Source organism: Pleurodeles waltl, chromosome 7, assembly GCF_031143425.1.
Source record: "Pleurodeles waltl isolate 20211129_DDA chromosome 7, aPleWal1.hap1.20221129, whole genome shotgun sequence".
Classification (NCBI taxonomy): domain Eukaryota; kingdom Metazoa; phylum Chordata; class Amphibia; order Caudata; family Salamandridae; genus Pleurodeles; species Pleurodeles waltl.
Window position 1 is genome coordinate 1,538,897,071 of NC_090446.1, and position 123,478 is coordinate 1,539,020,548.

A 123,478-nucleotide genomic window follows, 5' to 3' on the forward strand; every position below is an offset into this window, starting at 1 on the left:
TTGCAGGTCCTCAGGTCCAGGAATCCGTCTTCAGTGCTTTGCAGTCAGTTGTTGTCTTTGCAGAATCCCCTATCTCAACTTGACTGTCTTTCTGAAGTAGTAGTGTAACTTTACTCCTACTTTTCAGGGTCTTGGGCTGGGGTATCCTGGACACCCTTAGGCCCGTATTTATACTCCGTTTGCGCCGAATTAGCGTCGTTTTTTTCGACGCAAATTCGGCGCAAAACTAACGCCATATTTATACTTTGGCGTTAGACGCGTCTAGTGCCAAAGTATTGGCAAATAGCGTCATTTTTTTGCGTGAACGCCTTCCTTGCGTTAATGAGATGCAAGGAAGGCGTTCCCGTCTAAAAAAATGACGGCGACGCAAATGCGTCGTATTTATACTCCCGGGCAAAAATCACGCCCGGGAGTTGGCGGGTCAAAAAACCCCGCATTTGCGCCACTATTTAACGCCTGGGTCAGGGTAGGCGTTAAGGGGCCTGTGGGCTCAAAATGAGCCCACAGGTGCCCTCCCCTGCCCCCAGGGACCCCCCTGCCACCCCTGCCCACCCCAGGAGGACACCCAAGGATGGAGGGACCCACCCCAGGGACATTCAGGTAAGTTCAGGTAAGTATAATTTTTTATATTTTTTAATTTTTTTTGGGTGGCATAGGGGGGCCTTATTTGTGCCCCCCTACATGCCACTATGCCCAATGACCATGCCCAGGGGACACAAGTCCCCTGGGCATGGCCATTGGGCAAGGGGGCATGACTCCTGTCTTTACTAAGACAGGAGTCATGAAATGGCGTCTGGGCGTCGTAAAAAAATGGCGCAAATCGGGTTGAGGCGATTTTTTTGCCTCAACCTGACTTGCCCCATTTTAAGACGCCCTAACGTCATTTTTTCCCAACGCTGGCGCTGCCTGGTCTACGTGGTTTTTTTCCACGCACACCAGGCAGCGCCGGTCTGCTTGCGCCGGCTAACGCCATTCCATAAATACGGCGCCCGCATGGCGCTTCAGAATGGCGTTAGACGGCGCTAAATTTTTTGACGCTAAATTGCGTTAGTGCAGTTTAGCGTCAAAAAGTATAAATATGGGCCTTAGTGTTTTCTTACACTCCCAGCGACCCTCTACACACTACACTAGGTCTGGGGTCCATTCGTGGTTCGCATTCCACTTTTGTAGTATATGGTTTGTGTTGCCCCTAGGCCTATTGTCTCCTATTGCATTCTATTGTGATCTACAGTGCTTGCACTACTTTTCTAACTATTTTCTTACCTGATTTTGGTTTGTGTGTATATTTTGTGTATATTACTTTTGGCATATTGTCACTAAAATAAAGTAACTTTATTTTTAGTAACTCTGAGTATTGTGTTTCTTATGATATAGTGCTAAGTGAAATAAGTGGTATAGTGGGAGCTTTGCATGTCTCCCAGTTTAGCCTAAACTGCTCTGCTCTAGCTACCTCTATCAAACGAAGCTGCTAGAACACCTCTAATCTACTAATAAGGGATAACTGGACCTGCCACAAGGTGTAAGTACCACAAGGTACCCACTATAAGCCAGGCCAGCCTCCTACAGTTGGCGGCCATCAGTGTGGCGGTAAGCAGAATTTACCACCAGTGTCATAATAAGGGCCTACATCTTAACAGACGATATACATTAAGTTTTCCTGGGTACATTAAGTACATAATCTTGATACTTTCTCAGTCGTGTCCTTTTTCTTGGAATTATTTTTGGCTCCTCTTCCTTATCAAGCTTGTTGCCTCCACTTGTTCTTTCGTTGTTATTGCCATTCATTTTCCAAGCAATTGACAACTTTTCTTTGTTCCACCACCTTCCATCATCCAATTTAATGGCATTTTTAAGCACTCTTACAACCAATTTAGGTGACAAAAACTTTGAATCCCCCTTCTGAATTTTCCAGACACTTTTAACATTCACATAATCCTCCACTTTTACATAAATTGTCTTCCTTGGCTCCCCAAAATACCTACTTTGAGCTTGCACCCTTCTTTCACTCACCTTATCAACCAATTCTCTGTCAACAGCAAACTCACCTTGCTTCCTTAGTTGCAGGAAACCTGCCCCTCATCAACACAAACAGGGAACCTTTGTATCCGCGTTGGGAGTTGTACGCACAGCCCACATCAATTTCTTGGGCACCAATTTGAGATTCAAACCACTTGCCTTAGCAAACTGTACATTATCCTTAACAACTCTATTGAATCGTTCCACCAAACCATTGCTTCTAGGATGATACAATGAAGTCTTTGTGTGCTTGATGCCCATAAGTGACACACAGTTAGCAAATTGAGCTGACACAAACTGACAATCATTATCAGTCAAAATTCCATCTGGTATTCCTTCCTTATCAAACACTGAATCCAGGAACTGAATAACCTTAGTAGTATTGGAAACCTTCACAAACTTGAGATCAGGCCATCGGCTGTAAAAATCCACGAGTACTAATCCATATTCTGTCACGCCATTTGACAGCACTATAGGACCAATAATGTCCATAGCAATTTTACTCCAGGTACACTTATCGCCTCTACTGGATTAGGTAGCGTGAACTGAGATTTGTTGCTCACAGCACACATTATACAATCCCTCACAAAGTGCTTCACACTTTTATCCAACCCTGGCCACCAAAAATCCTCTCAGATTCTACTTTTCATAGCACACATAACAATGTGCCCTTCATGAGCCAAAGTTAATAACTTGTGCCTTAGACTCCCTGGCACCACCAATACATTTGAATGCATCAAGATATGATTTACCACTGATAGCTCTTCAAAAATCTGCTTTTAAGCTTCACTTATACCCTCCTTGCATTTCAACTTTGTCCATCCTTGCGATAAACCAAGTTTAACCTCACACATCTGTTCATCTGCATCACACACAACCTTCCACTCATCTTCTGACACTTCTCCTTCCAGACGACTTTCAACAGAGCATACAACAACCTCAACCTCACTTGATCCTACTTCATCTTCACTGCTCATATTTTCACTGGGAAGCTGTGAAAGACAATCAGCTAACAAGTTTCTAGCACCAGGTACATACTCAATGTGGTAATCATACGCTTGCAATCTGTATGGCCACTTGGCTAGTCTAGGAGAAGCATGTTCTGCTCCTTTTGTAGAAAATAACTGCACTAAGGATTTGTGATCCATCTAAACTGTAAAATGCTTGCCCCACATGTAAGTCTTAAAATGCATAATACCCCACCCACACACAAGTGCTTCTCTTTCTATAGTTGAATACTTAGGTTCTGCACCTGTTAGGCTGAAAGAAGCAAATGCAATTACTTCACCCTTACCCAGTTACCATTGCAATAAAACTGCACCTAAGCCTCTTTGAGTGACATCAGTCATAATTGTAGTCTAATCCTTAGGATCGAATGATTTTAACAGAATCGCCTGAGCTACTTCATCCCTTATTAATTGGAATTCTTGCTCACAATTTAAACCCCATTAATGACAGCACAGTTAGGAATAAATCTACTATAGAATTCCACTAGCCCCATAAAAGACTGGAAATTCTCAATTGCCCTAACAAAACTAACCTTAGGTTCTACACCATGCTTTGAAATCTTGTACCTCAGATAATCTATGCACTAAACATTAAATTTGCATTTGTTCGCACTGAGTGTGACCCCTTTTTCCTTTAATATGGATAACGCTCGTCTCAACCTCTCATCATGTTGATTCTAATTCTATCCAAAAATTAAGACATCATCTGGGAACGCCATAATTCCCTCAATATTGTTGAACAAGTTATCCACCACCCCTTTGGAACACAGTAGAGACAGAAGCCAATCAAACGGCATACATTTAAATTGGAATAAACACTCGGGATAAATGAAGTTAAATGCCTAGACTCCAGATGTAAATTGATCTGATGGTAAGCCGAAGCCATATCCAACAAACTGAACTTATTGGACTCCTTCAAGGTGGACAGCATCTCAGTAATATTTGGTAAGGGATGGCGATCAACCCAGATTTGACAGTTCAAATCACGTAAGTCCACACACATGCGAATGGACTAATTTGCCTTACGAGCTATAACAATGGGAGCAACCCAATCAGATGATTCAATTCTTTCTATCACTCCTTGACGGCACAGTTTGTCAAGCTCCTTCCTTAGCTCGTCTCTTAGAGCTAAATTAACTCTATGCACCGTATGTATTTTTGGAATAGCTTCATCCCTCAACTTGATCTTGTGAGAAAAACCCTTGAAACTCTCAAGTCATCCTGGAACACCTCCGAACACTCATCTTCCCATGTGTTATTTTCAATGGAAAACACAGGCTTATAATCCTTATTTACAATCTCCTGAGCAGAATTGTTAGGATCAAGCAAAATTCCTAAACTCTTTTGATCATTTCAACCTAATAAACACGTCATCCATAGCAACATATACTAAACCTTTTGCAATACTGCCTTGAAAATTGAATTCTGCTTCATATTCATGTTTCCCCACAACTTCTATTTGTTTTCCACCATACCCAACAGGTTTAATGCAAGAATCTTTAAGGCAAATATGATTAAAACACTCCCTTCATTTTTTTCACTCAGCAAGGTGAATGGTGAGCCTGAATCAGCCATCACTCTCATGCCCCCCCATTAAAAAGTAGGTCGCAAAATGGTCTCTTTACTTTGTTAGATGTTATGCCATGTACATTCTCTTCCTGTGTTTCACATACATCAATGATGGTCAAGATTTCATCTTCGTCAATGGAAGTTTCCGCAATACCAGATGTTCCATCTTTGATTAAACCAAGAACACTTCCAGGTGCTATTTATCTTTAGACCTACAAACTCTGTCAAAATGCCCCATTTTCATACATTTGGAACACTTCTTATCTACTGCTGGACACACATGTGCATTGCCTTAATAGGACACACTGCCACACCTCTAACACTCCAATTTCCTAAAGTTCTCTATTCTAGTGCCAATTTCAACCGCTTTCTCCAGAGTTTAGTTCGGGGTGGACAGCAGAGTTTCTTGCACCTTTTTGCTACTCGTTTTCTCTACCAGTTGATCACGTATCATTTTATCTTCACACGCCTTCAACTCGCATGTAACAGCTATTATTCTTAACACCCCCACAACACTTGCAACAGGTTCACTAGATACTTGAGCTCTTTTTTAAAATGTATGCCTGTCTATAATGTAATGACGTTCTTGCAAGCTTTAAACCTAGAATCAATAGATTTAATGGTAGAAGCCTATTCATCAATTCCTCCATCTCCTTCACCTTCTCCTAACTGAACTAATATTTGAGATATGTGTTTTCAAATTTTCCGACCTTCCGATCCCAAACAGTGCAAAAGAATGGCAAACGTTTTTTCATCTGTAAAAGTGTCACCATCCAAGACATCCAGGTACGCTTCAAAGCCTTCTTTCCATAATTCCCAATCTGATTCAGAAGAAGCAGGATCAGGAGTAAAAACAGGTGGTGGAATTAAAGCATGTTGCATGACTTAAGGTATAAATACAAGTTATCCAACTTGTACTGTGCACTAAAGTCTTTTGCCACTTCAATGCCAGATCCCAGAACATTACTGCAGGTATGCTGTGTTTTTTGTAAAAAACATCATAGTACAATTAATCCATTTTGGCGTAGGAGTGAGGAGAGACCACAAACACTATTCACAATAAACTACAGTGACAAGCACAATATCACTGAGATTATTTCTGTTTTGGTGTGCGTATCACTGTGCAGAAGTCAACACAAAGCTAATTACAGAGAAATACGGTGACACACGCATTTATAAAGAAGTGCCTATCACCGAGGCAAAACGATGGAAACTAATAGCAAATCCAAGCGTTACGTTGCTTGGATACCGATGCGAGTCAAAGCAACCACGCAGCCATGTGTAGTGTAAGGTTGCTTGGAAACTGAGGCCTCGTGACCTCGCATGCACTGCTAATGCTGCGTGCACAGGATTAAACACAGATCAGGTCCTCATCTGAGTGTGAGCTGACGTTGCCAAGCGATGCTTGGAAACAGGAACACAGAGCTACAACGTCATGCGTCATGCAGAGATTGGCCACAGGCACGCTCCTAATGACAAACGGTTCATGCTGCACATGCCAGGTCCCCCAAGCGCACCCCCAAACCTGGATGTTCAGAGGCGGTCAGCCGAAGAATATGAGCAAAAACCAAGGACGAGGTTCTGGAGGTCAGATTAAAAGGCTGGAAAACGTCACAGCATCAGCAACACAGCCTGAGTCCAAATGAAGATCCGATTTCACATGTGGGGGATAGTCTTGTTCACAGTTCATCGCCAATACAAAGACTTCGTTGTTAAGGTACGTTTAATTGTAAAACAGATCCAGAGTAACGTTACACCTCCTTCCACCTGGCCGCTTCTCCGCTTCTCTTTCACTTCTTCTCTCCCAACCACCCGCCTTCCACACTCATACATTCCACATTCCATGCACACTCAGAATTTGTTGACATTCAACATACTTTGAGCTAAACTGAGACCCAACACAATGTTTTGAATTACTTCAGATCCCAGGCAATTTGAAGAAAAAAAAGTTTTTGTAAATAATGAAAGGGACAGATCAATTTGGGCAACTTAATTTATTAACAAATGTTCCTCTAAATTTGTATACATTTATTAAGGAGCATGTTATTGTTAACAGAGTTTGCAAAACGCAGGTACACTAAAGTTTTATTGGAGTGAAATGAACCCGACATGTATACGTTTACTTTATGAGGAAAGGATGAAACACTTGGAGCAATTGGGAAAACAACCTTGTTTTAAGATCATCTTAATTGTTAAAAACAGGTGATACATGACAAGTTAATAGCAACACTACTGCTCACTTTGTAAAATAGTTTTTTAATAAAGTATGTATGTTTGTATAGATGGTGGCATCATCTGAAACATTAGTACAGATGGGGCACTTGTGACAAAAAAAACCTGATCTTGTGTCACTTATCGATGTACATCATGGACAAATCCCTGCAAAACATCAAAGCAGAAGCCTGCAGAGTCGGTCAACACCCAAAGCGGATGCTCCTGTACACAGACGATGCTGTATTGATTTCCAGAACTGCTAAGGGCGTTCAACAGTTGATCAACGGCTTTGCCTTGTACATGGAGGATCAGGACATGAAAATGAATTTAAAGAAAACACTCGCTATGATATGTGGGAGGTCTAAAAAGAGAACTCATCATCTTAGGAGAGAAGTACCGGCCGAAAATATTTAGGGGTTTAGTTTACTAGTAACAGCCAAAGGGGAAAGCATTTGAAAGTGGCAAAACAGAAGTTTATCAGATCCTCTGATGCCTGTTTTAGATTTGCAGCTAAAATTGGGAATAAGCCAATTAGAGAGCTTTTGACTTTATACAAAAGCAAATGCATTCTGAGTGTCACATATGAATCCCCATTGTGGAGTACGATAAGATGTTCTCTTTTACAATCACAGGGAAATCTCTTTCTTCATAGTTCATAAAGAACTGGCGGTCTCTTAGTTAGAGGTCATCCTACAGATAAGTCCCATCACAGTGTGGCATAGCACCAGGAGTAAAGCCGGTACTACATTTAGTACAGAAATAATAGAAGATTGATTAACTCTGGAGCATAGGGTAAAGATTCCATGGCTAGCTTATGTGGAGAGCCCTTTCAAGGAAGAGGAGGGGAGCATGAGTATTGAGGGCCTGCATGTTGCAATACAATAAAAAAAGATTTCAAAATGGTTACATGGGGGAAAAGATGGCAGAAAGGGAAGATAGAGCATGCCTGAAATCTACAGTGGCAACATATCTCTCAGACCCTGTGCAACCAATTTTACAGTAATCATACTTTAGTAGCAAAGATTCAGCATATGTTCTATCTTACAAGGCTGCGAATTGGCACTTTGCACTTTATGGATGTTTTTCCGAAATGGGCCTTTGTTCACAAAAGGTACCTCATTGTCCATGTGATGACAAGTCAACTCAGTCCTGAGTGCACTTTGTTCCTTTTTGTAATTTTTATAGGGACTTAAGAAAACAAATATTCAGACCAATGTTTTTACAGGAAAACCTATTTATAATCATTTTAATTTTACTCAAAATCTTGGTAATGTGACTATAAGTCATAGAGTATTGGTTTACATTTCGAAAGCTATTCATAAAAGAAAACAGCTTTCACATTTAGATGCTTTTAACTTATGAAGCAGAGGAAGGAGGTTTTAAATTACTAAGTTCTATAATTAATATGCTTGTTTTCATTGTTTTGAACTTGTGGATGACTTTGGAGACATATTTGCATGATTTTATCTTTGTGCCTCTTTTATGGATATTTTATATTTGAATAAAGATATTTGATGAAAACAAATAACTTAGCCTAATATTTGAATGTGTAAAGAACGAAGGGTACCTGGTAGCTAAGTGACAGGTGTGTACTGATCCTTAAATTCAAACTGAGCTTCCCCAATGCCCTGTTGGATGCTTGCCTTTCAATCAAAACTATATTTTAGGGTTCTTCGTATCTTCTAACTTTGCAAGCAGACATATTAGTAACTGGTGGTTTTGATGGTGTATTTGTTAAAAGCTCCTCGTGAGAACCTTTTAGGCTATACCTTTTTTAAATTAACACAACTGCGTTATGCACTTCACTTTTAATGTAAAAATATAACATTAGATGTATGAATTTTTTTTTGGCTATGGTGCTTATGCCTAATTGTTTTCTGCGCCCACCTGTGCTACTCGGTACTTGTAAAAGGCATTTCAGTGTTAGTGTTTTAGAGCTAAAACATGTTTGTTTTATTTAACAGTTATTATTACACTACTTTAATGAATCTATTCACTAATAACAGGAGCGTGAAGGCCAGACCTATGAGCTATACAATGATGGTTGAATTTGTTCCAGGTATCCGAATGGCTCAGATTCTATTCACTATCTGTGTTAGAATTTCCAGTGTTCTTGTAGTCTGACCAATAACTCCTTTGGTGACTGTAACTATGTCTGTAGAGCGCATGAAATCACGGCCTCCAAATGAAAACCACTGTGGAACTATGATTTGTTGGATAGTTTCTAAGCACTGATAACAATATTTAATAAAGTTTGGATAAATGCCCAAAGTCCACCCTGAAATGCAGTCTTTGGCCACTAAACCTATCTCTGAGATCTAATAAATGAAGGAGACGAGTCAGGGACTGTGATGCTCTTTCTACTTTATTGGTGAATTGACACAAGGGACAGCAGAATCACAAGACGTTCCTAGAGAATACTTATTGAGTAAAAGAAAAGGAAGATGATCCCTTGTGTGGAAAGTTGAAAAGTAAGTGTTTCCAGTAATCAGCGCTGTTGCAGAATTCATCAAAATGGCCTTAAGACCAGGGTCCGGGGTACCCTGCAGGAAAGAAAAACAGACACTGCTGAATAACCTACTCCTGGATAATTTACATACTGACCCTCTAAGCAGACCACTGTAAAACTAACTGGTGTTGTGTTAGCAGACATCTTTGGCCATGGTGCAGCCGCGGCCTATCCATAGAGGGAGAGGATCCATGCCTCCTCATCTTTTGCCCCTCAAGAAGAGTGTCTGCAAGGCTGAGCAAAGGTCAGCCTGGCAGACACTCATCATTTCCAGGCCAGGCAGCCAGGAGCTAGATGTGTGATAAATGTGCAGGCTCCTGGCTGCCTCAGCTGAACTTTGCTGGGCTGAGGAGGTCACAGCTCCTGTAGGGCTGAGGAGGTCACAGCTCCTGTAGGCATGACCTCCTCAACAAAGGTCCTTAAACCCCCCCCTTAGGTGATGAAGGGGAGTGCCATTCATTGGGAAGCAGCCTTAACCACGACTCCGTAACAACGAAGTTGTGGACAACGAAAGTGGAACAACACTTTCGTTAACCACGACTTCGTTGTTTGATGCCTTAACACGCATGTGCTGAACCACACACCTTCGGCTCGGGCCTTTAACTGATACAGTGAGCTGTAAGGCTATAGTAAATTCCATGCAATACCTGCGAAATCAGCAGATCATTGAATGGTTTGTCTTGAAGATTTGCAAATGCCCTCAAACATGACAGTTTGTTGGCATTTCCAAACTACTATTGGACACCCTCAAAATTGTCAGTTTTAACCAGAGCTGGAGTAGCACTTTTTTTACTATGGGAAGGAAGATCTCTTGGAAGGTACATATGTGAAGAGGTTTCTTCACAGGAAAATATTTTCCTAATAGAAAAAGGAAAGAAAAGATAGAATGTTCAATAGCACATCAGGACAATTGTGCACTGGGGAAGTTTGAGCTTGGGAAGCTTGTCACATGACATTCTAGAGTCATACATAGAAATCTGTACTAGGCAGAGGCTCTTTTGGGAAGCCCTGTTCCAATATGCTTCTGACTCACAGCTGCACTTTAGCTTGTCTTTGATAGAAGAAGACATCTTTAAAATAAAAAAAATAAGTAAATTGCTGCTGTTTTTTGCATTGTGTTACTTTGTATGACAGGCTGTAAAAAATATTAGTACATATGCACCCAGATGTAGTTCTAATGTCTATTGCAGAGGACCTTTATAGATGTTATATTATGCTATGTTATGGTATTTATTTTACACATTTACAGTAACATCAAATGCTTCTCAGCATGATTCACAAATAAACATGTAATGACGAATTTATATAACATAGAATTTGTGTAATGTCATGTGATGTAATGTTTGTAAAAGGTGATGTCCTCCAACTCTGGTTGATGGTTTTGATCCTAATTATGAGGTGTCAGTGGGATCTAATTTTTATAACCAAGATTAGGAAGCATTTGATAATCAATGTAGCAGGTGGAAATATTTCTGTTATTTTGGTGGTTAATGAACATGCAAACTTATTCAAGACTCATTTTAAAATGTCATATATATACTGTTGTGATTTATCTTGATTATTTTTTTAAATTCTGTGGATGCTTTGAAACCTCCCAATAAACTAATTTGATCTGTTCAATTTCTGACTTGAAAGATAGTGAAGCTGAATTATTTGATGAAAATTATAGTGGGGTTGGCTAGAGAAATGACTGCAACTTGTAAGCCCCATAACAGAAAAATAGAGGTGACTGCTCTTAATGGCGTGACAGGCACTCTATCTCAGTAAGCCAGCTCTGTGTCTGGGGCACCTGAAGTCCATACAGACCCCTCTGAGCAGTGTAGGTGTTGCATTCTTCTCATCTCTACCACATTGGCCTGGTGTTAGCCCCGTTAACAATCAGTCTTAGGCAAACTAAAGCTGTTCAGCTTTCTCTACTATATTACAAGCTCCTGTCTAGGGGATAAAGGATCGGTGCATGAAAATTTTTCTTTGTCCTCAGGTTCCACAACATTTTCAACTTTTCTGTCACAGCTTGTGATCCCTCATCTGAAGGGGCTCCTAAAACTGCTGATTTGGTGCTGCCTGCAATTCCTGAGGGAATTTATTGGCCTCCTGCCCTGTAGTTTAGAGCAGGTATCTCCTTTAATTGTGTCATCAGGAAGTGGCTGGTGGCAGCATTATGGTATTTAGAGTCCAGTAGACTCAATCAGAGGTGTTGTCTGAAGAAAATCCTTTAAAAATTATGCCCAGAGACTGGGGGTTACTGGGGCACCTTCACTTGCATTTGTTGATAATTATGCATATGTTGCCAGTAATAACATTATAATCTGTGTCCACAATCACTTTTGTTGGTCACCTGTAGATAGGGTCATTATGAGCTGATCAATTGTGTTGTTTTGTATGAAACAGTGAGTGCAGGATTGTAGGTGGACGCTGCCCACAAAGGAACAACAAAGAATATGGTGTCAGATGCACTAAGGTTTTTAGCTGTCGCAAACCCTGCACTTCACTGATCTTGTGGCTTTAATGCAGCTGAAATTGTGTTTAATGTACGAAACCCATAAAAAGCTTTACTGACCTCTGACATGGGTTTAGAAATGGATTAATAATCACAATTTGAAAGAGCCATTTTGTGGGGTTCCTTTTCAAATTGGGGTTTGCAGAAAAATGTATCAATGCTTTACAATCCTGATACCAGTCACAAACCATTAAAAAGTTACTGAACCACAATTTGTAGTTGTGCCTGTTTCAAAAAAGTAAAGGACGTTACTTTGGGCTGCTTACTCTTGGTAAATTGTAGCAAATATTTTTGAATGAGTAGGCAATGATCCAGGGGATCACTGCCAGCACTCACATAAAACTTCAAAAAGTAAATACGTTTTTGTTTTATTTTAAGACAAATTCAGCCCTTTCTTCTTTGAAGAAATTGGACTGCTTTTTTTCCCCAGGGCTTTTCCCTTGGACCTAATGTGGCTCGGGATAGGGTGCTGCACAGCCCCTCTCTCCTTTTCAATTAAATATATGGCGCCAGGGGATACAGTACTCAGGCTCCTTGAGGCTCGAGTGAGGGGGTGGTGGTTACCGCACCCAGGTCCCCTTAATATGTGTTGCTGAATGGGTGTCCTGGGTGGGCACTGAGACACTGACCTTTAGTTTTAAGAACCTTTGGTGGATGGGGTCCCCAGGGTGAAAATAAGGTCCTCCCCCCTTTAAGTTACATATGGCCCCGGGTGATAGTGTTCCCGAAGCCTATTAAGGCTCTGGGATGGGAGCCACACGGACCCTCTCCCCTTTTTATTGGAATGTGTCCCTGGAGGATGGAATCCAGGGTGTCAATTAGTGCTTTAGGAAGGGAGCTACATGCCTCATCCCTCTAACATATATGTTTTGGCCCTGGTAGATGGGGTCACTGGGGTCCATAGGCCACACCTACACTCCCCACACCAAAGGCTGTGCATTGGCGAGGGGTTGGCAGCATGTAGGAGGTTGACTGCCTTTGGGTAGGTTGGCCACATGACCTAGCCAAAGGCCAGTCTCTTTGGCTAAGCCTTAGAATAGCACAGCAATGGGTTGGCTGCCTGCAGGGAGTTGGAAGCAGGGCCTGGCCACAGGATAGGGTCCCCGGGCCTAATAAGGCATGAGGATGGGATCAGCATTGCCGTTCCTCTTTTTTAATGCAATTTGGCTCGGGAAAGGTGCTATGTTTTAAACATACAAAACCACTGAAATTCACCAGTTATAGTTAGCTCTGGTAACCATAACTCATGTCCTATGGTAACTGTAACTCACACCCTCGCTATGCACGCTAATTACCCCATGCATTGCATCACTAATGACATTCACTGAAAAAAACAAAGGTTAGAGAAATGTTATAGTTAGGAAATAGAATAAGACTAGAACTTGATTTTACCTTCACATGTTATATATCAGCGCTTATCCTGGACCACGCTAAAAGGGAAATAAAGAACATTGTTTACAGAAAATCATAAAATGGATGTTCATTTCAGAATTCATGCTGTCCTGTTGGTTTATGTGTGGTAGGTTGGAGATGCTGCATATTTCAGGAGCACTGAGGTGGATACAACAGTTCATGTGCACCAAGCTCATTTGAATATAGTTGAAAGGAGGTCACAGCTGAAACAAATGTGGAATCTGCTCTTTCGGGTAGGCGAGGCAATGACCTCCAATTTGCAGAGGGAGAGGAATGAAGCCATTGCATGTTGTTTACTGTTTGGGTTTTTGTGACTCTTGTGCTCCTTGTGATCCTTGGTGCTACTCATCTACCCATACTGCACCACTGATCTTTCACAATATTATCCTGTGGCTTAGATTTAAAAATGTTGCTCTGCTCCCTGCCCCAAGCCTTTAACTGATCACCTCAGCTACAATATACATGAGAATAGACCATGGACTTAAGGGTTTGATTTGCAGCCCAGGCAAAAGTAATCATCCTCTAGGGGAGTTTGGTTCATTCCACTGGGTTAGCAGATTAATTGATGCTCTGGTGAAGTGCTTTGCATTCTGTTACTCCCCCATTCCCAGGTTTAATTTATGGTGCTCTGCATGCTGACGTACTTTAGTGAGTCTTAAGAACAGTTCTCAGATGTGAGAACACAGTGCAGCTCAGACCACCCTGCACAACAGTAGTGGACACTGACACTACTTCCATAACCACACAGTAATCCGTAGAGCTACTCACATATCCACTCAGTTACTCAAACAGTCACTCATGCAGTGACAACACACTCATGCACGCACTCACTTATTCATACAAATGCTCATGCACCCTTTCACTCACTCATACACACACACATACACCCACTCACTCAACTATACAACCACGTATGCACCCTCTCACTTACCCATACTGAAACTCATGCACCCACTCACTCACCTATACAACCACTCACGTACCCTCTCACTCACCAATTCAGACACTCATGCACTTACCCATACACCCACTCATGCAGCAACTCACTCACCCACAGATCCATTCATGCACTCATTCACTCACCTATTCAGACACTCATGTACCTGGTCACTCAGGCATACAATCACTCATGCACCCTCTCAATCAGCATTACAGCACACTGCACATAATTAGTGTCTGATAGAGCAGGGAATTCACAAGGATTGCACTGATTTACAGAAGAGAGGTAAACGTGTATAGGCTTCACAATAGCGTGTCTCCTGCAGCTTTTACTTTGCTTAAAAACACAACAGCCATCTGGATGCAATTAAGGCAGCAAAAGTTAAGCAAACTGTGGAAGCAAATTGCACCTAATTATTTTTCTAGGAATGAAAGGCATATAGGGGGTCATTCTGACTCCCGCCGGGCGCGGTCACCGCGCGCCCGGCGGGAGCCGCCAAAATACCGTACCGCGGTCGGAAGACCGCAGCGGGTATTTTGAGTTTTCCCCTGGGCTGGCGGGCGGCCTCCAAAAGGCCGCCCGCCAGCCCAGGGGAAAACGACCTTCCCACCATGAAGCCGGCTCGTAATCGAGCCGGCGGAGTGGGAAGGTGCGACGGGTGCTACTGCACCCGTCGCGTATTTCACAGTCTGCTATGCAGACAGTGAAATACAAGCGGGGCCCTCTTACGGGGGCCCCTGCAGTGCCCATGCCATTGCAGGATGGCGGTAGGGGGTGTCAGAATCCCCAAGGCGGCGCAGCATGCTGCGCCGCCTTGGAGGATTCTGACGGGCAGCGGAAAACCGGCGGGAGACCGCCGGTTTTCCTGCACTGACCGCGGCCAAAGCCGTGGGGGATTCTGACACCCCCTACCGCCATCCTGTTCCTGGCGGTTCGCCCGCCAGCAACAGGATGGTGGTAGGGGGTGCCGCGGGGCCCCTGGGGGCCCCTGCCGTGCCCATGCCAATGGCATGGGCACGGCAGGGGCCCCCGTAAGAGGGCCCCACAAAGTATTTCAGTGTCTGCCTAGCAGACACTGAAATACGCGACGGGTGCAACTGCACCCGTCGCACCTTCCCACTCCGCCGGCTCAATTCTGAGCCGACATCCTAGTGGGAAGGTTGATTTGCCCTGGGCTGGCGGGCGGCCTTTTGGTGGCCGCCCGCCAGCCCAGGGCAAATCTCAGAATCACTGCAGCGGTCTTTCGACCGCGGTGCGGTGTTTCGACCGCGGTGCGGTGTTCTGACGGCGGTACCTTGGCGGACGGCCTCCGCCGTCCGCCAAGGTAAGAATGAGGCCCTATGTTCTTAACTGATGTCAATTGTTTGTGGGACCATGTCCTTTTCCATAGATATCATGTTTGTGATGTTTTGATAGCATCTTTGGTCATTGGTTTGTTTTGTTTGGTTTTATTTTTTTTATATATATTGTTTTGGTTTTCTCAGAAAGACATTTTTGAACTTAATTGTTTATGTTTTAAGTGGGGAAGATATGTGTTATGTTTCACTGTAGGACTTATGGTAGGATTTCAGCTTGGGTTCCTTGTTGCGCGTTCTAGATCCCTCAGTTGATGCGGGAGCTGGAGCAGTCAGCAGGCTCAGCGTGCATTGGCTGGCTGGCCCATTCACTCAATTAAACCTTTTTAACACATCCTGTTGAGGTACGTATTATTAGATATAACAAGAGTGTTTCTGTGTTTGAGAAGATGGAAAAAGCTTGTACTTTGCTTTGTTGTTCAGATATTTCCATTTGTGAAGAGTTGAACCTGGACATTCAAGATATAAACTGGATGGCAATAAAAAGAGATATTATGGAGACAAGAAGATGACATCCCTGCTTAAAAGAGAGAAAAAGTGATTAAGGAAGTGATTATAAATGTGAGCCTATACCACATCATGGTGATGCACAATGGGCAGGTCAGTCAGCATGAGAATCCTAAAGACAGGAAAGAGGTTGAGGTATGTGGCTCCGAGGGGAACAAGAGCAGTTCTGCCATCCTGGTAGAGTGATCCAGAAATATGGGTACATGGTGAAGAGGTTGAAACCTTGAGAAAAAAGAGAAGGAGCTGATATAGGTTAAAGGAAGAGAAGATTGTGTTGTGGAAAACACATGCCCCTGAATGTTCACTAGTCCTGTACATGCACAATGCACTCTTGGCCTAGAAAATCTATAGAGGAAAAATCCTATGTAAAACAATAAAATCATGCATGCATGAGAACTATCTGTTCTGGAAGCCAGAGCCACTTTGAAACCTAAAGTGTTCTTATACTGAGATCCTGCTCCTAGCATTCTCTGTGATCCAATAAAAGTAAAAAACAAAAGTATTTTTTATTTGAACTTTAAAACCTTGTCCATCGTAAAGTTGGTGTGGCTTATCAGACCAGTGCAGAATGTGATATTTATTAAGTCAGACGGAACAGAAAACATCAAAAACTAAGGAAGACACAGAAGTTTCTAAAAGGCAAGCAAGCTGGCATAGCCCATTTCTCTTAGAAACAGGTAAAAAACCAGGCCATGCTGTCCCAGAGGTTCTGGGGAGGGGGCGAGGCACGGGTGTGACCAGTTGTCCAGGTGCTGTGTTAAATCCAGGCTTCTATCACTCAAAGGAATGCAGAGGGCAAATCCCAGTTCTGGTCTCCTGGTGTGCACGCTATACAAGATGAGACTGTATAAACAGCTGCAATCTGCACTGAGGGTCTCCATGCAGATGAGTTTGTTTCACTTTCTTATCCTCTAAATTGCCCCAGGGCCGGCTTTAGGGCAGTGCAACAGGTCCAGCCAGACCTGGCTCTGAGATCGGGGCGCTGAGTTAAAAAGCACCTGGGGTAGAGTTTTTTGTGTGTTCACAAGTATTCAGGCAACAATTAAAACATCAAGTTATCTGTAGTTATGAAGCTCCTGCTAGAAAGAGATCCCAGTTTTGTCTAGTGGCAGTTTTAACTCATAATCCAGTAGCACAGAGGGTTTATATGCCTACTGCGAAGAATGTGTACAATGCAGATTACAAACCTGTTTTTTATGTGGATAGTTCAGTGGGTTACTGCTCTACTCACAGAGATCCATTAGTTACTTGCAGTTCTTCAGTTACAATCCTGAAATAGCACAGTGACTTATTAACTGGCATCAAATTGCTGCATGCTAACTGCACTGTGCAGGTTAGGACATTATGGGCTTGATTACAAGTCTGGTGGTCTCAGGACCGCCATGTTGGCAGTCATACTGCCAACAGGCTGTCGGAGAAGAATGTCAAATTATGACCCTGGCAGTCTTTACAACAGAATACAGCCAAACCACCGCCGGCACCACCGGTGCGGTCTACGAGCCACGGATGACAGTAGCCACCTGCAGGCAGGTAGAAACAATGTTTACGCCGGAAAGATTACGAGGTTGCACACCGCCAAGCTTTCTGCTACAGTTGTACCATTATGGAAACCCAGGCGGAAACCAAATGTATAAAAGGAGACACTCACTTTCAGGAAGCCATACTCATTCGGAGCTGCCATGGAACCTGAACTACACGTCTTTGCGCTGCTCCTGTTCACCCAACGACTTGCGACGACAACAGCTACGGTGAGTACACACGCTTACCTGTCACTGTTGTAAAATGTCAAAGTACCTACTAACACACAACAAACCAATTGGGAAAGGTGGTGAGGGTGACCCACGTAACCACACACACACTCTCACAGGCAGCCACACATACACATGCACATACACAGTAAACACACTACGGCCATCCCACACACACATCAATAACACACACCTACCCCCAGAAACACAGCACTGACACAGTCACACACAACACACAACACCACCAAATGACACCACAACCGCAAAACCATTAAAGCATTGGCAAGCACCCACAACATATACTGCCTGTTAACAAATCACACATACAACACAACGTACCACCAACAGGGAACAACCACACACTATTACACCACTGTACAACACAGCATTCAGCATACCCCTAGAAACACACATCACAACGTATCTGACATACCATTCACCACACTTGCTCATGCACACAGTCCAAGCAGACAAAGGCACACAACACTACAACAAACACATGTCAACACAAACACCACTCAATACCATCACAACATGTCTCCAACATACACATGCCTATCACACAACACACACCTAAAACAGGGGGACAAATACACTGCACACAACCTCACATGCTGCCCAGACAAAACAGGTAGCACAACCACCCCTTACATACAAATACTCACACGCAAACAATGTCAGCCAGGAACAGATATGCCCTAAAAAAACAAATGCAGGACAAAGATGTAACTTCAAAACCAACTGGTTGGCCCAATTATGTAATAAGGGAATAAATAATTTAAAAATGTCCAAAGCCAGAAGCCATTCCAAAATAACAATGTGCAACATGCAGAAAATGCACATGTGTGCCCCAAACTTGACTCCTGACTGCCATGTAACCTCCACAAGTAGGGGCACCAAGGGGGCAGACACCTCAGGGATTAGCAGGGGTGGGGAGTGGGCTTTTGATTGAGACGGGGAGGGGGACCTTTGGGATGGGACTTGGGAGGAGGGTTTAGGTCTAGGCTTAGCAGAGGGTTGGGTACTCCTGGGAGGGGTAGACTTCTTGGCAGGGGCAGGGGCATGGGTACTTGCAGGGGGAAGGGGAGGTCTTGGGGGTAAAAGGGCCAGCTTTGAGGAGGGACACAGAACGTTTAGGGGTATCACAGGGTGGGAGAGGAGTAGGGGAAAAGGCAAACTCAGAAAGGAAAGCCTTTTTAGACACACAGAGACGGTCATAGCAAAAGGGTTTGGGTGTGGAGGGTGACAGAGTGGTTGTCTGAGGTATTGGTGTAGATGTCTTGGGTGCATGTATGTGCAACATATGCATGTGGGTGGTGGGTGTCTGTTATGTGGATGAGGGTGGGCCATTATGTGTCTTGTGAGGAGGAGGGGTGGAGGTGCTGGGGGATGCCATGATGTGTGGGTGGTTGAGTGTCTGTTGGGGTGGTGACTGCAGGTATGATGGATGTGTTGCACGTAGGTATGTCTGTGGATGTGGTGTCTGCGGATGTAGTGACTGGGGTGGATGTCTGAGGGTCTGCTGTTGTGCTTTCTGTGGATAAGACAGGTGTAGTGGCTGGTTCTGTAAATGTTGCTGTGGTATCTGCAGGTGTGTCTGAAATACTGTCTGTGATGCTGGGGCTGGTGGGGGTGTCAAGGCAGGTTGTGACTGTTGCTGTGTCTGCAGGTGTATGTTGTTTGTGTGCATGCCAGTGGTGTGTTTTGTGGTGCTTGTGTTTGCCAGAGCTACCCTTGGATGTTGAGGTGGATGCATGCTTGTTTGTTTGTGTACTTTGGCTGTGTCGGGGAAGAGGGGGTTGGGATTGGGAAGAGGAAGGTGGAGGGGGGACGGAAGACAAAGGGTGACTGGCTGCCATCAATGTGGAGGCCAGAGCCTGAAAGGATCTCTGTGGGCAAGCCAGTGCGCCGTGAATTCCCTCCAAGATAACATTACTCTGTTGGACTTAAGCTGCAAGACCCTGGATGGAATTCACAGTGGTTGACTGACCCACAGAGATCTACCTCAGGAGGTCAATAGTCTGCTAACTGAGGGCACAGTGCAGACAGGGGCATGGGCATGGCCAACTGGGTAGGGAGCTGCAGGGAGGGCAGTGGTAGAAAGGGTGGTGTTGGACAAAGATGTTGCTTGGTGGACCCAGATGAGTCTACCACCGCTAGGGAGTGTCCACTGGAGGAGGATTACAAGGATGATGACGTTGATCCTCTCTCCCTGTGGCACTCTTCTTGCCCTCTGGACCACTGGGTCTCTTGCTGTCGGTGGTCTCATCACTCCAGGTCCCGTGGCTGGTAGTTTCCCCACTCGCCTGTGCCACGTCTCCTTCACCTGCCAATGCTGATGCACACAAACAGAGCGAGAGGGAGAGAGAGAGGGTCATCACATTTTTCACACACACAAACATCCCAACATGCACATTAGTAGCTATACATCTCCTACTAGGACAGGCCCAGTCAAATACCCTTCATAGCCTACATCATGTCAGAAGGAGATACTTCCAACCTTCCCATTTGACAACAGTCTCACCGACAACATAAGCCAACTATCTGACCACTACTTGACTATCCCATCAAATCACTTGTTACTCAAAAGCATCATGCACTAGATGGATTGGCTAAACCAAAACATCCCAGCTGTCCACTGGCCATCAAAACATCAGTCTAAGGAAATGCAGGTGACTGATAACACAATATCATGCCTCCTCAGACTCCACACCTGCCCAGTCTATCACAAGATGTCATGTAAGGTTAGTCTCAGGAATACACTACATTTGTCATTCCCATACAGTGGGCATCACTAATTCGCAATACATGTCTGGGAAACATCTATCTAAATACTAGTTATAGATTCATCAGGAGTTTCTGCACCCATTAATCGGATACAATGTCACATAGACAACAACTCTATGTACTGCAATTGGGGGCTACCTAGCCCACAGGATACATCCACAGTCAACCACAGGGAGCATAGTTACACCAGCAAAACTATGGACACCATTTATTGTGCTTAAAGAGCTCATACCATTCCACCAGACATGCTGAATAGAGGCCTCTACATGACAACATAAGAACACCCACATCACTAACAACTGTCCTGACATGTGATCCTCAGTACCTAAGTAGAGAGTTAACACTTACACAACTGATTACCAAGGTACCCATGAATGACACATGCACCTAGAGGAAATCTATTTTACTTACAACATATCCCACAACACCAACAGGTGTATGTGATATGGAACATCTGCTACACCATTAAGTCAGGCAGAAATGACAATAACCATAACCATAGCTGTCCAAAAAGCCTCAGATCAGCTATGGTAAGTCTAGGACAAAGTAGGCAACAATATATAATCAGACACAAGGTATCAATTGACACATGATGTAGGCAGCAAATAGCATTTATAGCACTCATATAGGTATGGCATTGGCTTATCTAGAATGGACAATACACATGGGTTAAGGTTTTTTTTTTTTTTTTTTTTTTTTTAAATATTTTTATTGATTTTATATTTCAACATGTAATACAAATTGTCCAATTTGTAAGCTCAGGATAAATCAATACAATAACTAATACCTAAATCATATAACAATCACACACCCCCCCCCCCCAATATGCACTTCACGGAACGCTTCTAGTTTCACAGTATCCTTTCTGGCTGCACCCTGCATGGGTTTATCCTTTACTGTTTATTCTATATAGGCATACGCTCGAGGCCAGTGTGGGCCTAACACTGCATGCTTGGGTTCCCTGGGCGCTTGAGGAGGGCATCGTCCCAATTGGTATATGCAGACAACTAGCCTGTTTCTCCGCTCCTCGCGTGGCGCTGGGCCTGTGATGACGAATATTTGAAGGGCAACTGTTTCCTGAGTGATGGGAAGGAATTATATGTGTGCGCTGTGGTGCCTGGGTGCCCTGTGGGCCTGTTTCCGAGTTGGGGAATGCTGGGGAATTTGTGCCTCTCTTGTCCCGTTTATGTGTGCCCCAGTTCAGGGAGGCTTCTCATCGTTTTTGGCCTCCATTTTTGTTACCAAATCTTCCCATGTGGAGCATCCTGTGTGCTGCCGCCCCTCACGCACCATTCTTTTTAGTACCTGGTATTCAGTGCGAGCCCAGCGGATAATTAATGAGTACCAGGATTTCAGGTTGGGAGCTTTAGGGGCCTTCCAGTGCATTGCTATTAATCTTTTATACATTAAGAAGGCCAGATCTGTAAATTTATGCAGGTGTCTTTGTTTCTTTGGTCTCTTCCTCAAACCCAGCAGGCAGGACCCAGGATCTGCCAACAGCAGGAGTCCCGTTAGTCCGGATACCTCACCTACCACCTCCGCCCAGGCCGTTTGTATATTAGGACAGTCCCATACCATGTGGTAGAAGGGTGCTGAGGGTGCCCTGCATCTGGGGCATGTTGGTGCTGAATCAGGAAACATGCGCTTTATTCTGGCTGGAGAAAGATATGTTTGGTGCGTGTAATTGAATTGGGTGTATCTAAATCTTGGATTCCTTGACACGCCTCTAATGTGCGACAGGGCCTTAGGCCAGTCTACCAGTGGGATCGGGTTGGGGAGTACTGCGTTCCATCTACCCCATGCTTTCCCTGCCTGCGCCTCCGGGGTTTTGTTAAGGGTTCTATATAGATTGGATATTATTTTTGTTTGATCGCTGTGTTGTAGAAGCTGATGAATTACTGGGGAGATCTCTGGTTCCGAACCGCCCATTCCCCAAATTTTCCTGATTTCGTGACATACGGCATGGTATGTCAGGAATTGACCCGGGTTTATCTCCGTGAGGGCCTGGAGGGCCTCGAACGTCATTAATTTGCCGTCTTCGAAACAGTCTCCTACTACCTGTATTCCTGCTTCATTCCAAATCTTCCCAGCTTGCCTGCCCGCAACCGTCCCAGCCAATAGATAATTTTGTGGTATATGTGGGGAGTATGGAAGCTTATCCGCTCCTTTTTGCACATATTTAATCCAGCACGCATGCGCGGTTGCAAGCAATGGGTTAACCAGTACCAGTTTGGAGGGCTTTGACGTAAGCCACTTTAGGAGAAGGGTCCCGTTCCACTGGGGCTCTAGACTCATAAATTCGGCATGTTCCGGACTGTGGATCCAATGTTGGACCCACTGTAGTTGTGCGGCTGCGTAATATCTCTAAAAATTCGGAGTTCCCAAGCCACCATCGTCCAATGGACATTGCAGCGCAGATAGCGCCACTCGCGCTCTGCCACCTCCCCAAATAAGCCGCACTAGCGCTGTGTTTAAGTTACCAAAGAAGCTTTTGGGAATGTTTATCGGCAAGGCCGCAAAATAATATAGGAGCCTAGGCAGGATCAACATATTAGCAATTGCCACCTTGCCGGGTGGCGAGAGCGGAAGCCTGTTCCAGAATTGTAGGGAGCCTTTTATGGAGGTTAGCGCCTTACCCAAGTTCCCGTCCCTTAAGTCTTCTGTGGTATGATATATGTTTATCCCAATATAGTTAAATGTTGTCGGGCACCACTTTAGGCGCCCTACCTTCGGGGGGTCTTGGTTATTGGGAGCCCTTTCTGCCAGGGGGAACACACAGGACTTCTCCCAGTTTACCACAAGGCCAGACAATCCTCCGAATTCAGCCAATAATGACATTACTGGTGGGATAGCTGCACTACCGTTCCTGATATATATCAAAGCATCATCTGCATATAATGAAATCACATGGTGCCTCCCATTCCTGATAATTCCCCACTCTTGCTCCATAAGGCGTACTTTTGCCGCTAGCGGCTCCATTGCTATGGCAAACAGTAGTGGGGATAAAGGACATCCCTGTCGCGTTCCCCTGAATATCTGGAAACCATCAGAGATCACCCCGCCTGATTTCACCCTGGCACTTGGGTTGGAGTACAATGTCCGGACCCACCGAATGTAATTGGGACCTATTCCCATGCGGACCATCGTGGCCATCAGGAAGTCCCATTCCAGCGTATCGAAAGCCTTTTCTATATCTAGTGAGAGCACCATTTCCTCCTGAGCGCTCTTGGGGGTGTCACCCATTATGCTCAGTAATCTGCGAATATTTAGGAAGGTGTTACGCTTTGGAATGAAGCCATTTTGATCTGCATGAATTAATAAGTGCATGAGGGGAGCTAGCCTGTTAGCCAATATTTTGCCTACTATTTTGCAATCTGTATTCAGTAATGACAGTGGTCTGTATGATTTAACATCCGTATGGTCTCGGCCCTTTTTGGGAAGTACCACTATCATAGCTTCCCTTTGTGACCTGGGTAAGCTTTCTGCAATCCATGCCTCCTGGAAAACTCCTAGCAAATGGGATTTTAGGCTGGGCAGATAGGCTTTGTAGTACTCCGACGGGAGGCCGTCTGTGCCAGGCGCTTTGTTCCTAGGCAGCTGCGCAAGCGCTAGCTCTATTTCATCTATTGTAATAGGGGTTTCCATTCCTTCTCTGTCATTTTGTGGCAATTGGGGCAGGGAGGAATCCGCCAGAAAATCCTCGAATTGAGTGGCTGTGCACGATGTGCGTTTAGTGTATAAATTTGCGTAATAATTCCTAAACGTCTCATTTATTTCTAGTTGCGTAGTAGCCATCTCCTGCGCGCCCACCCGGATGGCACCGATCGGTGCTTGCTGTCTATCCTCTCGGAGTAGCCACGCTAGCATTCTACTTGATCTATCTCCTTCCATTTGCAGCCTAGCTAAGTAATAATTGTAGTCGTGGCAGCGGAGCCTGCCATCTACTTCATTATATTTTGAGCGCATTTCTTTGAGGGCAGTACTGGCGGCCTCCCCCCGTGCCACCGCTTTTTCCACAATCCTTAGCTCCTTCTCTAGCTTGCTAATTTCCGCTTGTAAAGAGCGTCTTACTCCCCACGTAGTGGACATGCATACTCCGCGTGCTACTACCTTGTGGGCATCCCACTCTATCGCCCGGGTTGTTGCAGAAATAGCGTTTGCTTCCCAATATTGGTTTATAGATTTACTCAATGATGCGGCGAATGCTTGATCTTGTAATGCCTCCACCTGTAATCTCCAAGTGGGAATTACCTGACGTGCCCTCCCCCAATTCAATGTAACTCTCAGGGGCGCATGGTCCGAGACTGTTTTTGCCAGGTATTCAGATTCAGCGATCAGCATTCCTATCTCGCGGGTGCCCCAGATTATGTCGATTCTAGTGTGGGTGTTGTGTGGGACCGAGTAAAATGAGTATTCTTTATGCTCTGGGTGGCCTAATCGCCATATATCGTATAGACCCATAGCATTCGCCCATTCTTGCAGGGGGCTCACGAGCCTCCTGCTAGTTGGAGCACTCGGGTGAGCACTGGATCTATCCAATGCTGCTGATGGGGTGCTATTAAAATCCCCGCCCCAGATGGCTAGGGGCATGGGGTTAGACAGCAACGCTGGGGTGAGAGTGGTGAGAAAGCCCGGGATGCCACTGTTAGGGGCGTATACCCCAATCACAGCCATTTGTCTACCGTCTAGTCTGCCTTCCACCACTACGTACCTCCCTTCCTGATCTATTTTGTGTGCTGACATGAGGAATGGGACACCAACCGCTATCCAGATCAACACCCCTCTAGCAAAGGCCGAGTACGTTGTGCCTATCATCTGGCCCCCCCACTTTGTATGCAGGTCGCGCAAGTCCCCCTCCAGCATGTGCGTCTCTTGCAGAATAGCAATATGTCCTCCTAGTCTTTTAAGTCGAGCATGCACTCTAGCCCGTTTACTCCGCATCCCAAGGCCCCTAATATTCCACGTTACTATTATGTACTGGTTTTTCGTGTTGACTCGGGAAGACATCGCAAAGGGCGCTGTGGGTATATTGCTGTGCTGTGGATCTGGGCTTTAGTATTGGTCCACCTGAACTCTGTCTCTCTATTGCTTATATTTTTATATAGCGGGTGCAGGACTATATTATGTGCGTTTAGTGGTTCCGATTCTTGCACTTCTACTGAACTATAAATCCCACCCCCCCTACTTAAACCCCCTATACTGCTTACAACTGCAGTGAAACTACAAAACTTAAAAATGTATAACATAACTCTTATCCAGTTGGATTTGCATAGTGGGATTCTCATATCGTACAGATGTGACTCTTGTAAGGGGCTCACATCGTGCCGCAGACTCAGTCTGCCATTATCTACAGGCGCCCCCCTTAGCATAAATCCGTTCCCCCTGGTCCCGCCCCCCGCCATATACCACCTATTTATGCCCCCAGACACTTAGCTTAGCATTTGTAATAAAGAAGCATATTATTAAAGGTACTGTGTCCCTTCGCCCCGGCAGAGTGCCAGAACATCTGTAGGCTTATCGCGTTCCAATCAGTGTCACTGATAGTCTCTCTGGGTCTGAATGAGTGAATTATAACTCGTCTGCGGTTCTTGGGGTGAACGTCGGCCCAACTAATTCTCCTGTTATCGTGGAGACAGAGCTGATTGCGTCTGAGTCCGAACCCAGTTCTTCAGGGCCGCTGGCCGTTGCACTACAGCTTTGCAAATGCAGTGGCGTCTCTTTCAGGACTTTCGCTCTTTCCTCTGCTGCTTGCCAAACATTGGGCTGACCTCTGGTGCGCCGTTTAGAGCGCTTTCTTGCAGCTGCTTTTTGCCATTTCCCGTCCTCTTCTGCGTCCTCTCGGGGGTGCGCAAGGCCCTTGGCGTGGAGCCATGTCCATGCATCCTCGGGGTTGGTGAATATATGGGTTCGGTCCTCCATCACTACCCTTAACTTGGCTGGGAATAGCAGGACATATTTTATGTTCTGTTCACGTAGGCGTTGCTTAACTTTGACGAAAGAATTTCGTTGGTTCTGCACTTCCTGCGTAAAATCTGGGTAAGCGTTGATGTTCGCGTCCTCGTACTTGAACGGGCCCTTGTTGCGGAATTGTTGCAGTATTGCGTCTCGGTCTCTATAGTTCAAGAACCTGGCAATCAATGGCCTGGGAGTCTGGCCGGGAGCTGGGGGTCTGCCCGTGATTCTGTAAGCCCTTTCAACTGAAAAAAACTTTGATGGAGCCCCGTTTAGCACCTCCTTGATTAACCACTGCTCTAGGGTAATTTCTGATTCCGGTTGACGCATACTTTCCGGAAAGCCCAAGAATCTTACATTATTCCGGCGCGCCCTGCTCTCCGTTTCCTCCGATCTTCTCCAAAGCTTCTTCAGTTCCGCATCCATGCGTTGAATCTGTTCTTGGTTCCCTTGTACTATTGGAGTTAGATCAGCTATCTCAACTTCAGCTGTTTTCACTTTTTCAGCTAGGCTTCGGTGATCCACTCGTAAGAGGTTCAAGTCCTGCGCGACTGCGTCAATTCTACCTTCCAGAGATAGCTTAGTGTCCAATATTGCCTGCAGTACTCTCTCAAACTGAGCAGAATGCGCTAGAAGTGTGCTTTCCAGAGATTGTAGGGATGGGCCGGATTGTTGATCTGTAGGCGTTATTGCTTGGGTGGTTCGGTCCGGATTTCTGGTTGACTTGGCTCTGCCGGCCATTTTAGCTGTGTTGAGATTGCCTTCCAGGCCGCGACAATTGTTCACTTTTACTCCTCCTATTCCGTTGTTTTAAGCTTTTACTGAGTCGCCTGGGCCTGGAGTACACAGCCGGCTTTGATAGCGTTAACTTAGGCAGCCAAACATGGGGGCTTAGACTTGTTCTAGTTTGTTGTGGCGTGGGTGCTCAACCACGAGTGCTACAGGCTACTCCAAGTGCAATGATCCGGCTGCAAGTTCATGCAGGGCTGTACACGCTGAGGGAGGACGCTCGCTACTTTCGGTGTGGCGGGAGGGCCTGGTGCCAAAGGTTCCTTCAGGAGGAGGGGAAAGGTGCTGGGCAGCCGGGAGAAGCGTCGGCACAGGAGGTAAAGCGCGGGCCGGGGCGGCCGCGGCGCGCCATACATAAAGCTCACGCAGCTAAGGACAGCTGCAGCGGGCACCCGTTGAGGGGAAGACCACAGCCAGCCACATACCCTCAGTCCGACCTGTCCATCGACTCTACATTAGTATAAGCTCCAGGAGTACACGTTCCCGAATTGTTCTGTCTTTTATGTAGAGGCAGAGGTGAGGTGTAGAGGGGGGGAGGGTGCTTGTCTTTTCCGGGGTTCCCCCCCTTCTGCTTAGTTGTGCTGATCCCCCCCCCCTTCGTTGATGCCCTCCTCACCTCGATCCTCTGCCTTCTTGCAAGGGTATTTTTCCCCCCTGTTTCGGGACCCCCACTGTCTGATGAGCCGCCGCCGCTGCCTCCAGTCGCCCTCTTCTTTTGTTGTGGAGCAATTCCCAAGATGGCGCCTCCGCTCCTCACGCCGTCCTCGCCCGGTCCCAGGCGCTGAGCAGCATCAGTCGCGCGGTCCGCACCGACCTCTCGGGTGCGCCCGCTCGGTCTCCCCAGCCCTGAACAGGATTTGAGAGCGAGGGCGGCCGCGCCCGACGAGAGCGCGGCCGAGGCCGCCGCCGCCGGCACCCTCGCCGCACGTCCAACCCGGCGCGGGCGCAACACCGCCCCGCGCCCGCATCTAGGGACGCCCGCGACGCTAGCCGGGCGCCCCGGTAGCCCACTGTCAAGCCGCCGTCCCGACCAACGTTTTCGGGCCGCGGGGGCGCCTATCAGGATGATTTGATGGAGCCGGGAACGGAGCGCACGTATCAAGCGACCGTCCCGGCCGCCATCTTGGCTCCTCCTCCCACATGGGCTAAGGGTTAAGCAGCCTAGCCACTTGCCATCTCTACAACAAACAAATTGGGATACAAGTTTTTGTTTTAAACATGTCAATGAAATACCATGAAATGTGAAGGTCTAATGGATTACCTGAGTTCCACATTGTAGGATGTCCACCCTTATGAATCTTCACATTTCCCATTGTATGAATAGGACATGAAAATGGGGACACCTCCACAAACCTCATAGGGACAGTACTAAGTTGGCCAAAACAAAAGTCAGATTTCGATGACAGCCTCACATGAAGTATACAACTATTTCAGGACACAGGATTACTTGGCCTGGAACTCATCTGTCAGACTCAATATTGCACATAGAGCAGAACCAGTGAAATAGGAGTAGTCAGACACCTTAGAGTGAGCTGCATGAGCTACCATTTGGATGAATGGCCTTGGGGACACTAGGTGGGAAGGATCATACAGCAGGGGGGAAATATATATGGCTGAGTAGAGTCACACATATGACCCAGTCACATGTGCATCTACATATGCAGTCATACTATTTACTACATACAGGTGAACCAACTTGTTTCCATGGACATTACAATGGCCACATCTGTGTCTGCATATTGGCAACTCGAGCACCGTGTATCCCCAGTAGTCAACATACCTGAAGCACCTACAACATAGTCACAGCTGCAATACATAGACAGCATACAGTAAACTATCAGAAGAAAGTACATGGGTTCTGTCAGTACTTACCCCCTTGTGGGCACTGTGCTGCCCTCAAATGCCCATCCACCTCAGAGTAGTCCACCTCCAAAATGCAGGCCTTTAGGGGGGTCAAAGTCCGATGGGCACCCCTCCCTCGGTGGGAGGACATCCCCAGCTGGGCCTCTGTGGTCTTCCGAGCCCAGCATCTCAGGTCCTCCCACCGCTTCCTACAGTGGGTGCTCCGTTACATGTGGACCCCCAGGGTCTGCACTTGCTTGGCGATGGCACGCCCGATTCCCTTCTTCTGATGGGCGTTGACCTACATGGATGATACAGACAAAAGGAGAAAGTCATGTTCACATGCATCATACCAATAATAGTGGACAAAACACATCAGTAACAGCAAGTGGGCACACATTCCCATCTTCTCAGCTCACACTCCTTCACAAAGTATCAACTAAATGCATCAACACCTTCACTAGTTTACATTAACAGTACACCTTCATACACTACACCTATAACACATTAGTATGACATTGGACTCAACTGTTCCTCTGGTGCATCATATAGCTGTTCATTCAGGGGTATGACCTCCTCCACTAGCTTCTCAAGTTCTTCAGGGGTGAATGCAGGGGCCCTATCACCTGCAGGATGCGGCATGATAGCTCCCAGAAGCAGTACACAGCAGCTCAGGTCTTTGAGTTCTTGCTGGCAGCAGTGTCAAGAGTCAAGTGAGCAATACTGCAGAAGATGGTGGTCACGCCTGCCACATACATGACCATGACCACCATTGGACATCGCCATTGGCCTAAGTCCACCAAAGGCAGCAATGTGTTCAAATAGCAAATAACACCGCAGTTGTGACCGCCTACTGCCATGACAACTTCCGCTGGCGGACTTAGGTCACTTCCACATGTCCCGTACAGTAGGTCAGGTGGCGGCCATTTCGAATACATTTCATGAATGGAAGTATATAATAATCTGCGTCATTAATATACCCCATATTGTGCTGTACATCTGAAAGTAGTGCCCTCATGTTTGGGTGACTTTTGTGCATCTGTGCTGTAAATGCAGTGCTGTCAGAGGACATGTGGTGACAGCAATGTATAACTACTCTGAGGTTTATATGTGTTTCGAGAATGTCAATAATGTCTAAACATATGGGTGACACGTCTAAACGATTGATCTAACACACATTTCCAGTAACAGGTGAATTATTAAGTGTAATCTCATATGTAGCTGAGGCAATGTGCACTAAGAGGGGTGTCATCAGATGCATAGCTATGTGCTTTACTGTATATGTCAGAGGTAGTAGCCGCCCTCGACAGCTGTTATGTGTGAGTAATTTAATTGACTGTACTTGATGAGTGCATGCTGCCTGTCACATACTATGTTTACATGTTTTCACATAGTTACCCTGCCATGAGGAGAGGAAGACGACCACCAGTATACAGTCCACTACTAGACCTGCACACCATGGAAGAAAGACATTGTATTCAGACATATTTTCTGAATCATCATACTATCATGGATCTTTGTCCACAGTTGGAGCCAGATCTGATGCTTGCCGTTCGCATTCCCTATAGCATACCTCCCATCATTCAAGTCTTGCCAGTGCTACATTTCCTGGCCACTGGCTCCTTTCAGAATACAGTGGCTCTAACTGCAGGGATGCCTCAGCCCATGTTCAGTCTGGTTTTGAAGGATATACTGTGTGCATTGTTGAAAGACCTGGAAATCTACATCAGATTTCCTCAAAAAGCAGATTTGGCCTATGTGAAGGCAGACTTTTAAGCAATGGGACACATTCCACATGTGGTTGGAGCCATTGATGGCACTCATGTAGCCTTGGTTCCCTCATTGCCAATGAACAGGTGAATAGGATCAGGAAAAATCCACCACTCCATCAACGTTCAATTGGTGTGTCTAGCAGACAATTACATTTCACAAGTCACAGCAAAGTATCCAGGATCAGTCCATGATCCCTTTATCACGCGGAATAGCAATGTCCCACTGCTAATGAAATTACTCTACACATGGAATGTGTGTTTGCAAAGTATGTCTCCTGCCATCATAATGTTGCATGTCCCACATACATGTTTGTGTTGTTCAACCATTTTGTTCACAGGTGACTCTGGCTATCCAAATCGTCCTTGGCTGTTGACACCAGTGAGGTACCCAACCATGCCAGGGGATGTCTGCTACAAGGAGGCCCACAGGAGGACAAAGTGTGTAGTTGAGCAGACTTTTGGGGTCCTGAAGGCAAGATTTAGGTGCTTGGACTTATAAGGAGGAGCCCTCCCATACTCACCCACTAAGGTATGTCATACAATAGTTGCCTACTGCATGCTCCACAATCTTGCCCTAAGACTTCAGATACCATTAATACCAGATGAGGGGGGTAGCAGAACCTGTGGCTGGAAATGCAGAAATGGCAAGTGATGAAGAGCCAGAGGAAGATGAAGCAGGAAACTCTAGGGCAGATCTCTTCAATCGTTACTTCAACTGACTAATAGGTCAGCGAAGTTGACCTATTGTTGTGATGTAATTGTGCAACCAGATGTTCTCTGCAGCATTTGAATTTCCTACAACATGTTGCTGACTTGGCCCTTCATGCCTTGGGAGCTTTGGTAGGCTTCCAAGGCTTGGGAGATGGTTTCCTGGTCAGTTATGCCCCTTTGAGGCCCATTCCTCTGGCCCACAGCATCACTCCAACATACCCTACCTCAAGTACCTGTGCCCCTGGCACAGGGTGCCCACTCCGAGTGTTTGTAGGTCCATCATTGTCCGGGGTGGCCAGGTTAGACTCCGGTACCTGTACTGTGGGGCACACAATAGATGATACAGTCCTTGGGACACATGTTTGGGGACGAATGGTTGACTGTGAGGTTGATGCTACAGGGCTGGGTGGGGTTGATATCGGCAGGGTGAGGTTGAGTCATTGACTGACCAGGTGTCCCAGGTGGGCCGTGTTCTACATTAGTCCTGACATCCAAGGGTGTTGTCCTCACTGGGGCCTTCATCCAGAGGGGGAGTGACAGTCTATGGTATCCTCTCCATGGTGGCAATGGCAAGGTTACCAGTGGAGGGAGTGAGACTCAGAGTTCAGGTTAAGATGGGAGTATTGTTGCATTTGCGTCCGATGCAGACAGTGACTTAACATGATTCCCAGAAATTACATTGACAGCTGCTGCACAGCATAACTTAGTTGTACATGCAACTCTATGGCTCAGTTTTTATAGTCCATGTAAAAAGTTGTTAGACTAGGTTGGTAGTTATTATACTGCATCTGATATTGTTTGATTATAGACATGATTTTTCACCTCTGTTACCTAGTGAACAGTCAGGGATGCTAGATGGCACAATTGTCTCCTTGAAGGAACACTGCAAGTGAGAAAGCAAGGGACATTGACCTGTATCTGGATGTACTGCATGTGCATCAACTCATACATCTGACTTCCAACCCAGGTGAGTCTGTTTCTAGCTTGAGATGTTTAATCTGTGGTCATTAATAATGGGCACACAACTATAGCTGTGTTTTGCCTGGGATACAAGTGTGAGTGCTCCATAGCATTGCTGTCATTGTCATGTACTATTCCACACTAGAACAATCAAGATGGTATGGATGCTAAATTAGTTTATTTAACATACATGATGTAATATTTTGTGCGCATTCCAGGTTTTCACAATGATAGGATAGTTCATTCTGGGAGTTGTAGTGATGTGATTAGCCAGTAGTTCACATGCCACTTCCAAGAGCTGTGAGGCCAGATGAGTTCAGTGGAGATGTGGCATGCCAGAGAGGGGTATTAGCTGATTTGGACAGAGGTGTATTGAGTGGATGTTAATTGGGGTGGGTTTAGGTGGTGAGGGAGCATGCAGGACAGGAGAATTGTATGACATGAATGTTGGGGTACTTACTGGACTCCACTACCCCAGGTATTCCTATCAGGCCCTCAGGATGCAGGGTGTTCAAGACCTTCACTTCCCATAAAGTGAAAGTAGGGGGAGGAGGTAGGGGCCCACCGCCAGTCTTCTGTACGGCTAGCTGGTGCCTGGATGCCCTAGAATGCACCTTCCCCATAGGTCGTTCTAACTCTTCCTGATGTCCTCCCTTGTGCGTGGGTGACTACCTACAGAAGTGAGCCTATCGATTATTTCTTTGCCACAACTCTTTTTTCCTGGCAATAGATGTTTGTTGGACCTACCTTTACAATTTCATCCACCATGACCCTCAACTTGTCATCAGTGAAACATGAGTGTTTTTGTGGGGACATGGTAATGGTTGTGGAGATGGTGTGGGGGTGTTGTAAGTGGAAGGGTGCAGTGTTTGGTAAATGGTGAGTTGTAGGTGCTGTAATGTGACGGGGTGACGGTTGCAGTAGATCATGTGTGCTAGTGATGTGTGTATTGTGAATGTAGTGCTGATGTGGGGTGCGTGCTGAGTGAAATGTGAAATGTGAGTGTGTGCCTATGATGTAAAATAGCAAATCTATCTTTTTTTACCAGCGTCCTGGCGGTTTCTGAAATTTGGCTGTTTTTTGGCAGAGTTCATATTGTGACTCATAATACGGCGGTCATACGATCGCCAACTTGATGGTCTTTTGGAGGCTGCCACTGCATCGGTATTACCGTCAGACTGCCAAACTCATAATGAGGCCCTACGTCTTTCACCAGTTTTTCATTATCTATTCTTAATGTTGCTAAAAGGGGTCTTTAGGGTACAGATACGTTGTTATTAGTAAAGTCATCCAGTGGTGTAACAAGGGCCCCTGCAGCCCCCTCAGTGCGTCTGAGCTCCAGGTTGCCTTCTCAGCAGACTACCCTGGCTTGAGAGCTTCTCGGTGAGTCTGGAGGGGAGGCTGTCCATGTACCTTTCAGGGAAGCCCCCTTCAGTCTTGTTAGGCCAGTGAAGCCGTCCACTGTGGTAGTAATTATATACTGACATTGAAACAAATTAAATGAATGTGAGAGAGGGGCTATAAGGGAGTGAGGGGCCCTGCTGGTTGGTGGTAGTGAGGGAGTGGGAAGAGAAGGAGGTCTTTGGAGGGGTGTACAAAAAAAAGATTGTCGAATCGGGTGCTTGCAGCACTAAAGCCGGCCTTGCATTCACCTGTGTGGAAGAAGGCTGGGAACAGCACTGATATCTAGAGCCTAACTGAAGATTGTCCACTCATTCTGTGGCATGCTACAGGCAGCTGAATGTGGCCAGACCCAACTGATTAACAGATCCTGCAGCACTGAGTTGTGAGGTGGACTTTTTCTCAAAGCTCCTCCTGCTAACATTAGATTTGCTTTAAATGTATTACAAATTGATTTTAATGACCTTCAGACAGGACAAGGCGATAGGCAATCATAACACTTTTCACCAATGGAGCTCCAATAAAAATGTTGCTTTGAAAAGCAAAAAATGATATTTAAATAATTAATTTAATCCTGCAGATTGCTGTGAAGATTGCTAAACAGCTTCATGTATATCTGGGTCACATTTAAGGATCATTGTCTGGTATATGTTGTAGGAAAGTCATACTTTTTGGCATGGTTACCCCCACATTGTGCCTGACACTACTCCAGCAATACGAGGAAGGCTCCCATAGGAAAAATACCTACATCAGTTTAACGCATGCTCTGAGCAGGTGCTAAAATTGGAATGCAGTGAAGTCGCGGAATGACGCAGTGAAATATAAATTTCACTGCGTCAGTTCTGCATGGCTTTTTGCCTTTTTGCCCAGGAATGCCTACATTGCATACATAATACCTGGTGCAGGTATAATGTGACGCAAGGCTTTACAAACTGACGCATTGGGCCCAATGCGTCGGTTTGTATATATGTAGCAGTGTAAAGCCCTGCTTAGCACCACCGCTTCGTCAAAAAAAATGAATCAATGGTGGCGCGAGGGCCTTGTAAATGAGGCCCAATGGTACAATGGTTCCTGGTACAGTAGGAAGACCCTGGGGTACAGGATTACTCCAAGGGTGCCTTTCAGAACTGTTTGTAATATTTGAGGATTACTACTTCATTTCTTTGAAAATGGATTGCAAAACAAACAGTTGGCTAATTTTTTCTCCAGATGTTCATGAAGGGGGGAGGGGATATTACAGGTCCTTTCCATTGTTCTTAGTTTCTGTGATGTTAGGGAAACATACAATGAGACACTACACCCCTATATTGTACATCAGTAACTCAGAGATCTTTTCTTCCTCATATATATGTGGAAATAAACTCAAACCCATGAAAATAACAGAATCCCTAAATATCCAGGTTAACAGTAACCAGTATTGCAAAGATACCCAAAGTGACTTACGCCCAAGGTCAAATTAGGGAACCTTCTGGGCTAACAGCAGGTTCAAACTCTGGTATTTGCCTCTGTAAAACAAAGAAAGAAAAGAACATTTATCAGAAATGCGTCCTTTGAGACAAAATGTGATGCATTACAACAAGAATCCCTCCACCTTTTAATACTTGTACATTTGTGTTACTATGCATCAAGATTGAATTTGAGAAGCTATTCAAGCAGAAGTGTTTGCTAAAACGGGTACAAACGATCATCATTTCAGACTGGGAAATTAAAGATCAATATACGATTTTACCTCCTGAACTCTAATGGGCCAAGTCAAGTGTTCTAGTGTTTCATTACAATTACCACATAAGCAACACTTTTGATCTTCGTTGTCAAACCAGCCCTTGGAATATATCCACCTCAAACAGGAAAGGATTGTCCACCACAGTGGCAGCTAAGAATGACAACAGACGTAGGGGCCTCTTAGTGTAACATGTCTCACTCTGATAGTGTGAAGGCTTATTTTGTCTATGTTTCTGTAGTTAAAATATAAATGAGACTTATTTGCTTTTTTGCAATAGATATGTACTTCTGTCTTTGATAGTTCTTCAAAAAATGCCGATGTCCCCTGATTATATTTTACAAAGAAAGTATTTAAATATGATTTAAAGTTGAGACAAGTTAACTTGTCACTTCTTGACATGAGTCTACCCCATAGCTTCTAAAATGCTAGACTTCATTCTGGAGTGGGATGTCTTCTGATGCAGGTGAAAAACTTGCTAATGCACTTCCTGTTCGAAAAAAAAAAGCCACAAGATTTAAGAACTGACCTTAGTCATGAAGGCTGTGGTTGTTCCTGTTCGATCCCCTTTCCGGTTCGAACAAATACTGGCCAAGCCAATGGGTTGCGCCTTTTAATGGTATTACACAAGCTTTGTCTTCTGCAGCCACAAAAAAGAATATAACATTTGTGTTTTTTGATGCGGGACGGCTTTGGATATATCTATGATGATGCAGTGCCTTCTCGTTTTGGTTATGATCTTTTAGTTTACTGTTCTGAGTGAAAAAAAGTAAAAAAAAGGACATAGAAGGTGGGTAAAGTAACATTAACCAGGGGAGGACGGAACAACCAGTGCTTAATTTGAGCAGGGGGTTTCGGGTGCTCAGCACCACCACTTAATTGACAGCACCAACACTTATGACAGTCTGCCACATGGTGGCACTGTTTGTTTCATTTAGAGACAAGAACAACATCCATTGTTAATTAATTAAATGAACACTATGCATGACTAACACCTGCTCCCAAAGCCATTCTTTTGGCTTTGTGAGCCTAGAATTGTCTGAACTGTCACCCTTGTAAGAGTGTGACGTTATTAGTTGTGTTGTTACTGTAACTGGCAGCACTGTCAGTGGTAATGGGCAGTACAAGTGAAAATGGCCTCCTGAGTAGGGCCGTGCCACTTATTATTTTACAAATTAGCTTTGGGAGCAACACGGAAAACACTGAGAGGTGAGTTTTTGAGGGCAAAGCACGAGACCCAGAAAACAGATGCACTCCAATGGAGTGCTGACAGAAAAAGAAAAAAAGATGTTCCCTGAAGGAGATCAGTAGAAGAATGCAAATCAACCAAAAAGAAGGCTAAACAAGGCATGTTTCAAGAGAAGGACAAAACACAAGAAGTTGGAGGACAGCAGTCATTTTTTTCTGTTTCTATTAGTCATATATAGTAAACGTTCCAAAAAATTAAAAAACAGAAAGAATGACATGGATCCCAATACAAACCACAATCACACAATGAGGAAAAGAGTCAGAGTTTCCCAGGCATCAATGGAGAAACCAACAAGCCACATGGATATACCTCAATAGGATGAGACCAGCCACAGTACATTTTTTTTTGCAAAGCAAACGAAACATTGCTGTGTTCTTGTAGCAAACACAAACCTAAAATCATCAGCCAAAGAAAGTAGTGCAGGGGATGTTTCATGGAGGGCGGAGATCATCCCTTGCCTCCAGGTTCCGGACAAAGCGGTCCCAGATCCTGGCTCCTGTCCCTTTGCCACCTTGTCTGTGGGATTCTGCCAGGATGTCTGTTTCCTCCTGTGCCCATTTAAGCAGTGTACGAAGCCAGCACTGTTTCTCAGAGGAGATGATTTCCAGGACATAGCAATTAAACGTTTAAGCAGTACATGCCAGATAAACAAATCTATGTAGCTATTTGTCTTCTGTGGCCCTCGTAAGAATCCCCAGTAAGCAGGACTCAGGTCTATGTGGAAGCTGTGCATCAACCAGCGTGGATGTTATTGCTATGATATCTGTCCAAGCGCCCCTTTGCACCAGACAATCACACACCATATGGAAAAACCCCACTTCTGGTGTACCCATCTGGAGCATGATGGTGAAGCAGTTGGGAACATATGAGCTATTTGCCAGGGCATAAGGTAAATCTCGTCGCCGTAGTTAAATTGTGTATACCGAAGGTGTGGGTTTCATGAAACATATCACACTTGGCTCAATGTTTGCAACCAACTGTTTGTCTGAGAGGGACGCATTAGGATGGCGGGACCAACGTTCTTATGGACCAGTTTCTGATGGGGTATTGTAAAATAATAAAGTAGGCTGTGACAAAGTGGCTGACATTACAGTGAGTAAGGGCCATGTGAAAGGGGAGTGTGGATGGTTCTGTTTGTGGATTGTTCCGTCCGCCCGTCCCTCCTCAGTGTGCAGTGACATCCCTATGTACGGCATGGTATATGAAGAAGTGGCCAGCACGAATATTGTAAGAGTTCCTAAGGACCTGGAAAGAGAGTAAGAAGCCATCCTCATAAAGATTGCCCATAACAATTCCGAATAGACACCATTGTGTTAAACAACTTTCTGGGTGCTGCTCAAAGTTACAGATATTGTAAGCTCCGTTTTGACCCGCACCAGTGGGTGGTTATATGGGGCACAAAGCAAACTCAAATATCCACGCTCAAAGTGTATAGCCTTGAGGGCAGGTAATAGGTATCCCTAACTCATGGTATCAAAGGTCCTTCTCAATATCGAGTGAGACCACCACCCGGACTCCAGGTCCAGTGTGGCCATCCTCCATTAGGCTGAGCAAATATTGAGGAAGGAACTACAATCTGGGATAAACCCGCTCTTGTCCACATGTATGAGGTGTGTGTGATAATAGGTCAAAATTGGTTTGTGAAAACCTTGCCTAGTACTATGTAGTCAAAATTCTAAATTAACAGGGACAGTAGGACTTCATCTCCAGGGGGCCTCAGCCTGGTTTGGAGGGTACCACAATAAGGGCTTCTCTCAGGGTATCTGGCAGTGTACCCCTTTCTAATGTCTCGTTATAGACCTCTAGGAGTCAGGCGGCCAGTGTGGCTGAGAAGGTTGCATAGTACTATATGGAGAGCCTGACCATTCCTGAGGTTTTAGCATGGGACATTTGCGTGATAGGTAATCCAATCACTTTAATTTGCGTGGAGTATCAAGTTCTGGACACTGGAGTGGATCTAACCATGGCAGGGGAGATTACAGAAGATGGCACCTAAGGTGTCAGTAAATGCGGTGGGGGCCTCCGAATACAGGGTACAATAGTAAGCTAGATAAGCCTTGTTGATTTCCAACTGTGTGTTAACAATATTGCCATCATCTAGATGGATGGCTGATATCGGAGTTTGCAAGTAGCTATCTCTAAGCAGCCACATTAAAAGTTGACCCAATCGGTAGCTTTCTTGTGCAGCCGGGTCAGATAATGTTTATGGTCTAATTTCTGAAGGTATGCTTCAGTGTTGCGGTGGTCCTCTCACAGTTGGTGAAGTCTATCTGTCTCCACACTAATTTGCAGCAGACACATGTCAAGCTACTGCAGTTCATCTTCCTGCATCCTAGGCTCCATGTGGAGCGCCTGTCTTGCTCTCCAAGTTGTAGCAATACAGTAGCCATGGAGAACTACTTCATGCACCTCCCGCTCCATTGTTCAATGAGAGGCAGTCCCCACATTTAGTGGAAATATTATGCGTTGTGCAAAACCAGTTGCTCACAGAAAGGGACATCCTGTAGCGCTTCTGTTTGCAGTCGCTATGTGGAAATGCAGGAACATGCCTCACCGCTTTGTAGGGTAAATAAACGCGTGCAGTGATCATAGAGTGTCTGTGCTAAATATTCAGATTTAAGTACCAGGGGATACAGCTCTGCAATACATAGGAACAGATCTATCCAGGTGTTTAACTTATGGAGGGGGGAATAAAATGAGATCTCATTGCTGTCTGGATGATGGAGGTGCCAAACATCATGTAGCATGCCAGTTGCCAGTAGCTAACCATTGCCCGAAGTGCTGGTAAACCATGCAACAGCCAGCACCCAGTAATGGCTGGGTTGAAGGGTCCCTTAAGGTGTCCAGTGGACAATTGAAATCCTCTCCCCAGATTACAGAAGTATGAGGGTCTCGAAGAACGGCTGGAGCTAGACGATCCAAAAAGAATTGGTGGCCGGAATTCAGAGCATATATTGCCAGGACTGCAATGGTTGTGCCGTCAAATTGACCTTCTACAACCACATATCACTCTTTAGGACTGCCTTATCCATTGTCATCGTAAAAAGGCCACCAGATGCAATCCATTTCAAGACCCCTCTAGCATACGTCAACAACATCATACCATACACCTGGCCCCTCCACCTTGTGCAGAGCCTCTGCAATTCCAGCGCTATCATGTGAGTTTCCTGTAAGTATGTTATATATATGTGGCGACTCTTTAAATAGGCATAAACCAGATGCTGCTTTGCGGGGGAACCCAGGCCTCTAGCATACCATGTAAATAAGTTGTTTTGCAATATGAACCTGTGTGGGGTTAGGGTCATGTCAGTCTGTAGGGGGAAGTAAAGCCCTGCTGGGGAAGGGAACGCACAGCACTGTTGAATAAGTACTGGCTGTGTGTGGACATAGTTCGTATCATCAGTAAACCATGTACATAAACCCTTCCCATCATGCATTCACCCCCCTGTGCAGGCACCAAGTGGAGCCCGAACAATAGCAGTATAGCAAAGGCAAAACAAACCAATAAGGAAAACAGATAATCAAGATAAGTCTGATTCGATATGTGGGTTATAGCAGTTAGCTATCAGGCTCCAAGTAAGACCTGGGATAAGCAGGCTCCATCCAACAAGTATTAACCCCTCTCCATATCGCTCAAGCGTCTGGCCATGGGTTGAAGCTACGACCATTCCAAGGGCATAAGGCCTTACCAGTCAGGGAGTCTGTAGTCTGTTGTTTTCAAAGTAAGTCATCCGCTAAGCGAGGGGTAATCCATCACTTCATTCGTATCTGAGCCTGCAGTAAGGTACGTTTGCCCTATAGGGCCACAAACAGATTGCAGTTACCGTGTTGTACCTCTGCTTCTGACTGTGCATGCTGCTTGATAAGTTGATCAGCAGTGGGCCGGTTTCAACATTTCCCCATGTGTCAGCATTTCGACCTTGGCATCTGCCACCCCTCCAGCGGTTGGGTCTCCAGCCACGGGAACACCATTAGTTTTGCATGAAGACATGTGCAGGCATCCTGCAGGGAGGAAAATAAGAGACCATTCTCACCGTCGATGACTTTAAGTCATGTTGGAAATAGTAGTGCATGTTGGAGCCCGAGGTTGCAGAGTTGCACTTTAACAGAGGTGTAGGAATTGCACAGTCACTGCATTTCCCTAATGTTGTGGGGATAAGCAGTAATGGTGGCACACTCAAACTGCCAAGGGTCTTTAGAATGAAACAGTTGGAGGAAAGGATAGGATCCCGATGTTTGAAGTTCAGAAGTCGTGCAATGACTGTGCATGGTGGGCCTCCTGTTGGTGGGGTGGGCTGTCAGGTGGTGCGCACGTTCTATAGAGAAGTTAGGTACTTTGCCTACTAGGAATGTAGACTCTAACCAATGTTCAAGGAAATAATTCGATGCTAGACCCTTCTGTGCATTCTGGGAACCTGGAGAATTGAATATTGTTGCAGCGTGATTGTTCCTCGGCCCTTCTCTGTCAGGTGGTGATGTCTGCACGCAGTTCACGGAGATGAGATTGTACCTCCTGCACCATAGGGTGTAATGAGTCATTTAATTGACTCTTTCCATCAGCTTCCGGTGGTTAGCATGGAGCAAGCTTACATCAATGGACACTGAATCTATCTTTAAGTCCAGCATAGTTTTTGTGTCCTGGAGTATCTTCTCAAATTGTCTCAAATGTTTGTCCAACGTAGCTTCCAAGTGACAATTTGCATCCATTCTAGGTGGTGAGCCTCCAACGGTGTTTTCGGGTCCAAGCCCTAAGGAGGGGGCCGGGCTACCTTGTTGCATTTGGTTTCACCATTGCTGCACTTGGAAGGAGTCTGTGTTATCCAGGGAGCACCCAGGGCATATCACTCTGCAGTCCTTGGCACAATTGAGCATCCTTGTTCCAATTGGACTTATTAAAAGCAAGTTATCCCAGACCTGAGTGGGCCAAATAACACATCTGTCAGAGCTCCTATGGGTGGGTGTGTCCGGAGGGTGCCACCCCAGTGTGTTCTCCAGCACAAGACCAGAGTGGGAATGGTGAAATAGTTCTTGCATTGCTTCCCCTATGACTGAGGTTAAGGTGACATGTCTGAGTCTCGTGGGTTTTGCTCAGATTACATAGTGGACACTAGGCCTAGGGGCCCACGGTGCAACTATGTCCCACTGTTACACAAGGAGCACAGGGTTATCCAACTGCTGATTTTGTGAGGTGTTCCCCCGGCTAGGTCATCTACCCTGCAGGTACTGGCAATAGTCTCAGGTTCTCGCAATTGAAACAGGGTAGGAGGAAGGGGGGCCAGAGATTATTAGGGAAGAGAGCACTGCCCGCACTAATCACTGTTCTGTACTGGGAGCCACCACCCAGTTCTTGGCAGGGCAGCCCAAGCCAGAGGGTCCACCATATGGAGAGAGAGACAGTTAGTGTTTCGGCTGATCATCGGGTGTCCAGATGAGGCACGCCAAATTCTGTGAATACAGTGTGAGTCTTCTGTTGCTGCCGATGTTAAAGAGGACCGTGTCCTACCATTTGGCAGTTCTTCTACCAGTCGGGGTGAGGAATTATCTTCCTTTGTCTCCCTGAGCAGCACTGCTGTCCGCTCAGCTGCTGAGTACCTCACATAGCACGTCATGCACCGATGACCTAAAGTACAAGGAAAAGCCTCTGGTGATGCCACTGAGAGGGGAGGAGGACTGCATCCCAACATCCGCAAATGCCTGCACACAATCAATTATCTGGTCGCTGCAGGGACATTGAGCTCATTTCGGCAGTCAAGGATGTCATGATCTTGCAGTATAAGGTGGAGGCGTTGGCTTAAGCCTTGCTCCATCACAATGTTGATTGGGCGCCTGATACTGTGCATGGGCTGTGGAGTGAAGACTATAGAGCTTATTACTAGGGCTCCAGAAGCCACCCCAAGGAGAATAGTGAAGGATGCACTGGAGGCCTGGTCAGAGCTCTCATTTAAGTGACAGCTCTGACTGCCATCTTGGCCATTTTCCAATCACGAGAACAGCTCTCAAAGAAGAAGCAAATCAGACTGACAAGAAAGCTAACCAATAACTGACCCAAAACCCACTATAAGTTTTGGTATTACCCACACTAATTCTTTGACAAATGACTGCTAAAAGCTGTGTGTAGGCAAAACTTTAAAAGATCTTTACAACATTTTAACTATAAGGTCCTACAGATAGAACAGTGCATTGAGCAGTTCAGACTGGATTATTTTGGATCTATGAAAAAGCACTTTGCAGATAACTTCTTATTTACATTTTATATATTTATAATTTGAAGAGTACAGAGAAAAACATAATGTTTATGATTATGTGCCAAAGCTAAAGTTAAAACCTATGTTTAAGCTCATCCATCAAACCACATATCTGTCTGTCCACAATGATATTGCATCAACTGCAGCCACCATAAATCACTGGCAACTTGGCAACTACAATTTCTATGGAACAAATATGTACTTAAAAGTAAACTGCAAACAGCTGTGTTACACTTCCTAAGATAACATGCACTATTCTTGGGGAAGGCAGTTTGGGGAGAATTGCTTCCACCCTGAAGGATAGCATAGATATCAGTTTGCACCAGCCCAAGTTATGCTAATATTTTTGTGTCAAATTTTGAGGGCAGTTTCATCTACAATTCTGCGATATGGCAAACACATCTGATCATGTATTTAAAATAGACCAATGACTTTTTTTGATTTGGAAATGCTCCAGTGAACACCTTGAACAGCAGATTGCTGACCTCAATCAGAAGAACCCCAGAACTCAGTTCACACATTCCATCCATAAGACAAGTGTTACTTAGCTGGATGTTCATCTTGAACTCACACTCGTGTCTTTCCACTAAAGTCTTTAAGAAGCCAGCTGAACAGAACAACATGCTGCTATTTAGCAACACCCACTGCTGTTGAAACAACATCTTCCTTTTTCACACTTCATTTGCGTGAAACGAACGACATCCGATTCTGACATTTGCACTCAGACACTTGCTGCATTCAAAAAGTAGTTAATCAAATGCGGGTACCCATAAGAAGTGTTGGATACTGCTCTTCATTGGACGTCCACTTTTGATTGCTCAATATTGTTGTGAAAAAACAGATTGTGAAACCATCAAGTGGGGTTTTTGTGTCCAAATTGTCTACTCAACCACCGTCAAACGTAATATCAAGCAACGGTGAGAACTCCTCCAAATGAAACCAGATTTTAAGGGACTTATTCGCAAACAAACCCTTCTATGCTCATGCATACACCCGTAATTTGAAAGAAGTCGTATTGTCAGCTCTGCAAAAGAATGTCACATTGAACAAAGTGATGAGGAAGCGCCAGAGTTACACACACTGCAGCAACGTCATTGTAGGCAGCATCATTCCTCACCCACAAACAGGCTGTTGTATAGCTATTTCTCCCATATGTTATACATGTTATTTTATCAAACTAGGCCTGCCGTTGTGCACTTTAGCCCAGTTACATTTTATTCAGCATTGCTTTTCTAGCAATAGCCACATTTGCGGTGTTTTATTTTCTCCGTCTAATTGTTCTTTCGCTGAGGAAAGCATTAGGGGCCAGATGTAGCAACCCTTTTGCGAGTCGCAAACAGTGAAAATCGCCGTTTGCGACTCGCAAACGTGGGTTTGCAATGCACAAATGCATATTGCGAATCGTTACCGACTCGCAATATGCATGTGCGACTCGCAAATAGGAAGGGGTGTTCCCTTCCTATTTGCGACTCGCAATGGTATGCAATACCATTTGCGACCGCATATGCGGTCGCAAATGGCATCGCAGTTACCATCCACTTCAAGTTTGTGATTGCACCCAAAAATATTTTTTCAGGGCAGGGAGTGGTCCAAGGGACCACTCCCTGCCCTGAAAAAAACCGAAACAAAAGGTTTCGGATTTTTTTAAAATGCAGCTCGTTTTCCCTTAGGGAAAACGGGCTACATTTAAAAAAAAAAAAAACTGCTTTATTGAGCAGCAGGTCGCTAACATGGAGGCCTGCTGACGTCAGCAGGCCTCCATGTTAGCGAGTGCCCATAGTCGCTATGGGGCCGCAATTTGCGACCCACCTCCTTAATATTAATGAGGTGGGTCTTTGCGACCCCATAGCGACTTGCAGAAGGTGTCTGAGACACCTTTCTGCATCCCAAATTGCGACTTGCAATTTGCGAGTCGCAGAGACTCGCAAATTGCAAATCGCAATTTGTTTTTTTCGTACATCTGGCCCTAGGTTTTTAGCAGGACATTCATTTCACTTTGTACTTTCCTCAAGGCTGCAGTCAGATAAGGTTGCTGGCAAAAGTGGTACGCTGTGTATCCAACATTCACAGAAACAAACACATTCCTACGTGAGGACCTTTCTAAGAATGTCAACGTTTTTATTATATAAACACTTTTTAGTCCCATACACGTTAGAGGGAGATTCCAGCCAGATGGCCACGACTGCATGGTGATTGCTGATCGCGTTTTCTACAGCTGCTTGCATGGACTACTAAATCCCTGGCCTATATGGGGACGGTGTCTCTCTAGACTGCAGGCTTCTTTGCTCAGGTATGGGGGATGATGACTTCCCACAGAGGAAACCTGAAGGGCAGATTATGCTTATAATGCTGTGCTCTAACATAACTTAGGTAGGAATGAAATATATCACTCCTAGTGACAGTATGGTGGGACTATTTTTGTTTCACTTTCCTTGTCACAGTCTGGTTCTTATTGTGTTTTATCATCCTAGTTAATGCAATACATTAAATTTTATCTAAGATACTGTTACTTAAATAAACCCTTATTGAACTATATTTTGACTCTGTTTGTATTTGCCTGTGTGAGACTAATGTAACTGAGAGAAATGGACGAGATCTGATCGACCACGATTCCCCTGCCACAATCATCCCTGCTCTTGGGCAGAGATGAGGTGCTGCTAGTTAGCCAGAAAACCCAGATTAGGCCGACAGGCGTCACATGGTGTAGAATTGTACTTAGTGTAGGAAAGTACCCTCTTTTAGCCGTGGTTACCCTCATTTTCTGCCTGATGTCAGTGTGATTGACTGTGTTCACTGGGATCCTGCTAATCAGGACCCCAGTGATTATGCTCTCTTTCCTCTAAATTTGGTTGTTGCATACTGGTAGAGTATTTCACCCGCAATTGGCATACTGGTGGCCCCTTATAAGTCCCTAGTATATGGTACTCAGATACCCAGGGCATTGGGGTCCCAAGGGATCCCTATGGGCTGCAGAATATCCTTTGCCACCCATAGGGAGCCCATGCAAAGGCTTCTGCAGGACTGCCATTGCAGCCTGCGTGAAAAGGTGCATGCACCCTTTCACTGCCATTTAAACTGCACCAGGTCACTTAAAAGTCACCCCTATAGTAGGCCCTACAGTCCTGAGTGCAGGGTGCAGAGTACCTGTGTCTGAGGGCACCTCTTCACTAACAGAGGTGCCCCCACAACCTCCAGGACCATTTTCCTGGAGGTTGTGGGGGCACCATTTACGCATGTACTGAGCATAGGTCACTATGTGAGTGCGGGGATGCCATTTTACGCATGTACTGAGCATAGGTCACTACTTATGTTTAGCTACATAATGGTAACTCCAAACATAGGCATTTTTGGTATCAAACGTGTTGGAATCATACCCCCAGGCCTTTGCAAGCATTGGTTGTATGATTCTGTAGTATTTCCTTTTCTATAATGTTTATTAGTTTTAGTCTTATTTACTTTCTGTTGTAACATTGTATCTTTGAAAGTGCTATTATGGTATGTTCCTGCCCCCCCCCCTTTTGTGGGCGCTCTTGGCTTTTGCCTGGAACATTGGTGTGAGGTTCCATATGGCAGTTGGTGAAGAGAGCCTGCTCTTGGTGTGGGTGAAGTTTCTGTATCCTGCTGTGTTATACTGAAATAAAAAAAATTGGAAGAAGCACCTACCACATTCTGGTCTGGAAATATTTAATTGCCTCAATAATATTTCCCTTCATCCCCATATTTTGGCGACAAGTGAACTGGGAACCGGATTCTCTGTTTGTGGACTTTCAGAAACTTCAATGCATCTATATTTTGAGGTACTGTTATTTGCTCGCTTGTACTGCTTTTTATTTAATGCTACTGAGAATCGTGTTACTTTGTACTAGTGATTTCTCATTTTGTTTTCATTATTTTCTGCGAGTGTCCTAGTTGCCTAGCAACTCTCCTCGCTAATCAACAGTATTAAGCCTTCGTCAGCTTTCTGTGGATGCAGGGTGTTGCCCGGGAACATTCCGCGTGCATTCCAGCGCGTGAGTGCTCAGAGGGATCTGAGCGTTGCTGGGTAACCATTCACATGCTGTTTCCACGGACGTCAGCGCTCCCAGGACGCTGGGCGTTGCCTGGCAACATTACTCATGCATTCCAGCGCGTCAATGCTCAGAAGGATCTGAGCATTGCTGGGTAACTATTTTCGCTGGTTAACCATTACGTCAGCGCTCCTAGGATGCCGGGCATTGCCCAGCAACCTTCCTCGTGCTTCTCTCCCAGCGCTTATTGCGGAGTATCTGAGCATTGCCAAACTCATGGATGCTCTCTTCTTCGTTGCTAGTGCATCTTAATAAGGAACACTCCATGCGGCTATTCCTCAACGTCTTCATTCACATTTTCAGCGTTTGTTGCTGAAACTCTTCTAGGTTTCTTCGCAACATTTCTCATCCGGTGATCAAGCTACACATTGGGTTTTATTATACTTTTACTCCCTGATTTACACTTCTATTTGTTCTGACATTATACATTTCCTACATAAGTTTTTAAACAATGCTATTTAGCAATGTGTAGACTCTAATATTAATTTTCCTTTCAAGTTGTTTAATCTTGTACTGGTGTTCAGGGTTCACAAAGTTTTCTACAATTCTTTATTGTCTGTTTTTTAAAATATGTCGGTATGCAGAACATTACACCTCAACCTTTCTTTCTTTCTGTTCCTGGTGATCCTCCTATTGCTTGGCCTAAATGGCAGAAAGTTTTTTTGACTTACCTCAAAGTCTGTGGAAGCAATTTGTCGGCGGAAAGGGAGACGTCTGTGCTTCAACATTGCCTTGGTCAGGAGGTTTTAGAGACCCTTCCTGCGATTAACTTTTCAGACGAAGCTGAAGGAGACACTTCTTTGAGTTTGAAATCACTTTATTAAAGTTAGACAGACATTATTTGCTGATCTTCGAGGACTAATGTTAAAGTGAGTGAAGTTGAGTGTGATGATTCTGACCATGACTTCATTTTCCAAGTTGTTAATGATGTTAAATGTGTTTCTGTAGTTCGCTGTGACTAATCTTCAGATGTTGTTGAACTAAATGGAGTTAGTGTTCAAATGATGATGGACTCAGGAGCTAAATCATCATTGGTCTCAGTGATAGATTACGAGATGTTATTCAACGGCTAATTCACTCTTCATGACCCCGATGTTTCTCCGTACAGCTATGGAGGAAAACCTATAGAATTGAAAGGTTATTTTGAAGCATCTATTCAATTCAAAGGTAATAAGACATATGGTAAGATATATGTTCCTGTTATTGGTGATACCATTTTGAGCTGGCCACATCAAAAAGAGTTGGGTATCATTTTGAACCCTAGTTTTGAGCCACAGGTTCAGGTTCAGAAGATTTCTGAATCTGAGCAGCATGGTTGGGTTCAGAGAGTTTCTGATTTTGAAAATGACTTGATGGGGGAGTTTCCGGATGTGTTTAGCACCAAGGTGGGGTGTGTCAAGAGGTATAAGCATCGCATTGTTTTGAAGAGTGCTGCCAAACCTAGTGCTTGCAAAGTCAGGAATGCTCCTATAAGTGTACGAGACAAAGTTAAAAATGAACTTCAGACGTTACAGGGCGATGGCATAATTGAGGAAGTGGAAGCAGCACAATGGATTGCTCCAATAGTCGTTGCTACTAAAAAAAACAGGTGATATTAGGCTGTGTGTTGATTTACACAATTTAAATAAGGAGATTGTGGAAGATTAATTTCCATTGCCTAATATTACTGAAATGGTCAGTTCATTAGGTAATGCAAAGTTTTTTACCACACTTGATTTAACTTCTGCTTATCATCAAGTGCAACTGTGTGAGGAATCCAAATTGCTTACTTCTTTCATCACACTGTTTAGCGTGTATAAATTAAACGGGATGCCATTTGGTCTTTGCTCTGCAGCAGCTATATTTCAAAGATTAATGAATGATATTCTCGGTGACATAAATGGTGTTTGTTTTTTTCAAGACGATGTACTGGTTTTCACCGAGACAGGTGAACAACATGAAGAAAAAGTCAGAGAAGTTCTTCAAGTGTTTAGATCTAAAGGTGTGACTCTGAAAAGGGCAAAATGCTAATTTCTGAAGTAGGATATTGTTTACTTAGGGCATGAAATATCTGGAAATGGTGTCAAGCCTACGGAAGAGTTGGTTAAGGCTACTTTGAATTTATCTACTCTAAAAAGAAAGGATGATATACAAGTTTTTTAGGCATGGCAGAGTTTTATTCCAGGTATGTCCCGATTGTGCTAAAAGGTCATGCGCCATTAGAAATCTTCTGAACAAGGGTTCAGAATTTCTATGGACAAATGAATGTGAGGAGGAATTTCTTGACTTGAAAAACGAGTTGTCTTCTGCTCAATCTCTTAGTCGTTTTTAGCCATGTTTGCCTTGTTGTCCTGTTATGGATGCTTCAGAGAAAGGATTGGGTTGTGTTTTGAAACAGTTGAACAATGGCAAAGAGAATACTATAGTGTTTGCTTCACACAGTCTACGTGGTACGGAGCTCAGGTATTCTACAATAGAGAAGGAAGCATTAGCCATATTTTGGGCTGTCAGAAACTTCAAGCAATTTCTTTGGTGAGTACGTTTCCATGTGTATTCGAATCAAAAGCCCTTGCGAGTTTTTGAGAGAAAGGGACTTGATAATATTTCATCTCGCATTTGTAAGTAGGTTATAGGTTTACAGGATTTTCATTTTGAAGTTAAATATGTTCCTGGATGCGAAAACAGGACAGCAGATTGCCAGTCCAGGATGGACTCTGTAGTTGCTGATGATGATGTTAATGATGATTCATGGTAGACTGATGATGAGGTTAAGGTTTGTATGGTAACAGAGGGTTACATCTCCGAAATGGTGTGGTTGGATGAATTGAGTAAGGATAAAGAATTATTAAAAGATAAAAACCTACTATTGTCTAACAAGGTATTAACTGATTTTGAAAAGGATAATATGGCTTTCAAGAAGGTTTGGGGTGAACTTTCTGTTCAGAATGGTCTGTTGTTGAGAGGTTCTAGACTAATTCCTCCATCTACTTTACGTGAACAACTCAGAAACCTTGCTCATTCTGGTCATCAGGGGATATCTTAAACAAAAGAGAGGATGAGATGCACTTATTGGTGGCCTGGGATGGATGTTCTCTTGTAAGGAAGGTGAGAGATTGTGTTGATTGCACGTTTTTGGATAAGGCGCTGAAGCCTAGAACCCAACCTTTGGTTCTAAAAGAAATTTCTAAGGAAGTGTGGGAAGAAGTGTCCATTGATATCATGGGTCCGATTTCCTGTGGGGCTGTTTCCAACTATGTTTTAGTCCTTATAGATATGTTGTCCCATTGGCCTGAGATTTTAATAACTACTGAGATTACAACTAAGACTGTAGTGAACTTTCTTTCAGAGGTGTTTGGCAGGGAGGGTAATCCAAGATTCATTCTTACAAATAATGGGGTCCAGTTTACCTAAACTTATGTGTGACTTCTTGTCTACAAGAGGTATTGTTCATAAGAAATGTGCTTTATATCACACAGAATCAAACGGAATGATAGAACGCTTTAACAGAACTTTGAAGGAAACTATACAGTTAGCTAAACAAATGGGTGCTAATTGGGAGTTGATGATTAAGTCCAAAGTGGAAGCATATAGATTCACTCCACATTCAAGTATGAACCAATCCCCTTTTGTTTTATTGAGAAAGCGTGTTCCTCACACTAAAGTGTGTCCTCCCTGGGTGAAAAAGTACATTAAGGAAGATTTTGCTTATGAATTTCAGAAGTCAGTAGGTTTTGAAAAAGACAAATATCTTTCGAATAGAAGAAAGAGAATTTATTACAGTTGCAAATCTGTGAAGGAAAGTGATGTGCAAGTTGGGAATTTGGTCAAGATTAAGTTGCCTGGGAAAAAAATGCTGGAGCTTCTCATTTTAGTAAAGTATTTAAGGTTATTAAACTGTTCAAGGGGTCTGTTAAGGTTGACGATGGTCAATTTGGAATCTGAATAGAGTTGTTAAACTTAAGTAAATATTCTTCTTAAATATATATATATATATATATATATATATATATATATATATATATATATATATATATATATATATATATATATATATATATTTTTTTTTTTATGGAAAGGAAGGTAGTGTAGTATGTCCTTTTCTATAATGTTTATCAGTTTTAGTCTTATTTCCTTTCTGTTGTAACACTGTATCTTTGAAAGTGCTATTATGGTATGTTCCTGCCCACCCCTTTTGTGGGCGCTCTTGGCTTTTGCCTGGAACATTGGTGTGAGGTTCCATATGGCAGTTGGTGAAGAGAGACTGCTTTTGGTGTGGGTGAAGTTTCTGTATCCTGCTGTGTTATACTGAAATAAACCATTTTGGAAGAAGCATCTACCAGGTTCTGGTCTGGAAATATTTCATTGTCTTCATAATAATTCCCTTCATCCCCACAGATTTCATGCACTCTGATTGCTCCTTAGAGGACCCCCAGTATTGCCATTACAGCCTTCTGAGGTTTTCCAGGCAGCCCCAGCTGCTGCCACCTCATAGACGGGTTTCTGTCCCCCTGTTGCTTGAGAAGCTTGAGCCCAGAAAGGCAGAGCAAAAGTTTTCCTCTGGGAGAGGGGTTTTACACCTTTTGGAAATAGGTGTTACAGGCTTGGCTTGGGAGGGGTAGCCTCACCAAGCCACTGGAAATGCTTTGAAGGGCATATTTGTTGCCCTTCTTGCATAATCCAGTCTACACCAGTTCAGGGAGCCCCAGTCCCTGGTCTAGTATGAAACTGGACAAAGGAAAGGGGAGTGACCATTCCCTTGTCCATTACCACCCAGGGGCGGTGCTCAGAGCTCCTCCAGAGGGTCCCTGGGTTTTGCCATCTTGGATTCCAAGTTGGTAGGAAACTCTGGGAGTGGCCAGTGCCAGCAGGTGACATCAGCACCCTCCCCTGATAGATGCTTACCTGTTTAGGTGACCAACCCCCTTTCAGGGCTATTTAGGGTCTCCCCTTTCGGTGGTTCTTCAGATTCGGATTGCAAGACTTCAGCAGGAATCCTCAGAATCCTCCACTTCAACTTCTCACCGAAGAAACTGCATCTGGACTCTCCAGGAACTCTACAAACTGCAACAAAGAAGCAAGACGCCTTCTGCGACATAGTATCTTCAGCTCCTGCCAGCAACTGCAACTGTTTCTCGGTTGTGCATCCTCTGAGGACAGTCTGTCTTCAGCCTGCACCAGAAGCGTGAAGGAATCTCCCTTGGGGTGAAGGAGTCACTCCCCTGCTTCAGCAGCCACCTACTGCATGGATCCTCTTGCCTGCTGAGCTGCATGGATCATGCATCATGGGTGGTGGACTGAAGTTGTCCTGATGGTCCTGATTGTCCAACTTTGTGAAGGTAAGAGCTTGCCTCCCCACGTAAAACAGTACCTCTGTGCACTGCGTGGTTTGCAGTTGCCAAGGCTTGTTGGCATTCTTCCACAAAGTCCTTCATGCATTTTGCAGCTCCAGCCCCCAGCACTTTATCCTGCGACGCACATCTTCCTGAGTGGTTCTCCGGCGGCGTGGAAGCGTTTGTCGTAGTGCTGTGTGGGCCTCCTTTTGTATCTTCTTTGTCCCTGTGCTGTGGGACTCCAGTTCACGCTGCCTGGTCTTCTCTGGGCTTTATGATGAGCACCCGCTAACTCCCCCTCCTGGGTAGAGTCCACCTGGTCCTTCCTGGCCCCGGGCAGCGTCCTTTACCACTAACTGCGAGCTTTGCGTGGCAGACTCCAGAGACGCAAGCTAGACAGCAATCCTCCATCCGGTGTGGGACATCATCTGCACCAACCAGGAATCCGAATCCATCTTCTTGGTTGCAGTACTGACTGTTCTTCTCTACAGGTCCTCAGGTCCAGGAATCCATTTTGGTGTCTTGCAGTCTCTTCTGGTTCTTGCATAATCTTCTTTTTCGTATCTGTGTGTGTTCTGGTAAAGTTACTGTGTTTTATGCCTGCTTTCCTGGGCACTGGTGTAAGTTCTAGTACTTACCTTTGGTTTTTTTTTAGTACTCCCAGAGACCCCCTACACACTACACTTGCCTAAGTGGGAAACCAACATTCACATTCTACTTTCTTAGTATATGGTTTGTGTTCCCCCTAGGCCCATTTCTAACTATTGTGATTTTCACTGATTGCACTGTTTTCTGTTTTCATGCACATTTCTGCATACTAGTGTATATGATTTGTGTATTACTTACCTCATACGGGAGTATAGTCTCTATGGTATTGTTGGCATTTGTGTCACCAAAATAAAGTACCTTTATTTTTGTAACACTGGGTGTTTTCTCTCGTGTGTGTGAGTACTGTGTGACTACAGTGGTATTGCATGAGCTTTGCATTTGTAGATAAGCCTTGGTTGCTCATCCACAGCTGTCTCTTGAGAGCCTTGCTTCTAGACACTGCATTTCACTTATAAGGGATAACTGGATCTGGTGTAAGTACCCACAACAAACCAGGTCCACCTCCTACACTTAGTACCCCACAATCTATGCGATTCTGCCACCCATATCCATTAGCCTCATTAGGGTAGTTAGAACTTATGCGACAACGCAAGTTGATTCAGTTGAAACATTCGGCGTACTGTAATAGCCAATTAGGTGTCCTTGTAGTTTCATATACATGGGTAAAACAGAGAGGCACATCAAGGTGCACATCACAGAGCAAAAGAGCATATTTAGAAACTGGAACAGAAATTTGTCTCTTGCGGCACATTGGATGGATCGCAATGACAGAACTGCTCAGTTTAGATTAACAGTGCTGGAAACCATTATTGTGAATACTGAGACCAACACCTAAAAACGGTTATCATAATGTGAAACTGATTGGATTAAGAATTTGAACAGTCTCAATACCACAAACCTCAAAAATAAATTAGAAATGGCTTGTTTCTTGCAGTCTTTGATTCTCGCTGACACTTCTGCTTACGCCTTGCATAACGAATTACTATACCAGCATAACACACACAACTATTTTTAAGCTCATCCATAGATATCCGTTTTTGCTCAGTATGCACTTAACATGCAACCACCTCTCACATGTACAAACAATCATTTGACAAACTGGGGTATGGAGTGAGCTGTTTAGTTGTTACTAGGTGTCAATTGTGGCAATCCATGTATTATGTCCCTGTTCTTGTTTGGTTTCAATCAATGTCACCAACTGTGCATCTTTTTCTGCTTAGCATTTTCATGCATATTCTGGCACTGCGTGCCATTCTCTTTTGAGAATATACTTTTACTTTCTTTGCCACTTCTATTTAACTGTATGCTGTCATGATTATCTCATCAGTTTCCATCAGACGTATACCATGGTGTATCATGTGACATGCAGTGATCAATATATTTTCTAACTTTGGTCATGCATCATTTGACTACTTTCTGACATGATTGTCTTATTTGTTTTCTGTACCCATATTTCGTCGGGTCATCCGATTTATACTGCGTTTTCACTTTTTCTCCTTTTTTCCTATTCACTCCACAATGTATTTATTTCATGGTTATGGAGTCCGCGTCATTATCACATCTTTTTTTTCTCAGTTGCTGTCTTAGCTGACAGACTGTGAGACCTTTTGCAGTGTCTTCTAACTTTTTGCCCCCACTTGTGACCTCTAGATGCTGGTTTTCTGACTCTGAAGGCGCCCTGAGATCTGCTAACTAGACCCAGGGCATGTGCTCAGATTAAAAGTGTATGCAAATTTGGCAGAATTGTAATTGGCATGGCAGCCTGACGATAAGTCCCCAGTATATAACAGGGCATGGAGGATTAAAGGTCCAGTGCATTTAATGCACCGAGGTATGCACTATTGTGGTGCCTGTTGTCATTTTAAAGGCAGCCCTGTCTTGCAGGTTGCTTTTAAAAGTAAATTATATGCAAAATTGACCTTGGAATTAAAGATGCTTCCAAAGTTGCAAACGACCTTATGTTTACATTTAAATCACCCCTAAGTCCCCCCCCCCCCCAGTGCTCCAGGGATAGAGTGCCTTGTAGCTATAAGCAAGGACATTACAGTATAAAATATGTCTTATATGTCCTGGTGATGGAAAAACTGCCAATTTTGTTTTTGCCCACTTTAGCACACTAGCACCAAAGGCTAACATAGGAGAACTTTAGTAAAGTATAACTATCTCTAGGAAAGAGCTACAATTTCCATTCTTGGACTCAAAATGATAGAATGAATCCAACAATTTGCTACTATTAGATTTATTATAACTTTCACAGAAAAAAGCTATAGAACTTTCTTTTCTGTGATACAAAACCCAGGCTTCCAGCTTCTTTCCTCTGATTGACCAGTCTCTGCCAGTCTGAGCCAAGCTGCCTTAATGAGGAGTGAAGTAGTCTGCATTGAAACAAAGGGACCTCTGGTGGGTGGAGTTCAAAAGGCAGCAATGGGACTGGGTAGCCAAACTGGTCTTCGAAGTGGGAAGGACACTTAGGACAGGAACCAGGCTCATCCCTACATCCTGCCAACCCAGCCAAATGGGAGCACCAGTAATTAGATTAGCAGAGGGGCTAGAGGAGGAGTGTTAGAGGAATTAAGCCACACCAGTGGGATGGCTTAACCAGGTCCTAACCCCACAAAGAGACTTTTTCCACCTTGGATTTTGGAAGAATAGTGCTTCCTGGGATTGATTTTTGTCACACTTCACAGGAAGTGGTCCCCGCAGATGATGGCACCCTGCACCCCATTAGCCAGTGGTGCCTCTCTGCTTGCCAGCTCAGGCACACTGAATAAATACGGGAGAGTTGCCCAGCAACTCAGATCACTGCCTGAACTGAAAGGTGAAAAAGGACGGCCCTGCTGGAACCCTGGTGTGCACCTCAAAGGACTGCACTCTGCATGACTGTGCCTGCTGCACACTGAGGAACTACAGCTCTAAGGACTTTGCCTGGCTTCAAGAAGTAAAGGAGTTGACTCCCTAACAACAAAAGGTTAATAGGGCTTCACCTGCACCATCTCCATCAAAAAGACCCCAGTTGACCTTTGATGGAACTGGCCAGGTGCACTCAGTGAAATGTAGCCCCAACACCCCAATATCCCAAGGACCATCTCAGAGCTTCTAATCGCCTGGATTGGTATTGTGGATGATCAAAGATCCCTGCCTGGAAAAAAGAAGAAGAGGGACTGCCATGCGGAACTCCTGGCCTGCACCAAGAAGGACTCCGCTCAAAAGGACTGCAAGATTGTTCTACACTAGACTTTTTAACCACATATCCCAGTACACACAGTCAGCAGATCGAGGCCACGTTTTGGCACGAGGTCACCGCTTAATACTGTGATGATTTCCTGATTCGATCGACACATGACTCTTTTGGTTTATTTTAGGTATTTTCTGCATACATCATTGTTTTTTCATTCTTTACCTCACATTAATGGTTTGGCACGCGGTTTACCTCATTGCACTAACCACTACTTTGGGATTGCTCACATTGGTGGGTTTTAGTAGCACAACAGCATCTTTGCAATCAGGACCAGTGCATGCTGGTATATGTAGTGCACACAAACTTGCTGTCACATTCTTCCATTCAGAGAAGTGACCAACTTTGTAAAGGGTCTTTACTACTCTCTTAAGATTATGTATGTCACTTCTCATAGCCCGCAGTCATGGTTAATTTTTTCACACTGAGTTGACAACTTACAGTCATTTTTAGCCTGTTTTGCGCTGATATTTTGCCTTAGGACTTTGGATGTTTTGTAATTTTGCCTTCCTCATTTTACAGGTGTCTGTTTTTGAACCTGTGTTGGTTCCTTACGTGTATAATTGGAGAATCTTTTTTCTTGAATTTGCAGTTACCCCTGATGAAGGGTTTTCACCCGAAATGCATAGGCTTATGTACTTCAACCATGAATACCTTCTCAAGATGAAAATGCTATATTTCATTGCATACAAGTGTGATGTAACATACGTAACAATACAACAAGCCTACAAGCAACACATGAAATCATCTTGCATAACTGCATCATTGTTTCAATCTTTTTTCAGCATAGTAGCATTTGATTATTTTGAATATTATGATCTATATTGTTCAATATGAAGCTCTAGAGCACCAGCTGTCTGTGTTGTGTCTAGAAGACTTTGGTGATCTAGCTTTCCCTAATGTGTTCCACAGGCCTAAGCACGGTTAATTACAGCACTGCACACTAAGGCCCTCATTACAACCCTGGCGGTCGGTGATAAAGCGGCGGTAATACTGCCAACAGGCCAGTGGTAAATAAAATGGGATCACGACCACGGTGGAAACCGCAAACATAGACAGCCACTTTAACACTCCAACTGCCAGGGCAGTAGCGACAAACACAGCGGCGGTCACCGCCAACAGACAGGCAAAATACCATATACTGCCCACCGTATTACAGTGCACCAATCCGCCAGCTTTTCCGAGGCGGTACCAACAACATCAAAAGCACAGCCGAAACAGTACACTGAAGAGGAACCACTCACCTTCCGACATTCGGCGAAGAACCAGGACGCCATGGAGCCCGAACTGCAGGTCCTCCCCATGCTGGTGTATCTGCTAATACACCAGGAATTTCAAAGAAGACAGCGGCGACGACCACAGTGAGTACTGCACCTAGCACACAGAGGAGGGGGTGAGAAAAAAGAGAGTGACACACACACACAACCCGCAACACACCCAACTCCACCCTCACCCTCAACACCATACACACAAACACATGCAGCAACATTACATTTACACCCCGTAACTCCCTGGAAGAACACCATGACAAAAGGAATTAAGTCAAATCTGTGATATTTAGAAAATGCATATAAAGTTAACGATCGTAAACAACAGTATATACAAATATTTACAATATGTCCAAAGGGCCGTACACTGTCCATTGCAAATGTCCGTGGACCAGTGGCCCAAAAAATCATGGGCGAAGCCCACCCTTGACTCCTGCCTTAAAACGGAGAGAACACTGCAGGGGCATCAGGTCGAAAAAACACAGGCACCTCAGGGGGAAGGGGAGGAGGAGGGGGGCAACTCAGCCGGAAGATGGTACTACGCCACTGCTACTGGATGGGACAACATGCCCATAGCGATGTCCTGGGGAGTGCAAAGCCATACTCTCTCAAGTCTGTCAAGTGGGTGGTTTGCCCACTGCTTGGTCCTGGAGAGTGCAAAGCCACAGTCTCTCAAGTCTCTCAAGTGGGTGGTTTGCCCACTGCTTGGTCCTGGGGAGTGCAAAGCCACAGTCTCTCAAGTGGGTGGTTTGGCCACTGCTTGTCCTGGGGAGGACACAGCCACAGTCTCTCAAGTGGGTGGATGGCTCACTGCTTAGTCCTGGGGAGTGCAAAGCCACAATCTCTCAAGTCTCTCAAGTGGAGGGGGCCCTGTGCCCAGTCCGCTACATCCTGCCAAGCATTGGGTGAGTGGATGCATCTCTCCACTGGTTCTGGAGGGAGCCCTGTGCCCAGTCTGCTTCATCCTGTCAAGGATAGGGTGAATGGATGCATCTCTCTACTGGTTCTGGAGGGGGCCTTGTGCCCAGTCTGCTTCATCCTGCCAAGGATAGGGGGAGTGGATGCATCTCTCCACTGGTTCTGGAGGGGGCCTTTTGCCCAGTGAAGCTGAACCTGGGGTGTGGCAGTTCCCATTCCCTCACCTGGGTGTCTGAGGCATGAGATGTGCAGGAAACAGGTAGCATGATAATCCATTGAGGCAGAGCCAGACTCCATCCTGCGGCAACTTAGTCTTCAAACTGGTGGTAGTACAGTGCTGGTGGTGGTGCTTTAAGTGGTAGGTCCAGGGTCCAGGCCATCTCCTGCAGCCTCGGACAGCTGCCCACTGGGGATGCGGCTGATGTCTAATGTAGTGGCACCTGCTGGGCATGTGTCGGTGCATATGGCAGAGCAGGTAGTGGTGTCTGCGGAGGAGATGCTCCTTGTGTTGCCCGTGGTGCAGGTGCTGGTAGTAGTGGAGGGAGACACCAGGCCGTCTCCAGCAGCCTCGAACGGCTGCCCACTGGGGATGATGCTGCTGACTGTCATTGTGGCAGCGGCGGTGCAGGGGGCAGTGCAGATGGTGGCACAGGTGGCAGTGCAGATGGCGGTGCAGGTGGCGGTGCAGGTGGCGGTGCTTGCGGCGGTGCTTAACGAGGTACAGGTGGCTGGCCTGTCAGGAGTAATGGTGGTCACCAGTCCCTCACCTGGAGGCTCCTAGCCCTGAAGTGCCTTGCCTTTGCTCTTTTTTCCCTTCCCCACTGTGGTAGATGCTGCTGGGACCTTGGCACTGTCCTCTTGTTTTTTGGATGAGGCCTTGCTGGGTGGGTCATGCGTCTTGTCCGTGTTGCATGGTGGCCCCTTCTTAACCTTGGCAGGTGGCGGAATCGGTTGGTGTTTTGCATTGGTAGCGGCACACTGCCAGCCTTGACGGGTGCCCCCTTCGATCTCCCTCCATATGCAGGGACCATGGTGGACACGAGTTGGTGGCTGAGGTGCTGGCCTGGTATCTTGACATCCTGGCCCTAGGGGAAGGACGGTGGGGGAGGCATAGAGAAGAGGTCAATGTTAGCCAGGAAAAGTTTTTTAGACACACTGGGACGGCAAGATGGAGGGAGTTTGGGACTGGAGGAAGAGGTAGTGGTTGTAGGAGGTGTACATCTGCTGAGTTTGGGTGAAGGTGCATGGGCTGGAGGCTGTTGTGAGGTAGATGGCTGTTGAGTGGGTGTGTGCCTGCGTTTGTGTACTTTGGGAGGAGGGCTCACAGACACACTGGGAGAGGACACAGTGGGCGTGTGCATGGTTGTGGGGGTGGTGATTGCTCATGAGGGGTGCGTTGTGATGGGCGTGCTGGTGATGGAGGCAGTGGATGATGATATAGTGCATGCAGGTGTGAGTGGAGATGCTACTGGGAGGGAGGTGGATGAAGGGGAGGAGAGGGACACAGTGGAGGAAGTAGATGTTGGTATGTTTGCATGGGTATGGTGCTTGTGTGAGTGCCTGTGCGATGATGTGTGGTGCTTATGTTTTCTTGAGCCACTTTTGTGAGTTGATGTGTGTGCATGCTGGTCTGAAGGTGTGCTTGGGATAGGGTGAGGTAGAGGGGATTGGGTCGAGGTAGTGGAAGTTAGAGGGGGGAGTGGACACAGGGTCAATGGCTGCCATCAGTGCTGAGGCCAGAGCCTGAAATGCTCTCTGTTGGGCCGCCACGCCAGAATGAATGCCCTCCAGGTATGCATTAGTTTGTTGCAAATGCCTCTCGACACCCTGGATGGCATTCAAAATGGTTGATTGCCCAACAGTGAGGCATCTCAGGAGGTCAATAGCCTCCTCACTGAGGGAAGCAGGGCTGACTGGGGCAGGGCCTGAGGTGCCTGGGTTGAAGGAGATGCCCAGCGTCCTGGGTGAGCGGGCACGGAAAACATGCTGAGGGGCTGCTGGGAGGGCAGTGCTGGTGGGGGGGCTGGCGGCTGTACCTGCTGTTGGGGTGGGCACAGAGATGTCCGCCACAACCAGGGAGATTTCATCGAAGGAGGAATCGCTGTCACTGGTATCCCCTCCTGTCCCTGTCGTAGAGCTCCCCTCGCCCTCCGTCCGACTGGTGCCTTCACCCTCAGTGGATTAGCCCTCATGCGCCATGTGGGATGCAGCTCCTTCCGTCGCAAGTGCCTCTGCTTCTCCGACAGATAATGCTAATGCACACAGGGACAGGGTGACAAAACAAAAAGGAGGGGAGAGACAGAGGATTCACTTGGTCAATGCCAGCAACACCACTACTACTTATGCACTAGGCCATGCCCAACCAGTCACTAAGGTAGTCACCAGCCCATGGTGTACAATGCCTAATGCCAGATTCTGCACACCTGACACCCACAGAACCCTGCCCAGTAGTAGCCACTTGTACCATTGGGGTAGGAGTGCTACAGAGCCTGCACACAAGGGACCTACCCTGCCATGATCGCCCTGGCCTAGGGGCACACACCTCCCACATCCCCCAGCCAGCTAGTTCCTAAAGCATGCAAAGTCAGCTTTCTGAACCTGTACTCACCCCTTGTGGCTGCTGTGATGCCCTCAGGCACCCATTCAATTTCAGATGTTCTACCTCCAGGATGAGAAACATCAGGAGGGTCATGGTGCGACGGCCACCCCTTCAATGTGGGGAGGCCAGCCCTAGCTGGGCCTCCGCCATCTTCTTGGTCCAGCGGCGCAGGTCCTCCCATCTTTTGTGGCAGCGGGTGCTCCGCCTGTGATAGACCCCCAGGGTCCGCACCTCCCTGGCGATGGCACGCCAAATACCCTTTTTCTGATGGACGCTGACCTAGAGGGAATAGACAGTGGAAAATGTAATTACTCACCCGTCCGGACCGGCATACTCATTGCCCCCCAGTTCCCACCCATGCCCTGATGCATATACACAGACCACATCTCATGCATCACTCAGGCCTGGACGCCTTAGCACCCCCCAACATGTGGCTTACATACACACCACTCAACACATGTATTGCCCACACATCATGCTCTCAGTGAACTCACCTGTGTGTCTGGAGGACTGTAGAGTAATGTGTACTGAGGTAAGACCCCATCCACCAGTTTCTCCAACTTCTCCGCAGTGAAGGCAGGGGCCCTTTCCTCAGACAAGCGAGCCATTGTCAGGTCACAGCAGCACCTGCAGTGTAGGTCCTCTCCTGTTGAAGGTCAGGTGGTACATACGTCACCGCCGGCGTACATCACCATTGGCTCCTGGGACCCATAGGGTCCAATGATAACCAATGCGATGTTGCGTGGCGGACATCGTCCACCTACCGAGACGCAGCAGTAAACCAGCGCACTTACCTCATTTCCCCTTGTCCCTCCTCACAGGTCAGGCAGCCGCCATTTCAGGGGGGGGCACATGGCATGGCACCTAACTGCGTCAGAGCACATATTGGCACATCTACTGACTCTCAACTTCACACACTGCTTCTGTGACATACATTCACAAACAGTTGTGCCATCTATGTGGAAATATGACCTTCTGCTCACCGTCTTCCTCCATAGGCTACAACCTCTGAGGCAGATGATGAGACGACGGCATCCTCCGGTATGCAGACCCCTGGTGGACCTGAGGACAATGGAGGACAGACACATTATCATCACATACAGACAATCCAAGAACTGTGTGCTCAATTGGAGCCAGACCTGATGTCAGCTATTCATCAGTCCACAGGAATCCCCCCTCTAGTGCCGGTCCTGTCAGTGCTCCATTTCCTGGCAAGTGGTTCCTTTCAAACAACAGTGGCTATGGCATCAGGAATGTCTCAGCCAATGTTCTCCAATGTGTTAACGTGAGTGTTGTGTGCCCTGCTGAAACACATGCGCAGCTACATCGTATTCCCCCAGGTTGAGGAATTGGCCACAGTGAAAGCAGACTTCTATGCCCAGGGACATATCCCCAACATCATTGGTGCCATTGATGGTACACATGTGGCATTTGTCCCCCCGCAGAAATGAACAGGTCTACAGGAATAGAAAAAGCTATCATTCAATGAATGTGCAAATGGTGTGTTTGGCTGACCAGTACATAACCCATGTGAATGCCAAATATCCTGGCTCAGTGCATGACACGTATGTCTTGAGGAATAGCAGCATCCTTTATGTGATGGGGCAACTCCAGAGGCACCGGGTGTAGCTATTAGGTGAGGCCAAGGTCCCCAAACAGTATAAGTTGGAGTCTGAGTATGGGGTTGTCCCTAAGGGTTAGTGTGTGTCTATCAGTTGTCCCTCGATATTTACAGGTGACTCTGGTTGCCCCAACCTCTCATGGCTACTGACCCCAGTGAGGAATCCCAAGACATGGGCAGAGGAACGTTACAATGAGGCACATGGGCATACAAGGTGGATAATTGAGAGTACCTTCGGCCTCCTGAAGGCCAGGTTACAGTGCCTCCATCTGACAGATGGATCCCTGTACTACTCAGGTGTGCCAGATCATCATGGCATGATGTATGTTGCTCAACCTGGCCTTGAGACACCAGGCACCTTTTCTGCAGGTGGATGAGTCTGGAGATGGTCTTGTGGCAGCGGTGGAGCCTGCGGACAGTGAGGAAGAGGAGGCAGATGAAGAAGATATGGACAACAGAACAAACATTATACAACATTACTTCCAGTGACACCCAGGTAAGAGACTGTAACTCAACTTCACATTTCAGTATAATTTTGGACATTGTACATGGCAGCCTCTTACCCTCTGTCTATGGACACTGACTGTTCCCTTTGGATTCCCTTTTTTCAGATATGAGTACCCCATTCTGGCTCCTGCTATATGTACTGCTGCCCACCAACTGTCATCCTGGGGTATAATTCACTGAACATAGACGTTGCAAGGTGATATGTGGGGTGATGTGTTGGGGTGTAGGCTGCGATATGCATGGATAGTGTATGGGTGGTGGTGTTCTGTGCCTCAGATTGAGTGGGTGTTCTTTGCTTGCCTCTTTGTGCTTGCTCTCTTTTTTTTCGTTGTAAGGGGTTGTGGGTAATGTGTGTGTGTGTTTTTCATAGTGGTATGAGTGTGAGGGTGTAGTGTGTGCATGTGTGTCAGGTGTGTGTAGTTTGAATTGTCCAATGTGGTGTAGTTTTGTAAGTGTGTGTGTATTTTGAGTGCGGCAGTGTGTACCGCCAATGGTTTACAGCAGTTGAAAGACCGCAGTGTTGATTCATGGGTCGTGCTACTGTGGGCGTATTCCTGTTGGCGTGACTGTGTGGGTTTTGCTATCTGCAATATATCACTGACCTTTGGTGTGGCGGACTTGCGTGGGTGTCTGTATTGTGGTGGTATTCTCTGTGTGGGTCATAATACCCGATGCGGATTACCGCCGTGGTCACAGTATATTGGTGGCCGTTGGCACGGCGGTAAGCGGCATTTACCGCCAGGGGTCTAATGAGGGTCTAGGTTTGTTTCTAGTGTTAAAACTGTTCAATAATTCTGGTTAACATTGCATTTCAGCCATCATCTACATTTCCCTGCCTTAGCCATTTGGTATCTGTTAGAAATGGGGCTTTGGTTGGCAGTCAGGTTACCCCCTGTTCAAGCAAGGACCCTCACTCTAGTCAGGGTAAGTCACACACAATCCAAATTATCCTGTGCTCACCCTCTGGTAGCTTGGCACTGAGCAGTCAGGCTTAACTTAGAAGGCAATGTGTAAAGTATTTGTGCAATAAGTCACCGAATAACACAGTATAACACCACAAAAATACACCACACAGTGTTTAGAAAAATGTATGATATTTTTTCGGTTAAATACAGGTCAAAATGATCAAGGTTTGATAAGTACACATTAAAATACCACTTTAGAGAATGATGAAAGGAGTCTTTAGTCTTTAAAAAGCAACTAGTGTCTCTTGCAATCACAAAGTACCTGGTTTGCATTACAATTCTCCGCTAGGGACCGCAGAGGAGGAGAGGCGTAGAAAACGGGGAGGTGTGCGCCAGTTTCTCTGGGCGAACACAGACAATGCATTGATAATTTTCCATGCAGGCAAGGCTTTGCGCCAATTTCCGTCGCGCGGACTTGGATCCTCTTTGGGTTGCGGGGTTTTTGGACACCCCTGTGACGATGCGAAGAAATCTTGGGCATGCAGGACGAAGTCACAGGAGCTGCGTCGATCCAGTGGGCAATGCAGAGAAATTTCTGCTGCACGGCAGGTGCTGCAGCGATTCTTCTCGCAGGAAGTTGGGCTTCCTCGTTCCATCTCAGTTATGCATCGATCTAGGGGCCTGTGCATCGAAATTCCGGGTGCAACGCTGACGCTGCGTCGATCTCCTCTCGGAGAGCCGGGCTGCGTCATACCCGCTCAACGTACAGTGATTCTTTCACCGTGGTGCAGGCTGTGCGTCAAATTTTTGCCGCACAAGGGGTTCTTTGCAGGAGGAAGTCTTTTTGGTCCTGAGACATCAAGGAACAAGAGGCAAGATCTATTCAAACCTTTGGAGAGCACTTTTCAGCAGAGCACAGCAAGGCAGCAGGGCAACAGCAGGGCAGGAGTCCTTTGTGCAAAAGCAGTCAGATGAGTCCTTTGGGCAGCCAGGCAGTTCATTTTGACAGGTTGCAGGGTCTGGTTCAGAGTTTTTTTACCAGTGGTATCTTGTCCAGAAGAGTCTGAGTTGGTGGGGTCAGAGTATGTGCCTTTGAAGTGGGAGAGTCTTCAAAGAGTGACTTAGAAGTGCACAAGGTCCCCTTTCAGTTCCATTCTGTCTACCAGGGTCCCAGTAGGGGGTGTGGCAGTCCATTGAGTGATGCAGGCCACTGTCCTTTGACATGTAATTGTCAGTCCTCCACCTTTCCAGCCCAGGAAGACCCATTCAGTATGCAGATGTGTGCAGGTGTGAATGAGCATCCTGTGTTTGGGGTTGTATGAGTAAAATGTACAAGGGAGCTGTCAACTAAGCCAGCCAGACGTGGATTGTAAGGCACAGAAGGATTTAAGTGCAGAGAAATGCTCACTTTCTAAAAGTGGCATATCTTAAACAGGAATATTAAATCCAATTTCACCAGTCAGCAGGATTTTGTATAACCATTCTGGCCATCCGAAATATGACCTTGTTACTCCTTTCAGATCAGAATCTACCACTCAAACAGTATATGACAGGTACATGTCCTGCCTTTTATCTACATGGCACCCTGCCCTATGGGTTACCTAGGGACTACCTTAGGGGTAACATATGTAGAAAAAGGGGAGTTTAAGGCTTGGCAAGTACTTTTAAATGCCAAGTCGAAGGGGCAGTGAAACTGCAAACACGGGCCTTGCAGTGGCAGGCCTGAGGCATGGTTAAGAGGCTACTTATCTGGGTGGTAAAATCAGTGCTGCAGGCCCACTAGTAGCATTTAATCTATAGGCCCTGGGCACATGTAGTGCACTTTACTGGGGCCTTTACAAGTAGATGAAATAAGCCAATTGGGTACGAACCAATGTCACCATGTTTTAAGGAAGAAAGCATATGCACTTTAGCACTGGTCAGCAGTGGTAAAGTGCGTAGAGTCCTAAAACCAGCAAAAACAGTTAGGAATTCGCAAATTAGGAAATGCAAATCCCAGGATGCTGGGGGCCTAAGGCCCCCTCTGCTGCACCCAAAAAATAGGTTTAAGGACATGTGAGGCACACACCTGCCTTAGGGGCATGTGTGCACTACATGTCAATTTTAAAAATGCATTTATAATGCATTTTTAAAATTTGCATATGGTTACCACCAAACTTTAATTTGTGGTAATTGCATTTCCTAAATGCCCAATTCACATTTAGGAAATGCTTGATACATGTGCTTTGGAAATTGCAAATAGGAATTCTCTATTTGCGATTCCCAATTTCAATAATCGCAATTTGTAATTCTCTAAATGGGGGTCGCAATTTTAAGGAATCACAATTTTTGCGATTCCTTAAAATTGCCCGGCGAATGGCTTTCATACATTGCGAAAGGCATTTTTGCATTTGCAAACGGCCGAATTTTGCAATTTGCACCGTTTGTGAATGCAAAAAAGCTTGACCCTTGGATTCATCCAGGAATCACATCACCCTCAAGGGACAGACTGGCAAAAAGAGAAAGAGGGCCTGATATCAGATGTCTCTTCTGAAGAAATTTAAACAGTTCCGCCCAGAAAGCAACTTCAGAACAGCTGTTCAAATCTGTATAAACTTGCATGAATCTTTACTAGAAGAGTTTTGTGCATAGTTTGAGTGCCTAGAAAGTGTAAATCTATTTCAATTTAATGGCTTCCTTTTAAAAGTAGACTTTCCTGGGCGTACACATTTATAAAACTATAACTCCTATCACATATAAATCCAATGTTTTGTCAGTTACAGCTCTGGGGATCATTAACTGTCAGCATCATGTATGTGAAGGGAATGCCAGGATATCTCATCTAACAAATCAACCACAGTGCAGCAGAATCTATTGTATGAGGAAATCTAGCTGAGTAATTAATAAATTCAACAGGTTAGGGCATTGACAGACCTTGTAGGATGATTCCAGTCTCTCTGCTTGGATTTTAAGGTGACAACATGGCACCAAGTGTGCACTTATCAATGTCCTTTCTCTTTGTAACTTACATGAAATCCAAAGGTTGCCCTCCACTGAGAGAGAATTCACAAATCTCAGGATCCATTCTAAAGAAAAGTTTGTAAGTAAGAGGGGACAGGTGAGCTAAAGTGTTGCCGTTTGAAGTGCAGTTTGTAAAGCTTCTGCTAGTGCAGGATTATCTGTGCAATGACCTATTCTCACTGCACCACTTGTAAGTACACTGCAACCTTTTACCAACGGCACACACAAGAGCAGCAGAGTTGTAGCTGTGGGCTGCTTCAATGCTCTGCATTAAAGTTTTTTATTACAATGTGAACACCTGTGTAGATGCCCTTCCATTCAAAAGTGTAATATAAAACACAAATAACAAAAAAACGTCTTGAAACAAGCAGAAGTGCAATAAAGCAGTCTCTGGGATAATGTATAAGTATAGAACCTCTTACTCAAAAGGAGTTGATTGAAAACACAAAAATGATGTCCAGCCCATCGATTTTTGACCATCATTCCACCTCTGACAGGAACCAGCCGTATGTAAATCAGCCTTGGTCCTGCTCCAATAAGACAGTCTAGCCTGCACTGTGAGGTGATTCCCCCCTCTGTAAGGGAAGTGCTGGCCATCCAGACTCTTCCTCTTGGAGGTGGACCAAGGCAAACTGTTGTAGAGATGTCATGTGGTTGCCACTGGCTGGCCTTTTTGCAAGCATTCCACCTAAAGCTTTTGTGTTTATCTCAGTGTAACACTCTAAGTGCGACCAGCATACCCAGATGTGGGTCCCATGCTCACTCAATCAATACCTTTGTGATAAGGCAGAATTAGGCTTAAACAGGCCTGGGGTTGCATGCGTTCCAGATCGGAGGAGGCCAGGCTGCGGTCTGGGCTTGATTTTTCCCATTTTGCAGGACCAAGGATGATTTGCACAGCTGGTTTCTGAATGGGTGAAAAATGATTGGCTGGGTAGTGATCCTGAGCGACTGCCAGCAGCTGGGCCGTTTTCTGCAAGCATTCCACCCATCACTGTGTTCTCGTCAATGCAACATCCTAAGTGTGGCTCGTGTGTCCAAACATGGTTCCTGTACTCGCTCTCACACTAGTCAATGAATTTCCGACTGCTAAGGTCTATGTAGCCTGAAAACGATTGGGCGTTGCTTAAGTTCCCGTTCAGAGGGGACCTGGCTTGGCAGTATGGTCTGGACTGTTCCTCTGGAGCTGGACTCAGGTTGATTTTCATACATTCCACAAAACACCACTGTATTTTCTTCAGAAGGAGTCTAACTTGGCATACTCGGCCAGGGCTCGGTACCAAGAAAACACGTTTATTAAATTTTGGTGCATAACAATCAAAGGAGGTTGTAAGGGACTGTCACCGCATCACCGGTCAGTGCAGGACCGCTCAAAGAAAGATTGCAAAGGCTGTCTTCTGCACGCGAGTCACTGACAACTAAAATACTGTTGCGTCATTAAACATACACTCATAGCTGTCATTTAGGGGTTGCCAGGGGTCACAGCTGCAACCCCGTCTTGATCTTGCATTACCAGCATCAGGCTCCAGCCTCCTTTTCTGCTCATTTTTATTACAATATTTGTGATTAATAACCTATCATTCACTATTAATGTAATGCAAACATGGAACTGCAGATCTGGAACGAAACCTCCACTGGCATCTTAGGTAAGTGAATTAAAGTACTTTTCAATATTTTCTATATATGCATGCATGTGCGAGCACGTACATTAGTATGGGGGTAGTGCGTGTGTGTGGATGTGCACGTGCATGTGGATGAGACAGAGTTCGGGTGAAAGAGTGGGTGTATGTGTGGGCATGGACATTAGTATGTGGGGTAGTGCATGTTTGTGGATGTGCACATGCATGTGGACGAGAGAGAGTTCAGGTGAAAGAGTGGGTGTATGTGTGACCATGTACATTAGTATGTCGGGTAGTGAGTGTGTGTGAAGGGGAGTGAGTGAGAATGTACAGGTGGGTCAGAGTAAGAGTGAGAATGAGGGAGTTAGGGAAGAGTGAGTGCAATTATTGTGATGTCATGAAGGTTAGGTCATGTGACATCACTCCCTGTGACATCATTAAGGTCAAAGGGCATATGATGTCACTTCTGCTACCCCTGACATTTTGGTAAATCGACACCCATGCACACACGAGGCCAGGACTTCCTTTGGATGAAGTGCAGAACCCAACATCACAACGTCCTAGTGGTTTATTGGTTACACTTCCATGAACCATTTTTTCAAATGGGAAAAAGCTTTAACAAGCGAGCTTTGCAGCCACATTATCGATGATCCACATAGATAGAATTTGGACATTTCTACACACTAATGAATTTATTCAGTATTAATATTTGGTGATCACTTTTGGGGCACATAAAGAATGTGTTACTTATCTCTGACGCTTGTTCTCCAGTATTGGTATCTTTCATAGATTCACATGCTTGAATCAATATCCGTCATTGAAGTGGGAGTCCCACGGTACAATACTAAGCAGTATATATCAGTCCAATAGAGAGTCCAATACAAAGAGAATGCAGAGTTCCTCTTACAGGCTATCTATGTCCTTTTTAAAAAATGACCAAAGTAGACCAATTACTAGTGAGACAACAGCACTCTTAGAACACTCCCAGCAGAGGTATCTTCCCACTGATCTTCAAAGCACTAGTGGGAACTACCACACTGGCCAACAAGGAGGGCCTCTAAGGGAAGGAGGGTGGGTTGCATGTGAATCTATGAAAGATACCAATACTGGAGAATGAGTGTTACAGGTAAGTAACAAATTCTTTCTCCAGTATTGGGGTATCTTTCATAGATTCACATGCTTGAATCAGAATAGCTAGTAGCGCAATACATAACAACAGTAGACATTAATTCAATCGCGGATGGTGGGTATAATGTTGAATAATACACATTCAGATATATATATATATATATATATATATATATATATATATATATATATATGCATATATATATATATATATATATTGGAAAAGATGTCGAAGTACTGCTAGAACCACAGCTGTAACAGAAGTATGCGCTGCATCCAAACAGTAATGCTGGGTAAAGGTGTGCTTGCTCCTCCAACTTGCAGCACAGCATATATTTTCAATGGACACCACAGCAAATAAAGCTGTCATTGTGGCAATTGCTCTAGTAGAGTGTGCTTTCATTTGCTGTCATAAAAGCCTGCCCGCCTTAGAGTGGCAAAGCTGGGTAGTAGGTTAAATCCATCTCTCTATGGCAGGCTTAGAGACTGCTCTACCTTTATTATTGTAGCCATAGGCCACAAAGAGTTGCTCAGTAGTGCAGATATCTTTAGTTCATTGCAAATAAAATTTGATACATCTCTTGACATCAAGAGAATGCAGTGTCTGTTCCGCTAGTTTCTGCTGATTAGGGCAAAAATTCTTAAGCATAACTGTTTGATTGAGATGAAACACAGTGGGGACATTTGGAATAAACTTGGAATCACTTCGGAGAATCACTATGTTGTCTTTTAATTGTAGGAAAGTTCTCCTGATAGTGAATGCTTGAATTTTGCTTACCCTCCTAGCAGAAGTAAGGGCTAATAAGATTGCCACCTTCCAAGTGTGGAATTTTAGTTCAGCCTTGTGGATTGGCTCAAGTAGATGTTTAGTCAATTGGGCCATCACAGTGTTAAGCTACCATGCAGGTGGCAGTGATTTTATTGGCGGAAATGCCCTGAAAAGTCCTTTAAGACTTGAAATTGAAAGATCAATCTGTGTGACCATAATAAAGGAGATCACAAAGTTCCTCTTTACCTGGAACGGCCAACTGCACTTTGAAAGTAGAGTGAGTTAACCCAGATTTAGCTAGAGATAGCAAATACGGTAACACCTGTTCAGGGGACGACATGATAGGATGTATATTAGACTTTTCACACAAAATAAAAAAAAGTTTCCATTAGAGGAGATATGTTTTGTTGGTAGACTGAGCTACAGCTTCTGCAAGAATATTTCGGCAAGCCTCTGAAAGGTCTAGGTGCTCTACCTCATGGTGCTCAGGAACCAAGCTGATAAGTGCAGTGAAGTCGAGTCTGGGTGGAGGACCTAATTATTGTTCATCAATAAGAAGTCCGGTTGAGGCTTGAGTGGAATGTGGTTGCCCATCTAAAGCATGAGTAGTTCTGTAAACCAATGCTGTCTGGGTCATCGTGGGGCTATGAGGATCAGCTGGAATGCCTCCTGTTTGATCTTTTGAAGAATTCTAGGGATAAGTGGAATCAGGGGATAAGCGTAGGCAAAGATGCCAGACCATTGCATCAAAAGGGCTTTCCCCCAGGATCCTTTTTGCAGGTACCTGCTGGCATAAAACCAGCATTTTCAGTTCACTTTTGATGCAAATTGATCCAGATTGGACTTGCCCCGTCGATGAAAGGTAGTGTCTAGGACCAGTTAGTTCAATTCCCATTCGTGACAACTCTGGGACATTCTGCTCAAGCTGTCCCCTAGAGAGTTGTATATTTCTGGGAGATATTCTGCCCTTAAGGTTACTTGATGTTGTAGTGCCCTACTCCAGATAGTTTGATCTCCTTGCGACAGAATATTGGACTGTGTACCTCGTTGCTTGACGAGGTAATAGATATTCGTTGTGTTGTCTTATCAACACAGCAGAACCTTGAACTCTTGCAGGAAAGCTTAAAGAGCCAGTGAGATTGCTATGACTTCTAGGAAGTTGATATGCATCTTCATCTGTATTGGTGTCCATTTGCCCTGAATCTGTAATTCTTGTAAATGAGCTCACCATCCTTCTAAAGAAGCATCTGTTCTAATGATGTATTCCGAGATGAGAGGAAGAAAAGTCAGCCCCCCTGAGAGGCTGTTGGGATTTGTCCACCAGGGAAGAGCTGCCTTCATGACTGGTATAATGTTCATGATGTTGTCAGAGGTGCTTTCTGATTTGGACCCACTGGGCGTCCAGTTGTTCTTGATAAGGCCACATTTTGAGTCGAGCATGAGGTATTAAGGAAGTGGCTGAACACATCATGCCCAATAGATACTTGATTAGGCAAACTGAAGCACACTTTCTTTTCGAGAGAAGATTTTCCAGAGTGGAAATATTTTGCTGTCTGTCTACAAACATGAATGCCTTGTCGAGTAATGTGTTGAGAGTGGATCCCAGACGGTTGTCCTTGTGGAAGGCGTAAGGAGAGACTTCTGGAGATTTACTGTAAGACCCAGTGTTTGAAAAAGATGAAGACACCTTGCAGTATCCCTCAACGCCTTCTGGGGAGATGGAGCCTTTATTAAACAGTCATCGTGATATTGGAAAACTTGAATGTCCTGTTGTTGCAAGTGAGCGGCTAGTGGAGCAAGTAGCTTTGTGAATATCCAGGGAGCAGATTGGAAATTAGATTGGAAATTAGAGGAAAGTACATTGAACTGATAGTGATTACTGGCTACTGTAAACCAGAGGAATTTGTGATGGTTGAGATGGATGGGGATGTGGAAGTAGGAGTCTTGTAGGAACATCTCTGTGTGTTTGAAAAGCTGGAGAATCTCTTGGAGGGAAACCATACAAATTGTTTCTTCAGGTAACTACTGAGTTTCCTGAGGTAGAAGATGGGATGCCACACCCCTGATTTCTTCCTTACAAGAAAAAAACGAGAGTAAAATCCCTTTCCTCTCTAGGAATGTGGAACATGTTCTATGGCTCCCCCTGATAGCATGGCTACAACTTCCTCACAAAGAAGGCAAAGTTGGGTTGGAAGAAATTATGTCAGTGGAGTCTGGGGGGAAAATTGACTCCAAAGTATGGCCATGTTCGATGAGGTCTAAGACCCACCTGTCTGCAGTTGTTTTGCTCCATTGATGTAAATAAAGGAAGATTTTGTCACCCACTTGAGAAGGGGATATAGCCGGCACTTTGAAACTGTCACTGTTTCCTAGTGGTGTCTCTGGATGAAACCGTCTGCTTTCATCTTGGCTTTCTGGAATAGGCTGCTGATGGTGGAGGTCGATAAGGTTGATGTTGCTGGTAGGCCGGTCGAAAGGGCTGCTGATATGATTGCAGCTGGTATCTTTGGTATCCTCTACGATGAAATATGATCCGCAGGCACATGCAACATGAAACAGAGTCTTGCGTTATTGAAGCATTCGGTGGGATTGAGCTGTCACTGTGGCAGTCTTTACGGATTGCAGGTCATCATTGACGTGCTTTCTAAATAATGAGTCCCCATCAAAAGGCATATCGGGGATCTTGGTTTGTACTTAATGGTGAAACAAAGTGGCTTTAAGCCAATCTTGACATCGGAGCACAGCCGAGACTGCCAATTGGCTGAAACCAATAGATGCAATGTCCATTGCTTAGTCGATAATCTTGGATGCTGCTCTTTCGCCCTCTGTTAGAATGTGCATGGCTGCGGACTTCTTATCATCCGGCAAGTGATCTAGATACGAGGCTATTGTAGGAAAGTACAATCTTGCCTGGCATGTTACCCCCATATTTCAATGTATGTATGTTGTTTTAGCCCTTGTGTCACTGGGATCCTGCCAGGCAGGGCCCCAGTGCTCAAAGTATGTGCCCTTTATGTGTTCCCTGTGTGGTGCCTATCTAACTCTATCACTGAGGCTCTGCTAATCAGAACGTCAGTGTTTATGCCCTCTCTGCTTTTTAAATTTGTCACTGCAGGCTAGTGGCAAAATTTACCAATTCTCATTGGCACAGCGGTACACCCATATAATTCCCTTGTATATGGTACTCAGGTACCAAGGGTATTGGGGTTCCAGGAGATCCCTATGGCCTGCAGCATTTATTTTGCCACCCATAGGGAGCTCAGACAATTCTTACACAGGCCTGCCACTGCAGCCTGAGTGAAATAACGTCCACGTTATTTCACAGCCATTTTTCGCTGCACATAAGTAACTTATAAGTCACCTATATGTCTAACCTTCACCTGGTGAAGGTTGGGTGCCAAGTTACTTAGTGTGTGGGCCCCCTGGCACTAGCCAAGGTGCCCCCACATCGTTCAGGACAAATTCCACGGACTTTGTGAGTGCGGGGAAACCATTTCACGCATGCACTATACATAGGTCACTACCTATGTATAGTGTCACAATGGTAACTCCGAACATGGCCATGTAACATGTCTAAGATCATGGAATTGTCACCCCAATGCCATTCTGGCACTGGGGAGACAATTCCATGATTCCCTGAGTCTCTAGCACAGACCAGGGTACTGCCAAACTACCTTTCCGGGGGTTTCACTGCAGCTGCTGCCACCCCTCAGACAGGTTTCTGCCCTCCTGAGGTCCAGCCAGGCTTGGCCCAGGAAGGCAGAACAAAGGACTTCCTCAGATAGAGGGTGTTACACCCTCTCCCTTTGGAAAAACGTGTCAGGGCTGGGGAGGAGTAGCCTCTCCCAGCCTCCGGAAATGCTTTGATGGGCACAGATGGTGCCCATCTCTGCATAAGCCAGTCTACACCGGTTCAGGGATCCCCCAGCCCTGCTCTGGCGCGAAACTGGACAAAGGAAAGGGGAGTGACCACTCCCCTGACCTGCACCTCCCAAGGGAGGTGTCCAGAGCTCCTCCAGCGTGCCCCAGACCTCTGCCATCTTGGATTCAGAGGTGTGCTGGCACACTGGACTGCTCCGAGTGGCCAGGGCCAGCAGATGACGTCAGAGACTCTTTCTGATAGGCTCTTACCTGTGTTACTAGCCTATCCTCCTTCCTAGGTAGCCAACCCTCCTTTTCTGGCTATTTGGGGTCTCTGCTTTGGGGAATTCTTCAGATACCAAAAGCAAGAGCTCATCAGAGTTCCTCTGCATCTCCCTCTTCACCTTCTGCCAAAGGATCGACCGCTGATTGCTCAGGACGCCTGCAAAACCGCAACAAAGTAGCAAAGACTACTGCAACCTTGTATCGCTTCATCCTGCTGGCTTTCTCACCTGTTTCCCGGTGGTGCATGCTCTGGGGGTAGCCTGCCTCCTTCTTGCACCAGAAGCTCTGAAGAAATCTCCTGTGGGTTGACGGAATCTTCCCCCTGCAACCGCAGGCAAAAAAAAAAGACTGCATCACCGGTCCTCTGGGTCCCCTCTCAGCACGACGAGCGTGGTCCCTGGATCTCAGCAACTCTGTCCAAGTGACTCCCACAGTCCAGTGACTCTTCAGTCCAAGTTTGGTGGAGGTAAGTCCTTGCCTCCCCACGCTAGACTGCATTGCTGGGTACTGCGTGATTTGCAGTGGCTCCGGCTCCTGTGCACTCTTCCAGGATTTCCTTCGTGCACAGCCAAGTCTGGGTCCCAGACACTCTAACCTGCAGTGCACAACCTTCTGAGTTGTCCTCCGGCGTCGTGGGACTCCCTTTTGTGACTTCGGGTGGACTCCAGTTCACTCCTCTTCTAAGTCCCTGATCCAGTACTTCTGTGAATGCTGCCTGCTTCTGTGCAGGCTCCCTGACTTGCTGGGTGCCCCCTCTGTCTCCTCATCCAAGTGGCGACATCCTGGTCCCTCCTGGGCCACAGCAGCATCCAAAAATCTTAACCACGACCTTTGCAGCTAGCAAGGCTTGTTTGCGGTCTTTCTGCATGGGAACACATCTGCAAGCTTCTTCACGACGTGGGACATCCATCCTCTAAAGGGAAAGTTCCTAGTCTTCTTCGTTCTTGCAGAACACAAAGCTTCTTCCATCTGGTGGCAGCTTCTTTGCACCCTCAGCTGGCATTTCCTGGGCATCTGCCCACTCTCGACACTGTTGCGACTCTTGGACTTGGTCCCCTTGTCTTACAGGTACTCAGGTCCGGAAATCCACTGTTGTTGCTTTGCTGGTGTTGGTTTTCCTTGCAGAATCCCCCTATCACGACTTCTGTGCTCTCTGGGGGTTGTGGTTGCACTTTACACCTACCTTACAGGGTCTTGGGGTGGGCTATTTTTCTAACCCTCACTGTTTTCTTACAGTCCCAGCGACCCTCTATAAGCTCACATAGGTTTGGGGTCCATTCGTTGTTCGCATTCCACTTTTGGAATAATGGTTTGTGTTGCCCCTATACCTATGTGCTCCTATTGCAATCTATTGTAACTTTACACTGCTTGCATTACTTCCTTTTGCTATTACTGCATATTTTTGGTATTGTGTACATATATCTTGTGTATATTTGACATCCTCATACTGAGGGTACTCACTGAGATACTTTTGGCATATTGTCATATAAATAAAGTACCTTTATTTTTAGTATATCTGTGTATTGTGTTTTCTTATGATATTGTGCATATGACACCAGTGGTATAGTAGGAGCTTTGCATGTCTCCTAGTTCAGCCTAAGCTGCTCTGCTATAGCTACCTTCTATCAGCTTAAGCTGCTAGAAACACCTCTTCTACACTAAAAAGGGATAACTGGACCTGGGACAGAGTGTAAGTACCCCTTGGTACCCACTACAAGCCAGGCCAGCCTCCTACATCTGGTGCGAAACTGGACAAAGGAAAGGGGAGTCACCACTCCCCTGACCAGTACCTCCCAGGGGAGGTGCCCAGAGCTCCTCCACTGTGCCCCAGACCTCTGCCATCTTGGAAACAGAGGTGTTGGGGGCACACTGGACTGCTCTGAGTGGCCAGTGCCAGCAGGTGACGTCAGAGACCCCCTCTGATAGGCTCTTACCTTTCTTGGTAGCCAATCCTCCTTTCTTGGTGGCCACACCTCCTTTTCTGGCTATTTAGGGTCTCTCCTCTGGGAATTCTTCAGATAACGAATTCAAGAGCTCACCATAGTTCCTCTGCACTTCCCTCTTCGACTTCTGCCAAGGATCGACCGCTGACTGCTCCAGGACGCTTGCAAAACCGCAACAAAGTAGCAAGATGACTACCAGCAACATTGTAGCGCCTCATCCTGCCTGCTTTCTCACCTGTTTCCTGGTGGTGCATGCTCTGGATTTTATCTGCCTTCACCCTGCACTGGAAGCCAAGAAGAAATCTCCTGTGGGTCGACGGAATCTTCCCCCTGCTAGCGCAGGCACCAAAAAACTGCATCACCCGTCCTCTGGGTCCCCTCTCATCCTGACGAGCATGGTCCCTAGAACACAGGAACTCTATCCAAGTGACTCCCACAGTCCAGTGATCCTTCAGTCCAAGTTTTGTGGAGGTAAGTCCTTGCCTCCCCACGCTAGAATGCAAACCTGTTTACTGCGTGATTTGCAGCTGCTCCAGCTCCTGTGCACTCTTCCAGGATTTCCTTCATGCACAGCCTAGCCTGGGTCCCCCGCACTCCATCCTGCAGTGCTCAACCCTCTGAGTTGGCCTCTGGCGTCGTGGGACCCTCCTTTGTGACTCTGAGCCAGCTCCGGTTCACAAAATCTTCTAAGTGCCTGTTCGGGTACTTCTGCGGGTGCTGCCTGCTTCTGTTGGGGCTCTCTGAGTTGCTGTGCGCCCCCTCTGTCTCCTCCTCTAAGGGGCAATATCCTGGTCTTTCCTGGTCCCCAACAGCTCCTAAAAACCTCTACCATGATCCTTGCAGATAGCAAGGCTTGTTTGCCTTATTTCTGCATGGGAACACTTCTGCAACCTTCATCGCGATGTGGGACATCTTCCATCCAAAGGAGAAGTTCCTAGTCCTCTTAGTTGTTGCAGAATTCCAAGCTTCTTCCATCAGGAGGCAGCTTACTTGCACCTTCATCCAGGGTTTCCTGGGCTCCTGCCCCCCCTGGACACTATCTCGACTTTTGGACTTGGTCCCTTTGCCTTGCAGCTCCTCAGGTCCAGGAATCCGTCTTCAGTGCTTTGCTGGTGTTTGTGGTTCTTGCATATTCCCCCTATCACGACTATTGTGTCCTTTTGGGGTAGTAGATGTACTTTACTCCTACTTTTCAGGGTCCTGGGGTGGGGTATCTTGGACACCCTGACTGTTTTCTTACAGTCCCAGCGACCCTCTACAATCTCCCATAGGTTTGGGGTATATTCGTGATGCGCATTCCACTTTTGGAGTATATGGTTTGTGTTGCCCCTAGACCTATGTTTACCTATTGCATTCCATTGTAATTCTACACTGTTTGTATTACTTTTCTGACTTTGTCCGGTGAGATGTTATTGGAGTGGAAAGATTCTTTGACCTTCGTTGTGTGGCCTGAGAAATCACTGAATCAGGCTTTGGGTGGCCGTTCAAGCAAGTAGGTGAGTCCTCTGGCGCCTTATACTTTTTATCTGTCCTAGGAAGGACAGCAGCAACAGTGGCCGACGTCTTCATAATTTTAATTCCTTCCTCCCATATATAATCAACAACTGAAATTGCTCTAATTGTCTTTCTAGATTGATCCTTGAAATCATAAAGAAAGCAATCTGTCTGCTTAATGGTGATGGGCAGCTGAAAACGCTTCGCTGCTCTTTCCATCAACATGTGAAAACCACCAATGTCTGCAGGCAGAGAATATGCTTGTTGGTTTGGTGGAGGGGAAGGTTGAGCGATTAGATAATCATCCCATTCACTGTTTATGGTGCGGTTGTCAGTGATCTCACCTTACTCCCTGTCTCCGTCATCGTTGACCTCATCACTGTCCAAAGAAACAGGGTCGTCTCGAGGGGCCAAAGCAATACATGATTGTAGAGTCATCATCGGAGATGCAGATGGAGGAAGATGTTCTGGAAATGTATGAGGCGGCACCGCCGACAGTTGTGCTGCAGCTGGCGTTGGGAAACATTTGTATTAATCTTGCAGTACACCTTGCAAATCTTGCACTAGAGGAGCTGGAACCTGGACCATGTCTGGTGGTGGCGGAGGAAAAGGATGTTATTGGTATTGCCTTGGATAATGGTGACTAGCATACAGGATCATAGTGATCTTGATCCTCATCATTGTCATCTTGAGCAGAGATAGACCATAATCAGATTGAAGCACGCTAATAAAAAAAAACAAGACATGGATCAAAGTTGACCGCTCCTAACAAGTGTGATGAGATATCTTTGGCAAACCACCATTAAAACCTCTGGTATACTGGCGAGTTGAGTGAGTTGGCGCATCAACTAGGGAAGTATTAAAAGAAGTAACTGACTTAAAACACATGGCTACCTCAAGTGAGGATGATCTGGATGTTATTGGTCTGTAGGAGCAGGTCAATCAGTGTGAGCACATGAGAATACAAAGAGATTCCATATTGACATAAAATAAGATAGGCAACAAACGCAACAAAAGATGCCCAAACACAAGGATTGTGATCACTTCAGAGCACACAGAAAGTCAGAGTTTCTAATTGCTAATTCCTGAAGAAAATGGATCACAAATGTGTGGTTGACATTGTTAAACACAGACCATGAATCAATGAGACCAAAGCACAGACACCATCCCTATCTAGATAAGATGTGGGTCAATAAAGACAAGGAGCAAGGGTAACAGATTGTTTGGCTCATGAATGGATGGTAAAGGCTATGTGATGATTCTTCCACTGAAAACCCATTTGGTTTCCTTTTGTCTGCCTTCTTTGTACAAAATTGATCAAATTCAGTATATAGGTCTCGCCTCATATACTCCTGGGTGTTTACTTATTTCTCTAGCTTACAGGGTAGCTGAAACCCTGCTACTGAGAACCTTACATTGTGCAAAAGCAGATAACATTGGTAAGTCCAGACATTTGATTGCACTCAGTGTTAAGGCAATACCTTACTCCATATTGAATTCTCATACTGAATTCTAATACACAGCTACCCTGCTGATGGGTATATAGGTATATATGTTGTATGCTGAGAGCTGATTTATTTGGAAGTTTAAACCAAACAATATTATTTTTTTTCATTACTGGCCAGCCAATGAACACTTCGTCACAGCAAACTTTAACAAATAAAAATGAACTAGGCTGAACAATCCTTAACAGAAATTAATCGCAAAATGTTTTTACCCGCGCCTTCACCAGATCCGCTTCTGGCTTTTCTACTCCATTTACTACATTGTTCTCAAACACAAAATGTCAAACAATAAATGCCCATATAAAGTACTTTGAATGCTAACAAGTTATAAACATGGATATATTGATAGTATTAATATATACATTCACACTGGTCTTGGCGCAGGCGTTCCCAATCCTCTACTGTGGACACGCTAGAATAAAAACAGATTGTGCCTATAGCCACATGCAGAGAAAATCAGGACAATATGCAGCTTGGGCCCCAGGCCAAGGCTTTGCTGAAAGTCATGTTCCTTTTCCCTCATATCTCCAAGGTGCTGATGCTTTGCCGTTTGTGTTTTTTTTTACTCTACACAGCATATGTGCTTCTATCCTGTCCTTGCATGTAGATTTTCCTTAGTGACTCAGGACCTCCATGAAGGAAAACTGTGAATGAACCTATGAAATTAGCAGAATGCTCATTGAGCATGCGCATTGTTAAGTTCATGAATCTGCTTCTAGGCACCTGCGATGATGTGAGTGACATTTGCACATCAATATGGTGTGCTTGACTTAGAATCTAGTATAAGTACAGAACTAGCCTTATTGCCACTAGTGTAGAACAACTGTGTTTCCCTTAATCCACCCAGCAGCGGCCCCTGCAAATCTCAAGGGGAGGTGACGGAGGAAATAAATAATAATAAAATAAATGTATTGTTCCCGATGCTGCCACCTTGCTCCTCTTCTCTTCTGGTGTCGCAGTATTCCATGGGACACCAGCACACGCTCCCCAGCAATCCTGGTGCTGCTCTCATGCTATACCTAGCATGAAAGCAGCACCAGGATTGATCTGAGCAGCTTGGTCTGCCACTCGGACAGCAGACTGGAGCCTGTGTAGTTTCTCCAACCCGGCTGTGTAACACAGACAGATTTGGGAAATTTAAGTACGCATGTGTGTTTGGCCTGGCTGAGTTGGCCAGCCAAACACACATGCACACTTAGTGCACTGACTCCGTTAATGAATATCCAAACAAACTGAAAGCTGTCATTGGTAGCTCTATCTAGTTACATATGTTGTCCTTCCTGATGTGTTAATAAAGAAACCAACGAATGTTGCACCAGAGACAAAACAATTAACTTTTTCTGCATCTTGTATAAGTTTGTATGAAATATATTTATTATTTTCTGGTATCTGTAAATTATCATACTGGTATATATGTGTGTGTGTGTATAAAACAATATATATCTATATCTATATGTATATATATATATATATATATATATATATATATATATATATATATATATATATTAAGCATTGTTGCACACCACACACAAACATGCACACACACACACTCTCTCTCTATATATATATATATATATATGTGTGTGTGTGTGTGTATATATATATATATATATTCCCTTTAAAAAACAAAGGTTACAGGGACATACAGGCCCTTATTACAACCCTGGCGGTAAATACCGCCGGGCTGACGGCCGCCAAGATACCGTGACTGCGGCGGTATAACGCTAACTGTATTATGACCCACACAGAGAAATCCACCACTATACAGACACCCACACAAGTCCGCCAGCCCAAAGGTCAGTGATAAATTGGCGGTACCAAAACCCACACCGTTACACCAACAGAAATACGCCCACAGCATCAGGACCCACGAATCACCGTGGCGGTCTTTCAACCGCAGTAAACCATTGGCGGTACATACTGCCGTGCTCAAAATACACACACACTAACAAAATTACACCACATTGGACAATTCAAACTACACACACCTGACACACACACACACACCACACCCACACACCCACAACACTATAAAACGCACACCCACATTACCCACAATCACTTACAACGAAAAAAAATATTGCCAACTGAGAGAGAGACAAGCCAGGAGCACCCACTCAATCTGAGCCACATAACACCATCACCATACACCATCCACGCACCTCACACCACACACCCCAACACATCACCCCACACACCCTCACGCATACCACTCACACTACACCCATGGCACCACAAAGTCACCCCAGGTTTTCAGAGGAGGAGCCAAGGGTCATGGTGAAGGAAGTCATCCGGGTAGAGCCACAGCTATTCGGATCACAGGTGCAGCAGATGTCCATTGCAAGGGAGATGGAGCTATGGGGGAGAGTTGTGGACAGGGTCCACACCGTGGTACAGCACCCCAGAACAAAGGATGACATCAGGAAGAGGTGGAACGACCTACGGGGGAAGGTGCATTCCGTGGTTGCAAGACACCAGGTAGCCGTACTGGCGGTGGACCCCCACAACTAACAACATGGGAGGAGCAAGTCTTGTCGATCATGCATTCTGAGGGCCTCGAAGGAGTAGCAGGGGGACTGGACTCTGGTAAGTCAAATCTCTACTACTTTGACCCCCCCTACCTGCATGCCATCACAAACTCCTATCCCTTCCCTCACCCCCATCACTCCACCACCTCACATATACCCAACCTTCACAAATCACACATCGCAATACCAAGCACTGCATGCAACAATAATGCATGCACACCCATCACAGACCTGCATGGACACCCATCACCACAGCATGCACACTAGTGACCATCGCTTAGCCCAGGGTTCTGCAAAGTTGGTCCTGGAGAGCCGGGTCCATGCCAGATTTTTAGCATATCCACATTTAGAAAAATTCTGAAACATCTTTTTTCTAAATGTGGATATGCTAAAAATCTGGCATGGACCCAGCTCTCCAGGACGGGCTTTGCAGAACCCTGACTTAGCCAACTGAATCACAACTCACACAAGCCAAAGCTGCCTTGCCAATAACAACCATAGAGGGAAACATACCCATGCACAAGATGGCACACGCAGATACAATAACACTGCATTTCATCCCCACAGGACTACCACTCAACGTCACCGGAGAGGAGGTGCCACCAACATCCAGACACTCCACAGAAGAGGCCAACAGTGATGAAAGCAGCTCTGCACGCCTGGATCAGGATGACCAACCTGGCCCATCAGGGACCTCTGCACAGTCTGTTACCCTGCCACAGCCCCATGCCACTACCGAGCCTCACCCCTCAGGAAACACCAGCCCAGCACCTACCCAGTGGGCCCATACATCTGTCCCCAGGACACATCAATCAGCAGTGTGTCCACTACTACATGTACCCCAGGCAACCCCCCAAACCCAAGACAGTCTGAGACCTGGGGTCAGTGGCAGTGGGAACATGGTTCAGGGGACAGAGGCACAGGACATCAGGGAAGCTGGGAGGACTGCTATGCAACAGGGGGAGGACAGGCCCAGGGAACCCACTCTCCACAAGGCACTTGCAGGGATCCTGGGAGCATACCAACATTCCCAGGAGACGTTGGGCCAGATACTATACAAGTTTCAGGAGACCCAGCGGGTGCAGGAGGGACAGTACCTGGGGATCAGGGAGGACCTCAAACACATACACACCATCCTGGTCACCATTGCAGGGGTGCTGGCTGACATGGCCAACACCATGAGGGAGGCAGTTGCACACCGATGGGCCCCTGACAATAGCCACACTGAAGTCAGCCCTCCACCTCCGCCGGCACTAGTGGACAGGAGGCCCCGCCAAAGGACCAACAGACCACCAGCACCCCACCCCCTGCAGCAGGAGAACCACCCCACAAACGGTCCCTGCGATCCAGGCAGAAGCCAGAGAACATCGCCAAGACCCCTGCCAGCAAATAAGACCCTACTGATTGTCACCCTTCTGTCCCACTCTGTTACCTTGACCACCTTGAACTACTATTGCTCCCCATCCTATGCCCCATTGGACAATGCACCTGTGATACCAATAGACTGGACTCTGCCCTGGACTTCCCTCCATCATCAACCCAGCCCATTGCAATACCCCCTCCACTTATTTGCACATAAATAAACACTCTTGGAACTAATACAAGTATGGAGTCTGTCAATTGATTCAAATATGTCTTCGTTTAACAAGCTGTAAACATTGCAATTCAACTGTACAGTCATGTATACATAGGTATGGTCTATAGTGGGAAGCAGGGAACACACCAGGATCCAGAGTGGGGCACAGAGATCTGAAAATAGAGATGCCAAAGGGTACAGTAAGTGGCCATACAATATGGAAAATCAGGCTGCCATGTACAATGTCCAACACAATACTAAAATGGAAAATGAAGTTACAGTGCCTTACCTTTGTGTAACTGGAATACTGTTGTATGAGTGATCTTCTGTTGTCCACATCTTCTTCCTCTGCCTCCTCTTCCTCATTGTCCACAGGCTCTACCGCTGCCACAAGACCGTTTCCAGGCTCACCTTCCTGCAGAAAAGGAACCTGGCATCTCAAGGCCAGGTTGTGCAACATGCAATGATTATCTGGCACACCTTCTTGGGTGAGTAATACAGGGATTCACCTGTCAGATGGAGGCACCAGAACCTGGCCTTCAGGAGGACAAAGGTTCTTTCAATTATCCTCCTTGTTTACCCATGTGCCTCATTGTAAAGTCTTTCTGCCCTTGTCCTGGCATTCCTCACTGGGGTCAGTAGCCATGAGAGTTTGGGGTAACCAGAGTCACCTGCAAATATTCGAGGGATACCTGTTAGACACACACTCACCCTTAGGGACAACCCCACACCCATATACCTATATCAACTGGGTGGGGACCATGGGCTCACCTATTAGCCACACCCGGTGCCTCTGGAGTTGAGACATCACATATGGAATGCTGCTATTCCTCAAGATAAAGGCATCATGCACGGAGCCAGGATACTTGTCATTCACATGGGAGATGTACTGGTCCGCCAAACACACCATCTGCACATTCAGAGAGTGCTAGTTCTTTCTATTCCTGAACACTTGTTCATTCCTCCAGGGGGGGACAAATGCTACATGTGTACCATCAATGGCACCAATGATGTTGGGGATATGTCCCAGGGCATAGAAGTCAGCTTTCACTGTGGCCAAATCCTCCACCTGGGGGAATACGATGTAGTTGCGCATGTGTTTCAGCACGGCAGACAACACTCTGGTCAACACGTTTGAGAACATAGGCTATGACATCCCTGATGCCATGGCTACTGTCACTTGGAATGAACCACTTGCCAGGAAATGGAGATCTGACAGGACCTGCACAAGAGGGGGGGGGGGGTACCTGTGGGCTGGCGGATAGCTGAAATCAGGTCTGGCTCCAATTGGGCACACAGTTCTTGGATTGTGGCCCAATCAAGTCTGTAGGTTAGGATAATGGCCCTCATTACAACTTTGGCGGTCTTCACAGAAGACCGCCGTAGCTTCGAGCGCCAGTATACCGCCAGTGCTAGCGGTATTTCTGGCTCCCTATTTGGACTTTTCTGTGAGCCAGCGGATGGTAACAATGTTACCGTCCGCTGTCCCAGCGGAAAAGTCACATCAACATTGCTGCCGGCTCGCAATAGAGTGGGCGGCAATGCTGAAGTGCAGCGGGTGCAGTAGCACCTGTCACGCATTTCACTGCCGGAAATTCGGGCAGTGAGATGCGTGATGGGGCTGTGTCTGGGGGCCCCTGCACTGCCCATGCCAAGTGCATGGGCAGTGCAGGGGCCCCCAGGGGCACCCCAAGTCTTCCTTACCTCTAGCCTTTCCATGGCGGTGTTTACTGCTGTGGCCAGGCTGGCGGTTGGGGACTCATAATCCCTGAGGCAGCGGTGCTTGCACCACTGCCCTAGGGATTATGACCACCAAGTGGAAGCCTGGCTGTATAGTGAAGGGGCCTGCAGTATGGCTGTGGCTATTGCGCCACAGTCATAATAGCTGGCGGTGTTACCGCCAGCCGCCAGGGTCGTAATGAGGCCGTATGTGTCTATCCTCCATTGTCGCCAGGTCCACCAGGGGTCTGTACACGGGAGGATGTCTCCATCTCATATTCATCCTCAGCGGTTGAAGTCTAGGGAGAAAAACGGTGAGCAGAGGGTCATATTCATACATCTATTGAAATAATGATGCATCTCTTCCTTTACAGAAACAGTATGTGAATTTGAGAGTCAGTTGATGTGCCAATGTCTGCTGTGCCGCAGTTAGGTGCAATGGCCTGTGCCCCCCTGAGATGGTGGCTGCCTAACCTCTGAGGACAGAAAAGTGGAAATTAGGTAATTCCGCTGGCGTGCACCGTAGCGGTCGGCAGTCGACGACCTCGCGCAACATCGTATTGGTTAACATTAGGCCCATGGGTTCCAGGAGCCAATGGCGATGTATGCCGGCGGTAACGGTACGCACCGCCGTGGACGTGTCCGCCATTTTCTATCTGTTCTCTCACTTGCTACCTGACCTTCAACAGGAGAGAACCTACACTGCAAGTGCTGCTGTGACCTGTGTGTTGAAGAGACAATGGCTCAAGTGTCTGGTGAAAGGGCCCTTGCCTTCACTTCGGAGGAGTTGAAGAGACTGCTGGATGGGGTCCTACCCCAATACACTTTACGGTCCTCCAGGGAAACAGGTGAGTACACTGTGAGCATGATACTTGGGCCATGAATGTATGTGCATTGTGTGTCAGCCTCATGTGAGGGGGGCTGAGGGGTCCTGGGCAGAGTGCTGCATGTATGTTGGTCAATGTATGTGCGTAAGGGGATGGGAGGGATATAGTGGGCGATGAGTATGACAGTCCGGACGGTATGACTAATCCAGTTTGTGCTGTCTTTTCCCTTCAGGTCAGCGCCCATCAAAAAAAGGGTATTTGGCGTGCCATCACCTAGGAGGTGCGGACCCTGGGGGTCTTTGACAGGAGGAGCACCCACTGCCGAAAATGGTAGGAGGACCTGCGCCGCTGGGCAAGGAAGACGGGGGAGGCCCAGCTGGGGCTGGCCTCCCAACGAGGAAGGGGTGCCCGTGGTACCCTGACCCCCCTGATGTTCCGTATCCTGGCGGTGGCCTTTCCGGAGATGGATAGGCGCTTGAAGGCATCACAGCAGCCACGAGGGGGTGAGTACAGATTCTGAATCATGACTTCGCACGTGTTAAGGTTTTACCTGGGAGGGGGATGTGGGCTGTGGGTGCCCCTAGGCCAGGGCAAACATGGCAGGGTAGGTTCCTTGTTGGGCAGGCTCTGAAGCACTCCAATCCCAATATGTTAGTGGGCATCTAGTATTGGGCAGGGTCCTGTTTGTTTCAGGTTTGCAGCTGATGGCGTTATGCTATGTCCCCCAATGGATGGTGACTATCTTTGTAACTGGTAGTGTATGGCCTAGTGCATAGGGCTCCAAATGTGGTGTTGTTGCTGGCATTGACTAAGTGTATCCTCGGTCTCTCCCCCCCTTTTGTTTTGTCACCCTGTCCTTGTGAATTAGCATCATCTGGCGGAGAAGCAGAGGCACCGGCAACAGAGGGAGCTGCATCCCACATGGACCTAGAGGCTGAATCCACTGACGGTGGCACCAGTGGAACGGAGGTCGAGGGCAGCACCACGACGGAGACAGGAGGGGACACTACAGACTGCGACTCCCCTCCAATGGAAACTCCCTGGCGGTGACAGACACCTCTGTGCCCACCCCAACAACAGGTACAGCCGCCACCCCTGTACCAGAACTACCCTCCCCTCAGCCCCTCTGCGTGTTTCCCATGCCCACTCACCCAGGAGAGTGGGCATCCCCTTCGTCCCAGGCACCTCAGGCCCTGCGCCAGTCAGCCCTGCTGCCCTCAGTGAGGAGGCTATTGACCTCCTAAGATCCCTCACTGTTGGGCAGTCAACCATAATGAATGCCGTTCAGGGTGTTGAAAGGCATTTGCAACAAACAGATGCATACCTGGAGGGCATTCACTCTGGTGTGGCGGCCCAACAGAGAGCATTTCAGGCTCTGGCCTCCGCACTGATGGCAGCCATTGTCCCTGTCTCCAGCCTCCCCCTCCAACTTCCTCTACCCAGTCCCAATCCCCTCAACCCCAGCCTATCCCAAACACACCTTGAGACCAGCATTCACCCAAATCAACACACAGAAGAGGCTCAGGCAAACACAAGCACCACACTTCATCTCACAGGCACTCACACAAGCACCATCCCTATTTAGACACACCAACATCCACTGCCTCCACTGTGTCCCTCTCCTCCCCCTCATCCACCCTCCTCCCAGTAGCGTCTCCACTCACACCTGCATGCACTACATCCTCATCACCTACCTCCATCACCAGCACACCTATCAACACACGCCCCTCAGTGGCAGTCACCACCCCCACATCTATGTACACGTCCCCTGTGTTATCTCCCACTGTGTCTGTGAGCCCTCCTCCCAAAGTACACACACGCAAGCACACACCCACCCAACAGCCATCCACCTCACAACAGCATCCAGCTCTTGCACCTGCACCCAAACACAGCAGACTGACACCTCCTACAACCACTCCCTCTTCCTCCACTCCCAAACCGTCACCCTCTTCCCACCCCAATGTCCCTAAGAAGCGTTTCTTAGCCACCCTTGACCTCTTCCCTACCCCTGTTGTAATTTAATAGAGATTAGATTAAGCATTAGCAGAAGACATCTTGTATTTAGCAACTATTGTGAACATTTCGCGGATTCCATTTTGTATTTATGGCAGCCATTTTCTCTGCCATGTGCTCGCCATGTGCTTTGCCCTTCCTTTCTGTTAACTACTCTTGAAAATCTGTCTAGTGACAAGTTATATTTAGCATCTCCCACTTTCGCACATGCCCAGTAAGATCTACAGCTGTTAGTAATCAGTAACAGACAGTAATGTGTCAACAAGTCCTTGAAAACTGTTAGCCCCTCCTACCTGTCGACTGTGCATTTCCATATGACCTTATATGTATGTAAGTCTTGCTTCTATAATTGTACCACCTTCTTTTAGCCCCTGCGTGGTTATAAAAGGACCATGCTCTCTTAGTTCAGTGTGCTACTTCAAACATTACCGAAGGGTGCTGTTTGAACTGTAGTACCACCTCATGAGGTTTAATAAACTTTGTCTTTTATTTTGGTTTCTGTGCCAACTTCTTCCTATATGATCTGAGGACGACTTTGTGCAGAGAAGGGCGAACCCCTTGCACTAGTAGGCCTTGCTGAGGCTTACTTCGACAAATTGGCCCCTGAACAGGGACTCATCTGCGACTCGGACGCCCGACGGATTGGTCGGGATGAAGGATTGGGATCTCGCTGTGGACGATCAATGCCTGAGGAGACCCGAGTCTTGGCAACCACGGCGTTTTTTTCCTTCTTTCTGATTTGACCATCCAGGTGGCGCCGGTCCTCGACTGAGATCCTTTTTGTTCATTCGTCATGCAGTGACCATTTGGTCGATTTTAGAACTTGGCAGTTGGAACCTGGACGCCCTGTGATTGGTATGAGCCGTTTTACGGCACTTTCTGTGGGTTTTGATGCCTTTGTTTGGTAATGAAGTTTAGCACCACTTACTGTGGCTCTCGTGTTTTGGGTGACTAGTCAATTTGTGTCCCTGGAATTTATATATAAATTGCAATTTATATAGGCAGGTAATGAGAAGAATTTTCTCCAATTTAATTTTGATTTTAACGGCACCTTAAGTGCTACTTTGATTATAATATTGCACTATTTTTGGCATGCCTGTTTTAAGCGCACTTTGTAGGATGTGTTGCTTTTGTAATGGTACCAATTTGAGACTGGAAGAATCGCAACCGGCACCCCCAGAGGGGACGCCCAATAGAGATATGTATGTTAAACATGGTATTTCTTCTATAATGTACAGCACATTATGGAATAAATACACTCGTGCGGATCCTGAGTTACGTTGGCCTATGCATGGGTCATTTGATTTGCGAAAGATTGAGTATGTGGAACAATATATGTGTAATCGAAGGTCTAGGCAAGATATGTTTGACTGTGTACGAATGTGGGAGAAAGAAGTGCTTGGGCGAGTGAAGCGCGAGCAAGCCTTGCTTGAGAAAGAGCAGCGGAAGAATATATATGTGAAAGCATTGGAAATGAGAAGGAAAGAAATAAATGACTTAAAGGAGCTAGAAGAGAAAGAACATAAATTACAGGTAACTGGTCAATACACTGTTAGGCAACCTTTCTATCCTATCCTTAATAAACCACATGATGATTTTTTGTTACTAGATCGCCCTCCATCTCCGTATGTCGTTCCTTCTGCCCCTCATGAGTTAGCTGAGGTCTCCGGTTCGGCGCAACAGAAGATACGAGACAGTCACTCTATGTTGCCTGCTGATCGTGCGTCTGAGCTTAGATCTATTGCTTGTAAAATAATGCGTAGCGTTGTCTCTGCTTCTGAACTTTTAGACAACATTAAAGGGTGGACGGAAAAGGAGCAGCTATATTTTACTGAGGCATTTGGCACGGAAGTTATTGAACTATTTCGGAAATATTCTGATGAGTTAGAGCCCTATGATGTAGCAGCTGATCATAAGCAAATGCGTGATGGTCTTTTTGTTTTCTCCCAGGTGGGTGATGCAATCAGGCGTTTGGTGAAATTATGTGTTGTGGCAGTCCGTTTGCAACAGGAGAAAAGGGCCATGGATGTAGTTGCACGGACATATCAGACTGGCGGGGTGCAAGCTTCCATCTTCGGAACAGATAAGACTTTGATAGTTCACGCGAAACCAATGCGGGAGGCCGTGCCTTTGTATGTTCCTCCTAAAGGACTGGGTACAAGTGATGATAAAACTTCGGTTGATGCTAAGGGTTATTTTATTTATAATTGGGTGTATACTCCTTGGAATAGGGCAGATGTAATGGCACTTAAAACAGCATTACCTGACCCGCGGAAAAATCCAGCCGCCTTTTTTGAGGAAGTTGAGGGAGCAATTAGTTCCTGTACTATGACTTTGGCTGACATTGATTGATTTTTCGGATTGATATTACCGCCAGATATGTGGAGAACTGTTCGTAAAGTTGATGATCGTGTAGTTTTTGGGGCGTCATGGAAAGAATTAGAACAGATGGACGGGGATAGGGAACCTGCGAAAAAGCCATATCAGTTGATTCTAGATCTTCCCGCAGCCATATTAGTTAAGTTAAAAACGATTATTCCCCCTAAAAAGATAGATTGGACTGTTTTAGCGTCTTATAAGCAAAAGGCAGATGAATCGGTCTCTGATTTATTTACACGCTTTGAAGAAGCATTTCATGATTTTAGCGGCCAGTTATTGACAGATGATACAGGCAGACATTTGTTTGTCGATAAATATGTCGCAAATCTGTTACCAGGAATAGCTAGTCGTCTAAAAGCTAGTGAAAGTTCATACTCTACTCTGGTTTCTCTCTTGTCTATGGCTCATTATTATGAACGTCAGGAATTAGAAGCAAAAGGTAGCGAGGATAAAAAGATTAAAGAATTAAAGACGAAGGTTATGTTGGCTCAAGCTTATGGTCCGCCTTTTAGAGGTAGTGATAGAGGTGGACGTGGATATTATGGTTCTTCTTACACTCGTTCGAATTTGTCTGTTGATCAGTATGCGTATTGTAAGAATTTTGGGCATTGGGCTGCCGATTGTCCAGCACTACGTGTTCAGCAGTATTCACGTGGTCAGGGACAAATGAGAAATCGCTCAGGATATTCAGGGCCTAGAAGAAGTACGAATGATCATGCTAGGGTTGATGCTAATGTACGAGGGCAGGATGGGTTTAACACTTTTGATAGACGGAACTAATACCAGATGTCTAACTATGTGCAGCCTGATTTCCAAGATTCTGCTTATGCATAGGATTGCCTAGGATGGGGTAAGGAATCAGTTGAAGTTCCAGTAGATCAGAGGTGTCCCTATGTTACAGCACGTTTTGGGTTCTACTGATCAGTTTCTGGTTGATACAGGAGCTACTCGTAGCGCCTTGTCTAAACAATTGATTCCAAGGGCTTCCCTGTCTGACTTAACCATTACATCAATAGGTTTCGATGGAACACCTTCCCCTAGCCCATTGTCACAACCACTTGCATTCCATGTTGATACATTTACTGCTCCATGTCCATTTTTGCTTTCTCCAAATACACCTGACAATATTGTGGGTCTTGATATGCTCAAGTATTTCAGGGCTACAAAACGATGCTCTCCTGAAGGGGTGAGTGTTATTTTGAATGATAATCATCCTGTGATGGAAAGAGTTTGTCTTGTTAAAGAGGATATTGCATTAGCTTCACTCTCTAGTACTTTGTGGGCTACTTCAGATACTGATGTGGGACAAATGATTATTGCACCAGTACATATTAGTGTCAATGAGGGAGCTGTATTGCCACGTTTGCATCAATACAAAATTTCACAGGAGGGCGAAGAAGCACTCACACAAATTGTGCATGATCTTATTGCGGTTGGAGTTGTTGAGGAAGTTCCATATAATGTTTGTAACAGTCCGATTCTTCCTATTCTGAAAAAGGATACTGATATTAGGATTTACCGATATATTATTGATTTACGAGAAGTCAATAAGATTGTGGAACCACAATATCCTGTGGTATCTGACATCACAACACTTCTTACTTTGGTTCCCCCGACAGCAAATACGTTCTCTGTGATAGACTTGAAGAATGCTTTCTTTTCGATCCCTATTCATCCTGGCAGCTGATGTTTGTTTGGTTTTACTTTGAATAAACGATCATATAGATTTTTCAGAGTTCCTAAAGGCTTTGCTGAGAGTCCTAGTATTTATAGTCAAGCGTTAAAATGACAACTTGATTCTTTTGTTTTGCCTGAAGGTGTGGCTCTCATACAATATGTTGATGATATTTTGTTGGCAGCTGATACCCCTGAGCAATGTGAAAAGTGCACTTTGTCCTTACTTTCTTTTCTTGCTTCACACCATCATAAAGTGTCACAAAAGAAATTGCAATATTGTAGACCAAAGGTAACCTATTTAGGTCACCTTTTGTCTAAGGAGGGCCGTGCACTTACATCAGATCGTAATCAAGCAATTTTAGACACACCAGTACCCTCTACTCAGAAAGATGTTTGTGCTTTCCTTGGTCTTACTTCTTTTTGTAGGCAATGGATATTAGGGTTTTTACACATTGTCAAACCTTTGCTAGCACTTTTGACTAAAGATACTCCAATGCCCCTCCCATCGACAGATGAATGTGAGACTGCTTTCCGGCAGCTACGACAAGCCCTTTGTTCAGCACCAGTGTTAGGTACTCAAGATTAAACAAAGCCTTTTGCACTTTACGTACATGAGAAAGATGGATGCGCATTGTCAGTTTTAGTACAGACACATGGCAATAAGCAGCGTCCCTGTGCATATTTTTCAGCAGTACTTGATCCTGTCGCTCGAGTGTTGCCTGGGTGTTTTCGTTCAGTTGCCACAACAGCTGTGTCAATACGTCAGAGTGAAGGGATAGTTTTGTCACATAAGCTGTTGGTGTTAGTACCCCATGCGGTTGATGCTCTTTTAAATCAAACAAAGACGCAAAATTTAACTAGCGCTCGCCTGACAGGATATGAATTGACATTGCTGGCTCCTCACATTACAATGAAGAGATGTGCAACACTAAATCCAGCCACTTTGTTGCCATATCCGGTGACTCAGCCTCAGTCACAAGAAACACATGATTGTATATTCCTTACCGAAGAACAAAGGGTCGTATTGATTTAAAAGATACGCCCCTTCCAGATGTAGATGGGTAATTGTGGGTTGATGGGTCTTGTTTGAAGATGCCAGACGGTACGACCTCAGATGCATATGCAATCACCACAGTACACACGGTAGTGGAGACAGCTCGTATACCACAGAAGTCAGTTCAAGCAGCTGAACTAATAGCTTTGACACAAGCATGTGAGCTTAGTACTGACTTATGTGTGAACATTTATACAGACAGCCGCTATGCTTTTGGAGTGGCTCATGATTTTGGTTTGCTTTGGAAGGAGAGAGGCTTTCTCACATCCCACGGGATGCAGGTAATGCACGGAGAATTAGTGCATAACCTCTTAGCTGCATTGACATATCCAAAGAAACTAGGTATTGTGAAATGTAGTGCACACAAGAAAGTGACCGATAATATAGGGCAAGGTAATGCCCTTGCAGACCGTGTAGCACATGAGACTGCGATGCAGCAAAATACTACTTCTATGTATGTAGTGAAGTCACAAGATGAACGTTGGCATAATGCTAGACAAGACGTATTAGATATACAGAAATCTGCTTCTGTTAAAGAACGTGAGCAATGGTCGGAAGATGGAGAATTGGATGATGAGGGCTGTTGGCGGAATAAGCAGATGGATAAATGGAAATTGCCTATAGCTTTTGTACAACCTATGGTTCAGATAGCACATGGGCTGGCACATGTTGGAGCTTCAACAATAACGAAGTTGCTTCCGCAAGTTTGGGAGCATCCAGAAATTTCCAGTACAGCTAAGACAGTAGTACAGTCTTGTTTCATCTGTTTACAATACAATCCTGGAAAAGGGACACGTACTCCTGCGGGAGGGTTTGCTACACCAACTGCACCTTTTGAAGTTCTACAAATGGATTATATTCAGCTTGAACGCTACAACAATTTAAAGTATGTCTTGGTGGTGGTATGTGCCTTCAGTAAATGGATAGAGGCGTACCCCACAAAGGATAATACTGCCATTACCACAGCGAAGGTGCTTTTGAAATAATTTTTCCCTAGATTTGGTTTTTGCAAACTTTTATGGAATCATAACGGACCTCGTTTTGTTGGGGAAGTTATTAAGTATGTCCTGAAAGGATTAGGGATCAAACAGAAGTTCCATGCAGTTTTTCACCCACAATCAGCAGGGTTGGTGGAAAGGTATATTCCTACTTTGAAGCTGAAGTTAGCGAAGATACAGGCTTCCACATCCTTAACTTGGCCGGATGCATTACCATTGGCATTATTGTCTATTAGGTCAGTGCCACACTCTCAAATAGGCCTTACCCCCTATGAAATAGTGTTTGGAAGACCAATTAACATTTGGGGAGTTCCTAAGCCAAATTCTGTATATGATGTACCTTGTGTCCTGATGAATGATTATTTGGCACAGTTAACTGACAATTTAGATTCTATTCATCAACAGGTTTGAGAAGCTCTTCCTGACAGATCTACAGGTGAAGGCCATGAACTCCGACCTGGTGACCAGGTGATGATTAAGTCCTTTGAAAGATCAAGCAGCTTGGAACCAAGGTGGCGAGGCCCAGAGCAGGTTCTCCTTGCGACAAGGACAGCAGTTCTACCAAAAGAAATATTACAGAAATGAAAGCACAACACATGTTAGATAAGGAGATAGCTGAAATGATGAGCATAAATATACAAGATGAATATTTAGATTATCCCAGAAAGACGAATGTCTTCAGCTAATGCTGAAAGGGCCGTCTGTTGTAATTTAAAAGCGATTAGATTAAGCATTAGCAGAAGACATCTTGTATTTAGCAACTATTGTGAACATTTCGCGGAATCCATTTTGTATTCATGGCAGCCATTTTCTCTGCCATGTGCTCACCATGTGCTTTGTCCTACCTTTCTGTTAACTACTCTTGAAAATCTGTCTAGTGACAAGTTATATTTAGCATCTCCCACTTTCACACATGCCCAGTAAGATCTGCAGCTGTTAGTAATCAGTAACAGACAGTAATGTGTCAACTAGTCCTTTAAAACTGTTAGCCCCTCCTACCTGTCGACTGTGCATTTCCATATGACCTTATATGTATGTAAGTCTTGCTTCTTTTAGCCCCTGCGTGGGTATAAAAGGACCATGCTCTCTTAGTTTAGTGTGCTACTTCAAACATTACCGAAGGGTGCTGTTTGAACTGTAGTACCACCTCATGATGTTTAATAAACTTTGTCTTTTATTTCAGTTGCTGTGCTAACTTCTTCCTATATGGTCTGAGGACTTTGTGCAGAGAAGGGCGAACCCCTTGCACTAATAGGCCTTGCTGAGGCTTACTTTGACACCCCGACCCCCCTCCCCGTCTTTCACCTCGGGCCGGGGTGGCCAGAGCCCAGCCCAGCACCTCAGCCACCAAGTCCACGTCCGCTGTGGTTTCTGCAGCTGTCAGAGACTCTAAGGGGGCACCCGTCAGCCCAGCCAGTGTGCCACCAACCCCTGCCAAGGCAAAGAAGGTTCCGCCACCTGTCACCGTCAAGAAGGGGACAGGATCCAGCAAGGAGAAGGGGCCAGAACCACCCAGCAAGGCCACGTCAAAGACTCCAGCTGGCAGACCAAAGGGGCACAGAACACCAGCCGAGGCACTTCAGCCGTCCGAGCCTGCAGGTGAAGGCCTGGTGGCTACCAGCACAACAGCCAGCACCGCCACCTGCACCGACGCAAGCACTGCCACCTGCACTGCTGCAAGCACCACTACTGTCAGCAGCAGCAGCCCCAGTGGGCAGCTGTCCGAGGCTGCAGGGGAAGGGCTGGAGCCTTCCCTCACCACTGGCAGCACCTGCACTGCGTCCAGCACCGCCACCTGCACCCCCGCAAGCACAGCTACCGGCACTTTTGAAAGTAACACCACTGCCAGCAGCAGCAGCCCCAGTAGGCAGCCGTCTGAGGCTGCAGGGGAAGGGCTGGAGCCTCCCCCCACCACTGGCAGCACTGGCTCCTGCACTGCGGCCAGCACCGCCACCTGCACCGCCACAAGCACCAACACCTGCACTGCTGAAAGTAGCACCACTGCCAGCAGCAGCAGCCCCAGTGGGCAGCCATCCGAGGCTGCAGGGGAAGGGCTGGAGCCTCCCCCCACCACTGGCAGCACCTCCACCAGCACCGGCACTACCAACACTGTGGAGCTGTAGCCGCTGGCGGATGGACTGTAGTCCTGCCTCCATGGAGTACCATGCATCCTGGCCACTGCAAATCTTGTGGCTATGACACCCAGGTAAGGGACTGCGACCTGGCACTCCCCAAGTGCTGCATCACTGGGCACAAAGCCCCCTCCAGAACCAGTGGAAGAAGGCATCCACTCATCCTATCCTTGGCAGGATGAAGCACACTGGGCACAAGGCCCCCTCCGGAACCAGTGGAAGAAGGCACCCACTCACCCTATCCTTGGCAGGATTAAGCACACTGGCACAAAGCCCCCTCCAGAACCAGTGGAAGAAGGCATCCACTCACCCTATCCTTGGTAGGATGAAGCACACTGGGCACAAGGCCCCCTCCAGAACCAGTGGAAGAAGGCATTCACTCACCCTATCCTTGGCAGGATGAAGCACACTGGGCACAAGGCCCCCTCCAGAACCAGTGAAAGAAGGCATCCACTCACCCTGTCCTTGGCAGGATGAAGCAAACTGGGCACAAAGCTCCCTTCAGAACCAAAGGAAGAAGGCATCCATTCACCCTATCCTTGGCAGGATAAAGCACACTGGGCACAACGCCCCCTCCAGAACCAGTGGAAGAAGGCATCCACTCACCCTATCCTTGGCAGGATGAAGCACACTGGGCACAAGGCCCCCTCCAGAACCAGTGGAGAAGCCACCCACTTGAGAAACGGTGGCCTTGCACTCCCCAGGACCAAGCAGTGGGCAAACCACCCACTAGACAGACTGTGGCCTTGCACTCCCCAGGACCAAGCAGTGGGCAAACCACCCACTAGAGAGACTGTGGCCTTGCACTCCCCAGGACCATGCAGTGGGCAAACCACCCACTAAAGAGACTGTGGCCTTGCACTCCCCAGGACCAAGCAGTGGGCAAACCACTCACTAGAGAGACTGTGCCCTTGCACTCCCCAGGCCCAAGCAGTAGGCATGGAGCCCCATCCAGGAGCAGTGTGGTAGTACCATCTTCCAGCTGAGGTGCCCCCCCTTCCCCGTCCCCCTGAAGTGCCTGTGTTTTTTTGATCTGATGCCCCTGCAGTATTCTCTCCGTTTTGAGGCAGGAGTCAAGGGTGGGCTTGGCTTATGTGTTATGGCCCAGTGGGCCACGGACTATTTTTGTGTGGTCACTGTCCCTCATTTTGTATATATTGTATATACTGTTCATTTATTTATGTACGTATTTCTAAGTATTTATAATATTACCCTCAATTGACTCCATTCCTTTTGTCCTTGCGTTTTTCCTCAGGGTTACGGGGTGTATATGTAGTGTTGTTGCATTTGTTTGTGTGTATGGTGTTGGGGTGTGGGTGGGGGTGTGTGTGTTGCGTGTGTGTGTCACTCTCTCCCCCCTCCCTTGTGTGCTAGGTGCAGTACTCACTGTGGTCATCGTCCCCGGCGTTGGAGCTCCTGGTATATGAGCAGATACACCAGCATGGGGAAGACCTGCAGCTCGGGCTCCATGGCGTCCTGGTTCTTCCTTGAGTGTCGAGAGGTGAGTGGTTTCCCTAAAAAGTATTGTTTCCGCTGTGCTTTTGATGGCATTGGTACCCCCCTGGAAAAGCTGGCGGATGAGCGGGTTGAAATGGAGTGGGTGGTACATTGTCTTCTGCCTGGCTGTTGGTGGTTACTGCAGCGGTGTTTGTTGCTACCGCCGTGGCAGTCAAAGTGTTAACATGGCTGTCTGTGTTGGCGGTTTCCTCCGTGGCCATTTTTGTTACTGCCAACCTGTTGGGGGTATTACCGCCGCTTTAACACCGACCGCCAGGGTTGTAATGAGGGTCACAGTTTGGCTCACATTTTAAACATACCAAACCATGGAAATTCACCAGTTAAAGTTAGAGTTATCTCAAGTAACTATAACTCATGCCCTAAGGTAACTATAACTTGTATCCTTGCCATATATTGACAAATATTTTTTTTCTTTTCGATTTGTGCAGAAGTATCTCATTCTAAGTGTATCATACATCAAAGCTCTCGCTTTCAATCTTTCTCCCACTCTCATGCGAACTCAGACCCTTAAGTATCCACTCACAGACCCACTCAGACACTCATGCACCCACTCACAGAACCATACAGACCCTTGTGCTCACACACACAGCCCCAGTCAGACCCTCACGCACCCACTCACAGCCCAAGTCAGACCCTCATGCACTCACTCACAGACCCACTCAGACCCTTGTGCACACACTCACAGACCCACTCGGACTCTTACACACCCACTCACAGACCCACTGACACCCTCATGAACCCACTCACTCTGGTCAACTACTGCTGCAAGAGAAAGAAACAAGGAAGGAGAGACAGATGGACTAACAGTTACAAAGAGAGAACACAGGGATGGATATGAACTTGCAAGAGTGAGCTAAAGGGGCAGGGGTTGTGTGGTGGTGGAAGAAAGAAGCTTGAGGTGGAATCAAAACTGCACGGCCATATAGTATGTCACCCCCGATATTCGAAGACCAAGCCACGGATTTTGAGCAAAACTTGAGGATCTGGCATCTACTGTTTTACAAATTAAGCACTGTCAATAGAGTCTACCAAATGCATGTCAGATGTTTAGTTAACATTGTCCTTAATAGTTGTGATAAAGAAATATTGAAGTGTGCCACTTTTATTATAACACTGAAAATTATTATATGAATAGAAGATTTTGCTAAATGATTTACTTGTGTCCAGGGCCGGACTGGCTGTAGCGGGCATCAGACATTTCCCCGGGAGGCTGGAAGGGTGGGGGGAGGAGACTAGATGGACAAAGTTGCAGGGATACTTTGCTTGTGTCCCATTTGTGGAGTGATTTTCCTGCCTCATCTGCAAGGATGCAGTTTGTTCTACTGTGCCTGAAGCCAATCCTTGCTAAATCCCATCCCTCACCTCCAGGGCACCATTGCACTCCTGCAGGAGTCCCCTACAAAGTGAAGTTTGATAAAACGAGAGCAGTATCTCCTGGCCACCATCTTGGCTCTCTGTTTCTTTCCAGCAGGGATGCTTCCCTGTCCTGCAGCATGGTACTAAGGGTGTTCTAACAGGTCTTTCTTTTTAATGCAGCCTTTGTATTTTTTTTACAGAGTCAACATGTTTACTGTGATAAAACCTCTCTTTTACAAAAAACGTCTCTTTCACATTTCAAGCAGATGTTGATTTGCTTTGGCTACCTGAGCATTGACAGTAATTTCCTATATGAATTTAATTCCAGGACAGGGTGCAGGATTGGGGCGCTATGCTGAATGTTTAGTAAGCCCTTCCAGCAACAGAAGCAAATACAATTTGCTAGCTTTCTTTGGACATTTTAGGGATATATTATAATGTTATATTTTACAGTTAGTGTAAGCACAAATTATGTGTAAAACAAATATACCGGACTATAATTGTCTAATGCACAAAACTAGCACCACATTGATTTTGAAAATATCACTTTATTGTCAAAATTGACTCAATTGTACATCGAAATTGAGTACATGTTACGGATAATTCTAATATTTTATGAAATGCAGTATAAATTATCTTTAACCCTATACACTGAGTGGCATATTTGCAGCAAATCATCTAGTATCCTCTGCAACCTGCATCCATCTAGTCAGGACCATTCCAAGTCATCTAGTATCTTCAGCATTCTGCATCCATCTAGTTAGGACCATTCCAAGTCATCTAGTATCCTCTACATCCTGCATCCATCTACTCAGGACCATTCCAAGTCATCTAGTATCCTACGCATCCTGCATCCATCTAGTCAGGACCATTCCAAGCCATCTAGTATCTTCAGCGTCCTGCATCCATTTACTCAGGACCATTCCAAGTCATCTAGTATTCTCCGCATCCTGCATCCTTCTAGTCAGGACCATTCCAAGTCATCTAGTATCTTTAGCATCCTGCATCCATCTAGTCAGGACCATTCCAAGTCATCTAGTATCTTCAGCATCCTGCATCCATCTAGTCAGGACCATCCCAATGCCTTCTATGTCGGTTCGCCAAAAGGACCTGGAACTGTGCTGGAGTGCCTGTTCAACCGGTCCTCCTGACTAGTCCTGTGTAACTGGCTCCCTCTCGGAGATGGACCACACAATACTGCCCGTGGAAATATATTCTAATGTGGCAGAGTTTGATGAATACTGCCAAAAAACAATGGTGTGTGGTAAAAGGCACGAGGGAAGGTGAAACATAAAACACATGATGCTTTTTGTGGGGAAAGGTTTTACTCTACATGAAAGTCTCATTTGTAGTACAAAACTAGAAAGTGGCGGTAGGTTTAAACAGAATTCTGCAAAAGGATTGATGGTTGCAATATAATTTCAGGCTGCTGTGTACTGTAGGCCAAGGCAACTGTACGGCTAACACTATGGGCCTGATCACGACTTTAGCACTCTTGGGACCGCCGTACCGTCTTTGGAATTCTGACTGCCACCTCCTCAGTGGTGCGACCGCTTGATTAAAATCTGTGGGGTTGGACCGCCACATGACCGCCGCCACTACTGACATTTGAGCTACTACAGTGGCAGCGGTAGGGTGGTGGTTAATGGCGGCAGTGCTGGCATAGGGACCACCATGTGTATTATGACCTGCCTTTCTGCTGATCTTTTCATGGTGGGTACACCGCAATTAAAATATCATTGGAAAGGTAGTTAAAGGACCAGACAAAAGAGCCCATGTGGTATGTGGCTGGGGCCCATGTTGTTTACCCCTGTGCTGGAGGTGCAGCAGTGTAGCCGGCATTGGCTGCAGGCTCTCTCCTAGAGCCGAAGCATTTTGTTGCCTTGACTGCACCACAGACACACTGCCAGTCCCTTAGGAATGTCATAATGTGGCGATCAGGAAGCCATCAGCTTGGCTGCCTGTTCCTGACCGCTACTGCCACAGGTTGGAGATGCGCCCACCAAATGGTAATCGGGCCATAAGTCTTGCTCACAACTTGTAAGATTTCATTAGCTAGAATCTGGTTCTCACATAGCTTTGCTGCTTGGAGGAGTGTGCCAGCCAGGTTTGTATCCACTAGGAGGGTGAGTTCACCTTAGATTTTGAGAAATGTTCCTGAGGCAACTAGTCAGATGGGCTCAAGTGAAAATTTTGGGCTCTTGCTTGGTAACCAAAATGACAGGAAAATGTGAAATATGACCTGAATTCAGAAGCACATGTTGGTGCAGAGGAGCAAGGGTATGTGTGTAGAACCAGAGGGGTCGGTGGGCAGATTTTGGACATTTCTTTTATGGGTTTTCATTGTGAGTGTCGGTACTCAAATGGTTTTGGACACATTTCCTCAGAAGAGGAGCAGCAACTCAGGGAGCAAAGTTAGACATGGAAATGAAGGAGCTGTTTTTATTTGTCTATTTTAGAGTAGAAAGAGTTAAGGGGACCATGAAGGAAAGACAGAGAGGAATACCCTCCTCCTTTCTCACCTGATTATTATTCTCGGTCAGACTTCTGGGAAGGCAAAGCTGGAAATATGTGTACACAACCAAACTAGAGCCCTTGGGGGTAAAAAACTTGATGGGTAGACCAACCAATGAGCGTGACGTAGGATTACCGAAATAGGTAGAGAGATGGGCAGAGAGCACAGTGGAAAGGACGGAGATGAGCAGAGTTTGAGCATTTTTTGTCAGTGACAGCAAATTGGTTGGTGAGAGAATGTTTTAAAGTGTTTTAACAGTGTTACCGTCTGCTGGCCCAGCAGAAATGTCACATCAACATTGCTGCCGGCTCGTGATAGAGGCGGAGGCAATGCTGATGTGCAGCAGGAGAGTAGCACCTGTCGCGCATTTCAATGCCTGAAATTTGGGTGGTGAAATGCGCGACGGGGCTATGCCTGGGGGCCCCTGCACTGCCCATGCCAAGAGCATGGGCAGTGTAGGGGCCCGAGGGGCACCCCAAGTCCCCTTACCGCCAGCCTTTCAACGGCGGTGTTTACCGCCACGGAAAGGCTGGTGGTCAGGGACTCATAATCCCCAGGGCAGCGCTGCTTGCACCGCTGCCCTGGAGATTATGACCGCCAGGTGGAATCCTGGCGGTATATTGGAGGGGCCGGCGGGTTGGCCGTGGCAATTCCGCGACGGTCATAATTGCTGGCGGAACACCGCCAGCCTGTTGGCGGTGTTACCGCCAACTTACCGCCGGCCGCCAGGGTTGTAATGACCCGCATTAATTTTCCTTTTGTCTCTCTCATTCGTGCTCATGCTCATGGTGGCTGTGGCACTTTGAATCGTTTCGCTTATGTCAACTGTTTTACTTTTTATTTTCAATTTATGGGGCAAGAAAAGTCCAGTTAGGAATTTACAACGCTAATTGCTCTAAGTCAGGCAAATGCGAGACCCATTGCAATGCAAATGCTTGTTAGGATTGTATTCACTTCTATGTACAAAGGACGGGACATATGTAATTGTAAACTCTGTCCTGCCTCAATCAATCAATCAATACTTGTGAGGGTCTCAAGGCGCTGGGGGGGGAGGGGAGGAGCCTCATCCGAGGAGCCACGTCTTGAGGTTCTTCCTGAAGGTGGTGAGCGACGGGCTTTGTCTGAGGTGCAGGGGGAGGTTGTTCCAGCTCTTTGTTGCAGTGTAGGTGAAAGATCGTCCTCTGGCGGTAGTTTTGCGGATGCGAGGGACGGTGGCCAGGGCCATCTGGGAGGAACAAAGGGAACTGGTGGGGGTGTGGAAGGAGACCTAGTGGTTCAGGTAGGCTGGTCCTGCGTTGTGTATTGCCTTGTACGTGAAGGTGATTCGTTTCACGACCGGTAGCAAGTTGAGGGTCCTCAGGTGTTGGGATATGTGTTCTCTGCAAGGGAGGGCCAGAATGAGTCTGGCGGTGGCGTTCTGGATGAGTTGAAGTTTTTTGATGTTCCTAGTTGAGGTGCCGGCATAAAGGGGGTTGCTATAGTCGAGTTTGCTCGTGACTAAGGCGTGGGTGACTGTCCTGTGACAGTCTGCTGGGATCCATGAATGCCTGAATTAAAGTTGATTATTAGAAATGTGAATTATGGTTCCTGCACTCTGCTCTTCCAACAAGGAGAATGAGCAGAAGGGTCAGAAAGCAGCGCTTACGTTTCCATGGAATCCCACAAATATGAGGACGCCTGATGGAAAATGATGGAAAACTAGAACAGTAGTGCTGCAATATTCTACCCTCTTAACACTTCCCTTAAGTCCCTAGAGACCGCAGAGACCACAGAGAGGTTTTAAAAATAGGAAGAGACTATAAATCACCACGATGGGCATCTGACAGAATTACTTAGTTTTTAGAGGATTTTGGCAGCATTTCCAGCAAACCCAGATGAATTTTCTTTGTTCTTTACTCTCTACTGATGAAGGGCTAAACCCAGAAACACGTGTCTAGAGATATACAGCAATGACTGCACCAACTTTGGTGAAAAACTACAGATAACTTTCAAGTAAGTGCTAACTGTGAACTGCATTTACCAGGATGCAAAGGGGCGAACTGTGCTGGGATGTGAGGCAGTGTGCTCCCAGCCCCCCTTCCTGTTCAAAAGGCTCCCTTCAGCCAGTGAGCTGACGAGCTTTTGAGATGCACCTGTGTGCCCGTGAGAGGTACTTGACCTGAGAGGATTTTGGCAGCATTTCCAGCAACCCCATATGCATTTCCTTTGTTCTCTACTCTCTACTGATGAAGGGCTAAATCCAGAAACATGTGTCTAGAGATATACAGCAATGACTGCACCAAGTTTGGTGAAAAAACTACAGATAACTTTCAAGTAAGCGCTAACTGTGAACTGCATTTACCAGGATGCAAAGGGTGAACTGTGCTGGGATGTGAGGCAGTGTGCTCCCAACCCCACTTCCTGTTTAAAAGGCTCCCTTGAGCCAGTGAGCTGACGAGCTTTGGAGATTCACCTGTGTGCCTGTAAATGGTACTTGACCTGAGAGGATTTTGGCATCATTTCCAGCAACCCCAGATTAATTTTCTTTGTTCTCTACTCTCTACTGATGAAGGGCCAAACCCAGAAACACATGTCTAGAGATATACAGCAATGACTGCACCAACTTTGGTGAAAAAATACAGATAACTTTCAAGTAAGCACTAACTGTCAACTTCATTTTCCAGGATGCAAAGGGGCGAACTGTGCTGGGATGTGAGGCAGTGTGATCCCGGCCCCCCTTCAAGGATTATTTAGTTTGCACGTTGGACAACAATATAGTAATATTTCCCAAAACAAGAGACTGCCCCCACAATGCAGGACAACTAGTCACTTATGTGTAGCTCAGAGAGGACTGGGTATCTAAGGAGGCCAGCAGCACAGCCAACAATGCCTGCAATGAGTCCCTTCAGTCTGTGAAAGTCCAGGGAGAGTGAGTGAAGGAGATGATGAGCTGATGTGATGTCATAAAGTACACATTTCCCCGTTTCGGCAGTACCCTCTGACATCACAAGAGTGCACTCACAAGCTACACTATACATTGGAGAACATAACACGTCTATGAAAACAGAAGAGGGACTTAGATGAAACAGAGATGAAGGCTTTCATTCTGGATTTGACAAAAATACACTTACCATATTAGTAGTCATTGCCTCTTGAACTGGAAGAAGAGCCTGTTGAACTTCCTACAAGACAATTTGAGAAACATAGTGAGAGGAAAGAGCACAAGAGGACACTTAGGGGGTCATTCCGACCCTGGCAGTCCAAGACCACCAGGGCCGGGGACCACGGAAGCACCGCCAACAGGCTGGCGGTGCTTCCTGGGCTATTCTGACAGCGGCGGTAAAGCCGCGGTCAGAAAAGGGGATCCGGCGGTTTCCCGCCGGAATACCCCTGGCCCAGGGAAACCTCCATGGCGGCGCTGCTTGCAGCGCCGCCATGGGGATTCCGACCCCCTTCCCGCCAGCCTGTTCCTGGCGGTAAAAGCCGCCAGGAACAGGATGGCGGGAACGGGTGTCGTGGGGCCCCTGGGGGCCCCTGCACTGCCCATGCCACTGGCATGGGCAGAGTGCAGGGGCCCCCTAACAGGGCCCCACAAAGATTTTCACTGTCTGCTTAGCAGACAGTGAAAATTGCGACGGGTGCAACTGCACCCGTCGCACCCCTGCAACTCCGCCGGCTCCATTCGGAGCCGGCTTCCTTGCTGCAGGGGCTTTCCCTCTGGGCCGGCCGGCGATCCTTTGGCAGTCGCCCGCCGGCCCAGCGGGAAAGCCAGAATGGCCACCGCAGTCTTTTGACCGCAGTGCGGTCATTCGGCGGTAACCGCATGGCGGGCGGCGACTGCCGCCCGCCGCGGTCAGAATGACCGCCTTAGTTTGCGTAAGATACCATTTCACCTTTCAAAAATAACGCATGAGTTTTTTTCAAAAGCTACCTGATTACCTCCGACTGAAAGAGAGGCATATGATATTGTACAAAGGGCAAATCACACATAGATGATATAATAACAAGCACTGGCAAAGTCAATAAATCCCACCTTTTGCAATGGTTTTTAGAAATGCTGTAGAGTATGTCGATGCTGCGCAGCATGTCAGGAAAAGATTTTGAAAAAAGCTTGATGCAGCTGCTGCTGCCCTGGTCATGTTGTATGCAAAAAATGACAGGCATTGTTTTCCCTTTTTATTTACTGATCCATTTTTTTTTTAACAGTGAGTGATGAGAACCAATACGGGGCAGGCACAGTAATTGAACTCTGTAGGGAGAAGCCGCTTGGTTGGAGTAAGCAACACAGGGGTGTGGATGGGGATGCAACTTGGAAGGCTGGGGTGGGGGCAGAGAAAAGCAAATGATGAAGACCGGGATCAGTACTGAGTGCAGTGGAGAGAAAAGCAAATAGATGAGAGAGAGGAAGAATGTGGGGCTGGGGGAGAAATAAATAAACAAGAAAGCAACAATGATGGACGGGGCGGTTCCTTCATTGGAGTGTAAAGGGTGCTGCCCCCCCTGTATTGTTTGTCCCCTGATTAAATGTTTAATTAAGATCAGATTTATCTGGTATGCTGTGCTTTTATTTTAGCAGTGGCCTGAGTTGGGTGCCTTTCTTTGAAAGTGGGGCCAGCGGAGGTGGGGCTTAGTTGCCATTTGTTTTGAAAACAGGCTGGGTCTGACCTTGCGCATGTCAGGTTGGACAGATACACTCCTGTGACCTGCCCAAGGTGTAGACTTGAGTCCTCTTCCTACTGCACAACTCCTAACGAGTCGGGGGATAGCAGCCACAGCCCCCAGTCTCCTGAGGAGCACTAGGTTTACCTGCCTCAGCTAATCCCAGCGCTACTCCCTTGCTATTAGCAGACAAAACTAGGAAGAGAACAACATCTGGATTGGCTCAGTAGACACGAAGAGGCCTCTCTTGGGAAGCACTTGAGAGAGCGCAGAGGTAGGAGATTCAGAATCACAGCACATGACCAATCGCTATATGGCTTTATGATCAAGCCATGTAGTGACTGGCCATTTTGTGCCCCTCACCTCTGATCACTGTACGTGCCCAGCACCAGTATAGCATCTCTCACGAGGGAGCGGAAAAGATGAGACTCTTCGTACATCTCCACATCGTGTGTCCGGTGTACCCCATGCTATGAATACCTAAGTACTTCATGGGCTCCTGCTGTTTTCACTTGTTTCATTTTGTCTTAGTTCCAGACTGGTCCAAAGTTTAGTAACAAGATGCAAACCAAAATGTAAGTTTAGTTGCTGCCATGCCACGGCACGACTGACATGGCATTTGTCACACCGCTGTCGAGCTCATGCACCCAACAATTGTAATTTACAATATTTTTTGTATTCGCTTAGCCAAATTAGATGTGCGTGTCCTTCCAAAAAAAGGCTAGTGTTGAATTTCATTTAATCATTTTCAAAATCTTGGCGCTACAGATTAATGAGCCTGAAAAATTCTGAGACTTGGATATTTTGAGGAGTTCACAGCGGGTAATGCCTGTCATTACTGTCATGGGCCCTGTCATCTTCCACTAGGCGCTACACTGCGCCACGAGGTGCCTGCTGTGACTGGTGCTCCTGCTTATCTGCTGAGTATGAGACCTGACCGCTTGCACTGGTGTGCACAGGGGAGGTGTGGCTGTGCCCGTGGATCTGTAGAAATCATCCCATCAGTGGCCCTTGCACCGGAGCACTACCTCTGCAAGGTAATGCAGGCATTTCAGGGACATTCAATCTCACTGACACATACACAACTGTTTGCACTAACATAAGTAATTGTGAACAATGTGTGCGGCCTTTGGTGTTGCCGCACTCAACAGCACAGTATCACTACAGTACTGATCATGTGCAATTCAAATATGTGGCATGTTGTTAGCTTTACAGAAAAATATTCTTTCTGTATTTCACATCATAGATCACTAAACATGCCCTCCTGCTCCATTAAGACATCAGCAAGAGAACAGTGATTAATCAATTAATCAATCAGATATTTGTAAAGCACGACTCATCACCAGGGGGTCTCAAGGTGCTGATGGGGGGATGCAGATCAGTCGAAGAGGCAGGTTTTGAGAGGGTAATTCCTGAACTGGGCCAGCGAGGGGGAATGCCTGAGGTGAGTGACCTGTCTCCTGGCTATAAAGTGGGCGACCCAGCAACAATTGTCACCAAGATACAAAGTGCTAGGTGCAACAGTGAAGTGGGGAAGAAAGGAAAGGTGTCTTACCTGTTATTCCAGTTCTCTCGTAAGGGAATTCCCATGATAAGTCATAAGCACTGAACAGTCCCGCCCACATGCAGGGACCCTGGCGCACTTCTTTAAAGTGGTCCGGAGTATCTTCTTAAGTGGAAGTTTTTGCCTTTCTTCAGAAATGCCTGCAAAGTCACTTAAGAAGTGGACAAATAATGCAGCCTATGTACATAGGCTACGCTGGCTGAACTCTCCATCTTAAATCAAAGAAAAAGGCCAGCACATTATAATTTGAGAATCATTTGTCAACAGAATGAATCTTCCTCACAAACCCCTTTTGCACGAAGGAGAGGAGGACAGAGTAGGCTGCCATTATATGGCTAAAAAAGAGGCTGTGCTTTTAAGAACTTAGAGACCACCAGTATCCCATCATGCACAGCTGGTGGCAGTTTGTTCAGTTTTTTTCTGCTCCTGCTGACCGGACCCTGAAGTATTGAGCTTGACCACTTTTGTTTTTTTTTTCTCAGAAAAATTAACTTCTTATGTTCAGTGATATCTCTTTCACTCAACGTCTTTAGTCTTTCCCCATCTTTTTCTTCCATTTTCTGACAGAAATATGTGTTTATTTAATATTGAAAGCTGCCATACCTTTTTGTGCCCAGACTGTGGGTGAAAAAAGGCAAAGACTGATCCTCATAGAAGGAGTATTCTCTGTCTTTCAGATGCCCACATACCTGATTCCTGCAAAATGTGTAAGAGCTTTTCCTGGTGCATCCTATATGATACGGAGAAGATTCACTTTCAAGGTATGGAAGAGCAGCGGAAGCAGGAGTCCAAGTCTACAGGTGGGACCTCAGGGTGAGGAGAGGCACAGTCCTCTACCAGGATGAAGGAGAGGAGGACAGAGTAGCCTGATAGGCTGCCATAATATGGCTAAAAAAGAGACTGTACCTTTAATAACTAAGGGACCACCAATATCCCATCATGCAAGAGCTGCTGGCAGTAGCTTCAATTCTTTTGAAGGTAACTTTAGATGTTTATGGTGTCTATCAATACCTCTGTCTGTTCACCTGGGGGGAGGGAGGGTTGCTTATGACTTATCATTGAAGTTCCCCTACGAGAGAACTGGAGTTACAGGTAATAAACAATTCCTTCTCTCGTAGGGGCTTTTCATGTATAGTCATAAGCACTGAGTAGAATAGGGAGCCCGTTCCTATGGAGAGTGGGAAAAGAGACAGAGAATGAACTCGGAAATTTTAAGAGAATAAGGCCCTCATTACAAGGTTGGCGGGATTGACCGCCTACCACCACAGCGACGGCCGCCAACATACTGCCACCATGGCTACCAGCCGGCAACGCGTATTATGACCGCCGGTGGTATACCGCCAGAAATCTGTATGAGCAATGATACGGCCTGGCAGTGTTTTGCTGGCGGACGCTGCTGCTGACAGCAGCGCCGCAGACCGTCTCCAGCTCGAGGACCCACTGCAAGCATGTAAGTCGGGTTTTCCGACCGGAGAGGGGGGCGGGGGTGTTGTGTGTATGTGGGGGGAGTGTATGTTTTGGGATGCATGCATGTGGGTGTGAGTCGCGGTGGATGCATGCATGAATGAGTGATTGTGAGTGTTGTGTGTTGTCGATGCATGTGTGTGACAAGGTAGGTTGGTGTATGTTGTGGTGTGTTGGAATGTATGTCGGCAGGCGTGGGTGGATGTGGGTATGCATGTGTGCATGTGTGTATACGGGTACACGTGTGGGTGTGTATATGTGCGGGGGCAGGAGCGGGTGAGGGAGGGTGGGAGGCGGGGGAGACCCCTATCAGTGCCATGGAACGAATTCCCTGACACTGATATTGCCTACTGCCATGGTTTTCGTGGCGGTACAGAAACCACGGAAACCATGGTGGTAGGCCGGGTTGTAATCCAGAGGGTGGAAATGTGATGGCCGTCAGGCTGGACACCGAAGTCTCCAGCCCAGCAGCCGTTACCACCCTGGCAGTCAGTGTGTTAAAGTGCCGATTTTGAATGGCAGTAACCGCCATGGTCCAAATCCTGATTTTTTTACCGCCGGCCTGTTGGCGGTATTGCCGGCACTTTAACACCGACCGCCAGGGTTGTAATGAGGGCCTAAATCTCTGAGGGAAGCCTGCTCTACTTGAGCGTCTGTTCTAACGTCGGTATCTCGTCAGTAGTGTTTAGTAAATGTGTGATCGGACTTCCAGGTTGCCGCTTTGCAAATCTCTGGGATAGGAAGCTGCTTTCCCTATAGTAGAGTGTGCTTTTGGTCTAGTAGGGAGTATTTTGTCAGCTTTTTTATAGCATAAAAAAATACCCACACTATCCTTCATTAAATGGCTTGCTTAGAAGAGGCTAAGCCTGTGCTAAGAGGACAGTAGTTGATGAACAATTGGTCCGATTTGCGAATGCTTCGTGTTTTGTCAAGGTAGAATTTGAGAACTTTTTGTACATCCAGGGAATGAAGAGATCTTTATGGTTTTGTTGACATGGAAATCTGAAATTACCTTTAGGAGGAATTTTGGATGAGTTCTCATTTTCTACTTTGTTAAAATGAAATACAGTCTATGGCTCGTGTGAACAGAGTGCCTGGATTTCACTAACTCTGCGGGCAGATGTAATTGCCACCAGGAAAGTGGTTTTTCAGGATAAGTGTTAAGAGAGGGATTATGAATGGGTTCAAAGGGATCTTGCAAAAGGCGTGAGAGGACTACATTTAGCTCCCAAGGTGGAGAAGGATACCTAATGGGAGGAAAGACCTTTTTCAAACCCTCTAAGAAATCCATGATGACTGGGATTTCGAAAAAAGAGGTTTGTGAAAGTAATTTTCTGTATTCAGTAAGAGCAGCCAGGTAGACTTTTATAGAAGAGAACTTCAAGCCAGATAGTGCCAAATATGGAAGAATGACATCTTCTTTGCAGATGGTAGGGTCTTTATTTTTGGATGAACACCATATGCAGAATCTCTTCCATTTGAAGGCATATGCAGTTTGTGTGGAAGGTCACATTGATTCTTTAAAAATGTCCATGCAGTCTTGTGGAAGATTCAGGAGCCATGCTGCCAAACAGAAAGAGGAGAGATTGGGATGCACCATCTGACCTCCATATTGCGTCAATAGATCCACTCTGCATGACAGCTTAAGATGTGGATAGATGAACCAGTGAAGAACGTCCCTGAACCACCATTGACATGGCCACTCTGGAGCTATGACTATCATTTCAGCTCTCGACTGGGCTAGCTTGATGAGGACTGCCAAAAGTAAGGGAGTAAGTGTAGAGAAATCTGTCGGATCAATTGATCCAAAGGGCATTCCACAGGGTCCCTGGCTGAAAGTACCTCATGCGAAGTTTTGGCATTTGGTGTTATTTGCAGTGGCAAACAAATCAATGGTCGGAGTTCCCCACCGCTGAAAGATGTCTTGAACGGCATCGCTGTTTAAGACCCACCCATGGCTTTTGTGAATGAGTCTGCTTAGAGAATCAGCTTGGGTATTTTGCTCTCCTGGAAGATGGGTCTCAGTTATCGACAAGTCCCATGCATGAAGCCATTTCCAGATTGCATGGACCTCAACCATCCCTGTTTGTTGAGGTAGTACACGGTTGCTGTATTTTCCGTCTGAACAAGTAGTGAGTTGGAGGTGAACAATGGAAGCGCACAGCTCTAAGAGAATAATGTGATATGTTGATTCTCTGTGACCACTTCCCCATAATTTGTAGGTGGTTCATACGGTCTCCCTATCCTAGGAGAGAGGCATCCGTTTAAAGAGGAATGTACTGATGGAATGGTGTTCCTCGCAGGATATTGGTTGGAGAGTGCCATCATTTCAATGCCAGTTTTGGGTGATGGGAAAGCTGAATCCTGTCATCCTAATTGCCTGTCCGATGGTGCAACTGGTCCTCAAGGCATTCCTGTAATGGTCTCATGTGAAGACAGGCATTTGGTGTGGAAATATGCATGAGGCCATCGAGCAGAGGAGAGAGGATACTGCCCCCATGGGGGGACTCTTTCATGGTCTCCCTGAACTTGATTCTATACTGTTCAGTGGTGAGACCAAATTCATCTAGCAGAGCAGACATCAAAACTGTGTAGTTATCAGCATCCTCCTCTCTGACAGTATGTAATCTATCCCAGCTTTGGCAGAGGAGAGACAAAGAATAGCAGCCCACTGTCTCTGGGGGACCTTCTGAACTTTACAGCCCTCTCCAGAGCAGCAAACCACTTCTGGATGTCATCCCCCACCTTGTGTAGGCGAACAACCCTACTAAGTTTTCTCGAATCAAGAGTCCTCCCTGACTCTAGGTTCCCTGAAACCATATTTACTGCTGCCACCATGGAGTGCTAACCCCAACTCGTGCCTCTGTCGCGGTTCTCAACGGTCTTACCCTCGGAGCGGAGAGGCATAGGGGAACGGTCCTTGTTCCGACGGGTTCTGCTATGGCCGAGGTAGGGGCGACCCCTTCCGGTAGCCACGGTGCTGTTTGGTATGAGCGAACCACTACAGTCCGTGCCCTCCAGAAGGAGTCCCAGAGGAAAAACCCCAGTAGGGTAAAAAACCTCCACAGGAACTCCCTGAAACGAAAAGGAGGACACCAGGGTATTAGGACCGCAGTTCAGGAAGGCAGGAAAACAAAGCAAATCAGGAACAGACAGGATTCGCAGAAGGATATCAAATAGGAGCGTGACTATCACCAAGGAGTGTTGCAACGCAATGAACAGGCAGTTGGAATCCCCTTAAATACCCCTGGAGAGGAAACAGGAAACAGGAAGTAGAACACCGCCATCTTGGATTGGGGAAAAGAAAACAGTAATGAATTAGGTATGTGTGTTAGACAATGCATGCTGGGTAGAGAGGAAGTGGTAAGCATGCTGGGAAGAGAAAAAAGGCAAGTATAAAGAACCCCTAGTGTAAGGGTTCGGTTTGTCCTAGGAACATCGGTAAGTGGTGGTGGGCAGGTGAATACATGCAAGAGAAATAAATGTTAAGCGCATAATGCGCTGTGTGCGGCCATGCCTGAAACCCCCTCGGGGTTTCAGGCTCTGCCGCGTCTGCCTTTAAGGCAGAACTTGAAAAAGGGGGAGCGGCGAGCGCCGTGACCCCCAGACCGGCTCCCTGGAGCCTTTATGGCCCTCGCCGGAGCCGCGGCGACCCCCGCGACCTGGGTGTCTGCCTCGGCGTCTACCGCGGCCCGGGCGTCGGCCGCGGCAAAATTAACGTGCCGCGCCGCGGCAACCTGAGCCCGCGGCCGCAGCGAGCGCTGCGGTGTAACAGTATGCCCCCTCCCCGAGGCCCCGGGTTTGTGAGGGAAGAGCCGAAAAAAGCAGCGGATTAAAAGAGGAGCATGGACTGAAGAGGCATCCTCCCAGGAACACTCACTCAAAGGGTACCCCTTCCAATGAATAAGGTATTGGAGGCGCCCATGGAAAAATCGAGAGTCACAGACCTCCTGCACTTCGTATTCAGGCACATTGTCAACCAACAAAGGAGGGGGACAGGGCAACTGCCTATGAAAGAGATCAGGACGGTAAGGTTTCAGTTGCGAGACATGGAATACTGGGTGGATCTTCCATGTCCGAGGTAGGCGAAGACGCATGGACACTGGGTTGATCTTCTTGAGAATGAGAAAGGGACCATAAAAGCGGGGCTTGAATTTGTTTTGGGTGAGTCGGAGAGGTAGGAATCTAGAGGAGAGCCAGACCTTATCATGGACTTGATATAGAGGAGCCGCACAGCGTCTCCTATCTGCTATTGTCTTCATGCGGGACTTGGTGGACACAAGGTTAGAATGGATAATTCGCTGTATACCCCGTAGCTGTCGAACGAAAGAGGAGATGGCGGGAAGGTTGAAGTTGTCTCTCAGGGGAGTTGGGAAGGCCCTGGGATGGAAACCATAGGAGCCATAGAAAGGAGAGACTTTAGAGGCACTGTGTAGAGAGTTATTATAGGAGAATTCGGCAAGCGGTAAGTAGGGAGCCCAATTACTTTGTGTAGCGTTACAGAAGCTACGTAAGTACTGCTCGAGACCCTGATTGAGTCGTTCTGTTTGTCCATTGGTTTGAGGGTGGAACCCGGATGACAAGGCCACCTGGATCCCCAAGATCTTGCAGAATTGGTTCCAGAAACGGGAGATATATTGGGGACCTCTGTCTGATATAATAACTTGGGGTAGCCCATGTAGCCTGAAAATTTCTTGAGTAAAGACCTGACTTAACTCCTTTGCCGTGGGTAACTTTCTCAAGGCCGTGAAGTGGGCCATCTTGGTGAAGGAGTCCACAGTTACCATTATGACGTGGTTTCCCATTGAGGAAGGTAAGGCGCACATAAAATCGGTGGATATGGTAAGCCATGGGCCTGGGGGAACAGGTAATGGGCGGAGTAAGCCCACAGGTCTGGTTCGGGGTGTCTTGGCTTGAGCACATGTAGGACAGGATAACACATATGCCTCAGTGTCAGCCTTGAGAGTTGGCCACCAGAAAGAGCGAAGCAAAAGATCTTGAGTCGCTTTCACTCCTCGATGACCCGCAATAGGAGAATCATGGCACATGTGTAAGGCTTCGATTTGCACTGTTTTAGTGGGTAAAAACAGGGCCTTATCATGATAATAGTAGTCATGATCTATGTGCAGCTGTGGACGTAACCTCTTTAGTTCTGTTTCGTGTAGACGGGCATATTCAGACTTAACTTGATCTAAAAAGGTCTGTGCTACCCCTATGATTTTATTGTTGTCGAGTAAGTTTTGAACCGCGGAATCACCGCACCCAGGATAACGTCGGGACAGGGCATCCGCCAGGATGTTCTGAGAACCAGGGATGTAGGTGATATAGAAATCATACTGGCTGAAGAAGAAGGCCCATCGAGCTTGCCGGCTATTTTGGCACTGGAAATTTCTTAAACACTGTAGATTTCTATGATCGGTCCGGGCTTCGAAGGGCTCCTTTGATCCCATCAAAAAGTGTCTCCATTCAGTGCACGCGACCTTTAAGGCGAGTAATTCGCGTTCTAGCACGGAATAGTTTCGCTCAGAATCAGATAGAATGTGGGATAGATAGAATACAGGGTGTTCTAGGTCATCATCGTCTTGTCTTTGTAACAAGGCAGCCCCAATGGCTCTTTCTGAGGCGTCTGTGACAACAATGAATTGTTTGCTAGTGTCTGGGTGTCGAAGAATAGGGGCTTGACTAAAGGCTTTCTTTAAGTCCTGAAAAGCTGACTCAGCGCCTGGTGTCCAACAAAAACCTTTCTTTAGGTGTTCCTTTTTGAGGGTTTGAGTAATGAAGCTGGTTCTGTGGGCAAAGTCTGCTATGAACTGCCGGTAGAAGTTGGCTAGTCCCAGAAAACATTGAGTCTCCTTGATGGAAGAAGGAGATGGCCAGTTCAATATAGCCTGTACTTTGTCTGAGTCCATGGCAATTCCGGTTTGGTCTATACAGTATCCCAAATATTTCACTTCTATCTGATCAAATTCGCATTTTTCAGGCTTACAGAACAAATGATGTTGTCGGAGTCTTTCTAAGACTTGGCGGACGTGTTTGGAATGTTCCTCTGGATGAACCGAATAAATTAGGATATCGTCAAGATACACTACCACATCCGCCCAAAAGGAACTACAGTGTCTGGCTCTAAAGAAATGGCACAGTCGTATTCTCTGTGGGGTGGCAATTCAGGTCTTTCTGGCTTCTGGAATACATCGATATAGTCCTGATACTGTCTGGGAACTCCCTGTAGAACATTAATGGATCCTCCCACCTGGGCAGGTGCTGTTGAGAGACTTTTTGGGGACCAATAATCCCCGGCCGGATAGCAATGGTGTTGACAAAAATGGGAGGATAACGAAATGGTTTTTGTTTCCCAGTTGATGTAAGGATTGTGCCGTGTAAGCCATGGAATTCCCAGGATCATGACATGGTGTGGTGATGAGATTAAGTCAAACGAGAGAATTTCCTGATGTTTACCGAACTGTAAACAGAAAGTAGGGGTGGTGTATTGTACCGGTCCAGAGGCCAAGAGTGACCCATCAACAGTATGTACCTGTTCTGGTATTTCTTTGGGTATTTGTGTTATTTGTTGTTCTTTGGCCCAGGTTTCATCTAAATATAGGCCACTGGCTCCGCAATCCAATAAAGCCAAAGTTCTTGCTTCACGGCCATCAGTTAAATGGAGGATAACTGGTAAGAGAAAAAGAGCAGTTCCTTCCTCCCTGGAAGAGCAAATAGAAGGTATATCACGATATCCCGTCCTCACCCTTCTTACTGGGGACGGGAGTTGGCGTTTCCCAAGGGCTTGGTTGGACGAATGGGGCAGGCGCGAATTAGGTGACCAGCTGCACCACAATATAGGCAAAGCCCCTTCCTTCGTCTATGTTCCCTTTCGCTGGCGGATAGAGGTCCGCGAGCTGTGTCAATCTGCATGGGCTCTTCCTCGGTATTCCCTTTGGATTCAGGGCGGGCTTCCTCGGAACGATGGGCGAAGGGACGAGATGGTACTGAGTGAAAAGGCAAACGACTCTTCTTTTTCTCCATTCGTCGTTCATTTAACCGATACTCTATAGTTAGTGCTTGGTCCATCAACCCTTTGAGGTTTTCTATCCTGGCAGAATGTACTAGTTCATCTTTGATGTCCTCTCTTAGACCTCTACGAAAGAGTGTCACCAAGGTACGTTCCACCCAGGTTGTTTCTGCAGCTAATTGTCTGAAACGGGTGATGTATTGTAATACATCCTGACTCCCTTGTTGGACTTCGCAAAGAGCCTCTTCTGCTGACGCCTCGAGTCCAGGGCGTTCAAACATCTGTTTAAAAGTAGTGATAAAGGTGGAATAATTAGATAGACAGGGATCGTTTCTGGTTACTAGAGGTGTGGCCCAGGCCAAGGCTGGTCCTGATAAGGCACTAATCAAATACCCCACCTTGGTCTTATCTTGTACAAATTGCGAGGGGCGAAAGGCAAAGTACACCGTTAAGGCATCCAGGAATTCTTTTAATGTGGTGGGATCCCCGGAAAATCGAGGTGTAGAGGCGGCTACTGCAGGGACATCTGTGGTCCTGGAGGCAAAGGTTTGTCGATAAACAGTATTCTCAGTACGTAATTGCTGGAGTTCTTGAGCCTGTTGTTGTATCGTCGCCAGTAGGTCCTGGTTAGTAGGTTCCGTGTTTACCACTGGGTTATCCATAGTTCCGGACTGCAACAGGAATTGTGGGCATTGCAATCTGTCGCGGTTCTCAACGGTCTTACCCTCGGAGCGGAGAGGCATAGGGGAACGGTCCTTGTTCCGACGGGTTCTGCTCTGGCCGAGGTAGGGGCGACCCCTTCCGGTAGCCACGGTGCTGTTTGGTATGAGCGAACCACTACAGTCCGTGCCCTCCAGAAGGAGTCCCAGAGGAAAAACCCCAGTAGGGTAAAAAACCTCCACAGGAACTCCCTGAAACGAAAAGGAGGACACCAGGGTATTAGGACCGCAGTTCAGGAAGGCAGGAAAACAAAGCAAATCAGGAACAGACAGGATTCGCAGAAGGATATCAAATAGGAGCGTGACTATCACCAAGGAGTGTTGCAACGCAATGAACAGGCAGTTGGAATCCCCTTAAATACCCCTGGAGAGGAAACAGGAAACAGGAAGTAGAACACCGCCATCTTGGATTGGGGAAAAGAAAACAGTAATGAATTAGGTATGTGTGTTAGACAATGCATGCTGGGTAGAGAGGAAGTGGTAAGCATGCTGGGAAGAGAAAAAAGGCAAGTATAAAGCACCCCCAGTGTAAGGGTTCGGTTTGTCCTAGGAACATCGGTAAGTGGTGGTGGGCAGGTGAATACATGCAAGAGAAATAAATGTTAAGCGCATAATGCGCTGTGTGCGGCCATGCCTGAAACCCCCTCGGGGTTTCAGGCTCTGCCGCGTCTGCCTTTAAGGCAGAACTTGAAAAAGGGGGAGCGGCGAGCGCCGTGACCCCCAGACCGGCTCCCTGGAGCCTTTATGGCCCTCGCCGGAGCCGCGGCGACCCCCGCGACCTGGGTGTCTGCCTCGGCGTCTACCGCGGCCCGGGCGTCGGCCGTGGCAAAATTAACGTGCCGCGCCGCGGCAACCTGAGCCCGCGGCCGCAGCGAGCGCTGCGGTGTAACAGCCTCTCTCTCTCTACTGCCAAGGCCTTCCTGTCTAGGCCTAGCTGTGGCTGCTGCAGCCTCAGCTTGGCCTCCTCCAACCTCAGTTTCCTGAGCTACCTATCTAAGGAGTCCTCTTCTGCAGTTATGCAGTTTGTCCTCTCAGACACTGAGGTGACATGAGAGTGGCAGGATGAGGATCTGTTCCTAGGCTTACTAATCCTCTGAACTAGCCTTCTGGGAACAAAGGAGGGCCTAGTAACATTGCCACCTTTAGCATTAACTGTAGTGCTCTTAGCTACACTAGGGGGTTTACTAGAGACCCTGTGATCCTCTGACCCTCCTCAGTGTTCAGATCCTCTTTTTCTAACACTGGGGGGCTAGAGTCTATATCTTCCTCCCTCTCCTCCTGGCTACCAGCTTGATCCTTGTCATCCAGGAGCAAACGTCCTAGGAGCAGACTCTTAGTAGGATTCCTCCCTGTCTTCAGTTTCCTACTCGTACACACTTCCAGCTCATAGTGAGAAGCCATGGACTGAGATGTGCTAGGTACTGAAGACATGTTAGAGTGGTGTAGGGTGTGCCTAACCTCCCTAACCTCTAGTCTCTCTTAGAGCAGTTTGGAGCAAGGGCTTGGCCTAGACCTCTCTCTTACCCAAACCCTAGAGACTATGGGGGCCATTCTGACCTTGGCGGTCTTTTCGCAAGACCGCCGAGTTACCGCCGCAGTGAAGACCGCCGACCGCGGCGGTATGCCGCTGTACGCATTCCGACCGCTGGGAGCGTTCCGCCGGAAAACCGCCAGCAGCCACACTGGCGGTCGGCGGGAAAGTGGAGACTGGTCAACCTCCACCGCCACGCCAGCAGAACACCGCCCACAGAATTACGACCCACATTTCTGTGTGGCGGTCTTCTGTTGGCGGTCTTCTGTTGGCGGTCACCTCCCCATGGCTCCTGTCGCCTCCCGGAGGACCAACGCACAAGGTAAGTTGATCGTCCGTGAGGGGAGGGGGTGGGGGGGTGTTGTGTGATGTGTGCGTGCATGGGGGTGTGCGTGTGAGTGTGTAGAGGGGGTGTGTGAGTGCGGTCATGCGGGCGGGGAGTGCTGCTGTGCCTATGGGCAATGTGTGTAGTTCGGCGGGTGCGCATGTCGGCATGTATGTGTGCGGGTATGTGTCCCCGTTGTGTATGTGTGTGTGTAGGGGGTGTGTATATGTGCATGTTGGGGGTGTGTGCATGTCGGGGTGCATGTATGTGCATGTCGGGGTGGGGGTGGGGGTGGGGAGGGGGTTCGTACCACCTCTGGGGGGTGGCAGGGGGGTGGAGGGTGTGGGGGAGGACTCGGGGGGGCAGTGGGGGTTGGGGGAGACCCCTATCAGTGCCAGGGAAGGAATTCCCTGACCCCGATAGTGCCTACCGCCATGGTTCGCATGGCGGTTCCCGACCGCCAGAAACCGCGGCGGTAAGCAGGGTCATGATACCGTTGGCGGTCTTGGGTCGACCGCCGGACCGGAGTGCGCAGACTCCAGCCCGTCGGTCATGACCGCCGTGGCTGTCGGAGTGGGGAAGTGGCGGTCGATCGCGGCGGTGACCGCCGCTGTCAGAATGCCATTTTTGTGACCGCCGGTCTGTTCGCGGTCCGACTGCCGCCTCTCCGCCGACCGCCAAGGTCAGAATGAGGGCCTATGTGCTTGCACTAGGTGTATGTGTAAATACCTAGCTAGTAAGTGGTCTTTCCTGTGGAAAGTACCAAGTGATAGAGTGGTAAGGCAATTGAAAGTGCTTATCCCACCGCTGCACCACCAATGTAGAAAGCTGGCCTGGTGTGAGGTGGGCACCCAAGGTACTTACACCTTATACCAGGTCAAGGTATCCCCCCTTAGTGAAGTGCAGGCAGTGTCTAGAAGCCAGCCTCTCTAGAGGTAGCTTTGGAAGAGTAGCCAAGGCTTATCTAGGACACATGCAAAGCTCATGCAATACCACTACAGTCACACAGTACTTACACACAAGAAAGAAAACACTTGGTTGTACAAAATAAAGGTACCTTATTTTGGGAACAAATCACCACAAACTGCTAGAAGGGCAACCCACCAATAGGAGGTAAGTAATACACTAAATATATAGACTAGTAATGAGAAATAGGCATAGAAAAGGTTAGAAAACAGTGCAAATAGCAATAGCCAATATTGACCCTAGGGAAAGCACAAACCATATACTAAAAAAATGGAATGGGAACAAGGGACCCCCACCTAGGTAAGTAAAATGTGTAGAGGGGAGCTGGGGGTATCAGAAAACCACAAAGATAATGTGAGAAACTGGGGCTGATTGCAGAGGCCCCATAACTTTTTGCCCCCATTTTCCACTTTATGCTGGTGTTTTCCTGACTCTGATGGTGCCCTGGGTACTGCTAACCAGTCCCAGGGCCTGTGCTCTGTGTAAAATGGATATGCAAATTAGGCTAATTATAATTGGCTAAGTTAACCTACCTATAAGTCCCTAGTATATGGTAGGGCATGTAGGTTTAGGGACCACAGCATTTGTGGTGCACACCTAGGTGCATTGCTGAGGTGCCCAGTGTCATTTTAAAAGCAAGCCTGCCTTGCTGGCTGCTTTTAAATTAAAGTTATATGCAAATTCGACTTTGGAATTAAAGGTACTTCCAAAGTCTTATACTACCTTATTTTTACATATAAGTCACCCCTAAGGTGTGCCCTATGTGCCCCTAGGGCTGGGTGCCATGTAACTATAAGCAGGGACTTTATAAAAATAGATTTATAAGCCCTGGTGAGGTAAAAACAGCCAAATTCGTTTTTCCCTCATTGAAGTAAATGGCCTTCATAGGCTAGAATGGGCAGACTTTATTTAAAATTTTAAAGTCTCCTTAAGTGTTACATACCAAGAATTTGGTATCAAATTGATTGTTATAATAAATCCCACAACTTCCAGTTGTTGGATTTAATATAACTAGTGCAGGTAAAAAGTTTAGACTTTACCTAAAAAGTTGCCAATTTCAGCTCTGCATTGTTTTTGCTGCTGTGCTCTGATTGGCCAGCCTGCAGCAGCTTCTGCCAGGCTACTTTAATGAGGTGTGAAGTGGCCTGACTTCACACAAAGGAATGTGCTTGGGGGAGAGAATCTCCCCTCAGCAGATGGGGAAGCAGGAAGGGGGAGAGCTGCCAAACTGGTCTTCAAAGGCAGAGAAGGACATTTGCAGCACCCAGCAACACCCCCACATCCTGCAACCCCAGACAGCTAGGTGCCCCCTTGATTAGATTAGGAGAGGGCAGGAGAGGGGTGTGTTTATGATTTTTAGCCACACCAGTGGGTGGGCTCAGCCAGATCTCTCCTCTAAAAATCAGATTCATCCATTTTGGATTTTTAGAGACTGTTGCCTTCTGGGATGGATTTTTGCCACACTTCCCAGGAAGTGGTCATCACAGGGGGACGACCCTGTCCCTGATTGGAGGACCAGGGCCCCCCTGCTTTTCACCCAGGAGCAAGGATAAAACTGGCAGACCTGCACCCACGCCTCAGATCCCCTCCAGAATTCAACAAGAAAGGAACTAAAGAAGAAGAAGGACTGCCCTGCTGGACCCCTGGCCTGCACCTGGACCCTGCACTCAGAAAGACTGCACCAGCTGCACACTTGGGCTTCACCACAAGTAGGACTTTGCCTGGCTTCCACTGGTTCAAGGAGGGACTCCCTGTTTGCTACAGGTGAAAAATTGCTAACCAGAGTCCCCTGCACCAACTCCTGAAAAAGTGACCAGCTGACCACTGTCCAGTGGCCAAAAAGGAGTTTGCGCCAGGTGCATTCTGGGAGTTGAAGTCCGCACTTCCCAAGGACCATCACAGAACTTCTGGACCCTTGGGGTGAGCTGTGGACCCCAAAAGAACCTTAAAAGAACATCTGGGTGAAGCCCCAGAAGTTTGGAAAAGATTGGAGACATTTTAGAAAAAAGCTCCATAAAGTGACCGACTCGACGCGGAAATTCTAGCCGGCTTGCCTCAACCGCGACCCGGCCTGACTTCGTGGTTCGTCCCGGTCAAGAAAAACATCCGAAAAAAAGACTAAGTCCGAACGTAAAAAGTTGACCGGGACCTTCCAGCCATCGTATCCGAGAAGGGCTCCACGGACGTCGGATCAAGATCCAGGTTTACCCCGGTCGAAGGATTTTCATCTCGAAAAAACGACTAAGTCCGAAGGTAGAAATCACCACCGAGGAAACCGACTTCGCGTATCCGGACAAGGGCTCCAGGAGGTCGGATCCAACTGGCAGGTTCGTCCCGGTGAAGAAAAACTTCAAAATAAAGACTATGTCAGAAGGTAACTTTTTAACCGAGGCTTCCCGCGACCTGTATCCGAGCAGGGCTCCATCGCGGTCGGCCTGAAAGTTTGACTTTGTCCCGGTCCTGGTGCAACCAGATGACCCGATTGGCGCTTTTTGTTTCTATGCGCTAGAAAATAATAATACTTTAAAAATTCATATCTCCGGTTCCCCTGAACCGATTTTAATCGTTTTTGTGTCATTTTAAAGATAAAAATATAAGCTATTTTTATAAATTGGTTTTGGATTTTTAAACTGTTTCCTGTGTTTTATTTAATTACTGTTGTGTGATATTTGAATGCTTTACACTTTGTCTCCTAAGTTAAGCCTTGACGCTCGATGCCAAGCTACCAAGGGTAGAGCTGGGATTAATTTACTGAGACCTAACTGTACTTTTGTGGAGGTTTGTGGCTTGTTGCTAGGTGTAGGTACCTACCTGCCCTACCAATAACCCATTTTCCAACATAATTGGAAGCAGCGACGGGATCCTGTACTTGTGTTCAATATCACGTTACAGTTTTAGATAAAACAAATTAAAAATCCTTTAAATTGTCCTAGTGCAAAAATTGTTTTTTATTTTTAATTTTTTTTTTTTTTTAAATTAATTTGGATTAATTTCAATTATTGAATTTTTGTAATTTTTCTAAATTCTTGTTACCAATTTTTGCAAAAAGTTTTTGTTGACACAAAACTAGGGAACCATGGAGCTTGATCTGGCTAGCCTACGCACACTGACAGTAGTCC

The 123,478-nt window shown here is 46.5% G+C and overlaps 1 long non-coding RNA gene across 1 annotated transcript; it reads right to left on the reverse strand.

Moving 5' to 3' along the window:
- Window positions 1–9,153: 9,153 nt before the first annotated feature.
- Window positions 9,154–105,333, reverse strand: LOC138247464 (uncharacterized). The gene is made up of 4 exons (XR_011194512.1): window positions 105,254–105,333; window positions 35,436–35,497; window positions 13,208–13,245; window positions 9,154–9,349 (listed from the first exon to the last, which is right to left on the reverse strand). It is a non-coding gene; the product is annotated as an uncharacterized lncRNA (long non-coding RNA).
- Between the last annotated feature and the right edge of the window lie 18,145 nt (window positions 105,334–123,478).